General features: G+C 40.1%; 8 protein-coding genes across 21 annotated transcripts in view; 5 read left to right on the top strand and 3 right to left on the bottom strand.

Moving 5' to 3' along the window:
- Positions 1–16738, top strand: part of LOC141762672 (uncharacterized) — a 38042-nt gene extending 21304 nt beyond the window's left edge. For 4 of the 7 annotated variants that reach the window (XM_074626647.1, XM_074626646.1, XM_074626644.1 and 1 more), the window contains exons 2-42: positions 601–1142; positions 2153–2233; positions 2317–2376; positions 3273–3348; positions 3836–3895; positions 5466–5614; positions 5708–5725; positions 5888–6094; positions 6172–6198; positions 6280–6342; positions 6438–6527; positions 6603–6653; positions 6725–6856; positions 7007–7063; positions 7161–7205; positions 7323–7385; positions 7575–7703; positions 7822–7887; positions 7973–7999; positions 8642–8740; positions 8836–8871; positions 9043–9126; positions 9446–9481; positions 9567–9626; positions 10532–10609; positions 10789–10824; positions 10937–10990; positions 11123–11194; positions 11293–11358; positions 11606–11639; positions 11747–11800; positions 11902–11936; positions 12026–12151; positions 12236–12383; positions 12768–12832; positions 12946–13074; positions 13154–13186; positions 13275–13862; positions 13943–14140; positions 14254–14363; positions 14461–16738. In XM_074626647.1, the coding sequence (XP_074482748.1) occupies positions 601–1142; positions 2153–2233; positions 2317–2376; positions 3273–3348; positions 3836–3895; positions 5466–5614; positions 5708–5725; positions 5888–6094; positions 6172–6198; positions 6280–6342; positions 6438–6527; positions 6603–6653; positions 6725–6856; positions 7007–7063; positions 7161–7205; positions 7323–7385; positions 7575–7703; positions 7822–7887; positions 7973–7999; positions 8642–8740; positions 8836–8871; positions 9043–9126; positions 9446–9481; positions 9567–9626; positions 10532–10609; positions 10789–10824; positions 10937–10990; positions 11123–11194; positions 11293–11358; positions 11606–11639; positions 11747–11800; positions 11902–11936; positions 12026–12151; positions 12236–12383; positions 12768–12832; positions 12946–13074; positions 13154–13186; positions 13275–13862; positions 13943–14140; positions 14254–14363; positions 14461–14674 (4298 nt within the window). In that variant the 3' untranslated portion in view covers positions 14675–16738. The remainder of the gene's footprint in view (positions 1–600; positions 1143–2152; positions 2234–2316; positions 2377–3272; positions 3349–3835; positions 3896–5465; positions 5615–5707; positions 5726–5887; positions 6095–6171; positions 6199–6279; positions 6343–6437; positions 6528–6602; positions 6654–6724; positions 6857–7006; positions 7064–7160; positions 7206–7322; positions 7386–7574; positions 7704–7821; positions 7888–7972; positions 8000–8641; positions 8741–8835; positions 8872–9042; positions 9127–9445; positions 9482–9566; positions 9627–10531; positions 10610–10788; positions 10825–10936; positions 10991–11122; positions 11195–11292; positions 11359–11605; positions 11640–11746; positions 11801–11901; positions 11937–12025; positions 12152–12235; positions 12384–12767; positions 12833–12945; positions 13075–13153; positions 13187–13274; positions 13863–13942; positions 14141–14253; positions 14364–14460) is intronic. The other 3 variants (XM_074626645.1, XM_074626642.1, XM_074626643.1) reach the window with 2 other exon arrangements.
- A 2345-nt stretch (positions 16739–19083) lies between these two features.
- On the top strand, positions 19084–28345 carry LOC141762674 (uncharacterized). 2 transcript variants are annotated; one of them, XM_074626648.1, is made up of 18 exons: positions 19084–19192; positions 20275–20318; positions 20428–20530; positions 20614–20727; positions 21109–21216; positions 21579–21651; positions 21746–21953; positions 22044–23838; positions 24447–24620; positions 24745–24918; positions 25041–25214; positions 25322–25495; positions 26123–26296; positions 26438–26611; positions 26898–27071; positions 27160–27333; positions 27518–27564; positions 27663–28345. In XM_074626648.1, exons 2-18 carry the CDS (start codon positions 20300–20302, stop codon positions 28190–28192), a joined length of 4389 nt encoding a protein of 1462 aa, XP_074482749.1. In that variant the 5' UTR covers positions 19084–19192; positions 20275–20299; the 3' UTR covers positions 28193–28345. The 2 variants fall into 2 exon arrangements, with proteins under 2 accessions (XP_074482749.1, XP_074482750.1); XM_074626649.1 differs by lacking the exons at positions 25322–25495; positions 26123–26296; positions 26438–26611.
- Positions 28346–28688: 343 nt separating this feature from the next.
- On the bottom strand, positions 28689–31948 carry LOC141762675 (PI-PLC X domain-containing protein 1-like). Its single transcript, XM_074626650.1, has 7 exons — positions 31673–31948; positions 30845–30981; positions 29925–30050; positions 29670–29825; positions 29424–29536; positions 29113–29183; positions 28689–29033 (listed from the first exon to the last, which is right to left on the bottom strand). The coding sequence occupies exons 1-7, from the start codon at positions 31773–31775 to the stop codon at positions 28690–28692; spliced, it is 1050 nt and encodes a 349-aa protein (XP_074482751.1). The 5' UTR covers positions 31776–31948; the 3' UTR covers position 28689.
- Positions 31949–36738: 4790 nt separating this feature from the next.
- Positions 36739–40377, top strand: LOC141763102 (four and a half LIM domains protein 2-like). The gene is made up of 5 exons (XM_074627409.1): positions 36739–37774; positions 37864–38038; positions 38177–38346; positions 39276–39462; positions 39670–40377. Exons 1-5 carry the CDS (start codon positions 37562–37564, stop codon positions 39819–39821), a joined length of 897 nt encoding a protein of 298 aa, XP_074483510.1. The 5' UTR covers positions 36739–37561; the 3' UTR covers positions 39822–40377.
- Positions 40378–41020: 643 nt separating this feature from the next.
- Positions 41021–49294, top strand: LOC141762749 (uncharacterized protein C7orf57 homolog). The gene is made up of 8 exons (XM_074626797.1): positions 41021–41158; positions 42979–43061; positions 43228–43410; positions 44313–44400; positions 44851–44977; positions 47561–47625; positions 47724–47827; positions 47932–49294. Exons 2-8 carry the CDS (start codon positions 43004–43006, stop codon positions 47988–47990), a joined length of 684 nt encoding a protein of 227 aa, XP_074482898.1. The 5' UTR covers positions 41021–41158; positions 42979–43003; the 3' UTR covers positions 47991–49294.
- Positions 49295–52782: 3488 nt separating this feature from the next.
- On the top strand, positions 52783–93135 carry LOC141763198 (plakophilin-4-like). Of its 5 annotated transcripts, none has more exons than XM_074627671.1 (23): positions 52783–53054; positions 53198–53269; positions 54450–54652; positions 65872–65984; positions 67176–67210; positions 67810–67917; positions 69003–69157; positions 71543–71993; positions 81592–81762; positions 82533–82734; positions 83736–83868; positions 84928–85141; positions 86166–86349; positions 88135–88252; positions 88383–88577; positions 88770–88943; positions 89020–89170; positions 89626–89818; positions 89915–89999; positions 90167–90284; positions 90375–90506; positions 90603–90676; positions 90825–93135. In XM_074627671.1, the coding sequence occupies exons 3-23, from the start codon at positions 54512–54514 to the stop codon at positions 91080–91082; spliced, it is 3405 nt and encodes a 1134-aa protein (XP_074483772.1). In that variant the 5' UTR covers positions 52783–53054; positions 53198–53269; positions 54450–54511; the 3' UTR covers positions 91083–93135. The 5 variants fall into 5 exon arrangements, with proteins under 5 accessions (XP_074483772.1, XP_074483771.1, XP_074483770.1 ...); XM_074627670.1 differs by having other exon boundaries at positions 53198–53371; XM_074627669.1 differs by having other exon boundaries at positions 52783–53269; positions 54439–54652.
- A 715-nt stretch (positions 93136–93850) lies between these two features.
- On the bottom strand, positions 93851–112001 carry LOC141763199 (kinesin heavy chain-like). Its single transcript, XM_074627673.1, has 26 exons — positions 111582–112001; positions 108608–108695; positions 108324–108397; positions 107591–107695; positions 107274–107322; positions 107113–107168; positions 106905–106992; positions 106606–106730; positions 106415–106519; positions 105585–105733; positions 104262–104410; positions 103034–103215; positions 101849–101917; positions 101547–101753; positions 101285–101437; positions 101000–101197; positions 100763–100880; positions 100599–100675; positions 100401–100510; positions 100163–100264; positions 100027–100087; positions 97228–97299; positions 97039–97143; positions 95801–96017; positions 95626–95721; positions 93851–95533 (listed from the first exon to the last, which is right to left on the bottom strand). Exons 1-25 carry the CDS (start codon positions 111705–111707, stop codon positions 95633–95635), a joined length of 2874 nt encoding a protein of 957 aa, XP_074483774.1. The 5' UTR covers positions 111708–112001; the 3' UTR covers positions 93851–95533; positions 95626–95632.
- A 2989-nt stretch (positions 112002–114990) lies between these two features.
- mbd5 (methyl-CpG binding domain protein 5) lies at positions 114991–141677 on the bottom strand. Of its 3 annotated transcripts, none has more exons than XM_074627666.1 (10): positions 141581–141677; positions 133136–133715; positions 131417–131519; positions 128726–128897; positions 126054–128420; positions 121174–121382; positions 119974–121092; positions 119579–119652; positions 119370–119448; positions 114991–119278 (listed from the first exon to the last, which is right to left on the bottom strand). In XM_074627666.1, the coding sequence occupies exons 2-10, from the start codon at positions 133246–133248 to the stop codon at positions 119216–119218; spliced, it is 4299 nt and encodes a 1432-aa protein (XP_074483767.1). In that variant the 5' UTR covers positions 133249–133715; positions 141581–141677; the 3' UTR covers positions 114991–119215. The 3 variants fall into 3 exon arrangements, 2 of the variants coding, with proteins under 2 accessions (XP_074483767.1, XP_074483768.1); XM_074627667.1 differs by having other exon boundaries at positions 119370–119445; XR_012593047.1 differs by lacking the exons at positions 114991–119278; positions 119370–119448 and adding an exon at positions 119758–119854.
- Positions 141678–142103: the final 426 nt, after the last annotated feature.

Genomic DNA, 142103 nt, shown 5'->3' with positions numbered 1-142103 from the left:
GACCTGGAGGGTCAGTGTGGTTTAGTGTTTGTTGTTCCAGAGGCTCTCGTCATGGATCAGTTGAGTCGGTGACTCATTTAAAGCCGCTCTCTAACTTGTTGCGCTTCCTGCAGTGAAAGTTTTAACACATCCTAACCTGTAAAAAGATTCTTAAATCAGAAGAAACTGCTTAAAGGATGGGTCCATCTGCGTTCTTTTCTGTTGATTTTAAATGGAAACGTCCACAAAAGCAGTGACGTAGGTTACCAAACAACTATCAGACAGCCCTTTCTGACGGAGAACTGAAGCCGTTATGTCGCTCTATTCAAAGCCACCAGACTCCATTCACAATTCAATTCTGGATAGTTTGCCAATAGTTCAGTTTCTAGGTTTTTCTTTCCAAAGAACTTGTGATTTGCTGATCATTTCTGTGCTTCAAACTGACCCTGTCTTTGGAACTCGTGCTGCTCTCAAGTGCACCTCCGACTTCACAACCTTTTTGGCCACATTTTTGTTTTTGGGGGTTAAATAATAACAAAACATGTCCTATATCGGTGATTTTGTTCAGGAAACTCTGTCTTTACACTTTCTGTCTCTTAACTTCCTGTTTCTTCCCGGCAGAGGAGACCGGCGTCTCTTTGCTCCAGCTAATCGGAGACCCTCCATCCGATGAGATCACCAAGGTCTACGGGCCGAGGGGGGGGACCGCCTACGTCTTCACCCCCGCGGCGGTGTCGGGCCAGCCGGCTCTGGCCCACGTCCCCAACCCTTTCCACCGCCACTTCTCCCTCCTCTTCCACGTCAAGCCCTCCACCCCGGCCGCCTCCGTCCTCTTCTCCATCACCGACGGGCCCCAGAAGCTCATGTACATCGGCGTCAAGCTCAGCGCGGTGAAGTCCGGCCGCCAGAGGGTGCAGTTCTTCTACACCGAGCCCGACTCCGAGGCTTCGTACGAGGCGGCCAGCTTTGACGTGCCGAGCATGGTGGACACCTGGAGTCGCTTCTCGCTGGCCGTCTTTGAGGAGCAGGTGACTTTCTACCAGGGCTGCGACTCGGAGCCGCAAGTGGTGAAGTTTGAGCGGTCGCCGGATCCCATGGAGCTCGACACGGGGGCGGGGATCTTTGTGGGTCAGGCGGGAGGAGCCGACGCCGACAAGTTCCAGGTAATATATCTCGACAAAAGACGGCTGCATTTGGAGAAGTGATTATTTAAACTTTAAATACAGACTTTGGAGGATCCATATTCAGAATTGGAACATGTTAAACTATGAATATGATAAAAAACAACACATCCTTTTTAATAAAATATTATTTTACTGACAGATACACAACACTAGAGTACATTATATAACTGAAGCATTGTTTTTATTAAGTGCATGTACATGTCTGCTGTGCAAAAAAAGTGAATAAAATCACTTTTACAGACTGTAAAATCGGTATTTTACACCTATTTAACACACGAGCATTTGGAAGATTCTCTGACCATAAACTCCAGGGTGCCAGCAGAGGAAATGCTCAAGTGCTCAAGAGATGTTTGCTCATCACATTTCTGACAGAAATTAATGAAAAACAGCAACGAATCTTCCTCCAAATGTCGCCCACGGGACCTGGAGGAGTCAGAGTAATTCACTGTGTGGAAGTCTGACCTCTCGGTCGGGTCAGATCCCTCTTTAATATCTCCCTCACGGCAGGTTTGTGTCTGGGTCGCACTAGGAAACCTTCCTTGTTCTAGTAAATCTATTACTTGACCCCTCTCACCTTTTGACCTCTGACATTTCAGCTTGCACCCAGTCAGTGACCCAGGTGACCACATGTGACGGTCACATGGCCGTTTGAAGTGGAGAAGAAATAGATGAAACTCCAAATTTGTCTAAACTCTTCTATTCTGAGCTGCATCTCTGGGCTTTTTCTCGCAAAAACATACCAAAAAAATACTTTTTTAAGGACACGAACTGGTCTCTAAGGTAGACTATTCTCACTTGTGAAGCGTCATAAAGTCCACTCGTGTTAACGAGCCAGAATACGGCCTCTGGTAGAGGATTTAAGATCCTTAACTAACACAATATTCTGCTCTGCATGAGTCATTTTCCATCTTTTCCATCTCTTTGGAGATTTCAGAGGAATCTGATTGCAAACAATGACTCATGTTGAAATAACGTGTGTGTGTTTTTAGGGTGAGATTGCAGATCTGAAAGTGGTGGGAAACAATCGGGCAGCTGAGCGTTTGTGTGACGACGAGGACGACTCTGACGCTGTGAGTATTTTTAAAAATGTATTTAAGTCAAAGTGTCTGAATGCTTTAGTGTGTAACATCTTTTCTCTCTCTGTGTGTCGCAGGCGTCTGGTGACTATGGCAGCGGTGATGGCGGCAAGAGACAGTCAGGACACACTGTGAAGGTCAGTTTCATTTCTGCACCGCCAACTGAAACTCATACAAACTAAAAATCTGCTTGATATGAATCCTTGCAGTTATTTGATATGAAAGTACATGAATGAATGTAGAGCACTGTTTCTCAACCTGGAGGTCCCGACCCCCACTAGGGGTCGCCAAAGCGTCATGTGGGTCGCAAGGCTTTCTTCATTTCTTTCTTTTCATTTTAAGGGGTGTAAAACAATAGAATAGATAGAACAATGGCCAAGCTGCTGATGCAAATGTCTGTATAGCTTTTGTCACAGATTAAAAACATCATAAACTACATATCTAGACGTCACATTAAAGAATAGCTTAACAATCTGTTCAGTCTGTCGTAAAACAAGTTTTCCTTGCTGTAAACATCCCTAATAATGGAACACACATAAACACCCAGTGCATGCTGGGAGGATTCACAACACATCTACAGTACCTCATGTAACTGCAGTCACATTATCAGCACCCTGCCAGTTATATGGATGCTCATCATGGCTCGTTTTGCCTTTTTTCAAAACAAGAGAACTCTGTTATTCAAGATAACTCAGATTAACCAAAAATGGATGAGAATTAACAGGATTATTTTAGCCATGTTAACAGCATGTTAGCCTGGATTGATGGACTGTCAACATAATGCAGCAATGTTGCATGCAACTTTTCAGTTAATTGCAGAACTCGATGCACAAAATTCAGATGGATTCGACCTACATGCATGTCTGTCTAAAGACAGAGTTTGTTTTTTAAGCAAGCATCTTAACTCTCAAGCATAAAACTGATGGATAATGGTGAATAAATATGAAGTAATCTGTGAAAACATCTGATAATGGGGCATTAACCGTTGGGATTTATGCTGCAGATACTTTTAACTATTGTGTTTTGTTTCCAGACCACGCCTGCTTCCTTCCGGCCCGTACCTGAACCGCCTCTGATATCCTCACATGGAAACAGACTCAAAGACACAGGTAAAAACTCTCCAGTGGAATCACTCACAACTGCAAATCTTCAGCGTGTGTCTGCCAAGACGACCATCACACTGCGGAAAAGTGTGATGGAAGCTTTTAATCATACAGCAGCCACTGCCAACAAAACGTCTTGTAGAATCACTGTGCTTTTATCCAGAAGTATGTGCATAAAGGTGCTTGTCTGGACCTGAAAGTGAGGGGAGTTTTGCTGCAGGGTTTCAACATGTTAGCGAGATTTTAAACTCTGTAGCTCCCCCAGGTGGATAGTTAAAGAAGTAGAGCATTTTGGGTTTTATACTGTCACTTGAGCATTAATAAGTGGCTCATAAGGAGAGGGAAATCTCCTTTAAAGACCCGCATAAGAAGATTAAGACATTTGAAAATCCTAAAAGTTTAATCTTCCGTCACCTCTTCCAACGAGGCAAAACATTCCCGCTCTGCAAGCCAACACCTGCAGCTGGTAAAGTTGTGTTTGTGTTGACTTTAGATGTCAGGTTTCCGCAGCCGTCGGTGGACAACAGCCGGCCCGGAACGCCCGGCCCGAGAGGTGGGTCGCTGGAAGATTAGGAATACGTCCTAATCAACATGTGGCCATCCTATCACAGCATAGAATGAGCGCTGTGTCTCCAGCTGCTGGAGTTTCTCATGTGTTGGAGCTGTGAGCATGTTGGTGGAGGTTCCTTTCCAATCTGTGGTTCATGCAAGTTATTCAACATGAGTTATTCTTCAGTGCAAACAGTCAAATTCTACAGTTTCACTGTTTCTATAAGGGCCTTAAAGAGTTACTAAACACCCAAACAGTTGAAAACCAATGTTTAAGGATATTAAGTAGTGTTATTGATGGATTCAGGTACAAAATTTGACATTTTAGTGATTTCAATTCTACATATTGTTATAAATATGCATAGTGACTGCCCTCTACTGGTTGAAACGTGGCTATTGCAATTGAATTTTCCTATTGAAGAGTAGCCGTAACCTTTTCAATTAGCCTTTGAATCGATTATAATAATCGCTGGCATACACATATCCCTTTCTGGAATGTTTATAAGAGTTTATACTGTATTTTTTCACCATAACAGTCCCTTTACATCCCTCTAACCTAAACATAATCATAACAATAGTCATCATGCAGCATCTGATATGGCATCCAACAAAGTTATTCCAATAATTTATGAGTGGCAATCAAGGATGGATGTTTTTTTCTATAAATGAAAAGGAAATATTACAGATCAGAACACTAGCTGCAAAACAAAAGATTGAATCCGTAAAAATAAATCATCATTATTCTCACTTTTATCACTTAATACATCCAAAATCTTGGTATTTAGGTCATCTTTAGGCCTTAAAAACATACGACTCAAATATAAATACAAGAATGCATTAATAAATGCATGCAATATTAATCTAATGAATCCAGTTTTGACTCACAAAGTTGTTTCAAATGTAATTATTATTAATACACAGTCAAAAGGGAGAATTATGAATGATGCAGCAGCACCCTCTGCAGAACAGATTGCTTCTCTGCTTCTATCTAAATGTGTCCACCAGGTGGCGTAAGAGCGCTGAGAGAAAACCCTTAAACTGATGCAAACACATCTATTCTTTCACTACAGACTGTTTTGGCTTTTGCTTTTGCTTTTGGTGGTAGTGTTTTTGCAATTAATAACAATCATTGCTGTTTGACTTTTTATTCTTTCTCATAAATTGTTGCTTTTGTTTATTTTGGTGGCGGTAGTGATGACGACACTGGATCAGTGTGACCTGATTTATGCACATTCAGAGTAAAAATTAGGCTTAATAGTTTCTAAAATAAGATAAAATCATACAGTACAATACACATACTATACATTTGATCCCAGTTTAGCTAACGTAATTACTATACTATTAATTTACTTGTAAGGATGTGACATGGTAGTACATGCGTCTAAAGTAAGGTCAATTCTAAAGAGCATGTGTGACATCCCAAAATTGTTAATTAAATGCTTTAAGTGCATAAATTGTGTGTTTTTGCTTTTGTTTCGAGCATGCAGCTGGAAGTGGAGCTGATCACCGTCCCCTGCATGATGTATTGAAGCTCTAAAATCAAGTTATAAACAAACTTATTTAACGTCCTTCAGGTGCCGGCGGTGCTAAAGGTGAGAAAGGTGACCAAGGAGTGAAGGGCTCAGCGGGGAACACGGGCCCAGCTGGGCCGAAGGGAGAATCAGGCTCTGGTTCCTCTGGTTCCTCCGGTTCCTCCTCTCAGGCTGGAGGACAAGCACAGAAGGTAGAAACATGTCTTTATGTGTCTCTGTGCATGACTGTGTAATCAGCTGCATGCAATACTTACACTTATATATGTCTTTTTTCTTTGTTACAGGGAGAAAAAGGTGTAAAGGTAAGTTAATTTCAACACTTTATTGATGCATCTCGTGAGCTTACAGACAAGTCCTGAAAATACATCAGCTCTTTTTATTTTCTATTAACTTATTTGTTGATTTCATTTATTATTACTCTCGTATTTTCTCATTCTCGAATATAACTCGTTCCTCCTCTCCAGGGTAGCTCCGGCTTCGGATACTCCGGCAATAAAGGAGAGCGTGGGGCTGAGGGGCCTCCCGGGCAACCTGGTCCTCCCGGACCTGCAGCGGAGGTGGTTCGACTCGGGGACGGCTCCGTTGTGCAGCAGGTGTCTGGACCACCCGGACCGCCGGGACCACCGGGGTCAGACGGGACCGTTGGACGTGCAGGAGCTGATGGAGAGGCTGTGAGCACAGAATGATCTTCACAATATGCTTCTTATTTTACATGAATGTCACTCACTGATTGTTGGTTATCTTTCAGGGTGATCCAGGAGAGGATGGAAAAGCTGTAAGTGTCTTTTGTTTTTATTGAACAGATTGAGATGTTTCTATAAAGACAGATTTATTAATGGACTTGTCCCGTTCCCAGGGTCCCGCTGGGCCACGAGGTATCCCAGGAAGTCCAGGAAATGCTGGTGCACAAGGCCAAAAGGTTGAGATGAATTATGTTGTTCTTGAGCTGCTATTATATTATATTATATTATATTATAAGGATTTATTTATCGTAATAATGTGTGATATTTCCAGGGTGAGCTTGGAGACGGTCAACCAGGACCCAGAGGCCCCCCGGGTCTACCAGGACCTCCTGGATCTGGATCTGGCACCGGTGACCGCCCAGTACGTCTACACTTCAAACACCTTTTTCTTTTATTGTTTCAAGACTTTTCACTGTATCTTATGATGTTTTGACAGACGTTTTACGACATGGAAGGCTCAGGATTCCCAGACTTGGACAAAATCAGGGTATGTTGATGATTATTCGAATTAAAGTGAACTTTTTACACAACATAATGATTACATCATTTGTTATCCAGGGTGGCCGTGGTCCTCCGGGCCTCCCAGGCCCTCCCGGCCCTCCTGGGACTTCAGTGGCAGTGGGACCCAACGGTCCAGTAGCGTTTGGACCTCCTGGACCACCTGGACAAGACGGAGTCCCCGGTCTGCCTGTGAGTAGTATGATGTGGTTTTCATTGTACGACGTTGAGCTGAAACAATGACAGAAAATTAATCCACAACTTTTTTTGATAATGGATTGTTGCTATGGAGTAAATAGCAATAATACTGATTGTTTATGCATATCTTGTGTGCTGTTTCAGGGCCCTCCTGGTCCTCCTGGTAGACCGGGTCAAGCAGGTCTCGGAGGAGGAGAGAAGGTGAGAATGCACAGATGGATGTTAATGCTGAATATTTCTCATAGATTACAAATAAAACATGCGGTTTCATTTTGCATAAAATATCTTTCCCCTGCAGGGTGACGTTGGTGAGCTTGGTCTTCCAGGAGCAGCGGGAGAAAAGGTGAAATCTTAACGTCATGAATCAAAGTTTTGCTCTTGAACTTGAAATTAAAATGTGAAACTTGTGGTGGGTGCATCTAGATAGAATCTCTCCTCCGTGTTTGTCGTCTTCCTCTAGCAAGACTCGCAAGACTCCAACTTTTTCACCGGCCTGTTTTCTTACTTTGCTCCATCCTCTACGGTGTGTAATGGGTCGCAGGTACTGGGGGGGTCTCTGCTTTGGTGATTTCCTTCCTCTTTTCACCACTTAACATGTTGAGTTTTTAACCAAATGTCGCCGTCTCTTGCATGTCATCTTTTTTTTTCCTCTTTAAAAGTCATTCCCCAACCTGCTAATAACAGGAGTGTCTACCTGTCCGTCTCACCTCAGGGTGCTCAGGGTGACCTCGGACTGCCAGGTACATCTGGGCAGGGTGGGTTGGCAGGACTTCCAGGTCCCATGGGACCAGTTGGACCTGCAGGACCTCCTGGGCCACCAGGGCCATCGTACCGCGTTCATGTGAGTAGAGGTTAAACGTATATACAGATGTTTCTTTTCTTGTGTGGACAGATTAGAGAAAGGATTGTATCACTACATTAGTAATAGAGAGAAACGCTCTACTCCTCTCTCCTTACAGGGTAACGAGGGTGAATATGAGACGAACAACGGCTTGCCTGGACACAGTGGCCCACCTGGACCACAGGTACCCAACCACCCATACGTGTACATGAAACCGTCTCTAAACAGTAGATGCTCTGCCTCATGTTTCCATCTCTTCTGTCTTCCAGGGTCCACCTGGTATTGCAGGTCTTCCTGTAAGTACTGCAGAGTCTGTATGGCTTTTATTCTCTCTCAATTACACTCAAATATAGCTGTTGTTATTATTATCAATGGAGGGATATTCTTGGTATTAAAGGTCCCATATTGTAGAAAGTAAGATTTTCTTGTTTTTGATATTATAAAGCAGTGATATATAAATCCTGTGAAAGTATCGAAGCGCTCAATATACAGAGAAATACACACAGCCCATATTCAGAAATTGTGCGTTTGAAACAAGCCGTTAGGATTTCTGTCCATTTGTGATGTCACAAATATACAATATTTAGACCATTACACGGTTTTAAACGTAAACATTTTACATGTGTCCCAGTTTGTTTCCTGGTTGCAGTGTATGTAAATGACATCAGCTGACAGGAAGTAAACATGGACCCAAGCTGTTGCCTAGCAACGCAATTCCGTTGCAATTCCTTTGAAATGCACTAAAACGGAGCGTTTCAGACTGAGGGTAAATACAGGTTTATTCAAGCAGACAGCATGAGGAAAATAAAGTTTTTTAACATTAAATTATGTAAACATAGTAGAAACACAAAATACATATATGAACCTGAAAATGAACACGATATGGGACCTTTAAGTAAAGAGTATGAGTATTAGTGATGTTTTATTATGGTTTCCAGGGTAGGTCAGGTTTGCCAGGTAACCATGGAGACAAAGGATCAGAAGGACCAAGAGGACCTCCTGGGATACCGGGTCTCGACGGGTTCACAGGACAGCTGGTACGAGACCAGATTTTGTATACCATATAACATGTAAACAATACACCACTGCTTGTTTTTATGGCTCTAATTACTGATTGTGTTCATGTTTTTAGGGTGAAAAGGGAGACAGAGGACTGAGAGGAGAGTCGGTGAGTCGTGTGCTAAATATATAAAACAATATTTACTTTATTTTTAAGCTGTAATGGAAATCTGATGTTATTAGTGTTGCAGGTATTTTCTGATAAACCAAAGTACTTTTTATTTTCTCAACATGTCAATATGCACTCTCTGCTCTTCTTATGGATGATTTTGTGTGGCAGGGTCTACCAGGGCGAGACGGCGGCCCACCTGGACCTCCAGGGCCTCCCGGACCTCCAGGACAAGTCACCACCCAGGAAAGTGATGTGAGTCAGAGATCCAGTCGTTAACACGGAGACTAAATATTTAAAATTAACTTAACGCTAACATCACAGCCTGCCATTTAATCACTAAATCACGTATTTAATATTCACTAACAGTCACTGCCTGCTGCTGTTTGTTCACCTCCACACTAACTGACCTAACTTTGTCTTGCCGTAGTATAATGACGTATATTGGACCGAAGGGTCGGAGGTGAGTCGTTCCCTAACTGACCATCAACCTCACTAAACTAAAGTTATTCTAACATGTTTACACAGTATCTTCTATTGTTCTTTACGTGTTATCTCTCTCTCTCTTCTTTAGGGAGGAAACGGTGTTCCAGGTCGAGCAGGATTCCCAGTACGTATCATAATCAATATCACATTGATTGGGAATCAATATGAGAAACTGGATGGAAATCAGAGTATTATGTGTTTTTATTCAGGGGCCCTCTGGACCGAGGGGAGAAAAAGGAGATGCAGGTCTTCCAGGATATGCACCTAAAGTAAGATCATCCACATTTTAATTCATTAATTTAGCATTTTACACGCTAAAAGATGCATGTTGAAGGATTTTTTTCGTGCAGCATTGCAAAGACAAAAATTTGTCCTACCAATGAGTTGTATTTTGTAGAAACTCATCTTTTAATACATCATTCTTTTATTTGACTTAATTAATTCACAGTTCGTAATATCATTTTGTCGATTTAATTTGCCAGATTTTAATTTCTTTAATATGAATTATATGTTTCTTAAATTCCTGACAGCTCAGATTCGTGACTAAACTATCTTGTAATTTTGAGTTATATTTTATTTATTTAATTATTTAATTATTTTTTTATTTTTTTATTATTTATATATTTATTTATTATTTTTTTATTTTTAAGATATAATTTGAGTATTTTGTTATATCATTTTGTCGATTTAATTTGCCAGATTTTAATTTATTTAATATGAATTATATATTTTTAAAATTCCTGACAGTTCAGATTCATGACTAAACTTTCTCGTAATTTTGAGTTATATTTTATTTATTTTATTATTTTATTATTTTATTATTTTATTATTTATTTATTTATAAGATTTAATTTGAATATTTTGTTCTATTAAGATATGCATATTTTATTAAATATAAATAAATAATATAAAATATTTAGACATCTTACTATCTCAACTTAATGACTTTTTCTCTCTATTTATCCATCTAGCAAACAGATAAAGAAATTTTTTCTGCAACTTTATGGCGGATATTGAGAGATTGCAAGGAAAAGCATGATGATATATTGCCTTACAAATGTTATGCAGCACAAAACTGTAATTTGTTATCTGAGTATGTTAGTATTTCTTCGTATCTGTGTCTCTCCCGTTTTGTTCCAGCGGTGGTTTGAGTTAAACATGTTGTTGTGTTCAGGGGGAGAAAGGAGAGCCTGGTATCATCATGGGGCCTGATGGGAGACCTCAGTACCTCGGTGGTCTGGCAGGACGGCCGGTAAAAACCTTAATGAATGATCAGATAACGAGCTATGAGGATGCAACACACCATTCTTCTATCACAGCTCAAACAAACTTTCTTTCTGTCCTGCTTAGGCTTTTAAGATCCAGGAATTTAGCATCTAAATAAGTCAAGTTCTTGCCTAAATTGTCAGTGTGATGTGTATTAATTTACAGGGCGATAGTGGACCCCCTGGACCTGAGGGACCTCCAGTGCGTACCGTATTTATATTTACCACATTTTCAGTGTTTTTCTGATATTACATACATTAACAAACACCACAGACTCAGTATAATAAACCTGCATGATTAATTGTTTCTCCAGGGTCCTTATGGAACTGCAGGCCAGAAGGGAGATATCGGGTTTCCAGGTAGACCAGTAAGTAGATTTCATGTTTAAAAGGTGTCCACAAAGTCAGATATGTTTAATTAATACACATAGGGGCTTCAATCTTGTTCATATTTTATGACAAAATGACTTGAATATGATTCTGAATGGGTTTTATTGTAGGGTCGACCGGGGCTGAACGGCGCCAGAGGAGAGAGGGGAGATTCGGGCACTGGATTTGGATCTAGTTACCCTGTGAGTATCACAGATTTTGTCTTATTTAAAAGTCCCAGAGTCTATTTACTTTGCTTTTATTACACACAGTAATCAATATTTGTTGTTTTGTCCTCCAGGGTCCTCCAGGTCCACCGGGCCCCCCTGGACCTCCTGGACCTTCTGATCCCAGCGACAGAAACAGAGTGAGTCGACACATGAAACATTTAGTGTGTCCTGTTCAATTAGAAAGTTGAGTGATTCACATTTAATCATTATCAGACTGTCAGACCCTGCTGCAGTAAAATGAGAGGTTTTATAAAGGAAGTCTGGTGAAACACTACCGCTTCTGTCCACAGGGGGCGCCAAAATCAACACAAAAGTTCCTCGTAGTAGCTTTACTTAAATGTTTCTACTTCCGAATGTGAATAATAATCTTTGTTTTTATTTCAGGGAATTGATACTGATTACTCCAGATATTACCCAGGTAACTTCACTTCATATTTCAAGTGCAATGGGTGAAAGAAAAGTTTAAAGGACCGTAAACGGGTGGAAACTGCTCGCCTGTTAACACACCGTTCCTCTTGTTTATAGCTGTTAAAGGAGAGAAAGGTGATCGAGGACTACCAGGGACAGTTGAAATTACAGGTAGCAACACTTCATCTATGCACATACGTGACGGAAAAGCTGAAAAGTAAATTATGTTTTTGATGTGTAGACAAATTCAAAGCATTTTGTTTCTGATCCAGGTGCCGGGTCGACCGTTGACCTTTACACTTTAAGGGTAAGGCTCATCTTTGTGGTTTATGGTTAAACTATAAGCATCAGTATAATGTTTGTTCATATGTCTTGGATGTTTCTTAATGTGTCCAGAATGAGTTGAAAGGTGAAACAGGCCTTCAGGGTTACAAAGGAGAGAAAGGAGAACCAGCTGGAGGATATTATGACCCCCGCAACGGAGGGAGTGGAGTCGGATCCCCAGGAGCACCTGGACCTCCTGTAAGATCCCACTGTCAAAAACATAAATCAGTTCATGCTCAAATAAGTCAAAATCTAAACACTTTTCTGTCCTTGTCCCGTCAGGGCCCAAGAGGCGACTCCATCAGTGGCCCACCAGGCCCTCAGGGGCCATCTGGTCAGCCAGGAAGAGGTTATGATGGGCAACCTGGACCACCAGGACCGCCTGGACCTCCAGGAGCAGCCTTACCTGGAGCTCACAGGGGCACACAGAGTGAGTTATAACCACAAACACATCCGCCATGTTTCTACAGTAGCCCAGAACGGACAAACCAAACACTGATGTCTCAATTTGCGTACTTACACTTACTATTCTGAGTGCACAAGTGCGTTCACACAAGTATGGTAAAATGCAGTGCTCTCTAAGTACCCGGATGTTGTACTCAAAACTGTCAAAACGTTGACACTTCTCACCCTAAACGGTCGCCGTCGTGGTTACGTAGCGGAAGGGGACCAATTTCAAACTTGTGAAAATGACGGGCGAGGAAGCTGCAGCGGTTGCGATTGAAACGACAAACACCGAACATGTTTGTTTTTCACTAAGTACCACTATACTTTAGTCTGTGTTCAGTCATGTAACCCCCCATTTGATTGACAGCTATCAATATTCCTGGACCGCCGGGACCACCTGGAACACCTGGACCACCTGGACACACATCTGGGGTGAGAAAACCTTCCTTATTATCTAACAATATATCATGAAATAGAAATACCGCTGTCATTATAGCTGCAGGACAATAGCTTGGATTACTTTAAGAGTGTTTTTGTGTTTGTAGGTGACGGTGTTGAGGTCTTATGACACCATGAGAGCCACTGCTAGGAGACAACCTGAGGGCTCTCTGGTGTACGTTATAGAAGAAACAGATCTCTACTTACGGGTCCGAGATGGAATTCGTCAAGTCCAGGTGAAGTATTTTAAATCAGCAGGAGAGATATAAAAGTACTTCTTGTGTATATTTATGCAGTTGTCTTTTATTGTTTCAGCTCGGGAGCTACATTGCGTTGCCCAGCGTGGATGTGAGTGCAACTTCTCCTTTTTTCTCCTCTTCTGAACATATAATGTGTCCTGTTTGAACATTAAACATATCATGCACATTGTTTTCAGAGTAATGAGGTTGCAGCTGTGGAGCCGCCACCGGTCGTCCCTTACTACCCAGACCATCAGTCACACCCAGACCAGGATCATCACGCCAGACACCCAGACCAGCATCATCACAACACACACCCAGACCAGGATCGTCACGCCACACACCCAGACCAGGATCGTCACAACACACACCCAGACCAGGATCGTCACGCCACACACCCAGACCAGCATCATCACAACACACACCCAGACCAGCATCATCACAACACACACCAAGACCCGCATAATCAGCCAACTCACCCGGACCCAAGATACCCAACCCACTCTGATCCCCGATACCAACCTGACACGCGATATCAGCCGGATCCGCGGTTCCCAGCACCCACAGATCCCAGGTTTCCAAGTTATTCAGACCGGCTGAATCAACCAGACGGTAGGACTCCTGACCACACCGCCCATGAACGCCCTGAGTACCCAGACACTCGCTACGCAGTCACTCATCAGCGAAGACCACCTCCTCCTCCTGTGTACCCAGACGTTCAGCGAAGACCTCATCTTCCTCCTGTGACCCAGACTCCAGTCCACCATCACACCTCAGGTCCAGGGGTAAGAGAGGCCACATTTAAAACATCAAACTCACATTTTAAAATGAAATATAACTACTGAGCATGTTGGTGTTCCCGCAGCTCCACGTCATCGCCCTGAACGCCCCTCAGAGCGGCGCCATGCGGGGCATCCGCGGTGCAGACTATATGTGCTTCACTCAGGCTCAGGCCATCGGGATGAAGGGAACTTTCCGCGCCTTCCTGTCCGCCAAACTCCAGGATCTGCAAAGCATTGTCCGCAAGGCCGACAGGGACCGCGTGCCAATAATCAACCTGAAGGTCAGAGGTTCTTCAATCATTTGAAGGGCGGGTCCATAACAACAAAATCTGCCTACCAGTCATCTCGTCATCAGCAGATCTTTGTACTAATTGTGTTGTCTTGTCTTTGTCAGGACGAGGTTCTGTTTGACAACTGGGACGCCATCTTCAATGACGGCAGGATAAAGGACAACTTGCCGATCTACTCCTTTGATGGAAAAGACGTTCTCAATGACAGCACATGGTGAGCCAAATCAAATGGAGAAAAAAACAAAAAAATAAGTGTTAAAAAGTCACCAAAACTTCCTCTATTCATGCCACCCTTTCTGTTTTAATCCCAGGCCAGAGAAGATGATCTGGCACGGGTCAACCGGCGCCGGGCAGGGGCACGTCGACGGCTTCTGCGAGGCGTGGCGCGTGGGCGACCGGGCGGTGACGGGCATGGCGTCGTCGCTGCAGAGCGGCAGCCTGCTCCAGCAGAGCTCCAGCAGCTGCTCCAGCTCCTACGTGGTGCTGTGCATCGAGAACAGCTACGTCAGCCACGCCAAGAGATAAACACACACGCATAGACGCACACATACATGCACACACGACACTGGACAAACCCCAAAGTCCACACACACTTTTATATCTATTGTAAATAAGTGTTTTTCTTATGATTAATTAGTTTATGTGTGTTAACCCCTCCTATATGGTGCTTTACAGGATGATTCCACAACCTAAGTTAAGCTCAGGTGACAAACAGTAACACACCCTCCGGCAGCCAAAATTGGAAGAACACACCTTTAAAGTGTGTTTCCAAAAGAGCAGCTTTGTTGTATGTGAACGGTTCATTTCCTTGCTTTTTGTGACTTGTCCGCTAGCAGTCGCTATAATGTTGATATAAACATTGAATAAGCATGCTTGCTGCAGAACACACAGAACACACAGATTGATTTCATAGGGACTATTCCTTCGTAGAAAGTAAACTGTTTACAGTGTGGTGGATGAATTATCCAAAGTAACAGAGTCACAGGATCTGCATTCCCCCAGGTTGTGCCTCTCATGTATTATACCATTACATTCGAGTCACAGAGCTATAAACGTGTTTTTCCCAAAGAATTTAAAGGTTTAACATGACATTTTGCTGTTTTGAAGGAATTTCCAAAACCCTCAAAGACTCTTCTAACTATCTGGATGGAAACATTTTAATTCAATGCACCATAAAAATGTTTTATTTTACCATTTTTTTCTTTCATAATCACGCTGAAATCACATCAAACAGCAGCGAAGTGCAGCTCGCTTATTTTTCCCTTCAGAAGGAGAGTCTTTGAGGATATTTGGAAATATTCTCTCAAAACTGTGCTGTTAAACAACTCTCCTGGTATTTCAGCCCGTTCTCATTCCCAGGGCGTCAAATACTTTGTCATGACTCTCGGCGTTAGATACCGACGCACAAGGCACCCTTTAGCGCCGGTATGAGACGCACCGGGCTTTCAGGTAAGTACAATGTAGACCAAACATTTTCACTTTACAAACATAGTAATGTTGATGTTTTTTCCTCAACCTGAGCAAGTGTTTTTGTGTTAACTGCGACAGTAGTGGAGCGTCTTAATTTGCTACCCAGAACGTTAGAAAGTGATGCCTAGGGGTGACTCGTTGGGATGAGAACGTGTTGGATATTTCATGATATGGTCTGACTGTTACTGTAATATAATGGTAATACACAAGAGACACAAGTTGGGGCTAATTTTAGAAAGACATGTCGCTTTTATATTGTCATTTTCAATCCTGTGATCTTGGAAAATTTAATAATGGATTATGGGTATCTGGCAAGATTTGTCACACAACAGCAAATCCTCTCTTTCTTGTCCATCCGTCTAGACTAGAGAAACTAAATTTATCTCAGAGAGGGATAAACCACTGTGATCACTGTGTTCATTTAACCAAAAACAACCCCTCAAAATATTAATGCGCCTGAACAGCAGTGTTAATATAATGATATTAAACAATGTTTCCTGTAGTTAAAATACCACATTCACTTGCAGTATTTGTCGGTGCTGGAGTGGAAAACTGAGTAATTGAAATACTCAAGAGCAAAATAAACGTTATTGTATATGAAATGTATGTTGTTTTTTTAACTTCTTTTGCTTTACACTGATGTTATCTGTAACCCACAGCACTTGAGTAATAGCCTTTTTTTTATTTTGCGACTGTCTTACATGGGAAAAAAATCAGATTTTTAGCAGTAACAAAGGGATATTTATTTTTTATAAACCGTGCATTTTCTAGTATAATGTGTGACGTGAATGCTTTCACAAAGAATGACAACATTTCCAAATATACACACAAAGATGTGTAATGTAATAATGATGAGTTTGTGCACATACAGATATCTGGAGAGGATTCAGCCATAAATGTTTGTCTATGCACTGTTGATTTGTTTTTTTGCTTTTATACAAGACATTCATCAAACATCATCATTCATTAGTTTCGGTCTAAAGTGGAGAATATAGTGACGTTTTCATGTGCCATAACAACTGCAGTAAGATTTGTATTATTATCTGTTTTTTCTCCTTGTGTGTGAGCAACATTTTGAAATGCTGCATCTCATTGAATAAACTTGTGTGGAAATTGTGAGTGACGTTCTCAGGTGATGTTGTGCCACTTTGCACATTGAATTGCAAAATGCATTTCTATTTAAATAAAGAGGCCAAAAACATTCTGTATCAAGACTAGTGGAAGAAGTAGCAGGTCTCTTCACGCTCAAGAGAGAGGAACGTGTTGTGCATCTCCCTCCGTGAGGAAGCAGAATATCATGAGACACCTCCATCGTCTCCTCTAACTCAGATTGTCTCGTGTGTTCTGTTATTTTCCAGCTCGTCTCTCTGATGATCTCCTAGCTGTTCTTGTTATCAGCTGCCTGCCTGCACAGCTGCTGCTCAATTTTTTCAACAGTTTCCCTCATGCATTGGTTGTTAGGATGCCTTGGAGCTGCAGCTACATGTTACCAGACTTTAAACGAAGGCCAAGTTTAGGTAAAGTACATTTTAACCCTACTGTCCCTACCTTTTAGCTCATGCCAGAAACTATGACATGGATTGATGTCTGCTCATTGGCAGGAGGTTTAAAACATTTACTGAAGCAGTTTCATTCTGCAATCTAACAACAACTTCATGGAATGACCTCATTAAAACAATTCCCAAAGGAAAAACTACTGGAAAACAACTAAAAATGTTCACTTAAAGAGAAGTGTTACCAACAAAATGCATTAGTGATTATGAAGAATGACTCCTATCAGTATCCTATTGTATTAATATATCATTGGATCTTCATTACTGATGCATTAACATGTAGACTACACAATATTTGTTTATGTAACTAGTTGAGGTGGAGCTGATTTTACCAACTTTATAGTTAAATCTATCAAAGCATCATGTGTCAGATACTGATCACATGTTTAAAGCTCTGCTATGACTCAAACTCCACTTCCATACGGATGAACTTGTCATTCTGAGCCCTTCCTGTTCAAGGCAAAATGGGAAACTGTAACTGGATGACAGGTCATCTGCTGAAGAACAACGGAAATGAATAAACCGTTAAATACGTCATTGCAAATAAAATATACGGAAGAAAGAGATGGAAAAAGATAAAAGAAAGAGGAAGTCTCTCGGTGTGTGTCATGCAGGATTGCCAAATATAGGTAGTTAGGGCCAACAATGGCCCTTATTGAAACTAGTGTTTCTTCTCTCGAATGCATTGCCTTTTTGAAGGCCTTAACATGCTCAAAAAGTTGTTAAACTTGGCAGACTTATCAGACGCAGTGAAAATATTGATATTTTAAGGGGCTCGGGGCTCGGGTGTTTCAAAATGGCTCGCTTGTGTCCCCTAGAAAGCTGGAAAAATTGAGCCCCTCGCTCCGGTTTCACCTACATGTATGAAATTTGGCAGACAGATGTAACATGTGGAGACGCACAAAAAAGCCTCTTGGAGGTATGCCCAAAACTCAACAGGAAGTCAGCCATTTTTAATTTAATGTGTCAAAATGTTGCCTTTTCAAAAAATTAAAATAGGATTTTAAAAGGTGGAATTACCTCAAATTGTGGTGGAGAAATACTGAATCTTTTATTTTTTATAACTGGCTGAAAGTAGTCAAATTTAAACCCTGAATTTAAAAAGTAGGCCACTGATGTCACCTTTTTTCCCCCCTAATTTCTTTATAGTAGAAGTCATCTATCACAATGTGTGACAATTATGACAAAACGGAGAATCATACTTACAGCACATATGGTAATTATAAGAAACTAAAAAAATAATAATAATAATAATGATAAATATATTATTAAAATAAACAACGAAAAATTATAATTAATGATTATAATAATAATAATAAATGATGATTATAATAAAAATGTGAGAAAGGAAAAAAGACTATAATATAAATTATATACATAACTTACAGAGAAGGAATGCAATAAATCACATTTCTCCCTCCCAAAAAAAATCCTGTTGCAAATTAAGTATATGAACACATTTCTTATTGTTTATCATTTGGATAGACTCCTAGTACTTTTTTTTTTTCAAACTTTATTGATAAGTAAGACAACAAGAATCACATAAACAAGTTACAAGAACAAAAAGAGGAGACAAAGTGCCAAGGGAATTAATTGATGACTTGGTGAAGTTTGGTTTTCTATTAGTCCATTTCATTTTATGTATATTTATGTAAAAATATAATATAATATAATAAAATATAATAAAACATTTTGACATTCTAGATTTGCACATCAATACAAAATCTCATAGTACTTTCTAAATTCAACTCTGAATGGCCCACTGACGTCACCTCTGACGCTGCAGTGAAAACATTTGACACACCTTTTCTTACATTAAAACACCTGGGTGTGGCGCTGGACTCCGACTATTCAGTGTCACAAGACTGATTGAGCCGGATTTGACTTTTTTTTCTCTTCTATTTCCTCTAATATTCTGTGTTTTTGGTTGGTTTCCTCTTCAAGTTTTTTTTTAATTTCCCAGTTGAAGTCGAGGTAAGTTTCACTTTGGTGCGACGCAGATGTTTTCACCATGGAAAAGGTCAGTATCTGACTATCTTCTTTCATTATTTGTTGTGTTTTACAGCCTGTTATTATTAAATGTGCCTCAGTTCAAAAGCTTTTATTAACAGTTTCTAATTTACATGAACATAAAGGTGTTTAATAAGCTACAATAACGGTACAGTGTTTCCTGTATGAGCATATTGAGTCAGAACAGTATGTGGTTGTACTGCACAAGATGCTGGCACTTTCAGACAGTAGTTGAAGAAGTATTTAGATACACCACAATATAAAAATACTGCATTACAACTACTAAAAGTTGAATATCTTTGAATTGAATATCTGTAAAAAAAGTAAAGATGTATTATCAGCAAATGCAAAATGATAATCTAAGGCATAAAATAGTATAGTTAAAATAAATATAAACATAAGTAAATATAAAATAGTGTAAATTTGTAATTTTGTTTACGACAGTATTTCAGATGAGAAAACTGAATATTAACAGGAATGTGTAATATGTTAATAATGAGAAGTATTAAAAAGATATAGGTGTAAACAATGTAGTATATAGAGAAGTAGTAAATCTGTGTAAAACAATATGTAAAGTAAATAAAGGTAAAGTGACTATAGAAGTATGGATTATGCAGCAGAATGACCTTTGTCACTGTTGAATATTGTATTTTTATTATCTATTTTATTATCAATGCTGATGCATTACTTAATACAAGATGATTGTAACTACAGCTGTCAAATACAGTAAAAAATACAACATTTACTCTGAAATGTGGTGGAGTAGAAGTATAAATATCAGAAACTATAGGTAAAGTACAAGTATCTCAGTTCTTACTTACTAGTAAATGTACTTAGTTACACTTCAACAGTGTTTTTAGGCTTCTGAACACATTAACAATAACTATTAACGATGATTATTATCATAAATTATTTTATTATTAATTAATAAAATGTGGCAGAAATGGATATCTCTGTTTAATTTGCTTGTTTATTTATTTATTTTTGTATTAATTCCCTTATTTATTTACTCTGTTTAATTTTCCCTTTTATTTATTTATGTTTTTATTTTTTATTATATATTATACATCCCTCTCAATGTGTCTTCTACAGATCAAGAAAATGTTTGTGATTTGAGATGGATGTTAATTCAGCAGGTAGGCATCTTCCAAGGGATTGTAATAAAAGTTGAATAGATGCATAAGCCAGAATTGTGGAGTATTGTTAGTTTCACTTTCAGTCTGACTGACTGATGTTTGTGCGAAGGTGTGAGCTCTACTATGGATCTACCTGAAGGGAGAGATGAGGGAGTCCTCACCTCCAAAACGACTCCACATGGGGAACATGACAGCTGGACCAAAGCTCAGAGGTGAGACAAGGATCTTAACTGTTCATCACTGTCTAAACTCATTTTGCATACATTATTATTAACTGTAAAACTCTGTGTTAAAGCCCAGAGCAGCAGGAGAGACCAGCCTCCCCTGTATTCAGCTGTGTGTCCATGAAGAGCAACCAGTCAATGGAGCCACCTTTTGCTTTTCAAAAACAACGTTGTTCTGAAACAGAGTAAGTCGGCATTGTGTAGCTACTATGTAAGCATTAAAGGGTAACTTTGGTATTTTGCAGTCTGTATTTTGTCATGTTTTTGTGTCTAACTGACTAATGGGAACAACAATTTCTGAAAATGGTCCAGTATCGAGGAAGAACACTGTAGACGGCAGCCGCTCACAGGCTGCAATGTGGGGCTATTGGGGCAAGCTGGCACCGTCATTTACGTCCACTAAAAGCTCTTGTTTTTGCCATGACAGGCTCTGATTGCTATTATAAGTGTCTGACATCATAATGGGAAAATATGGTCCAGGTTGAAAAATAGCAAAATTACCCTTTAACAAAGCAATTTTTTAGAGGGAATCCACCTTTCTTTTGTCAATTGTTTGTCTCTGTCAGGATCGAGGAGAGACCAGCCTCCCCTGTATCCAGCTGTGTGTCCATGAAGAGCAACCAGTCAATGGAGCCACCTTTTGCTTTTCAGAAACAACGTTCTTCTGAAACAGAGTAAGTCGACATTTTACTTTGTGAGCATTAACAAAGCCATTTAAATAATGTATTAATAATAAGAGAATCAGTATGTAAATCAGTGCGTCTGTTTTTGTCTAATTTGGGCTTTTTTCTGAATCTGAGAATAGCATATATATATGCTCTCTTCAAAGCCACCAGACTCCATTGAAAAAACAGTAATTTTAACTCACAGAACACGGGAGTTGCTGGTCTACTGTTAGTTTGTGTTATTGTGTGACTTTGGCGAATCCAAACTAACCCTTTAAAACACCAAAGAAACCAGCTGATCGTTGCAGCGGTAGACCAGCAACCACTATCAGAATAAATGAATATTTGCTGCGGTGTGTTTTCCTCCACAGACTACAACAGGAGAAGTCAGATGTTCACATTGGTCAGTCCGCTCTGGAAGATCAAACAGACTCCATATTCATGGTGTGTACATGCACAAGCAACTACTACTACAGTCACATTTTTTTGTACAAGTCCACTTTGCAAATTAAGTTTATATATATAAATAATTTTCCAGCTGCTTGAGGAGAACATCATCAGTTTTGTGAAGAAGGAGCTGAAGACGATGCAGAAGGTTCTGAGTTCAGAGCGTTCAGATGACAAGGTGCTGGACAGCGAGGAGGAGGAGGAAGATATGAGGAGCAGCAGAGAGGCATTTGTGAAAGTTGTGCTGTACTTCCTGAGGAGATTAAAGCAGGATGAGCTGGCTGACTCTCTGCAGAGCAGTAAGATGATTATTACGGCTTTAACACAATGGAAAAGGAAGGTCCATATCTGTTGTAGCATCCACTTACTAGTGTTTTTTGTTCATGCAGAATCTCCGGCGGCTTGCCAACGAAAACTCAAATCTAGTTTTAAGCAGAAGTTCCAGTGTGTGTTTGAGGGGATCGCTAAAACAGGAACCCCAACCCTCCTGAATGAGATCTACACAGAGCTCTACATCACAGAAGGAGGGACTGCAGAGGTCAATGATGAACATGAAGTCAGACAGATTGAAACAGCAGCTAGGAAGCCAGCCAGACCAGACACGACAATCAAATGCGAAGACATCTTTAAACCTTCACCTGGAAGAGATGGACCAATCAGAACAGTGCTGACAAAGGGAGTGGCTGGCATCGGGAAAACAGTCTTAACACAGAAGTTCACTCTGGACTGGGCTGAAGACAAAGCCAACCAGGACATACAGTTCATATTTCCATTCACTTTCAGAGAGTTGAATCTGTTGATAGGGAAAAAATACAGCTTGGTGAAACTTGTTCATCACTTCTTTGGTGAAACCAAAGACGCGGGAGTCTGCAGGTTTGAAGAGTTCAAGGTCGTCTTCATCTTTGACGGTCTGGACGAGTGTCGACTTCCTCTGGACTTCCACAAAAACGAGATCCTGTTAGATGTCACAGAGTCCACCTCAGTGGATGTGCTGCTGACAAACCTCATCAGGGGGAACCTGCTTCCCTCTGCTCGACTCTGGATAACCACACGACCCGCAGCAGCCAATCAGATCCCTCCTGAGTGTGTTGACATGGTGACAGAGGTCAGAGGGTTCACCAACCCACAGAAGGACGAGTACTTTGGGAAGAGATTCAAAGACGAGGAGCAAGCAAACAGAATCATCTCCCACATCAAGACATCACGAAGCCTCCACATCATGTGCCACATCCCGGTCTTCTGCTGGATCACGTCTACAGTTCTGGAGGAGGTGTTGACGACCAGAGAGGGAGGAGAGCTGCCCAAGACCCTGACTGAGATGTACATCCACTTCCTGCTGGTTCAAGCCAAACTGTGGACCGTCAAGTATCATGTCGGAGCTGAGACGGATCCACGCTGGAACCCAGGGAGCAGGGAGATGGTTTTGTCTCTGGGGAAACTGGCGTTTGAGCAGCTGCAGAAAGGCAACTTGATCTTCTATGAATCCGACCTCGCAGACTGTGGCATCAACGTCACGGCGGCGTCGGTGTACTCGGGATTGTTCACACAGATCTTTAAAGAGGAGAGAGGGTTGAATGAGGAGAAGGTGTTCTGCTTCGTTCACCTGAGCGTTCAAGAGTTTCTGGCTGGTCTGTATGTCTTTCTGACATTTACCAACTCTGGCGTCAATCTGCTGACTCCATCAAAAACCTGGTGGTCTAAAGTATTACAGGACAAATCTAAGCTATCACACCTCTTCCAAAGTGCTGTGGACATGGCTTTACAGAGTCCAAATGGACACCTGGATCTGTTCCTCCGCTTCCTCCTGGGTCTTTCACTGCAGACCAATCAGACCCTCCTAAAAGGCCTGATGACGCACGCAGGAAACAGCTCACATACCAATCAGGACGCAGTCCAGTACGTCAAAAGCGTAATCAGGAGGAACCTGTCTCCGGAGAGAAGCATCAATCTGTTCCACTGTCTGAATGAGCTGAATGATTCCTCTCTACTGGAGGAGATCCAGCAGTACCTGAGTTCAGGACGTCTCTCCACAGTCCAACTGTCTCCTGCTCAGTGGTCAGCGCTGGCCTTCATCTTGCTGTCATCAGAAAAAGACCTGGATGTGTTTGACCTGAAGAAATACTCTGCAACTGAGGAGGGTCTTCTGAGGCTGCTACCAGTGGTCAAAGCTTCCAAGAAGTCCCTGTAAGTTTAAAGAAGACAGAAAGCCATTCATTCCTACCACATAATGATTATTATTATTATTATTTTTAATCATGCTGTTTATTGTTTCCTTAAGAAAAAAGACTACAACAATCTAAACCACAACAAATAAAATAATATTAAATATAACGGATAGTAAATGTAAATTTAAAGACAAACTATTCAAAAACAAATAATAAGATAATAATTATAAAATCAAAAATATAAATAAATGAATAAAAATTATAAAATAGAAATATAATAAATTATTTTTTAAATGTATCGATACAAATAAATACGTAAATAAATTGTAATGATAATAATAAATAAATAAATGAATAAAATAAATTCACACACCAGATTCCCAACACCTACTTATATCCCGTGGTCCTGCCACCCACACAGGATAGATACAGAGTGCATACTGTTTGTTTAACGCACATTTACAAAAGAGTTAATAAAACAGAATATAAAAATAATTAAATAATATTAATATAATTACATAAAAAATGAAATATAGGTTGCAACAAAGCTAACATCTGAGGCGCTCGTGGGACGCTCCGAATAATGATTATTTTGAAACTGTATTTTTGTTGCGTGTCCTTCTTCAGGCTGAGTGGCTGTAACCTGTCGGAGAAGAGCTGTGAAGGTCTGGCATCAGTTCTCAGCTCCAGGTCTTCTAGTCTGAGAGAGCTGGAACTGGGTAACAACAATCTGCAGGACTCAGGAGTGAAGCTGTTTTCTGCTGGTCTGGAGAATCCACACTGTAGACTGGAAACGCTGAGGTTAGATCTTATACTGTATGGTAGATACAACACTAACAGCGTTGACTAGGACACCAAACCTTATCCTTCATTCTCACAGCTTTGGAAAGCTAAATATCTAAAATGTTTCTATTGATTTTACCAGGTTGAATCACAACAATCTCACAGAGAAATGCTGCCAGGAATTGTCATCGGTTCTCAGCACCAAGCCCTCCAGTCTGAGAGAACTGGACTTGAGTTACAACGAGCTGCAGGACTCGGGAGTGAAGGTGCTCTCTATTGGACTGGAAAGTCCACACTGTGCACTGGACACACTCAGGTCAGGGTTACTCAGTTTGTCAGCTTTAATGACTCGTAGTAAATATATGTTGATCCCTAAAGAATAACACAACATGTTTTGTATTCAATATCCAAGTTGACTAATTAAAAAATCTTCCTCAGGCTGATTGGCTGCAGCTTATCAGACAAAAGCAGTGATACTCTGGCCTCAGTTCTCAGCTCCAGGTCTTCTAGTCTGAGAGAGCTGGATCTGAGTAACAACGACCTGCAGGATTCAGGAGTGAAGCTGCTCTCTGTTGTGCAGGAGTGTCCGCATTGGAGACTGGAAACACTCAGGTAAATCACATCTTCCCAAGTTCAGACTATGATATTGTTGTAATTTGACTAAGATACTGAATGTTCCAGAAAGCTGAACACATTCATTTTATATTTTATTTTACCAGGTTGAGTCAAACTAGGCTCACTGAGAAATGCTGTCAAGAGTTGTCATCAGTTCTCAGCACCAGGTCGTCCACTCTGAGAGAGCTGGATCTGAGTAACAACGACCTGCAGGACTCAGGAGTGAAGCTGCTTTCTGCTGCACTGACGAGTCCACACTGTCCACTCCAAACTCTCAGGTTAGATTCGTGTTATATGGTTTTGGGGCGACAAGATTGTGTAATGGTGACACTGTATGTTGTGTTTTCTTGTGTTAAGGTATTATTTTTAGTCTTTTATATTTAGTCCATTGGTTACTTTATTTCCACAAAAAGAGTCAAAGGAATAAGTCTACATTTTGGAAATTTTAGTTAGATAATAAGCTGGTTAATGAAGCTTAGCATAAATCAGTGATTCTCAAAGTGGGGCCCAGGGACCCCCAGGGCTCTGTGGCACTCTGTCAGGGGGCCTGCAAAGTAATTTGCTATAAATTACAAAATAATGCTGTATCATAAAAAATAAATACATCAATAAATAAAAGGGAAAATTAAACAGAAGAGTAAATAAATAAGGGAATTAATACAAAGATAAATAAATAAAGCAGCAAATTAAAACAGAAATATCAATTTATGTCACATTTTATCAATTAATTAATGGCTACTTAAATTTTTTATATTATTTTTGCTACATTTAATGACACATTTATTTATTCATTTATTTTTAATTATTATTTAATTATTTATTTAATGTATTTTGGCAGGTTCCGTCCTCCATAGTGACTTCCTAAATATAGTATAACGGTAAATGTGTCTGTTCCTTTTTGGCAGTTTGAATCAAACCAACCTGACAGAGAAATGCTGTCAGGAGATCTCATCAGTCCTCAGCTCCCAGTCTTCCAGTCTGAGAAATCTGGACCTCAGTAACAACGACCTGCAGGATTCAGGAGTGAAACAGATGTTGGCTGGACTGGGAAGTCCTCACTGCACCCTGGAAACTCTCAGGTCGGTATTCTGCCTTTTAGGAAGTGTGATACTGCAATTGTTTGGCTTGTTAATGCAATGCAGTTGCCCTAATGTAGTCACTGTCATCGTCTGTGCATCAACGAATTCTCATTTGTAAGATTCCTGATTGAAATCCTTCAGGCTAAGTGGCTGTCAGTTATCAGAAAGAAGTTGTGCAGCTCTGGCCTCAGTTCTCAGCACCAGGTCGTCCACTCTGAGAGAGCTGGATCTGAGTAACAACGACCTGCAGGATTCAGGAGTGAAGCTGCTTTCTGCTGGACTGAGGAGTCCACACTGTACACTGGAAACTCTCAGGTAAGATCATATTTTAACACGACTTTGTAACTGTATAAAACAAATCTGTCTTGCCTGTTTGTGGTTATATAAACTGTTTTTTTTTTTTTTTTTAAAAGCGTCTTCTGTCAGGTTCATACATTTTTTTATTTTTAAAAACGGTGTTCTTCTTTCTGTAATTACTCTTTAAGGATTAACAGAATCAAACCATAAAGCAGTCGGTTAATGCAAAGAGTTTTTTTTGTCCTTGCTGAAATGTAGTTTATCTAAAATCCTGAAAGCTGAAACACATGTATATTTTTTTCAGGTTGAGTCAAACTAGGCTCACAGAGAAATGCTGCCATGAGTTGTCATCAGTTCTCAGCAGCAAGTCGTCCAGTCTGAGAAAGCTGGACTTGAGTAACAACGACCTGCAGGATTCAGGCGTGAAGGTGCTCTCTGCTGGACTGAGGAGTCCACAATGTGCACTGGAAACACTCAGGTCAGCAATTATCATTTTACTAGTAATGAAAACATCCAACAATGCTTTTCTTTTCACAAAACTCCCTACTTTGTGTGTATTTGTGTAGATTGTCAGGCTGTTTGATCACAGAGGAAGGCTGCACTGCTCTGGCCTTGGCTTTGAGGTCCAACCCGTCCCATCTGAGAGAGCTGGACCTGAGCTACAACCATCCAGGAGACTCAGGAGTGAAGCTGTTGTCTGCTGGACAAGAGGATCCACGATGGAGACTGGATACTCTCAGGTAAGGGAAGATACAAGGGATTAAGGGCTCTATATTAATCTGTCTTTGCTCTACCGACGCTCCTGCTTTAAACACATTAAATGCTAATTTTTATACTAATGTAAACGCATGAACTGTCTGGGGAGTGTTTAATTGAAATAGTTTATTTACGTTATTTTCATCTGACTTCGTTTTCTTCCTCCAGTGTGGATGATGGATGTGTTCGGTGGTTGAAACCTGGTCTGATGAAGTGTAAGTGTGTTAAATTGAATATCTAATTAAGTCCATTTGACATCCATTCAATCAAAACCTGCAGACCTTCATCGAATTGTGTATTTTCTCTCCGTCAGATGTCTGTGAACTCACATTGGACCCAAACACAGCACACAAAAACGTCGTCCTGTCTGAGAACAACCGAAAAGTGATGCTGGCGATTGAGAAGCAGCCGTATCCTGATCACCCAGACAGGTTTGACTGGTGCTACCAGGTGTTGTCTACAACCGGTCTGACTGGTCGCTGCTACTGGGAGGTGGACTTTGAAGGAGGGGTTGATATTGGCGTGACTTACAGAGGACTCAGGAGGAGAGGAGCCCTTGACGGCAGTAGGCTCGGGTGGAATGACAAGTCATGGAGTCTGGAGTTAACTGATAAATGTTACTACGCCTGGCACAATAATATAAGAACAGCTCTTCTCACGTCTCCTTCCTCTGCCTCTAACAGAGTCGGAGTGTATCTGGACTGGCCTGCCGGCACTCTGTCCTACTACAGAGTTTTATCCGACACTCGGATCCACCTGTGCACCTTCTACTGTGCATTCATTGAACCCCTCCTCCCTGGTTTTGGTTTCTTGTCGTTGGAGTCGTCAGTGTCCTTGTGTTAAAGACAGGACAACAAGTACCTTTTTTGACGCTTGACGACATTTTTACATTTCTGTTTTTTTATTCATTGTTGTATTCTTTTTGCATTTATTATTATTACTGCTGTCTTTAAGCCCCTCAGGGACATTAAACCTTTGCTCTACTCTTTACTGATACCACATGATTACTGATATCATTACACACAGACAGCTGCGAAAACAGTTAAAAATATATTTAAGTATTTATTTATACAATGTTTGAAAGTATATACAACAGAATGGCAAGAAAAATAGTTTTAGAAAAGTGTACAAAAGTCCAATACATAAGAAAAAACTGAATATGTACAATCTGAAAATAATACAAAGATGATACTGTGCGTAATGTACAAGAGATAAGGGTGAATTTTTAAACGTGACATACAGTTTTCACATGATCGAACATATTTGGAAGGTAAAATAAGTATTAATTGGCATTTTTGGGGGGAAAAAAGCAGAAAGAAAACTTCTTAAGATTTGTTTTCCTATGTTGGATATCCAGTCTGGTTGCTAGGGCAACAGCCAGTGATGTCTGAGGAAGATGATGCTCTAGGCATCCTGCAGACGGGACGAGGAGCGGCGAGCGCGCCGGCTCCACCTAGCAGTTTGTAGTTCAGGCCAATCACGAGCGAGCAGAACTGACTGACGTCCACGTAGTCGCAGCAGAGGATGTTGACCCTGCTGGCCTGGCGCCCCGGCCGCTGCTCGCCCGCCCAGCTGAGCAGCAGCGAGAGGGCCCTCATCGTCATCTTCCTCATGCCCTGGAGGGGATGGAGGAGGATGTAGAGAGCATCTTCTGTCAAGTTCAGACCGCTGACGTAGAAACCAGCTGCAAAAAAGTATTTTTACGGTGTAATATTGATTTTACTTTAGTACATGTTTTGAATACTTCCTCCACTACTATGTACCTGGTCTTCCTCTGCGCTTCTGGTCCTCCAGGTAGATGATCACCTGTTTAGGGTCTGGGCTGTCGGCATACCTGGAGACAGAGAAATGGTTAAATAATTTTTTATTTGGTTTACATATCGCAGTGAAGAAAAGTCTACAGCAAAGATGTTGTTGTGAAAGCGTAAATTAGCAAAACATGGTAGATTCTGCAGCTAGTGATGTGTGATTTTCTGCTTGATATTGATGCACAACAATACAAACATGATTTGAAACAAGCATATATGTTTAAATTAGAACTATTAAACTTAAAGCATCCACATTGTGTATTTACCAGTAAGGTATTCCAGTCCACAGCTGCGGGTGCTGCAGCACCATCTGCTGGTTGTCATAAGAAACAACGACCTGCTGACCTCTGGACCAACAGGAACGCAGAGTGGGAACGTCCTGCATGTAAACACATGTACACAGTAAGTATCTTTAACTTTGTTTTAATGAATTGTTAAGTCTGTGACGTCTTCAAGCAGTTCGAAATCTAAATATATTCATTTATATAGTCATTTCAGAATCTCAAGGTTACCTGTGAGGAGCAGAGTTTCTTTCCGAACAGCGTGATGATGTACTCTGCAAGGTGGAAGTGATCTTCGTCGGTCAACGATTCAAAATGCGAGCAGGAGATGATGACGATCTCCTTCGGATGAGCATCCAACCAGGTAGCCAGTTCATCCAGAGCCTCCTGCATAAACACACATATTGTATTCAATTTATTCTCAGTAACCTCTGGGTCGGTGGTTCAATGTAAACCCTATACAGACTTTAGACTGAGTGTGAGTACCTTCACAGTCATCAGTGTGTAGATGCCGTGAGCGAAGAACAATGTGTTGCCTCCTGCTGGCTTCCTGGCGATCCGCAGGTCCAAGAAACGAACACCAAGATCACACTGATCACTGAGGACTGATTGCTATACACAGAAGAGAGAGAGAATACATATAAAAACATGATAATTCAATGCAAGTGGCAGCAACTCAGTCAGTGCTACTTTAGATAAGATTAGATTTGCAACAAAATGCAGATATTGCAGTACTTCTACTATACATTTCAGAGGCAAATACTGTGTTTTCTTATTTATACATATTGTTTATGAAGTAGTTAAAATTAGCTCCACTTCCAACAGCTATTAAAATGCTTTCTACATGTTAATACAGCTGTAGTAATAACCAAATAATATAATTCAGAGTGATCCTGATGAGGGGCTTTCTGCTGCAAAATGAGTACTTTGATAATACTTCTGTTCTTCTACTGCAGTAATACTTTGGTTGAAGGATTTTGCTTGTAGCTGAGTATCTATTAGATGTAAAATATATACTATTATTATTGACTTTGAGCACATGCTGTGATATAAACTTGACTTTACAAGTTGAGGAACAACACCTGAAAGCACCACCAGAGGTCAGATTTGGCATTAGTAGAAGAACACAAGAAAAAGTAGAAGTATTAAGACATTTTACTTAAGTAAAAGTTGTTTTGTTACAAGTAAAAGTCCTGCGGTCAGTCGTACTTAAATAAAAGTAGCAATACCAATGTGTAAAAATATTGTAGTGGAGTAAAAAGTACAATATTTGGTGTGAAAACATTTAGTAAAAAGTAACTTATGTAAATATTCAAGTAAAGTACAAGTATAATTGTACTAAAGTGCAGTACTTGAGTAAATGTACTTTTATGGGCCCCTACTAGCAGTAGATGTCCTCTAGTTACCTGTGTGGTGGCCCACCAGGAGACACAGGGTCGAGTGCAGCAGGGGACCAGCCGGTCCATCCCTCTGAGGAGACGGGACTCTGATCTCAGGACGGGAGAAAACACATCCAGGCAGAAAGACATGCTGTCATGGCTCCCTGTGGGGACGGATGGACGGCAGTCAGACATAAACTCGCGTTATATATATACTCAAGTGTACCAAGTTTATAGTATTATTTTGTGTTTCTGCTGCTTAGAAAGCCATTTACAAACTGCCCCAATAACAGAATCCAATGCTAAGTTCTGATCATTTTATCAGATACAAACTGCACAAAGTTATGTTTATTCTCATAAGAAATGTTGTTATTGTTGTTAGTCATGTAATATATCATTTTAAAGCTCTTTTTGTGCTCTTTATGCTGGACTATCCATGTGCACATCAGATCAATATGAAGTTAGTTATAAGGGCATTTGGAGTTGCATTCAGAATTTGCCCAATTGCAGCATTAGAGGGCAAAGGTCAAATTCTCTTGACCTCAGTGTCATGACAATGTGACTGATGGATAGATTATAGTCTAAGCTTTACAATGATATATGACTTCATGATATTGTGTGTTGGTTTCCCTCTTTTACACTGGATCTAAGTGTAAAATGGTGAAAAAAGATGGATAGATAGTAATGATGGAGGGATGAAAAAAGGAGTGATAGCACATAGAAAGATACCATTGCTGCAATGTTATCATGCATTTTCCAACACTAGAGACATAGACCTTTAAAAAAATCACTATGAGACTTGGTCCCTCCAAAGTGGCACAACCAACCCCCTGATCATGGACTATAGTGGTTTACCAGGTAGAGCCAGGTTCCACAGTGGGACATCCAGCAGCTCCTCCGGGAGACGAGACATCCAGTCCGGGTTCGGGTTCTCTCCGAGCTGTTGCTGCTCCTCCATGTTCTGGTTTAGTTGGTTTACTTCACTAAAGAGTTACTGTTTCCATTACGGACGAATAAAATGCTCTTCTTCCTTGTTTTGATCACAAAAACCGGTTTGTTTACAAACACTTCCTGTTTAAAAACGTGCGTTAAGCTAAAAACAAGCTGGCACTTCCTTCCTGTGACAACCTTCAAAATAAAACCGGAAGTTCGTTTTCGAAACAAAAGCCTGCTGAACAGCAATAACATTAGATTTTGTGTGAGATAGATAAATTGTAGTTAGAGTCACAGAAAATGCGGGATTTTTTTAACCTTAAACATGTTTCTAAAAAAGTACAGTATCTTAAAATAGATTTATTTTTATTTTTTATTTTTAATAAAATGTAATTATTTTTGTAACAGCTGGTAAAAACATGTAAACAGCATGTTAAAAGTTGATTTTAAAGGCAAAGAAGTTGCAAATGCAACAGATGAAGTTGTTTAAAACATATTATTATTATTATTATCATTATTATTATTATTATTATTATTATTATTATTATTATCATTATTATTATTATTATTATTATTATTATTATTATCATTATTATTTTATTATATTTTAATTTTATTAATGAAAAAATATTAATTTTATAATAATTATACCTAATAATAATATATATTTTATTTATGTACTATTATTATAATACATAAATAAAATAGATATCAATGCTACATTTTATGCAATTACAACTTTAAATTGCTGTTGTTCTTTGCTTAGAAAAACATCCAACATTTCAACCAGTAAACTGTAAAGTAAAAAAATATCACAAAGTTGTTTTTTAAATATTTTTATTATTATTAGTATTATTATTATTATTATTAATAAACCTTTCATTCAACAAGTAGCCTAATGTTCTCTGTGTTTACATGGTGCTCTGCTGCATTTTAAATATAAAGTCGAAAGGAAGAAAAGTCTTTAAAATTAAATAGAAATCAGAGCTACAGTTTATGCAGTTACAGCTTTAAATAGCTGCTGTTCTTTTCTTAGAAAAGCAAGTGACATTTAAATGACTTATTTAGGTTTGTTTCAGTCAGTATACTGTAAAAAGCACGTAAGATAATGTAATAAAAGCACATAGTCACACAGGCACATTGGATGCACTGCTTTTCTGGAGAAGTCATTTATCTTGTTACCTAATCCTGATTATTTCCTGACCTTTCCTTTTCTCAGTACTGTATTTCAATTCAGCTCAGTGTTTTTCTGCAGACTGTAGTACATTGGGGTATTTTGTTGAAATTGTGTCCTTTTAAAATGAAGTCAAATAGGTTAAGGAGTTGTTAACGAGATCGTCGTCATGTGGATGTTCTGACCCACGGTGTTTTCTGAGTAAGAGCTTTGTGTTGGTCTTTAGAACTTGGACATCAACTAAAGTTTTCCTTTGATTTCCTGTTCTGTTAATCCTCTCAGATTTATCTTGCAACCCCTTCAGGGTCATCGACCCTCTTGAGCCTCTTGTGCAAGTGAAAGTCAATTGTTCGTTTCATTGCAACATCAGCGCCCAGCAGCAAAACTACACCTCGTCCATTTGGACTGAAAGTGACTACCGAACGTCAGTAAAACGTCCGCCTACAAAGTGCAGTACAAAAGTAAAACAAAATAATTTCTATTCTATTGTCATATCCTCCCAAAATGGCCTGTGTTGAACCACAAAATATTATAAAAATAATAAGCGTTTTCAGTCCAAAATGGCGGCTTTGCTTCTATACTCTTTCCCTTCACGTCCGTCACATTCTCGTGAACGCGATAACTCAGGAACGCCTTGTGGGAAGTTCTTCAAATTTGGAAGAAACGTCCACTTGGACTCAAGGATGAACTGATTCGATTTTGTCGGTCAAAGGTCACTGTGCCCTCACCCATGAACGTATATTGCCAAGAAATGAAAGTCAATTGTTCGCTCCATTGCAACATCATAATAATGACAATTTCCCACAAATGTCTAACAGGATAAAGTGATGAAGTGATGACAATTTCGACAAACATGGATGTAAACTTCAACTTGACTGTTGCATTGAGACGTACAACCACGAGGTGATAATTCTAGTTTTTATTACAATGTGTTCTTTTTCTCCAAAGGTTTTAAGGACCCCGACCTTCACATGATGTCCTCTCCCGTGTGTTGGTGTGCAAGGTAGTACATATACAAAATGCACATCATTGGAGTCACACATGGACAGGTTATTCCAGTTGAATGTTTAGCAGCAGAAATTAGATTTAAGGACTAACAAGTGGCAGCTGTTTATCTCTTACGTGACACAACATTTCTTTGAACCATTAAAAGAGATGGTTCTTGTTTCAGCAGGTTCAAATCTGGCATGAACTTGCAGAAGGTCGCTGTGTGACAGGGCTTTTTTGTGTTTTATAACCTGTTTAACGTTTATCAGATTATCTTGTTAGAGTGGAGCGCCCTTTCTCGATTTCAAAGTTGCATACAATATAAAAGTAAATTATAAAATGGTGATTTTTTATCTCCGGTCATCAATCTTAATGGATATTTTATAATCTCAACTGTCAATAATGAACATAAATACAGATTATTAATAAGTGAATGATTGATTGATTGATCAAAGGAGACAGTTGTGTTGGGTTTACACACAAAACTGTGCCCCAGTTCCCACCACCCGTCTCTGGTTCCCAGCTTAATCTGGTTATAAAATGAGCAAGCAGATGTCCAATAATAAAGTATATTTAATGGAGTATATTTTTAAAAGGAAACCTCCAATCATGGTCCACTTACTCATTTGTTTTGGGGCTTTCAACTGGTTGTTTTTCTGAGCACTTCAAGGACTTCAAGGACTTGTGATTACAAGATGCGTTTCTCCTGAGATTAGTCGAAAAACAATATTTGTATGTGATGATTACAAAACTTCATCACAAACTTGTGCTTCAGAACTGTGGCGGAAAGCTTAAATTCAATTAATTCAATTCTGTAATACTTGTTTATGTTGACTTCTCTAAAATAATACATGCATGTATGGTCATGTGTGTTTTTTACATGCATGTGTCCTGGATGAGTGATTGCATGTTCAAAAGTTAGTTTTTTTGGTTGGATTCTCAGCATTTTGCCTTTTAATATATAGCAGTCTAAATATAATCTGACCTGCCCACTCTGGTCACACCACTGTCTCCACCTTCCTGCCCCTGTGTGTGTCACATTTAGCCTTAATTTTAAAAGGCAGATGGAGGACAGCGCTCAGTAGACACCTCCGGTCGCAGGCTTCAAGCCGGTTCATCCTCCAACACTCAGGTAAGACTTCTTTCTTTATACACCTTCCTTAATGTCAATGCTCTTTGCACTTTCCTCTTTGTATTTCTGCTTTTCTCTCTTTCATTTTCCAAGTCAGAGATGATTTTATTCCTGCTTCAAATCTTTTATGTGTGTGTGAAGTAATAATATAATAATTTGTGACACGTGTTGTAGGCCAGGTGTTATCAACCTTTTTCATGTCAAGGACCCCTACATTGGTACGCATTATGTCATGGACAAGGTTTTAGAGGATTTTTTGAGTTGCAAGTTTTTTGAAAAGGTTGAAAGTGGATGAAGAATTTGTCTTTTTTTTTTTAGTAGTATTTTAGCTGATGCTCGATAGATTCTTAAAAAGACACTGAGGTGTTTCAGTGAACTTAGATGGAGCGGTATGCATTGAAAATATGATACGATTTATGGTTTATTCAGTACCAAAGTATTACAGCTGTTTTAAAGAGGATGATAGTGGGTTTAGATAGAGGTAGGAATGGGTACAGGGGTTTATACAGTAGAAGAGGTAGTTGGTTTAGATAGAGGTAGGAATGGGTACAGGGGTTTATACAGTAGAAGAGGTAGTTGGTTTAGATAGAGGTAGGAATGGCAGTGGTAGTAATAATACTTTGTTTCAGTACTTATGTATTTTTTGGGATTATCTGTACTTTACTTGAGTTTTTATATTTCTGTCAACTTTCACTTTGACTCCACAACATTTCCTGAATAAAATGTGCACTTTTACTGCGATGCATTTCCCCTAAACATCTTCGTTACTATTGCAAACAAGCAGGTTTTGATGAATCCAAGCTTGCAAGTTACATCATTCACGTGATGGGCAAACAAAGTGCTCTCAAAGCCATAATTAAGTTTTCCGCTCAAGTCCAAGCAGGCTGCATGTCAGATCATGCTACATGTGACTACAAGTGGAATGTAGCCTCCATTTTTCAGGTGGTGTACATGTTAAGAGCAATAACAAGGGCAGAGGTCACACATGCGTGAATGCAGGCGAGTGACCATCACGTCGGTCTTTAATTCATTGATATATTTTCAAAAATATTTTTACGTCATTCATTTTTTTCCCTTAATCTTTTAAAAAGAGGGGAAGTGGATGATAAGTGGTCCACCCCATTCCTTAATAAAATAGTATATTTGTCAAGAATTGAGGAAAAGTGTTAGGTAGAGGTCTTAGAAATATTTAGATAAAGAAATGAAGATGTACCCCCTCCCATAATTCAAGAATTAAAAGATGTTTTTTACTTTGTTAAAGTAGAAAAAATACTATAAAATGTTTCTCTTGCCAAATGTAATAAAACATGAGGTCCACTTTTTGCTCATGCTACTGTCGGGGGGTTTGCTACTATTCTGGAATAACATTTCAATGTGTCTTTTCACTATCATGTGAATTTAGTGTCTGTCTTTGATTGTTAATGGATGAAACTGGACATTTGTGTGTTGTTGAAAATCCAATAAACAAATTTGGGGGGGAAAAATTGAAGATGAAAGTCGTTCTCATCTGCTAATGAATGAAATCACTGGCTGTTATTTACACGGCGTCTCAACAACTTAATGATAAATGTGAACACTGACTGCTCATCAAAAGTCCAGTCAATAACAGCCTTCGGATATTGGAGAAAACACCTGATTAAATGACTCTCAAAATTATTTTATTAGCTAATTCTGGGCAGAGTTTTGTTCTTGTTGCTAAGCGCCACCATCTCTATCCTAAAATCAACTTCCTGTTTATTGTCATCTTCAGACTGCCAATCAATAACAGGACGACGATAATAATCTGAACCGTCTCGTCTGGTGGTTTAGCAGCAATGAGGCTCTGTTCACGTTATCAGATGAGCACTGAACTGACCCAGAGGAGCATGATTATCCTCTTTTGAAGATCTTCCAGTTGGATATCTAACAATAATTGATTTGCAGAGGTTGCATAAGATTTTATGCAGCCATCCTTTTTATTAAATCTGCTATTTAATCTCCTAATGATGCTATTTGCTGAGCTCTCAAAATCGTCTTCCATCAGAATAAAGTCTGCAATAGATGACAAACATTTTCTTGTATGATGGGTTTCTTTGCTTTTTCCTGCTTTTCCCTTTTCTCCTCATTGCTTTCCCCCTCTTCCATCTAACCCTCTTTGAAAACTCATTCAATGAACTCCGGAGAATTTAGAGGACACAGAGTGAATTAAGACTTCCTTAGACTTTGATTCAGACTCTTTTGGAGCTAGTAAACCAGATTTAAAAGTCGCTTTACGTCCATTAATAAAGCACTCTGCAGTGCGTGCCCCATTTGGAGGCTATTTGCGACATTCCTCGGCCTAATTTGTTGTATAAAGTCCTCAATAAAGTTTCCAGGCATCTCAGAATGGCTCCTCTCTGCACCTGGTGCATGGTCATGATGTTTAATTTATTGGATTATGTGATCCTAACATAGCGCTTTTGTAGCTCTCAAATTACAGAAATCCAATCCAAGTTTCAGACGTGGACGATCATGACTGTAATCACATCATCTTTATGCAATGTTTTTATCATTTATCTTGCAGGACAGAAGACTCAGAGACGAGGATTCAGTCACAATGTCTGAACGCTACGACTGCACCGAGTGTACAAAGTCCCTGTACGGGCAAAAGTACATCCTGAGAGAGGACAAGCAGTACTGCGTCAAGTGCTACGAGGATCTTTTCTCCAGCAACTGTGAAGTGTGCCAGAAGCTCATTGGCTGCACCAGCAAGGTCAAATCATTATTCAATCGCAGAAGTGTTACAGTCGTCCTCTGATTTCTAACTAAACTAAACATCCTCTCTTTTCATTGGCTCTGCAGGATCTGGCCTACAAGGACCGCCACTGGCACAGCGAGTGCTTCCTCTGCATCAAGTGCAGCCGCTCGCTGGTGGATCGGCCTTTCGCCACCAAGGACGACATGCCGATGTGCGTCGAGTGCTACAGCAGCGAGTACTCCTCCAAATGCCATGCGTGCCTGAAGACCATCATGCCAGGCGAGGAGGCCTTTCTTTACTCTCATAAATGAAATCAGGTTTAGAGCTCAGGACATCAGCCCATTAGCCGTAATTGGTTGAGGCTGACTTACTGTACAGTAGATGTAATTATTGATCTCTCTCTTCCCTCTCTTCCAGGCTCCAAGAAGATGGAGCACAAGGGCAACAGTTGGCACGAGAACTGTTTCTCTTGCAACCGCTGCCAGCAGCCGATGGGCACCAGGAGCTTCATCCAGAAGGATGCCAACAACTACTGCCTGCCCTGCTATGAGAAGCAGTTTGCTATGCAGTGCGTCCACTGCAAGAAGGTATAAAACATCACACTGTGATCCACGTGTCTCATGAGAGGCTCTGGTTGTGATTTGTAGCTCCAGCTGCTATCTGTTTATAGTTTTGTCTTTAAAGTAGATCATAAATCGGTTGTGGAGAGGTCTCTAATGAGCAATTATTTTACATCCTTATTTTTTTATTTATTTTATTTATTTTTAAAGGTTTTTAGGTCTTTAATTTATTTATATATTTAAAAAAAAAAAAAAACGGCCATAATTTTGTATGTTTTCATTTATTTTTAGCGATTTTTAGGTCTTTGATTTATTTATACATTTTTAAAAAGATTTTTACGTCCTTAATTTTATATTTATTTATTTATTTTAAAGGTTTTTAGGTCTTTAATTTATTTATATATTTTTAAAAAGATTTTTACGTCCTTCATTTTATATTTATTTATTTATTTTTTAAAGATTTCTAGGTCTTTAATTAATTGATTTTTTTTTTAAAGATTATTAGGCCCTAAGTTTTTATTTATTTATTTATTTTTAAAGATTTTTAGGTCTTTAATTTATTGATATATTTGTAAAAATATTCTTACGTCCTTAAGTGCTTACTGGGATTGAGTCTGTTTGAGCCTGAATGGTGCAGTTATGAGAAGACAGACAGTGTAGGAGGAAAGAGGACAAATATGTATGATGGTATATAACAGTTATGGGCAGGAAACAGATGGCCAAGCAGGCTGAATCGGAGGCGTCTTTTTGTGCTAAAAGCTGGTAGGTGAGACAGCAGTCATCTGGCTCGCCTGTGACTAACAAACAGCATAAATGACACAGAAACTAAGCAGGATGAAGCCATACATTCGTGCATAGGAGCTCTGAGATTTATTTACTTAAGTCTAATAAACTTTTTCAACAGTCACTAAAGGTCAATAGGTCACACAATACACATATGATGCTATATCTTTCAGCCCATCACCACTGGAGGAGTGAACTACCGCGACCAGCCCTGGCACAAGGAGTGCTTCGTTTGCATTGGCTGCAAGCAGCAGCTGGCCGGCCAGCGGTTCACCTCTCGGGACGACTTCGCCTACTGCCTCGACTGCTTCTGCAACCTGTTCGCCAAGAAATGTGCTGCCTGCACCACCCCGATCAGCGGTAACGTTTCACACTGCACCTTTAAATTGTCCCAAAATACTGAATAAAACAAAAAAACTTGTACCACTCCAACATGAACTACAAATAGACAGACGTAACTACAGTATAGATAACACGGTCTGACCCAGATCATATGCTTCCCTCCTTGTATCCAATCAGGATTATCACATTACAGAGATCATGAGACTGTTGTTGCTTTTCTCTCAGGTCTCGGTGGCAGCAAGTACATCTCGTTTGAGCAGCGTCAGTGGCACAACGACTGCTTCAACTGCAAACGGTGCTGCGTGTCTCTGGTGGGTCGAGGTTTCCTGACGTGCAAAGATGACGTCCTCTGCCCCGACTGCGTCAAAGACTTCTGAGTGATCTCCAAGAGTTCGTCCAAGATGAGCACTGGCAGTATTCTCCTAACCCATCATTTACTGGTTTCTCACACTTTAACCTGTTCTTACCGCTAAGGTGTTTTCTGCATGATATTGTGTTTAACGCAAATTAGTTGAAGCCTTCATTCCAAAATGTAGTTTTTATTTTGTTGTGCTGAATGCATTTGTGTTTCTCAGAAACATTCCCACCTGGAAAGCAAATTCAAGAATCCTAAAAAGATTATTTATATATCTAATTTTGGAATGAAACTCTGTGTGGCATTAAAATAACCATGTTTAACAGCTTTATTAGAGCATATTAAGAGAATGTTGTGTTGTGGCAATTGTTAACAGAGTTAATATAATACTACTAATACTGTTTATTCTAATTACATAAATTTTGTTTAACGAAATTACATCTGCCAATAAAGATTTTGTGGATTTGATAAATGCCTATTGCCATAAATGATGCTGCTTGTCATGAAAATATGATAAAATGCGCTATAGGATGCTCTTTCAGTAGAGAAAACATGATAAAGTGTCTTCTAGGGTGCCCCTTCAATTGAGAAAACATGATAAAGTGCCCTCTAGGGTGCCCTTAAATAGAGAAAACATGATAAAATGTGCCCTTAAATGGAGAAAACATGATAAAATGTGCCCTTAAATAGAGAAAACATGATAAAATGTGCCCTTAAATGGAGAAAACATGATAAAATGTGCCCTTAAATAGAGAAAACATGATAAAATGTCCTCTTAAATAGAGAAAACATGATAAAATGTGCCCTTCAATGGAGAAAACATGATAAAGTGTCCTCTTAAATAGAGACACATGATAAAGTGTCTTCTAGGATGCCCCTTAATGGGATTCCTAATAATGGTGTATTGCCAAAGATCGTCTCTTGAAGACGTCACAGCAAGAATGTCGCAAAGAGCTCTCACTCTGTCCTATTTCAAGAATCCTGTTTTGCTGTGAATCAGTGTTGTGGGATGACAAAGTATTTCCTTTTATAATTGTAATTTAACTTATTATTATTTTAATGGAGCTTCCCAGCAAAAAAGCATTTCACACGATTGTACCTGTATAACCGGCGTGACAAATAAACATCTTGAATCTTGAATCTTGAAGAAACCGCTTCACTTCACTACAAAATTACGTCACGGGATATATTTGTCGGATATACACGATCTTTGTTTTCCATGTAACCGGACCGGAAGTCGCCAGCAGGTGCCACCGGAAAGAGTGTTCGGGTCCGCAGTATAAGAGGTTGGAAGCTAACGGGCGTTTTAATAATTACAACAAACCGCTCCATTACAACGAAAGAGAAAGAACTTATAATGTAAGATATGTGTTGTAAATTACCACGAGTATATTAATTAACTGTTTATTTAGAAAGATGCGTAGTTAAAGCGTAATTAAAGATTAACGGTGTGAAGATACTGCGGCAGCTAGCTAGGCGGCTAACTAAAGTAGCATGGCTTTGTTATCTATTAAATTAAAACATGCCTTATTTTAATGTTTATTTAACGTTTTCTGCAACTTTTACCTAATGCATCTTGTTTCAAATACACATATAAGTCTTGTTAATCATTTTAACAACATTTAATTGCTGTTCTTTGCATGAAAAGGTGCAGATTGGGCCGCTCTGTGACATATGTGGGAGCAGAAGGCCAGACTCCATTAGAAAAGTCGATAATTTAAGACCATTTTCTCGTTATTTAACAGTACACTACTTATTTTTTAACATATTTTTACATTTTCTATTACAGTTTTGTCTTGTGGTAAATTCGGCACACATGATATGTACTATGCAATCACTAATTTCCTCAAAAAGAGCTCAATTCTGCATAATGGTTTTAGGCCACTGCTCCATCTCTGTGCATTGTGATTAGAAGATGAGAGAGGGGAAAATGGACACCTTTTTATTTAAGTAACATTTCTAATTCAGGATATTTGATTACAGTTATGTCTTGTGGTAAATTCGGCACACATGATATGTACTGTGCAATAACTAATTTCCTCAAAAGAGCTCAATTCCTCATGATTGTTTTAGGCCACTGCCCCATCTCTGCATTGTGATCGAAAGATGGGTGGGGAAAAATACATTTTAAAAGGGATTTTGTATGTGCAACAAGTGTTAAGATTTAAGACTAGTGTTAAGACTATAGCTGCTGATTAACAGTGGTGGAAAGTAACTAAGTACATGATGTACTAAAGGACATACTTGACAATTTTGACATACTTGAGTATTTCCATTTTCTGCTAATTCATCCTTCTACTCCAGAGGGAAATATTGACATTTATTTGATACTTATAGTTACTTTTTACATTAAAAAAACACGTTTACCTAATACAATGCAGTACTGTACTACTAATTTACCCAGTAATACACAAAGTATCTGAAATTAGCTCCACATTGATGAAGTACAACATTAAGATGCTATCTTTGATTACAGTTTTGTTTTGTGGTAAATTCGACACACATAATATCTACTGTGCAATATCTAATTTATCAAAAGATCTCAATTCCCTCATGATGGTTTTAGGCCACTGCTCATCTCTGTGCATTGTGATAGAAGATGGGTGAGGGGGAAAATAGATTTTAAAAGCGATTTTGTATGCATCAAGTGAAAAAGAATCTATAGCTACTAATTAACAGTGGTGTAAAGTAACTAAGTACATGATGTACTAAAGGACAATTTAGACATACTTGAGTATTTCCATTTTCTGCTAATTCATCCTTCTACTCCAGAGGGAAATATTGACATTTATTTGTTATTATAGTTACTTTTTAAATTAAAAGTTAACTTAATATAATGCAGTACTGTACTACTAATTTACCCAGTAGTACAAAGTATCTGAAATTGGCTCCACATTGATGAAGTACAACATTAAGATGCTCTTTATTAATGATAAAAACAGAATATATAATATTCCAGTAATATATAAAGGAGCCATTCTGCATAATGACTACATTTTACTGATATGTACTTTCATTTAAGTAACATTTTGAATTCAGGACTTTTACTTGTAGTGGAGTATTTTAAGATTTTTACGTAAGTAAAGGTTCTTAGTAATTCTTCCACCACTGCTAATTTAGTGGGACTAGTAAATTAGGTGACCTTAAATTAATGTTATGTTTAATTGTGCTTTTAACAGACTATAAAGTACTCCCTTTGGTAAAATGTCTTCTGCTGAAATGAGTGCTGCTGTCCCCAACCATCGAAGGACCAAGCCCGGTGGTAAGACTAAATTATACTTCATTTATCAAACCATTTCTGGCTCCATCACCTGTAATACATTCAAATACTCAAAGCTAAAAATATTCAACATTTCTAAAGCTTAATTTAGGTGCGTGTCCATGGCTGTGTATGTTTCGAACAAGCTTTAATTCTAAGGTTATTGCAGGTATAAAGACCGTGGTTGTGCCCACCGGCGTGACTGGACCGACTGGACCGACCTCCCAGATCCCCGGTCTGTCCCAGACTGCTGATGAAACCTCTCCGGTGGAGTGGACCAGCGGGAGGCGAGTTGGGATCGTAGAGTCGGACTCGGAGTATGTCAAGCTGGCAAAGGGAGGCGGCCACAAAGGTAAATGTTTCTTCTATCATTTGTACAAAGGTTGTTCAGATCCTCAGGTAGTTTTATGACAGAATGCACTGAAATACTTACGACACATTCATAGAAAGGTTCTCCTTTTGAACATTTATATGAGGAAATCTGACAAACCTGCTCCTGCCCTCAGAGTGAATAGTTGATCTGAAGTCATCACATTTTGAAAATAACAAAAAAACGTCCCTGCTGATTTGTTTGATCTTGACACTTTCGCTCAACTCTTTGAAATGCAAATCCTGAACAAGTGGCCTACCGGTGCACAACATGAAAGAGGGAGGCCTTTTCCAAAAATACTTTTTATGCATTTTGGGAAATCATAGCAGCCCCTGTTGGGGAAAAACAATCGCTTTTGTTGTGCACAATGAAAAGTTCAATGTCGAGTTCAACATGAATGTTTTATGCAAGTCAGACAGTGCAGATGGGCGGCTCTGCCAAACTCCATTAGAAAAATAGCAAATTTAAGACTGTTTAGTTTGTGATACACTACTTTTTAGACATGATTTGGTATATTTTATTAATGTTTGGCACACATATTATCTATTTAGCAGCAAATTATCTCATAAAAATCCAAAGGATTTTGGATATATATGTTGAAAAAAGCTGCTGTAGAGTATTTTTTGTTGTGCAAGTCTCCTGTACTGGAAAGTTCAATGCCTCCACATGAATGTTCCAGTTAGATAAGGATTTGTTTTTCTTGTCACAGCTGTGAGTTGGGGAAATGGCAGCATAAAAGACAGATTTTAACACTTATTTTGTAGTAGAGTAAATGTTAAGGCCCTGAGCTGCAAGTTAAATATCAAACTGTGCTTTCCAGTGCAGTGCTTCATAATTGCTGGCAGTGTTTCATGTTGAACATTGTGTGTCCTCCCCTCCTGCAGGGCTGTTGAGTCATGATGCTGATGATGATGACCAACCTAAGATGGCTTACAGCCCAACCAACTGGTTTGGAAATGATGAGTCAAAGAGGTAAACGGCACAAATAAACAATCTAACCTGGTGGAGATGATGATGTTTGTGTGTGAATAAAAACCCTCAACAACTTGTGATGTCAGTTTCCCAACACACGCTCACCACACACTTCTTAACCTGGAGCCTAAAAACATCTCGACCTTATCAGTGTAGAGAAGGTCATGATTTTTTAAACAATACTAAAGGGATCTGAACTATCCCTTTTACGATTATTACAGCAAAAACCTTCCTCTGGGTTTGACTTTGCACAAAGTCGTTGGTGAAATCTGATCAACTACTTTAAGTATTTTATCAGCCAGCTGGTTTTTTAAGATAAAACTCGAAATGCTTCTTGATCCTCCTAAGAGCCACAAAAAGCGTGCGGGCCACAGCCAAGTTTTCCCAGAATGTGATAACTGGCCAGCAGTAATTTCACATCGTATATCACCGTTGGTTTTGTTCTTACAGCGGAAGCAAAGCAACGTCTCCCGACAGCGAGATGAAGGGAACCAGGCGGCCTATGGCTGCACCGTTTGGCACCGATAACGGTTCGTCCTGGGAAAAAGACGATAGATTTTCTCCCGATAAAGAGAAGGTGAATGGACCAAACTAGTCACCCCCAACATTTATACCGTGTCGTTGTCTTCCATCCCTTTTCATTTATTTTACCACCACCTTTCCCCTTTTTTCATCCCGTTTCTGCTCCATCGTCGCATTCGCATTTTGGTTAATTTTGATTCCCTGCCGGTGCTTTGGCTGTGGGGTAGCTTTGTGGAAATATTTATAAAAGTTTCAGGTAAGTACAGATGATGTATTCATCATATTTATAGTGTTCATATTGAAGAAAAGGACTTAGAGGCTTGGTAGTATTAAACAGGGTACCAGATTAAATCATTCTAACTTGTAGGAGAATGACTATATTTTCACAATGTTTTGAGTGAAACTAGTGCATATAAATGTGTATTTTTTGGTGTTGCTGTTGGGTTCAAGACGTTTTTGTCATCCCTTTTCCATTGCATGACAAATTGTTTTCCTCCATTATTTCATCTTTTGCTCTATCACCAACATTAACATTTAATTTGCTTGTCAGTAAAGTGAATCATCAGTGTATAATTCTGCAGTGAAAAGTCAGAAATATCCATGTTTATTAATGTGTCTAATAATGTGGCTGCTACATTCAGGTTGTAGCAGGGATAGTTTGGGTGTTTTGAAGTGAGGTTGTATGAGGTACTTATCCATAGTCGGTGTATTACCGACAGTAGATTGCAGTCGGCACGCCCCCAGTTTGGAGAAACAGACCTAATAAATCAGTATCAGTTTAAGTGAACGCTATACTTACATATTTATATACATTTGTATACAGATTTAGGCAGCGGTATATGGAGGACGGAACCTGCCAAAACAAATAAATATATAAATGACTTGATAAATAAATAAATATGACATCAAATGTACCAAAAATAATATTAAAAGTAAATGTAGGCCTTAATTGATAAAATGTGACCTAAATCTCATAAATGCAAAGGGAAAATCATGTATAAATAAATAAAGACATCCATCCATCTTCAACCGCTTATCCGGGATCGGGTCGCGGGGGCAACAGCTCCAGCAGGGGACCCCAAACTTCCCTTTCCCGGGCCACATTAACCAGCTCTGACTGGGGGATCCCGAGGCGTTCCCAGGCCAGTGTGGAGATATAATCTCTCCACCTAGTCCTGGGTCTTCCCCATGGTCTCCTCCCAGCTGGTCGTGCCTGGAACGCCTCCCAAGGGAGGCGCCCAGGAGGCATCCGTGCTAGATGCCCGAACCACCTCAACTGGCTCCTTTCGACGCAAAGGAGCAAGGACTCTACTCCGAGTCCCTCACGGATGACTGAGCTTCTTACCCTATCTCTAAGGGAGACGCCAGCCACCCTCCTGAGGAAACCCATTTCGGCCGCTTGCACCTGCGACCTCGTTCTTTCGGTCATGACCCAACCCTCATGACCATAGGTGAGAGTAGGAACGAAGATTGAACGGTAGATCGAGAGCTTTGCCTTCCGGCTCAGCTCTCTTTTCGTCACAACGGTGCGGTAAAGCGAATGCAATACCGCCCCTGCTGCTCCGATTCTCCGACCAATCTCACGTTCCATCGTCCCCTCACTCGCGAACAAGACCCCGAGATACTTAAACTCCTTCACTTGGGGTAAGGACTCATTCCCTACCCGGAGTAGGCAAACCACCGGTTTCCTGCTGAGAACCACGGCCTCAGATTTAGAGGTGCTGATTCTCATCCCGACTGCGTCACACTCGGCTGCGAACCGATCCAGTGAGTGCTGGAGGTCGCAGACCGATGATGCCAACAGGACCACATCATCTGCAAAAAGCAGCGATGAGATCCTCAGCACACCGATCTGCAAACCCTCCTCCACCCGACTACGCCTCGATATCCTGTCCATGAATATCACGAACAGGATTGGTGACAAAGCGCAGCCCTGGCGGAGGCCAACCCCCACCGGAAACGAGTCCGACTTATTGCCGAGGATCCGAAAATAAAGACATATATACAATTTAATAATGAATAAATACATTAAAAAATAACTTAAATGAAATAATTATTAGTAATAAAAATAATAGTTAATAAAAATGAATAAATAAAATAGAAAAGTATAGATTAATAGGGAAATTAAAACAAAGGTAAATAATTAAAGAATCAAATTAAAAAAAGAATCAATTTGTCACATTTGATCAATTAATTAATGACTACATTTATTTTAATATTATTTTTGATACATTTATTGAGTCATTTATTTGTTTATTCATTTTGATTTTGGCAGGTTCAGTCCTCCATAGCGGTAGACCAGCAATTCCTGTTCTGTGAGATAAAATTACAGGTTGTTTCAATGGAGTCTGGTTGCTTAGGCGAGAGCATAGATGGATACAACTGCTCCAGTTCCCCATCCGAAACACAGACTGTAGCTGTCTCACAGCGAGGTAAAGCAGTGAAAATACTCTAAATATAGCGTACACTTGTACAGATATTGATTTTTTCTTTAGGTGTCTAAAATGTGTTTTGCTGCAGTACATTGCTAGGTAATACACTGACTATGGACCTCATACAACTCGTCTTCAAAACACCCGAACTATCCCTTAAGTGCTACAGAAATAAGCATAAATCTGTGTAACTCTTCATCCCACAGATGTCTCCTGATGGAGTTGCCAATGAGATGGAGGGTCTGTCCATGACCAACAAATACAAGAGAACGTGAGTATTAATCAACATGCTGGAGTCAAAACAACAATATCAAATCTGTCATAAACGTGATTCGTCATAACGCCGTCTCTCGTCGCCTTCGTCTGCAGGTCTCATGAGAAGAATGCGACCCCGGTCAGCATGACCAAGCTGCTGAGTCATGGCTATGTTGGGGACAAGAAGAAGTCTCCTAATGACGACGACGACGCCTCAAGTACGATATTTTCTTTTCAGGTTTATGAAGCTAAACAGTGGGGGTTTATTTACAGACGTGGTGTTTTAGTTTGTTTGCTTCAGATGTGTTGCTTTGTTTTCCAGGTGTGACGTCAGATCAGACCAGCACCATCATGACGGAGGATGTGGACGAGCTGGAGTAGTGCATACAGGTCTCGAGGGGAAAAGGGGGTCGTCCTAACACTGGTTCATGGTTTCCACAAAAATTCCCTCTCGGATTCACTCGCATTTATTGTACATCCACTGACTGTTAGGTTTTGTACTCATGTTTATGCAAAGGTACGGTCCTCTCTATTTATTTGCTCTAATTTGTACACAGATTATGTTGAGTAGACGTGTCGGTGCTCGCCGTGTTTTTTCAGTATTTCTCGATTTGAAAGACGAGTTGTGCACAGGGAAGGAAACTAATTTTGGGTCCACGGAGGCTGTTTGAAGGAAAAAATCACAACTGTTTCACCAGCCAAAGCTTGAATTGAGCTTTTGTTGACTGGAGGCTGGTGTTAGTTTCCCTCCCTGGTTGTATGAAGATCGAGTTAGTGAATTTAAAAAAGTGTTCGTGCTAATGAAATGTGGTTCCAGTGACGTGAAATATTATTTGTTTCGATCAAGGGCTCCTGCTCTCTGATGGGATGCTAGAGGTTTGTGTGTTTACGGCTGCGATCGTTCGTTGAGACGGCCGCCCCGCAACTGTGACCACATGCCAAAGTGGTTGGTTAAAAAGGGCCAAAGATGATTTCTTTTAAGTTGCTGCTCTGCAAAAGGTTGCCCTTTTCCATGGTCATGTTGTGTTTGAGTCCCTAAAATTAAGAAAAATGCATCGTTTTACTGTGCAAGCTGCCAATAAGCAGAATAAAAGCCTCATATTAAAACACTAAATTAACTCAAATGATGTTTACAAGTCTCCAGGTGCTGCAAGACCAATTTTATCATCACTGTTTATTAGGAAGCTCCAAATGTGTCAGAAGCTCGCTAAGGATATAACTAAACTGGGTCCATTCTGCATGTTAAAGCCCTTCAGTGTTGTGTCATTCAGCCTATTAAACCCCAAACACTCATGCAACAACAGATAAAAGCATTCTGGGAGATTTAGGGCCACCTTCAGCAGACTGCAGAGCTGAAAGTCAAGTCCAGTGTAATTCCCTGTGAAGATTAAGGCAGACGAGTTGTTAGAAAGTGAGTTCTGAATAAGCCAACCAAGCAGTATTTCCCTGCTCCGTGCAGTGTTTTTTGACTTTGTAGACATCAGTAGGAGAACGTAGTGTTGTAGTGCACAGCCTGATCACACCAAACCCACCGTCTGTTGGGAGTTTATTCTGCTCAGATGAGAGAAACGGTTACTGAAGCAACATTTTTGTGCAGAAACTTCAATCTTGGAAGCAGCAGAAAAGCATTTCTGTTATACACTACATCTGCCATATTCATTCTTTTAATAATCTTTACATTTTACTCAGTAACATAACCTAAATTTATTCTAAAAGCTCATTTTATTTGCAGTAAACACTGTCGGTATTAATATTATTATATTAATAAATGTCTCGATAAATAAATAAATATGCCAATAAATATAAAAAATAAATGTAGGCATTAATTAATTGATAAAATGTGAAATAAATGTATATTTGTTTTCTTTATTTCTTTATTTACCTTTGTATTAATTCCCCTATTAATCTACTCTTCTATCTAATTTTCCCTTTTTTATTTATTCATTCATTTTTATTAACTTTTAGAATACATATTTATTTATTTATTTTAAATGTATTTATTCATTATTAAATTGTATTTATTTATGCATGATTTTCCCTTTGCATTTATGAGATTAATGTCACATTTACTCAGTTAATAAATGAAGGCATTAATTGATAAAATGTGATATAAATCTCATAAATGCAAAGGGGAAATCATGCATAAATAAATAAATACGTATATAAATACTTACAATTTCATAATGAATAAATATATTTAAAAATAAATTTAAAAGAAAAAGAAATGCAAAATTTAATGAATAATTAATTAAAAATTAATAAATAAAAAAGGGGAAATTAAATAGAGTAGATAAATAGGGGAATTAATGCAAAGGTAAATAAATAAAAAGGCAAATTAAAACAAAAATAAATTCATGTTGCATTTTTCAATTAATTAATGCCTACATTTATTTTTAATATTTGTGGTACATTTATTGGTATATTTATTTTTGGCAGAAATCTGTCCTCCATATTGTGGACTCCTAAACCACAGCAGACACTAGTCCACCTCTTCGTCCTCTAGTCTGACTGTCAGTATGTCTTAAAAAGGTAATGGATTTCCGTGACGTTTGACGGACAGCTCAGCCTTGAGTCATTCAACAGTTCTAATTTATTTTAGCCGTAACTGTGAACCTGATGGTGACAGTAAAATCCTAATCCTACAGGGACATTTGTCAGGCGGAGAAAATGCTCTTAAAACTGAAAAGGACGGGGATGATTTATTTGGGTGTAACGGCGAGATTAAAGTTTGTCCTCGTAAATCCAACAACATTCATCACCTGCGACTCTAAAATGACGCAGCGGTAACCGACTCTTGTTTGAAAAGAATTTGTGTTATGTTCAACACTTTTATTTCAACACAATACATTTAAGCAATGATTCATAATTTATCTGTACGTGGTATTAAAACGTGTTCAAAACTAGACGCGCTGGATTTTTATTTTGCAGTAGAACGAATGTATCGTCTTCCTGATATATTGTTTTGCTTTGAGGTTTATTTTTATGAGCTGTTAAATATTCAGGTTCTTCGTCAAGTTGCTTCCTCTTCTCCCGGTGGTGGCATCTCAGTTTACAAACCAACAGCGGGAACCTTTAGTGGCTTAACTTTGCAGACCCTGAAGTCTTGTCACTTGTGTGTGTCCCCCATCTTGCTTATTATCTGCATTTCAAATGTACCAGAAGAGACTGACGAAGGCAGCTTTTAAACAGAAGATCCCTCAAGTGTTTGTAGTGAAGAGAAATCCACCCGACACAACTCATTGTAAGACCCTGCTTATACCTTGATGACTGCACACAGACTCTCTATTATCATTTCAATAAATGGGCATGTGCATGTACTTGTGTACTGTTTTTTCTTCTTCTTTAACCAAATATAACAAGTCTAGGAAGGAAATTAAACTCACTTTACTAATTCATGCTCAAAATCTGTTTCTAATTACCATATTTACATGAATTCATTGATGCAAAAAGTAATTTTCAAAGCACTTTCTCTCCTTTTCTTCTCTTTTAATCTAATGTTAAAACAAATATGAAGCAGAAAAATGTGTGTAAACTATACAAGTATTCCTTTAAAGGTCCAGTTCACCTAAATGACAGATTATCCCTGCTGGTATCGGTCTGTGTAAATAGTCCCAATACAATAGAAGTGAATTAAATTTAGTTTGTGGAACTTGAAGCATTTTAAAAATAACAAAACTAACATGTGTAGCAACGTTTCTTTCCAGAAATCAACAAACACACGTCAACAGTTTTTATTTGAACTAAATAAATAGTTCACATGAAAACTGTTCACAGCCTAACCTTGATTAAGCGGTACATTGTTTTAATTTGGGGAAACTTATCATTAAATTCCTTTTTTTCCTTCTTTTTCTTTTTCTTTCTCCTTCTTTATTTTTTAAAATTGTATTATTTTATTTTGTTTTAATTTGGGTATACCTTCCTATTCCTATTTTTTCTTTCTTTTTCTTTTATTTATTATATTTTATTTTGTTTTAATGTTTTGTTTTAATTTTTTATATATATATATTTATTTTTCTTTCTTGTTTTCTTTCTGTTTGTACCACTGTATGAAATAAAATAAAATAATAGTTATAATTGCAAATACATGTTGGACATTTTGTGGATGTACTATTTCATGGGCTAATCGCAGCAAAATTATTATTTTTTAAATCCATCAGCATCCAAAGCCCGTTCCCAAAAGAAAAAATTTAATAAAAAAGTAATAAATAAGTGAAAATTATGAGATATGAGGGCAAATTATGTTTGGCTTTATGAGGATGTCTAAATTTTGACTAATGCTCATAATTTTTAATTATTAAACTATAAAGAAATGGTCTATATGAAAACTGTTCACGGCTTAACCTTAAGTGTGTGGGACATTGTATATTTACTTTTTCTTTCTCCTTTGTTCTTTTTTTATTATTTCTTTATTTTTATTTTTTTTCTTGTTCTGTTTGAAACCACTGGGTGTATAAAATGCAAAAAAATAATAATAATGCAAATACATGTTGAACATTTTGTGGATGTACTATTTCATGAGTTCATTGCAATAAAATATTATTTTAAGAATCCATAAATAATAAATCCATCAGCGTCCAAAGCCTGTTCCCAGAAGGAAGAAAACTGGATAAATTAGTAAAATATTATGAGATATGAGGACAAATTGTGTTTGGATTTATGAGGAAGTCAAAATTTTGACTAATGCTCATAATTTTGAATTATTAAATCAATAGTTTGACTTCTTATCTGATTGTTCTGAATCAACCAATCCATAATTTGTAGCTGCCTCATAGTTATGATTATGTATCTAATACTTTTGTCTTTACAGCAGCCTATAATGAGGATTATCATCAAAAAACATATGCACCTTTAATAAATAAATAACACAAAATGCTTGCTTTACAAAAAAAAAAAAACAGCAGACATAATATCAATCAATCAAAATCAATCAATACATTTAATATAAGAAGAGGAGGAGGGATGTAAAATATAATGTCACTGTAAATGAATGAGCTTCCATACACTGGAACTGCATAATTTATAATAAAGTGCTACATAAACTTTTATTATTTAATTATCCTTTGGGAGTCACAGAGGGACCAGTCAGTCAGGCCTGCAGTAGTGTGTGTGTGTGTGTGTAGAGGATAAAACACACACACACTCATGCACGTGCAGAGGATAAAACACACGCACACTCATGCACGTGCACGCGCGCAGTGTCCGCTGCAGGCTGCATCCCTCCTCTCTCTCTCTCTCTCTCTCTCTCTCTCTCTCTGCACGGAGCTGCATCACTTCACAGCTTGTCTCCTGCAGCAGCAGGGAGGCATGCACCGGTGCATGAGCCTGCTGATCGATACTTGTATCGGAAACCGATCCGTAGCCGCATGGTGACGTCACGCCGCTGATCGGTAATAGTTGCTGGGCGTGTTGGTGGTGATGTGGGTACCGCTCGGACGCACGCAAGAGGTAGATAGATGAGGATGCATTGGAAATGAAATAGATAATATAAGAAGAAATACTGCACGAGGAGTGTGTGTGGACGCGCACGGGACTTGTTTGTTTTGTTTATTTTGTCGCGTGGGGAAATGTAGTATCTGCTGTCACTGCAGGAGGAGAGGATGGATGCGTAACAGGACGGATCGAGCCAGCTGTGGCCTGCTTCTAACAGCAACATCTGGCCGGTGAGTCGCGCTGACTGACAGCCTGCAGCCTGCAGCAGAGACAGAGAGAGGGGCTCGGTTACAGAGCATCCTCCGGTCCTCCGGTCTCCGGTCTCCGGTCCGGTGAGTCGGTGTGACCTCGTCCTTGGCTGCCTGAGTGATTGATGTGCACGTTTTGACAAGAGAGGCTGCATGTAGCATATGATGAAGGCTGATAGCTCTAATGTGAAGGGGGTGGAAGCATGAACGTGACATGCTGTTAAATGTGCATGCACACCTGCACATGCAATAACCCTTAAGGTTAAACTAAAGCTTAATAACATGCAGGTTAAACCGCCTCTTAATACCAGAGCAGATTAAATAATATAATCTTATTATAATGGATACCGGCTGGAATCGATAGGTGCATTAAAAAGCCCAAACTGTAGGAATATTATGATATCATAAGGTATCGTGACATGCTGTTAAATGTGCATGCACACCTGCACATGCAATAACCTTTAATGTTAAACTAACATGCAGGTTAAACCACCACAGCCTCTTTATACCAGAGCAGATTAAATAATATAATCTTATTATAATTGATCCCGGCTGGAATCAATAGGTGCATAAAAAGCCATGCACACTGTAGGAATATTATGATATCATAAGGTATTGTGACATGCTGTTAAATGTGCATGCACACCTGCACATGCAATAACCTTTAAGGTTAAACTAAAGCTTAATAACATGCAGGTTAAACCGCCTCTTAATACCAGAGCAGATTAAATAATATAATCTTATTATAAGGGATCCCTGCTGGAGTCGATAGGTGCATTAAAAAGCCATGCACACTTTAGGAATATTATGATATAAGGTATCGTGACATGCTGGTAAATGTGCATGCACACCTGCACATGCAATAACCTTTAAGGTTAAACTAATATGCAGGTTAAACCGCCACTGGACAGCCTTTTAATACCAGAGCAGATTAAATAATATAATCTCATTATAATGGATCCCTGCTGGAATCGATAGGTGCACAAAAAGCCATGCACACTGTAGGAATATTATGATATCATAAGGTCACTACGAGTCCCTGCAGGATTGTTAAAACACAATATTATCCCCTTTGACAGAGCACCCCAGTGGGGGCATGACAGTGATTTTACTGTGTATCCCTCCTTGTCCACATCCTAACCGGCTTATAGTCCTTCTGCAGGGTCAGAGAGGGCGCCTCAGCAGCCAGCCGGCTTTGGACCATAGCGGGGAGGTGGAGGAGATATGGAGGAGGGGGACACAGAGGGGGAAGGGCCCATGGCGGTCAGAGACGGGCCGAACGGTCACGGCCTCCCGCTGAACGCCAACAGCAGCAGCAGCACCATCACCACCACCACCAACCTCCTGGCTTCTGTCAAAGAGCAGGTAGGAGATGCTGCAGTCACACCCTTGTTGTTGCTTTAATCTCTCACCTCTGAGTCATTTACTCACCAGTTCATTCACTTTTGTATCCAGTTATGTGGTTGCGTTCACACTGACAACTAATTAGAGTTCATGTCTTCTGTGGATGAATGATCTTATCTACTCCAGGATGTCACCCATGTGTCCTGTTTGCATTGGACCTCACTGCACACACTCGTTTAATTTAAGGAAAATGTAGTTACAGTGTTTAGTCAGTGTCATAAATTAATGCCAGATTAGCAATTTTAATTTTCAATATGAAATAGTATTAATAAATAGTCTCTTTATGGTTATTTTGCATCTCTTTGTGATCGCTTTGTGTCTATTTGGGGTTGCTTTGCATCTCTTGATGGTCATTTTGCATCTATTTGCGGCTGTTTTGTGTCTGTTTGTTTTCATAGGTTTCTTTGTGGTCTCTAAGCGTCTCTTTTTGGTCGTTTGGCATCTCTTTGTGGTCATTTTGCGTCTGTAGTCGTTTAGCATATCTTTGTGGTCGTTTTAGTCTCTTTGTGATCGTTTTGCATCTCCTCGTGGTCATTTTGCATCTCTTCGTGGTTGTTTTGCATCTCTTTGTGTTTGTTTTTGTCTCTTTGTGGTCGATTTGCATCTCCTTGTAGTTGTTTTGCATCTCTTTGTGATTGTTTTGCATCTCTTTGTCGTCGTTTTGCATCTATTTGTGGTCGCTTTGCATCTCCTTGTGGTCGTTTTGCATCTATTTGTGGTCGCTTTGCGTCTCCTTGTGGTCGTTTTACTGTCGCTTTGCATCTCCTTGTGGTCTTTTTTGCATCTCTTTGTGGTTGCTTTGCATCTCCTTGTGGTGTTTTTGCTGTCGCTTTGCATCTCTTTGTGGGTGTTTTGCATCTCCTTGTTGTCGCTTTGCATCTCCTTGTGGTCTTTTTGCATCTCTTTGTGGTCGCTTTGCATCTCCTTGTGGTCGTTTTGCATCTATTTGTGGTCGCTTTGCGTCTCCTTGTGGTCGTTTTACTGTCGCTTTGCGTCTCCTTGTGGTCGTTTTACTGTCGCTTTGCATCTCCTTGTGGTCTTTTTTGCATCTCTTTGTGGTTGCTTTGCATCTCCTTGTGGTGTTTTTGCTGTCGCTTTGCATCTCTTTGTGGGTGTTTTGCATCTCCTTGTTGTCGCTTTGCATCTCCTTGTGGTCTTTTTGCATCTCTTTGTGATCGCTTTGCATCTCTTTGCTATCGCTTTGCATCTCCTTGTTGTCGTTTTGCTGTCGCTTTGCATCTCTTTGCTGTCGCTTTGCATCTCCTTGTGGTCGTTTGTTTTGTGTCTCTTTATAGTCGTTTTGCATCTCTTTGTGGTTGCTTTACATTTCTCTGTGGTCATTTTGCGTCTCTTTATACTCGTTTTACGTCTCTTTGTGGTCGCTTTATGTCTCGTTATAGTCGTTTTGCATCTCTTTGTGGTCGCTTTGTGTCTCATTATAGTCGTTTTGCGTCTCTTTGTGGTTGCTTTGCGTCTCTTAGCGGTTAATCAACAAGAAATGTTAACAGTCACTCATATAGAGGCTCTGGTGCAGTGACCCTGAGCCTGCACCCAGTAGGCCCGTTCAGTAATCCTTCATGATACTATCACCTCCTGACTCTGGTCGGGGGGAGCACCAGCCCTCTGGCCCCGCCCCTGCTCACGGGATAAATGAAGTCTGTGATTCACTCAAATTTACTGAGCAAATCCCGAGGATTATCTACAGAGGAGACTGCAATGTAATGGGTCTCTTCATTCTGTGCTGAGCCTCACGAATCTGCACCCAAAAATCTATTAAAACTCTTATTAACAATTTCCTAGTACTTCTATAATTTTATACCCCAAAAAGGATGGGAAAAGTGTGAGAAAATACAGAAACTAAAAATTATTTTTGACAGGCATTATCAGACAGGAGTACTTTTATTAGATGACTTCAGTATTTGATGTAATTTACAGTTACATTTTTATTTTAAAGGTGGCAGATTACAAGATTAAGAACAAAAACAATATCTGCAGTTATTACAAATTGCAGGCCTTTATATGAACTGACAGCGATGTTATGAAAGTGTGTTCTTGTACCTGTTTCCTTTCACACATTTCACTTACAGTGCTACTTCTCCCCAAATAGTCAACTCCAGTATTTCACTTTTTCATGTCTTGTTGTCGTCGTCTTCGCTATCGCTGCTCAGGGAACGTGCGACAGTTGTCTCTGTTAAATTATGTAAAATTAAATTAATGTCTGGCTGACATATTCTCAGCGCTGGATGTTGATATGAAACGACAGTCAGAGATCTGTTTTTCCTGCCGTTAACTTCACTCAACATCACATCAGTGTTGCATATTTTATGTGGGAAAATCACAACAGAGACGGTTGCAGCTGCAGTGTGAACGCAGCCTCCGTCTGTCTCTGTTCCCCGCTGTTATTTTTATGCTTCTTTCTATCCTGTCAACATGGGAGTCTGTCTGTTCTCCTCCTCTTAATTATGCCTGGACAGTGGCCATGTTCTCAACTCCTGGTGTGTGACTCTGAATCGGGGCGCACTGCTGCTATTTAAAGGCTTATGATGTCCAAGAAACGAGCATCTGCTCTTACTTTTAATCTGCTATCAGACAAAAATGTGGGCCTCAGATTGCTCTTAAATCTCAACTGAGGTGAAGTTAAGGCTTCCTTGATGCTGCTTTGGTTTTCGTTGAGCACAGCAGGAGCTGCTTCGTCACCCCTTGATCATACTTAATGCCTCAAAAAGCTCTGCTAGCTGCTGCTCAATCCACACATGAGAATAATGACTGCTGCATCATTTCCCTGCACATGCATTGCATTGCAGTGGAGGAGATGTGTTGTGCATTTCTAGCTCTCTCTGATGCCTTTATGATAAGAGCATTCAACGTCGTTATAATCTACAATTAGCATTCATAAAGAATCATCATACCTCAGTAATAATATCCAGAGAAAAGAGCTGATCTCTTGCTGTCAAAGTAAACGTTAACACAAATGTGTTTTAACGCCACTAATTTCTTTAACTCATTAGTGAAACTTGCGATCTTTAGGTTGTAGCGGGCTCAGTTTTAAAGCTAGAGTGAAGATACTGGTATCATATGAAACTAAAACCTACTTAACCCATTGGTACCAACCACGTCATACTAGCTTGTCGGGAAGGAGGTTAAATAACACTCCAAATTTGGTGAGAAAAAACTGTCATGGCCATTTTCAAAGGTGTCTCTTGACCTCTGACCTCCAGATATGTGAATGTAAATGGGTTCTATGGGTACCCACGAGTCTCCCCTTTACAGACATGCCCACTTTATGATAATCACATGCATTTTGGGGCAAGTCATAGTCAAGTCAGCACACTGACACACTGACAGCTCCTTTAACAAATCTCCCTTTAAGGTACATTTTGAATAGATATAAAATGTGTGATTAAATATCTTAATCGATTGACAGCCTTAGTGCATGTTGATAACAGGACAGCAATAAATGCATGATTAACAGCTATTCTATACTTGCAAGTTGCCACAGAGCAAACATTTCATTGTGTCTCAGACTGTTGAACAGGCTGCGACCAGAAAATATAATCAAGTAGCTTTACCTTTCTCTCCGTGTTGAAATGCAAGCGGCAGCGCTGCTGAAGCGTCAAATCTACCGCCTGCAGTTCCTCCACAGAAATGTCAAATTAGACATGCTAAATGGAGCACATCAGTTATTGCTTTCCATTGTGTTCGGGGCCCCGATGCTTTGCCACTTTGCTCCCATTTAGCCCATTAAAAGTGGGAGAGTGATAGACGTGAGCAGGGAAATACCAGAGCTGGAGATGTGACGACTTGGAAACCCAAAAACTTAAACGCAGTAAAAGTGGCAGCAGTTTAATTTTGTCACGTCTTGAGCAATCGCTGTGAGATTGATTAGATGTTGAGACAACAGCTTGCAGCAAAGATGCTCCAAAATGGAAAGATGAGACGTCTGAAGCTGCTGTTTGCATCATTGTGTGAAATCAAGACTGAAACATGTCGCTGATATCAGATCTAAACAGTTTACAGAGCTGTCACAATATGATGTTTTAACATGCCAACGTACTGTTTGGGTTGACGTTGAGTTGCGAGTCAGCAGTGCGGTGGCTTTTTACATTTAATTTTTATATACAGATTAAATAAAAGAGTTATAACGTGTTAATTAGTGAGCATTAGAGAGGCTGGGAGGCATGTTTCTCTGTAATTCACTTCAGGTTTATTTAATATCTTTGCACGTTTTGGTTACTTGACTATAATCTAAAAGCTCCAGAGGTTTGCACAATGCTTGGCTGCACAGCATGACCTTGGCCTCAACAACGGCTGGTCAATAAACAACAACAACATCAAAACAGAGCAAGTTCATCTTTCATTATTTCTAAAATATGGAGGGTTTAGTCTGCCAAAATGTTATCAGATATTCATCCCAGGACTTGGCCGACAGTAGCAGACTGTAGTCGGGCAGCTCCCAGGTGTAACAGCAGCGTCCCACTGTATGAACGTGACGCATGGCGCTGCTGAAAAAGAACAAGCCTGCTCAGCAAAAAAAAACACTCCCAGGATAGAGAGAGAGAGGGAGGAAAGAAAGCTCAATAAAACAACAACAACTGGGCCACGTCAGCGCTCTCTACACTTGGATTGATTTCGGCGATTAGGTGCAGAAACACCGCAAGCGTCGTCCGAGTAAATTCACCGAACGTCGATACGGATGATTGATGGCGCTGTGTTTTCCTGCACAAGGTTTTGCCTCGTATGAGCTGCAGGGTCACGATCCTCCGTCAATCCAGTTATGTCACTGCTGCCCTGTCCCTGATGGTATCTGAGACACAAAACTGTTGCTGTTTGACATCCGCCTGCATTTGGAAGCATGCTTTCTGTCATATTTCAGGAAAGGAAAGAGCTTGTGATTGGTGCAGCCTGCCGTGTTGACTCAAGATCATGGAGGCTCAAGGTTGTGTGTCATGTTGGCGGTCTGCAAGTCGCTGTGGTGGAAATCAAAGAGGAAAATCCACACTCGGATTTCACCCCTTTTTGCATTTCCAGGAGTTATTTACCCTCTGAGTGAACCCAATTTGCGTCCACCTGCCTCATCTACTTAGTGACTTCAACTGTCTCCCAGAACGCCTTTTGACAGCCCTCAGAGAGCGTGCGCAACTTGTTGCTTCCCATCATAGGTGGGCGTTTGGGCGTGCAAAGAGACATAAGCGTTTTAATCCATCTATGGGTTACATGTGTAGGCGAAGAGAGCAAAAGAGATGGCAAAACAAATGCAGGATGCACGACAGAGGCTATTGTGGGTGTATTAACTCCTTTTCCCTCTGATGATGATTGTTGATGAAACGATGGCAAAATGGTGCCTCTGGCTGGAAGGTTTCCTGCTGTGTCAGACGGGCAACATCGACAGATATTCGTAAAAGAAATGCTTCTCGGGCCTGAAAATGTTAAGCTGCCTTTTTTAACAAAGTCTTTAATGCTCCTTTAAGAAGGCGATTTACAGCAAGAGCAGCAGCAGAGGCAGAACTAGGCCGAACATTTCACGGGTATCACAGATGCAGTCCGGATAAAGCAAACTGCCGGGCTATGATTAGACACGGCGAGAAGGAATAAGACGCAGAGGTCTGTGGTTGGTGTCACTTGATAAGAGAGAGGAAAAACACTTTGTGACGGCGCACAATAAGCCGTGGCGAATCGTCCGGTAGCCCCCAGCTGGTACGTGACATCGCCTGGCATGGCTTTGCATCGACCTGGCAGGGCTCGGGCGCGTTTCCAGACATCACGAGGTGACTGGCGCAGGGCGCGACGCGACTCTGTTTTTCCCTGGAGGCGTGCCGTAAACGTGGCGAGGCTGAAACAAGGAGGGCTGTGTGTTTCCTGTCCTGTCTCTGTGCTGCTCTGAGGTGATGTAAGCAGATGTGGAGGCAGAGAGAGAAGCAGCGATGCTGGTGGTTGAATGCACCATGTTGGTTGAATGGCACATTGTTGTCGCTTTAAGTACTGAACGTGTCAGTCTGCGTCTGACGCTGTCATTTCATACTTTAGGTGACCTCTTGTTGTCCTTTTCTCACGTCAAATGCATCTTGAACGTCTCTGTTTCCATTTAATGCAACTTATTTTGCACCATGTTGCATTTTTTTCTCATCTCATCCAACATTGTCTTATTTTTCTCTCTTGTTTTTTTCTTTATAAACCCCTCAAGGGTTATCTCACTCGTACTGTCACTGCTTGCATCTTACTACGTGTGATTGTTTTTCATTGCTCCTCTATTTTATCACCTTTAAAATGTAGTAATTAGTTAGATTGAACTACGCAACAGTGTTAATTCCAAGTGTCAGCATACTTCAAAGGTGTGAAAATCAAGGAATTGTTAAGTGATTTTGTCTGATTTCCTGCAGAGCTTATCATGTTAAAACCACTAAGAAGTGTGGCGGTAAAAAATCCTTTACATGACTAGTCTGGACTCAGAATAAAAGTCTGCAGTTGCACAATTAAGCTAACATTTTGCAGTACTTTGGAGCGGCCGCCTCAGAGCCTCATCAGCCCTATAAGCGGACAAACATCTCTCCAATTAACTTGGAATAATTGCTGCAGAAAAATCAACACTTATTAACACTGCAAAATTAGCTGTGTGTACCCAAATTCCCTCATGGGGATCATTAAAGTTTCATGCAGTCTGAGCTAAAGCGATAATGTAAAGGCAGTCCCCTGTCTATACGTGTGTGTGTGTGCTGTACTCGTTAAGGTAAGAGCTTGTTTCTGTGAGCACATTCAGACTCTGAAATGAGGCCAGTTTACTTTGTTTGCATCAGCTTCAATAGCATGCACTGCAGACGGTCTATACTGGATGAGACACAAGGAAAATAACCAACATGATGAAACCATTAACTAAATCACTGAACACCATCTGACTAAAGAGACCGTCAAGGCTGTGAGCATCACATGGACAGAGCTGACCCAAATACAAAAGAGCTTTTATCAAGAGACGTAAACAGATGAAAAGCTGCAGAGTGTGGATTCAAGTGTCTTTTGTAGTTTTTAAGGGATTATGAGCTGAAGGGCTTTCACCCTATTGCACTAGTAAACATGAAGTAGATGGATGGATTGATTGACATGGACTTGGACTTATATAGTGCTTTTCTAGTCTTCAGACCACTCAAAGCGATTTACACTACATGTCAGCATTCACCCATTCACACACACATTCATACACTGATGGCAGAGGCTGCTATGGTGCCAACTTTGCCCATCAGGATCTAATCTAAATACTCATTCACACACTGATGGCTATGCCTTCGGAAGCAATTTGGGGTTAAGTGTCTTGCTCAAGGACACGTCGACATGTGACCCTGAGCAGCCGAGGATCGAACCACCGACCTTCCGATTGGTGGACAACCTGCTCTATCCTCTGAGCTGTTTATTTAATATGTAATGTAATTATCCATTGAGTAATGCTTGGTTTGTGGATATTTTTCCATAGAAGTGCAATACATTCAGGTCAATAAACGCTCGCTCATTTTTACTATAATTATGTTTCTCTGGATATAAGTCCAACAGAAAAAGCCTCGGGTCCAGTAAGTTTGTTTTGAAACAATCTTCTCGGTTATAACTCTTCACTTTCTGCATTGCCAAACGTTTCCATTTTGTGCATATGTCTGGTATGTTTTTGTTATATCGATTTGATTCCACCAGCGTTACATACAGTATATCCGCATTGACCATTTATACTGTATTAGTTTAAGGTGTGTTCCACTACATATATTTAACAGATATAGTTGCTTTTCAGCTCAATATTTTGCATTAAAAACAGTAGCAGCTACAACAGTAGAATGCTGCTTACACATTGACACTGTTCTCATACACCGTTTGTAGCTATACCTATAAAAGTGAATGCTCTGTAACTTGTATATATCCCACAAAGTCCATGCATAATCCATGTAATCAGTAATACAGGACTTTCAGTTGTAAAGGAGTATTTTTACATTGTGGTATTGGTGCTTTTACTCAAGTAAATGATCTGAATACGTCTTCCAACACCGCTAAAAAGCAATGCAGTTGCAGTTTTTCTTTGGTTCAGACCAAACGATGCAAACTACAGGTGTGAAAGTGACCTTAAAACTAAAATCTATAGCAAAGCCAGTTAACTGTGTCACAGTAAACACATCGACCTCATCAGACCTTTTCACAGTGACTGAGAACGTTTCCTGAATCACTTCACTACAAGGTTTCCTCGGAAGCTGTGTGTTTTCCAGCCGGGTGGTTTTTATATTTAGACGTTATTTGCAGACAGCTAATTCTCCAGCGGACCTCCATGATGACACCAGCTGTGGTTCCTAGAGGATTTATGAAGCAGCTGGGAAGCCTCTCTGTGTTATGTAACAGAATACAAATGAGCCAGTGCCAAAACTACCAGCTATCCGACCACAGTCGGCAAACATCTGCTCCACTTTCATACCCTTGAGCAAGGCATTGGATCACTTCCAGCTCTTAGGGGTTTTAATAAGTAGGGCATATTTTAGTGTTGTGGTGTTTGGGTTGTCAAAATTGCCAAAAGTATGCTCTGATGGCTAAATTTCATGCATATTTTGAGATAGATATCATGTTTTTTCTGTGTCTGATCACATTGTGGAACAACTAATACCAGTTAAATCAATCTAATAATCCTTTGTTATCATGAAGAAGTTGGATATTTGGCTCATGTATCAGTGATTCACTAAAATCGTAAATTACTGATCCAACAAGCAGCAGCTGATTCAGTACACTCATTCATCCCTTGTTTAGTAGGTGGTACCACAGACTGTATAAGAAGTGGAAGTAGTCATCGTGACATCACCCATTGGTTTGTTGACTGCTGTTTTATAGCCTCAAGTTTGGCATTTTGGCCGTCACTATCTTAATAATAATAATAATAATAGCTTGGATTTATATAGCGCCTTTCATGAAACCCAAGGACGCTTAACAAAGACATAAATAAACACAACAACTGTAACAGAAGCTAGAGGCCATAGGCCTTGGTGAAGAGGTGGGTTTTGAGGAGTCTTTTGAAGGTGTCCAGAGATGGTGCGTTGCGGAGCTCTATGGGGAGAGAGTTCCAGAGGGTGGGGGCTGTCACACTGAAGGCTCTGTCCCCAAAAGTTCGCATTCTTGTGTGAGGGATGGAGAGCTGACCCGTGCCTGAGGATCTGAGGTTCCGGGGCTGTGTGTAAGGGTGGAGGAGGTCAGATAAATACTGAGGAGCCAGGGCATTGAGGGATTTGTAGGTGAGGAGGAGGATTTTGTAGGTGATGCGGGACTTGACCGGGAGCCAGTGGAGGTGGATGAGGGTGGGGGTGATGTGCTGCCAGGGCTTGGTGCGGGTGAGAACCCTGGCAGCCGAGTTTTGCACATACTGGAGCCTGTCCAGGGCTTTGCTGGGAACCCCGGACAGAACTCCATTGCAATAGTCCAAACGGGAGGTGACGAAAGCGTGGATGAGGGTTTCTGCCACAGAGTCAGAGAGTGATTGCCGGAGACGTGAGATGTTTTTGAGGTGGAAGAAGGCGGATTTGGTGATGAACCTGATATGAGACTGGAATGATAGTGTTGGGTCCAGGATGACACCCAGGTTGCGGACTTCCGAGGATGGGGAGAAGGAACAGCCGTCAACGTCCAGGTGGAGATCTCCAACCTTCCGGAGCAGGGCCTTGGGAGCCACAACCATGAGCTCGGTTTTGTTGCTGTTGAGTTTTAGGAAGTTAGATGACATCCAGATTTTTATTGCATGTAGGCAGTTTACAAGTGACTGTGGGGGTAGCTGGGTGGATGGTTTGGTGCTGAGATATAGTTGTGTGTCGTCAGCATATGAATGAAAGCTGAGACCGTGGTGGCGGATGATCTGACCAAGGGGGAGCATGTAGATGGTGAAGAGGAGGGGTCCCAGCACAGAGCCTTGAGGTACGCCATGGTTGACTGGGGCCGGGGTGGAACTGGAGTCTCTGGCTGGAGTATCTTGGTCGTTGGCCATCACCATCTTTGGTTTTATCCGTCACCATATTGGTTTTTGGTTGTTGTCGTCGTCTTCTTGGTTTTTACCCTTCGGCATCTTGGTTTTGGTCGTTGTCATCTTGGTTTTTGGCCGTCATTATCTTGGTTTTTGGCCGTAACTATCTTAGTTTTTAGCCGTCGCCTTCTTGGTTTTTAGATGTTATCATCTTTGGTTTTATCTTTCACCGTCTTGGTTTTTGGCTGTCGCTATCTTGGTTTTTAGCCGTCGGAAAAAGGTTGTAATCAACTTTCATGAACTGAAAACACTCTGTGAAAGGGTTAAAGTTCGCCGTGGTAGCGACCTGTCAATCACAAGGTAGCCCCGCCCTAAAGCATCCCCTGCTTTATGGTCTATTTGACTCTAAATGAGACCATAATTTACTAAATGAACATCATGCTGTATTGAAGAAGACTTGAAACTAGAGATTGAGACTATAAACTCATGTTTACAATGTTTACTGAGGTAATAAATCAAGTGAGAAGTAGGCTCATTTTCTCATAGACTTCTATACAATCAGACTTCTTTTTGCAACCAGAGGAGTCGCCCCCTGCTGGCTGTTAGAGAGAATGCAGGTTTAAGGCACTTCAGAATTGACTTCACTTTACAGACTCAGAGTTGCTCACTGGGTGGTTCAGTCTGAAGAGTGAGACCAGAAACAGAGAAACAAGCAGGCCTGAAAGTCTGTTTGAATCAAATTATCTTCACTCAAGGCCTTAAAAGGCTTTGAGTATAGTTATAGTCTTAAATGCTCAGGGAAACATCTGGTTAGTCATGGCGGATGGAAAGAGAAATGTGTCTTATATTTGATTTTCACTTGCCATCAGAAGTCCTATAAAAGTTTGACTTTGAAACTTGGATATATATAATTTATATATATATATATATATATATATAATGATTCTCGGCTCAATCCTCTGTGCTTTGTGCTGAAACATTATCTGAACTGAAGGCCATTAGAAGGACCCAGACACAGTTTTAGTATTTTAAATCTTTAACAGTCTCTAAGCGAGCTCACAGCCGGTGAGAAATCACTCAAGTCATTCAGGACAAATACAAAATGGGTTTTATATTTAATTCTAACTGGCATCAAACAGGTCTTAAAAAGGAGGCTTAGGCTGCCGTGTCGTGGTGGATGTGTCGGGTTATAATAATCACCGCCGTGAATGTCTTCCCGTAGGAGCTTCAGTTTGAGCGGCTGACTCGGGAGCTGGAGGAGGAGCGGCAGATCGTGGCGAGCCAGCTGGAGAGGTGCATGCTGGGAGCGGAGTCGCCAGGGGGAGACAGTAGCAGGTATGCATGAAGTTCACATCACAAATGATGCATCTTATTCTCCAGCAAAAAAACGTTTTCCTACCTGACCTGACGTAGATTTCTGCATGATGACGCTGCTACATGTACAGTATATATACATCCTTATAGTCAGTGTATTAATGTCACATGCAGTAACTTAGATGGCGGTTGGCGTGCTCCTAGTTTGGAGAAGCAGACAGGAGTACCGGCAAGAAGCTAAGCGATGTACTGCTGTGGACGCCACGTTAGTTCAGATCAGAAAATCACAAACTAACTAACCGATCGATGCAGCGGTAGACCAGCAACTCCTGTGTTCTGAGAGGTAAAATTACTGTCTTTGTGAATGGAGTCTGGCGGCGTTGTAGACAGCGATCTAACGGCTTCAGTTCCCCTTTGGAAAGGGCTGTCTGATGGCCAGTTATTTCCAAACTTAGCACAGCTAACGTTGTGTTCACATTATTCATAAAGATGGACCCACCCTATAAATATTTACCAAGTAATAAAAACCTCATAGTTCATAAAATTCAAACTGTAATTGAGCACTTATAAGCTATCCTTTGAGCACTTATTCACAATGTAATCTGGTTATTTTGGTTCTTGAGGCCCACTGGCGCTTCTCTAAAAGACTAATTGCACTTCAGATGCAGTCGACTTTCTTTAACGTCGTCTTAAAATGCACCAAAGACATCATTTCTGTTGTTATATGGATTACAGTTGTTGCTGTAAATCATGCGTGGTTGCAGACCGCTCTGTCACACCACGTAATAGTGACATTTGTCTTCATGAGGATTGAGGATCGGATAGTTGACAGTCACATTGTGCCGGCATACATCACTCAGACCACAAACATAAACCTTCAGATCCACAGAACAGCCTGACATTGAATGCATGAAGAGGGACTTCAGTTTTGACCCTCTAGAAGTTATATAACACGTCCCCAGCTGGGGTCACCTGACCTTCATTTTCTATCAATTTGAAAAGTAAATTGAAATTCACACAATACCGCGGCTTCATTCTCTTCAAAATCATTGTAGATTGAATGTGAGGAAATGTTTTTGAGGTAAAAGATTCCTTAGATATATATATTTCTTTCTCCCTAAACTGATTGAATGTAAAGTGTTCGGCCATGATTTGATTTACTCTCTCTGCTTTCTCCTCTCCTCCATTTCCTCCTCTTCTCCGCTGCCGAAGCTCATCCGAGAAGTCGTTTGCATGGAGATCTGCAGGTATGATTTCTCACTTTTAACCTTTAAAGTTAAGCTATTTCTATGGAGATAAGGTTACAGAGAGATGACTGCGTCAGACACGGGAAACAAAACGTCCCTATTGCTTAAAATAAGATCAAATCTATTCATTTAGCTTCTAAAGAAAAGCATTTTTCCAGATGTAGAAAGACAATTTAGCCTCCCAACGGGCTGAAAATTGCCAGAATGCAGCATCGGCCAGTGAAGCAAAACAAAACAATGTTTCCGCCAGAACATTATGGGCGTTGAAATAGACCCATTTACTATTCTGTCATAGATCCCTCTACTCTCTTTCCTGGGCCATCCTTCACTGTCAGCTTTCCAATAAAACAAAAGCACTGTTATGAAATGTTTTCTTTTTTAGTAACAAAGAATTGATACATTTAATATCTTTGATTAAGAAGAAGGGATGCTGTGAAAGTGTTGTCAAACAGACTTTGTAGTACCATTTTGTAGGGAAATGTGTCACTTTTTCAGTCTAAATGTACCCACGTTTGACTGTCTACCCAGGGGCCAGCTACATACAGTCTTAGATAGGGACTTGCTGTATGTTTTTAACTTAAAGTGTGATGCTTTTGCAGGTGGAGAGTCGCAGGGCGGAGTCCTGGAGGCGTCTGGACGTCACCTGGAGGCTGAGGAGGGACTCTTCATGCCTGAAGCGGACCGCGCCTCCCTGCATGACAGTGAGGGTCTGTTAAATGTACACACCACATGGTCTGAACAACAACTTTTAGCGAAGTTTATGATGTCTGATGCAGAATCTGGAGTAAAAGCAACACTTTAGTTTTTTATATTGCCACCCACATCAACACACTTCCTCATTGTTTGATGCCAAGTGGGAGAAATCTGAAACACTACAGTAGGAGGCTGATGTGCATGTTGAATAATGGATAAAAGTAAAAAATGTGGTTTTGAAATAGAAGCATAAAACAGTCTATTCAGATCAGTTTAAGTCACCAAAAACATAAAGTCTGTCTCCACTTTGCTGTCTGAATTTAACTTTTAAAACGTCTTGTCAGAAGAGTTTCACATGTATTCACACCTGGGAGCTCTGCGGTACAGCCACAGCCTGTCGCTGTTGGACATTAGGCATCTTCAGGGGGGCGGGTGACACTTCGGTCCGTCACGCTTTCTCAAGGCTTGTGTTAAACCACAAAAGACGGGCGGCTGATAGAGCGAAGCGTTGATGCAGTCAGCGCAGCTGTGCGGGAGAGTTATCTGCTTTTGAAGAGATTACACAAAAAGGAGGCAACTGATGTTTAAATATTACCATCTTTGCATGCAAAAAGCCTGAAGCAAAGTTCTTTGCAAAGATTGTTCAACCTCCCTCTTATTTCAATAAATTACAATATCATCAGTAAACATTTAGCTCCTGAGTAGCTGTTTTAAATGTTAACACGTTTGCCTTTGGTCTTATTTATATTCCATACAGTCGGAGTGGTCTGCTAGTATAAAAATATCCCTCTTCTTCATCCTACAGGAGAAAATAGGCCATCATTATTGAAGCTGTATGCAGCTTGTTCCAGGAACATCATAAAGGCTTAATGCAGATATCCATGTGCATGTATTCATATGCATAATGCCTTTTAACAAGTTGAAAGCCAAGTGAGATAATATGCAAATCACTAAACCACACGGACTGATGTGTTGGCGACTGTGCGCACCTCAAACTGCTTTCACAAGAAGCCCTGAGTGGTAATAATAATGATGAGGACGCCTCTTCACCCTCTCATCTCCAGTGTGTCCTCACCTTCTCGTCTCTCTCTCCTCTCAGGTTCAGGAGGTCACTCGGCCCAGATGACCTCGTATTCAGACAGCGGCTACCAGGACAGCAGCGTTAGTTACTACAGCAACCAGAACGTGGTGCGTTCGGAGCCACGAGCCTCGATATCGAGAAGCCCGAGAGCTGAGGGTCAAGCCTCTGGGCAGGTAGGCTGGAGCCATCAGGCATTTGTGTTTGTTTCTTTTCTAGATATCGCCATGCAACTTCCCCAGTTGATTACTTACAGTAAGATAAATATGTGCTAATTTGCATACATTTCCAGAACAGAAATCCAAATTCTTGTTTCATTTTGTTGACATATTAGAGTCAAAGGTTTTTAACAGAGGGGATTTTGTTTATCTTTTTATCACACCATCAATCAGAAAATACTGTCAACAATTTCACCATGTTTTTAGGAATGAAATGTTGTATAAATCAGGCTATGAATGACATATGAACAAACCCCTCAGTGAAAACCTTCAGAATATAGAGAGGAATGAAACTGGAGAGTTTGGTGGATGTGAGAGCTACTGAAGTGGAGATTTCTGGCTCAGAGGAGGAGAAAAAACTAATTTTGTAAAATTTCATTCATCACCTAGTTAATTACTGACATTAAGACAATTATTTTTTTGTATAACAAGTTTTCTGAAATGTTATGAGGCATTATCTATTGCTAACTTTTGGGTGAATTTAGGAGAAATCTAGATGTAAATACAGTAGATAAAGTAGTAAAATAAACATCTAAATGTGTATTTTGGATGTTTTCTTTCCACTAGTCTGAAAGAAGACACGTTATGAAAGCAAAGTAGCCTCAAAATCTGTATGAAAAATGATGTTTTTGCCCCTTAAAAGCTGAAATTCATAGATTATTCTTGACCTTGGAAAGCAGCTGAGCAAATGCTTTCACCACAAGGTCGCTTTAGTAAATGTTCTGCAGCTTTCAAATGAATGAATGAATGAATTAACTTTGGACTTTCAAGCTAACATGGATGAGAAGTCCTTAAAATGATAATTTGAACATCTATGACAACTCCAGATGATGATGAAGATCACATAACTAGAGCTGCAACGATTAATTGATTAGTTGATCAGAAAAAAAAGTCTAAATTCTCTGATTGCAGCTTCTTAAATGTGAATATTTCCTGCTTTCTTTACTCCTCTATGACAGTAAACTGAATATCTTTGAGTTGTGGACAAAACAAGACATTTGAGGACGTCATCTTGGGCTTTGGGAAACACTGATCCACATTTTTCTGACATTTTATAGACCAAACAACTAATCAATTAATTAAGAATATACTCGTTAGTTGCAGCCCTGCATGTAACATGATTTAAAGCTCCAGTAAAGCTACTTAATTGAGTCTCGTGGTGCGATTGTTTTCTCAAATGATAAATCATATTCTCCTCCTCACGTGTTTCAGACACCTGAAATATTTGGTTGTTATTCTGCTGTGAATAATAATCTCCATCCCTGGAGTAATGACAGCTGGTAGCGGCTCAATAATTACTGTCACGAATGATGAAGAACGTCAGCTAAACCCTTCAAATCAAAATCGAGTCTTTACCTTTAAATTGTCTCAAACAGTATCATATTATCCTTTCATTGTGGCTAATAATTATATGCACTTTGCATGACAGCAGAAGCAGGAATGACAGATAATCGTGAGCCCATTTGAATTTCTCTCCTCACTGGATGGGCTTACATGTCTCGGCTCTTAATTTTCCTCCGAGGCGTTCGAGGCTCTGATGGATTAAGGCGGCACAGATCGGCATCCAGTCTGTAATTGAGGGACATTTTACATTCGGTAATAAGGAGGAAAAAGTAAATGTTTGTCTCCATAAATATGAAATATTCTGTCAAATCTCCCTGAGCTCCGCATACAGTATGATGAATTTATTCATAGACACGTTCACTTACTTGGACAAATGAAAAAGATAATGATGCTCTTCATCAGATGTGATAAAGCATCCTGTCTCCGAGTGTCACATCACGGCTAACTGGAGAGCATATTTGCAGTGTACAGAGTCTAACTTTCATTTTTCAGGTATTTAATCAGAAAACCAAAGTGATTAATTGTCAACAGTGTTATGGATATTAAACTTGACATTTTTGGAGAGCACTTGAATTCGAAGAATCAAGTCAATCATAATTAAAAATGAGTGAAATGTCATTAAATGTCATTTGAAGGATCGTCAATAAATCCTGCACTGTAACTCCTCTGGTGAACGTTTGCAAAACTGCAGCACAAAACATGAATATGCAGCAATGAAAACAGATCTTTTGGTCACAAAGATATGTTTCATAGATGGTGATATTTGCTATGTAAATAATACTTCTTAAATTGTTTTGCAGTTGTTTCCAGACTCCTTTTTATCACTGATTTTGTTTTATGTATGCTGCATCGTAAGAGCGAGCCTCCGAGCATTTTACTTGGCATTAATTGCGTGCATGTATAATTTATTGGTATTTACTGAAGCATAATGACCTGTTAAACAATAAAAAACAGATGCCTCGTTATCACATAATCATTTTTCTCCCCTCTTCTTCTCAGGTGTCTGGCCGGGTGTTACGGAGGATGGCCTCCCTCCCTTCCAGGAGCCAGAGTCCCGGTGGCACTGTCGGTACCGTCTCGCCCTCCCGCATCTCCCTGCGGACATCCCAGGGCAGCACCTACGATTCGCCCATCCTCTCGGAGCCGAAACCTCTGGCCGCCGTATTCCCCGGCACTTTAATGCCGCCATCCTGCCCATCACCGACATCCCCGACCGACGGCACACAGGCTCTTGGTGGTGGTGTTCTAGGAGGAGGTGGTCGTCTGGGCTCCACTCTCTCTCTGGTGGAGGGGAGGTGTTTGACGGGGTCGCCGCTGCGTTCGGGGATGACGGCGGTGCCGCAGCACTACGGCTCCACGCTGCCCAGGCAGAGCCAGCCGCTGGCGTACGGAGCTGATCCATACGGGCTTTACCAGAGGAGCGCTCTGCCCCGCCCCGACAGCCTCATAGGTGAGTCCGACATCCACACGCTGTCACGTTATTTACCGACTCGCCACTGATCTATGAGCTTCATTTTCACCTCTAAACTGTCTCATTTGAATACATGTGTGAGGCCTTAGAAGTAATCATATTTCACAAAAAACAAAGATTATAGATCTTATCCCATTAAAGAGGACATATCATGCTCATTTTTAGGTTCATACTTCTACTTTTGGTTTCTACTAGAACATGTTTACATCCTTTAATGTTCAAAAAACACATTATTTTTCTCATCCTGTCTGTCTGAATATATCTGTATTCACCGTTCCGTTTTAGCGCCTGTCTCTTTAAAAAGCCAAGTCTGCTCTGATTGGCTGGCGGTATATTCTAATGAGCCTGCATGTGACATAGGAAGGGGAGCCACATCTGAGTGGCTTGTTGAATCACATGTTTTCTGATCCAGGCAGCCCACAAAATTTCACAGTTTGTGGGTTGGTAGACACTCCAGAAACCCAAATGTATGAGTTTTTCATGATATGTCTCCTTTAATACTGCAATGATTCATGATTGAGTTGTGATAAAAGTGATTGGCCTGTATCAGAAATCTAGACAATATCTCTTTAAAGCCTTAAAGGGACTGTTTGTAACTTTGTAAGCGTATAAATTTACCGGGTCGGGACACATGCGTGCTCGCATATGCGCGTTCGCGTGTGGCCGCTGCCTCTGCTCTGCTGCCTGCTCGCCTTCACTCAGACAGCGCGCGCGTTCTTGCGTACTCGCTCCACCTCTAGACGTGAACGCGCGCTCACTCCACACTGCAGAAGAGTTAGTTTAGCTCTGAGAATATCTAGTGAATGTAAAGTGGACGTTTGTGCAGAAATAAATCCTGCAGCTTCACCAGACAAACAGAGGTTTCCTGTGTCTTGTGAAGTGACGGAGCCCTGCAGAGAGACACGTTATGTCTTGTTACCGACCGGGTGCCGGTGTCTCCCTGCTCTCTCCGGCTGCGGGCGGAGAGAACAGGGAGACTCGCTGCAGAGCCCCGCTCCCTCAGCCTGCGCTGAGGCAGGAAAAGCCAACACTAGGATCAGATCTAAATCATGTTCATGGAGAGACCTTCGTCTGGTCAGCTAACATTACTGCCAAGCAGCTGAAATATAGAGTGATATTGTGGTTTTAGCTGACGTCTGTCTCCTCACTGTTTTGAGCGATGTTCGTTCATGTCTATGTAGAGCGAGCAAGCGCGAGCCCGACGCTGACTTTCGTTGATTTCACGGCCACAGGTGTCGTTGTTAACAAGCATTTCTGAAAGTTACAAATAGTCCCTTTAAATCATGACGCCTTGCCTTGCAGCAAACATCCATGATAGAATATATGTGTGTGGGATCTTTACATCCTTCGTCCTTGACAGTGTTTTGCTTTGTAACGGTGGTTTGATTGGTGCAGTATTTCTTATTGCCCTCTATTCAGTGCTCCATCTTTTGAATGAGTACGGTCAGTTTGTGCTCTGGAGGGTTTGTCTGTCTGGTCGAATCCAACCAGGTCAAAATCTGGGCCGGAAAAACTCTCATTAAGTTTACTTTTTAGAAAACCTCTTTACTGCAGAGTTTCAAGCATCGCTGCTGCAGGAGAAGATGGTTTGTTTGTAGCACATCTTTTCCTTGTAAGTAAACAAAGCCACGCTCCGCAGCCTCAACACCATTTCCTGTTGATTTAATAACCTTTCCTTTGTCCAGGGAAAGTTGATTTAATATTGCACGAACACGTTTTACTGAGTTCCCTGTATCTCTGTGAAGCAGTGAGAATCATTAAATAAAGCCGGCATGTTGGACAAAATAACTTTCAGTCAAACTGCAAGCTCGGCAGGGGGATTTTATCTCTACCCGCGCTCAGGGAGCTCATTTCATGGGAGTTTTTTACTCAAATTATCTCGCAGCACTGAAATGCTGGTGGGTTTGATAACATTTCATCCGATGCATGTCAGTATGAAAAATAAGGAATGTAATCTTTGAAGAGGGGAGGATTTCACTTCACCAGGTGGATGTTTTGAGCTAATCTGATCTGCAGCAGTCTGAAGGAAAACAAGAAAAAGATGACGAACATCTACAGTATAAATGAGCGCAGTTACAGTGGATCACAAAGTGCTTCCACTTCTCTCTCATGCACCGTTTAGCAGACTGATGGCTGGGAGAACAAACCGCGTTAGTATCTATTGGTCTTAATGTGAAGCAGTCGATGAGGAGGCAGCGGGCGCTTGCAGTCCAGTTAGACAGTTTCCTCTACAATCAAAACTGCTAAATTACTTATAGAAAATTGGCAGTAGATACCCGGCAGCACATTGTAATGTTAAGTAGCCTGCGTTGGCTTTTACTTGATATTTAATAATTGAAATAAATGCATGCATAAGCTAAATTAAAGATGGATTCTCGAGGGCAATACTACATGTATACTATCCCAATATTATATATTAGTGCTGTAAAGTGTACACTATATGTATATATTAATGTGATAGGGCATTTAATGTTCTTGAAAGTCATGTAATACATCGTGTTGTATGGAAGGAAGTACATTGCAATCCAAATTGTGACTTTCTATCTGATAATTACGAATCAATACCTCACAATAATAAGAAAAAACAACATTATTTCGAGAAAAGATCTAATAATTACAAGAAAAAAACTCTTAATTTTAGGAAAAGACCTCATTATTATGACAAAAGACCTTGAAATTAATAGAAAAACCTCATGATTTTAAAGAAAAGACCTCATTATTATGACAAAAGACCCCATAATTAAAAGAAACAGCCTCATAATTACAATAAAAGACCTCATAATTACAAGAAATTAGTTTGTAATTACAATAAAACCTCATCATCATGAGAAACAACCTCATTATTATGATAAAATACCTCATAATTGCGAGTAAGACCTCATTTTTATGAGAAAAGACATTAATATTATGAGTAAAGACCTCATTATTATAAGAAAAAAACTCATAATTATGATAAAATACCTCATAATTACATGAAAATACCTCATAATTACAAGAAACAATTTCATAATTACAAGAAGACCTTGTAATTATAAGAAAAGTCCTAATTTTTGCGAGAAAAGACCTCATAATTTTGAGAAAAGACCTCGTTATTAAGAGAAACAACCTTATAATTATGAGAAAATATCTCATCATTCCGAGAAAAGGCCTCATTATTATGAGAAAAGACCTCATGATTATAATGTAATATAATAATGTAAATATTTGCAGGATTTCTTAGCAATCTGTGACAATAAATTTAATATTTTTCTCTGTTTTCTTATATTTTATTGACCAAACAATTAATTAATTAATTAATTAAATAATAGGAAAATTATTTGATAATGAAATTAATCGTTAGTTGCTGTGCTAGACCACAGAAAAACTGTTAATTAATTTGAATACGACAAGAATAATGAGTAAAATATGTGTTTAAATTGACAGTCAGTCGAGCTTTTGCACCCGTTTACTGACAGTTCATTGCTGTGTTTCTGTATTTATTCAGTGTGAATATACAGTATACCCAAAACTTGGTTAGAATAACTATATATACAGTACGGGACTGGGACAGAGTTACTGCAGCTCTGCTCGTTATCTTTCTGACCGTCTAACGAGGAAGTGTCTGATCCCTGGGACTCCAGGTGAGTTCAATTCACCTAACGACTAGACAGAGAACCAGCAGAGCTACTACTACTTTTCAGTTCAGCATCCGCCAATGCAGGTATGGGGAGTCTCTCCTTTTTATTATTGATCAATCTGTCGGTTAATGTTTTGATTAATCAATCAATTATCAGCAAGACTTAAAGATATTAAATTTACAGCGATATAAAACAGAGAAAAGCAGCTAATTCTCACATGTAAGAAGCTGGAAGCAGCAAATGTGTGCATTTTGATTATAGAAAAATATTGAGTATCACGATAATATGTTTTGTGACTATCGATTCTCAAAAACACATTATTGATTATAAATTAATAGTTTACTGTACTTGCAGAGGTTTACTAAGTCAATACTTTATTTAGTTTGCAAAGAGATGCGTCATCTCAAAGTAGTGCTATATGATGTTGGATGTTACAGCGACTGTGATAAATGCAAATGCAGATCCCACTCTTCTAAAAACTTTACTTGTTTTACTCAGATGTTATGCATTCGATGGTGTGTCTTTATACTTTGACAGCTTTACTAAAATTAGATTAAAAAAATCGCAATATATCGCCTTGCTTACAGTATCGCAATACGTCACAATATATTGAATCGTAACCGCTGTATCATGATACGTATTGTGTCGCCAGATTCTTGCCAAATAAATTACATCAAACTAAACATATGACATACAAATAGAACAATTGACATTAAAAATAAATAAATAATAAATAATTAAAGATTACTTGCTTATTTTAGGGCTGCAACTAACGATTACTGACGATTATTTTCCCAAGATCATGTCCTCAAATGTCTTGTTTTGTCCAAAGATATTCAGTTTACTGTCATAGAGGAGTAAAGAAACCAGAAAATATTCACATTTAAGAAGCTGCAATCAGAAAAATTTGACTTTTTTCTTCTTAAAAAATTACTCAAACAGATTAATCGATTATCAAAATAGTCGGTAACTAATTGGTTAATCTTTGCAGCTGAAGTTTGGCCGACTGTTTCATTAAAATATGCCTCTATAAATAACTTTTTTTACTCATTTACTCATTACTTTGTGGTTGTTTAAGCACTCAGAGTTTTATTTAGACGTCTTTCATTGAGCAGTCTCCAAGCAGCTAGTACTAGCAAAGTAGTAACAATGCTAAACTTGATGAGAAGAAGTTGATTGACCTCCCTGGAAATCCAACTTTTGACTTTCTCTGACAGCTGAGCTGAGAAACTTGAGAAGGGATTATTTCCAGGCTGTTCGTTGAGACGCCTTTTGGAGCAAATTTCACACCAAAACTGTAGCTTTAAACCAGATGTATTAAACATTGTCATGAGGTTCTTCTGCAAAACAAACATCAGAAACATTAAAATCTATCGCAGCTCCTCCTCTCTTATTAACTAGCCATCAACAACTTTCCCCCGACACTTTGCAGTGCAGCTGATGGAGGATTTACTGTTTTAGAAGCGCTGCTGATGCTGCAGCGACACAGATTTATTCCTCCGTCCTGCTCGCTGTCACTTTACTAAGCCGCTCCCACTGACCCATATAGGGGTGTTTCTATCACAAAGCCCCCACGGAGCATCAGCGTGTGATTATCAGCTGACGGCACTGGAAAGGCTTTATTATGCTGCGATCATTTAGTCCATTTTCATGTGATGGCGCGTCCATGTGTGCATCACTTTGCGTGTTGCATTCATGCACCTCCTGTGTTGTGCTGTTGTTGTGCTTGTGCATGTGTGAAAAGAGGATGGTAGATGGATTGTGTGGGAGGCCGAGTCAGTGAGCTAAATAAAATGCCTCCTATTCTCTAGCTGAGTGATTTTTCATCCTGCACTGCTGCTAAGTGGCCTAATATGTCGCCTAAATCCTTATTCCCAGTTATCCTGCAGATCCAACATAATCCCAGATTACATGAGGGAGATAAGCAATAGATGGATATACAAGATTAGGCTATTACCGATCAGCGGCACTCGTAGCTTAGGTAGTGAAACCTGGTGAGCAGCCAAAACACTAACGTAAGCTGCGAGATGATCTCTTTATTTTGTGGAATCGGTTAAAAAATTGCGACGTCACCAGCGTGGTTGAGTGAGTGGAAAGCAGGAAAGATAGATTAAATCGTATTTGTGTAATAGTGCTGTGATACTATAGACTGAAGTGGACGTAGTCAGCGTGATGACACCCATTGGTTAGTGGACTACGGTTTTGAAGCCTCATGTTCGACATTTTTGCCGTCGACATCTTGGTTTATGGAACCAGAAGTGACACGAGAGGATGGAGCTAAGTACAACCGAATGCTGAATACGACATTTAGGCGACCAGAAAAAAACCAAGATGACGACGGTCAAAAACTAAGATGGTGATGAATTAAACCAAATATGGCGACGGCCCAAGACCAAGATGGTGATGGATCAAACCAAATATGGCGACGACTAAAAACGAAGATGGCGATGGACGAAAACCAAGATGGGGACGGATAAAAACCAAGGTAGCAACGGCAAAAAACCAAGAGGGCGACGGATTAAACCAAAGATTGTGACAGCTAAAAACAAAGATGGCAACGGCAAAAAACCATGAGGGTAACGGCAAAAAACCATGATGGCAACGGCAAAAAACCATGAGGGTAACGGCAAAAAACCATGAGGGTAACGGCAAAAAACCATGAGGGTAACGGACAAAAACCATGAGGGTAACGGCAAAAAACCATGAGGGTAACGGCCAAAAACCATGAGGGTAACGGCAAAAAACCATGAGGGTAACGGACAAAAACCATGAGGGTAACGGACAAAAACCATGAGGGTAACGGCAAAAAACCATGAGGGTAACGGACAAAAACCATGAGGGTAACGGACAAAAACCATGAAGGTAACGGACAAAAACCATGAGGGTAACGGACAAAAACCATGAGGGTAACGGACAAAAACCATGAGGGTAACGGCCAAAAACCATGAGGGTAACGGACAAAAACCATGAGGGTAACGGACAAAAACCATGAGGGTAACGGACAAAAACCATGAGGGTAACGGACAAAAACCATGAGGGTAACGGACAAAAACCATGAGGGTAACGGACAAAAACCATGAGGGTAACGGACAAAAACCATGAGGGTAACGGACAAAAACCATGAGGGTAACGGCCAAAAACCATGAGGGTAACGGACAAAAACCATGAGGGTAACGGACAAAAACCATGAGGGTAACGGACAAAAACCATGAGGGTAACGGACAAAAACCATGAGGGTAACGGACAAAAACCATGAGGGTAACGGACAAAAACCATGAGGGTAACGGACAAAAACCATGAGGGTAACGGCCAAAAACCATGAGGGTAACGGCAAAAAACCATGAGGGTAACGGACAAAAACCATGAGGGTAACGGACAAAAACCATGAGGGTAACGGACAAAAACCATGAGGGTAACGGACAAAAACCTTGAGGGTAACGGACAAAAACCATGAGGGTAACGGACAAAAACCATGAGGGTAACGGCAAAAAACCATGAGGGTAACGGACAAAAACCATGAGGGTAACGGACAAAAACCATGACGGTAACGGACAAAAACCATGAGGGTAACGGCAAAAAACCATGAGGGTAACGGACAAAAACCATGAGGGTAACGGACAAAAACCATGAGGGTAACGGCAAAAAACCATGAGGGTAACGGCCAAAAACCATGAGGGTAACGGACAAAAACCATGAGGGTAACGGACAAAAACCATGAGGGTAACGGACAAAAACCATGAGGGTAACGGCCAAAAACCATGAGGGTAACGGACAAAAACCATGAGGGTAACGGACAAAAACCATGAGGGTAACGGACAAAAACCAAAATGATGACGGATAAAACCCAAGATGACAACGACCAAAATCCAAGATTGCGACAGCCAAAATACTGAACTCGAGGCTTCAAATCCGTAGTCCACAAACCAATGGGTCGTCGGTGACTACGTCCACTTCTTATATACAGTCTATGGGTAACGTTGTGGATAAATGGTTGAAACGTCCTAATTTTAGGTGTGTAAGAATGTGAACTTCACCAAACCAGCCTCAACCTTGGCGGTTCAATGGTATGAAATTGTAACTGTTAAAATATCATCTTTTATGTAATTAATAGTGTTATAACATTCAGTTTAAAATCAGTCAGAGAAGGTTGTGAGCCTCTGTAACAGTGGAAGAGTTTGATTCAAACCTCAACCACTCGAAACATGATTCATGTTTCTTTCTGACACATCACATTCAAGCTCTTGGTAGCTTAAGCATCCTCTAACCTGAAGGTCACGGTTTTGATTTGTGTCCTTCGCCGCTGAAGAGCTCTTAAGAAAGAAAGAAACCGAGGTCCAGATTCAACAAGTTTGTGTCACAAGTGCATTTTTTATTTCCCTCTAAAGGAATGTGCTTTGTGATAAGAGACCAGAGTTTATGTAAAGAGAGCTGCAGAAGCAAATAGCTCCTTCGTCACCAGCTCTAAGTGCAAATTGTGTGCTTCAGCTTGTTGGACTGATCCAGCGAGGCTGCCCCCCTCGTGCCCTAAAGCCTCTTTATAATTGGAGCGCTCTTTGAACTGATCTGCTCTGAGATTGGAGGATGGAGAAAAACCCTCTGCTCTGCTTGTTTGGCTTGCTGATGACGCCTGCCTGCAGCAGACTCTGAATGACCGGAGTCTGCATGCGTTTTATAAGCACAACAACGGTCGGGGATGAGTTGGCGTTATGAAATACACGGGTTTGATTTGCATGGCCTCACCTACAGATGACTGAGCCGAGTAATGAGATGTACATATGATTAATGTATGAGCACGACATTCGTTTTTTACTGATGTTACGCAGCTTTCTTCTCACGTATGATTTGATCATTCTGCTAAATTATTTTGACTAAAAGTATAAATAGCTTCCGAGCAGCTGTTCTCGCCTCGTTATTCCACTTTTCCTGACCCCAAAATGTTGCTTTCTCCAACTTCCACTATGATGAATGCCTACAGTTTATATTTCAGCATACAGACCCCTTGTGTTTATTGTTAGAAGTTTTTTTTAGATACTTACTTCAGGTTTGTGTCCCTTCAATTAGTGTTAAACAAAATACTTTATTTAGTTAGCATCCATATAATTCATTTCCATTTAATTGTGAAGCATACTTTTACCAAGATAGCAAAACAAAGTATTTCCATGCTTCTTTTTTGCATATAAACAAACATGATGTCAAAAGACACAAGAAGAATACTCTTCAAAAAATAAATAATAATAATAATAAAAAGGAATAATAGATAAATAGTGAATAATTATATATATATATATTAAAATAAATAATAAAATAAAAATTACAAAAATAAAATATATAATAAATGAAAAAATTATATTAATAAATAATAAAAAATAATAAATGAAAAACCTATAAAGTAATAATAATCATGACAACAAAAATAATGAAAATAATACTATTATTTATAATGTGTATATATAGTATGTATGTAATATATAATTTCACCTACAAAGAATACTCTTCAAAAAAATAATAATAATAAAAAGGAAAAATAGATTAATAGTGAATAATAATGTAAATATTAAAATAAATAATTAAATAAAAAAGAGAAAATAAATAATTAGAAATAAAAAAAACAGTTTGATCAAGTCCGTTTTAAACTCTCAGATGTTCTTCCCCTCTTTGGTGCCTGTTCTCTCTAAAACAGCACTTTATTTGGGGAGAACCTCTAGTAATGTAACTGCTATGACACACAAGACCTCCAACCAGCCTAATTTCTCCAATTTTACTGCCATTTGGCAATGATATGTTGATGTTTATGAATGCTGCACCTATGAAAATGGTTAATTTAAGAGGCTTGCTTGGAAAAAGCCTCGTTATTTATTTGGATTAATATTATTATAACAATAATGACACAATGACCACAAGCATCTATCAATAGTTTCCAAGTAATAATTTTGTTTTGTTTCTAACTTGTGTACCTGCAGGGCTTCACAGCTCATACGCCAGCCACGCGGGGCAGATAGACCCAGAGCTGAGGGCGGCGTTGTCTCCGGACTGCCACATGACGCCCGTTTTCGATGAGCGCTCCTTCCACAGCCCGATGTACCACAGCCCCTCCCACGACCCCCAGGGCTCCCTCTACAGGACAAACACAGGTACTGCAGCACGTAACTTAGCTTATTAACTGTGGATAATACTGCTAATTAGTCTGCAATATGGCAGGGGTGTTATTTTAAGCAACAAGACAACATTTAAACATTGAAAACTGATTGTTTCGGAGCAAACAAAGTACCAAAAATGGGTATTATTAGAAGCAAAAGCAGTAGTAATAGTAGTAGAACTAGCATTACTACTAACAGAAGTACTAGGAGGTACAGCAGGAGATGAGGTGAAAACAGAAATAACATTAATCTTCCAAAACATTTAAAATAATTCACATTGAATCACTGAAACGACCTAATTTGTCACACCAGCGTCCCCCTCAGGGTCCCCGGTCCCCAGGTTGAGAAGCCGAGCTCAGTTTCACTTCTACTCTGATGATTATTTCTATATAAAATCTGTGACGGAAATCAGGGTTTACAGGCGCAGGAACTGTTGTTATTATGGCTCCCCGAGGTCAGAGCTTAATTAGGCTGAAACCTTTCATGTACTCGGCTGCGTCTTAATTGAAGCCTTTGCAGAATGATTTAAAGCTGAAAGCTCTGCGGAGTTTGTTGGTGGAGCATCTAAGGAGCCATTTTAGTTTAATTTAGTCCAGATTTAAACAGGTCTGTGAGACAGCCCTCTGCTTTTAAATGCCTTATGTAACATGACAGTATTTGGATGCATTTTTGCACTTCATAGCTCCGAACTGCCTCCAATCTTGATGCTGCTTATTTCTAAATCATGCTCTTGTTCCATAAGTATCCTGGTTTCATCTCCTCAGGTATGGGGACCCTCCCTCGGGCCACCAGCCACTGCGGCACGCTGCCGTACCAAAGAAGCAGCTACGGGCTGAGCACTGCCGCTCTGTACGTCGACTCCTACAGGGTCTCCGGCGAGCCCGTCTTCTCCCACCGCCACTCTGGGCTGGTGGAGCGGGTGGCGACAAGAACCCCGTCCATCGAGAGCATCCATAAGGACCCCAGGTACTCACACACACAAACACACATTCAGATATCTATAGATGTACAGTATGCATGTGTAGAAGTTAGAAATTAGATAAATGTTATTTGACAAACTGAGATACTTTCTTACAAAAATCAATACAGAGCAATAAAATTATACAACTTAAATACAGTAAAATAAGTGATTAATAAAATAATAATAAAATAGAATAAAATTTTACAACTTAAATACAATAAAATAAGTGAATAATAAAATATAATAAAATTATACAACTTAAATACATTCAAATTTGTGATTAATAAAATAACTATAAAATATAATCAAATAATACAACTTAAATACAATAAAATAAGTGAATAATAAAAAACAATAAAATAGAATACAATGATACAGCTTAAATACAATAAAATAAGTGAATAATATATAATCAAATTATACAACTTAAATACAATAAAGTTTGTGATTAATAAAATAACAATAAAATACAATTTTACGACTGAAATACAATCAAATAAGTGATTTATGAAATAACAAGCTAATAGAATCAAATTATACAACTTAAATACAATATAATAAGTGAATAATAAAATAACAATACAATATAATTCAATTTTACAAATTAAATACAATCAAATTTGTGATTAATAAAATAAAAATAAAATACAATAGAATGATATAACTTAAATATAATAAAACAAGTGAATATTAAAATAACAATAAAATAGAATTAAATTTACAACTTAAATGCAAGTAATATAAATTAAATATAATATAAAATAATATAAATAAGTGAATAAAATAATGTAAAAAATGTCTATAAACACCATTTTCATTTTTGATGCTTATATATTCATTAAATATTATCTAAGTTAAATACTGTAGTACATTTTCTAATTTTAAACTGTATTTTGTTTTAAGTAAAGTACTTCAATAGCTACTCAGTGTTGAGTTTTTGATAGAAGAGAGTTAAAGTGTAAATTGAATGAACCCCGCTGAAGTTTTTCTCTCTGTTTCCCCACAGGGAGTTTGCTTGGCGTGACCCTGAGCTGCCGGAGGTCATCCACATGCTGCAGCATCACTTCCCCTCCGTCCAGGCCAACGCCGCCGCCTACCTGCAGCACCTGTGTTACGGAGACAACAGGGTCAAGGTGGAGGTAAGGTGACGAGGACACGCTGGGCTGCAGTAAAAATAACAAGACAGACGTCACAGTCATGACTCACTCCTCAGGTGGAGGAAGGTGCTGCCACGTTTAAAGGCTTCACTACAAAGACAGTTTTAAAATGTATGCAGCTCTGGTAGTTTCCATAAAGGATAAAGCAGATAAAACATGTTTAAAATGAACTCCAAGAATGCAAACAAGAACTAATTAAATGCTTCAAGACAAGGATCAGACACTCATACAGGCTTTCACTCATTTCAAACATGTCACTAGACTTTTGATTTATTTAATTGCTGCAAGTGTAGCTTATTTACATTGCCTCAGATATCTCCTATTGTATCCCTACACCGTCTCTAAGAGTTTATTCTCAGCTTACAGGGTTTGAAATTTGACTTTTTTTGCTGCCAAACTCTGAGCCAGAGCGCCATCTGCTCCAACAAAACTTTAAGTAACGTTGGTGCCAAATGTGCCGGCACTGAATCGCAGCTCGCTCTCTCTTTGCTCTGCTTCCCGTGCAATAAATAACTCCAGCACAATGGCGGAGCTTCACGCGAGAGCCATTTTAGTGCCGTTTGGTTTGTTTGGTGATGAGCTTTTAATTAGCCTTTGGAGCGGCCTGGAAACACGCCTGCACATTTTGCCAGAAACAAATGTTTTCAGTGAGGGTTTGAACACAGAATCAGAGAGAAGCAGGGAGCGTCTGCTGCTCTCCTGAGACGGGTTTATTTCGAGATGACACAAGAAAAGTTTTGAACATGCCACAGCGAGGCTTCTGCATGTTTCAGCCTCGGGTTTATTCCAAGATATTTCAGAAAAGCTTTGCTACATGAAAATTGTGCTGTGCTTTTTCTCTAAAAGTTATTTGTTTTGATTTAATTATGACTTTCTTGTAAAGAAACTGGCTAAAAACTTTATCAATTTGCTATAAAAGTTTGGCTTTTCATGTCATCCTTCATGTTTAAAGAAGATAATTTGACAGCTTTTCTGTGTGTATAGTTTGTATATAACTTGTCTTGAAGTTCATCCATCTCTGTGATTGGTCCTGGTCTGCAGGTGTGTCACCTGGGAGGGATCCAGCACCTGGTGGACCTGCTGGATCACAAGCTGACCGAGGTTCAGAAGAGCGCCTGCGGGGCCCTGAGGAACCTGGTGTACGGCAAGGCCACCGACAACAACAAGGTGGCGCTGAGGAACTGCGGCGGCGTGCCGGCGCTGCTGCGCCTCCTCAGGAAAACAACCGACAACGAAGTTCGCGAGCTGGTCACTGGTACGTAAAGTCAGGTTTAATTAAAGGCTGCACAACTGAGAAAGCTTGTGTCTGTACATTAGCATCAAAATACACAGTTATAGATAGAAGACATGTCAGATACTTCTCTTTCTAGTTAGTGCAGTAGCTCTCTTCAACCATGGCCAAACCTCCCACCAAGTTTTCTCATCAAATCTGGCTAACAATCAAAAACTGAAATGGCAAACGTAATAACCCAAAACAAAAGATCCAGCAGGTCAGGTAAAGACTGGGTGCTTCCTGTGTTGGGTAGCTGTCAGCTCTTTTTATTCCTAACGGGGTAAATCCAGGTGAAAGCAGCAGCATCCGCATTGACAAAAACATTCAACATTCAAATCCCGCGTGGACAAGGACAAATACGAGAAAGAAAATAGGGAAAAGGAAAACAAAGGGAAAGACAGAAAGAAATAGACTTTTTAAATAGGAACAAAATGCATCAGAGACATGAGGGAAATTTGTTTACTGCCTGCCTGCGAGGTCCGCTGGCCACCCGGCTGGCCGGCTTGCTGGCTGAGCGTCGGTCTGTGTCTCCGTCTGACTGGCTGGCAGCGTATTAATCTGTGTATCGGCTGTTCTGTGGGAGGTGAGAGCGGCAGCGGCTTAAACACTCAGCGCTCAGTGTTGACAGAACAGATCTCGGCACAGTCCTCGGGACAGATGCTAAGATAATGTGCTTTGGAAACAGGATGCTGCTGACAGCTCTGCAGCCGCACCACACATACTGTTGAATATCAGGAGATGTGAACGCCTCATATTCCTGGGAAAGACACAGAGGAGAGTCTTCAGTTTGATGTAAAGCTTTGGGAAAGTTTCTGTCTTTACAGATTAGGTCAGGATTTAGATTATTAAAGTTGTACCTGTCGCTTCATATTTACCGTATAAACATGAATTTAGTATCAATCTTCTCACCTCTACTGTACCTCTAAGCATCTAATGGTTCCTTTAACAAGACAAAAACCTTCCATAGCAGTCAGGAAAGTGACGTCTTCTTTATCGGCACCCACAGGCGTCCTCTGGAACCTCTCCTCATGCGACGCCGTGAAGATGACCATCATCCGTGACGCTCTGTCCACGCTGACCAACACGGTCGTCATCCCCCACTCGGGCTGGAGCAGCGTCTCGCACCGCGACGAACACAAAGTCAAGTTCCAGTCCTCCCTGCTGCTGCGCAACACCACCGGCTGTCTGAGGTGAGCAACGAATCAAACGCACCCTCTGCTGAATGTGCTGTCATAGATTTATTGTTTTGTCTCTCGTTACAACACAGCTCAAGTCCTGCGATGATAAAATGATCCTCTCTGTGATAATATAATCTTTACTGATGATGTTTATGCAGCTTCATCACCACCATGTTTTACTCCTTTATAGTTAAAACTGCCCCATAGATTTTACAAAGTGCCTCGCCTCATAATAATAATAATACCGTTGAGTTACCAGCCGCGCCGTCTGCTCATTAAATCGATCCTCATTCTGAAATGCAAGGATGACTTTTTGATTTATTGGTCGTCTGCTGCTGCTGTTTTTCTGTCTGCTTTTCATTTTAATGATTCTGTAACTCCTGCAACACATAATCACGGTCACATAATCGTCAACGAGAGGCTCTGCAATGGAGATTTTATGCAGGCGTGAAGTCTTGAGTATGCGTTTGACCATGTGTGTCTTAAAAATCAAAGCCTAAAGGTTCAGATTCATCAATTTTACACCAATAAATGCAGCAGAATAATGTAATATATGACTGACGGGGACTGAAATAGAAGCTCCTTGAATCCCAGATGATTCAGTTCACTACAGCTCAAGATAATAATGCTAATTTTTTATGTTTTGCAAAAATTAAAAGTTAAATTAAAGTCACATATTGCAACTTTGCACATTCAAGACTCCTTCTAGATGAGCAGGAAGAAGTAAATGTTTGATTTTGAGATTAAAAAACATCACGATGAGCAATCGGTTGGCTAAAAACAAGCCTTACCTAGTAGTCTGTTGCAGGCCACATTTTGGTGTTTGTCGTGGCTCAAAAACTGACATCCGTACAAAAGTTTGGTTTCGTTTTGATCCGGAGCATCTGCAGATTAATTCCATACCCGATATGTTATGATCCATTAAAGTTAGGCACGATATGAGATGAATAAATCCCTGTTTTTATTATCTATGCTGCCATCTTGACTGTAAGGGAGCAAGGGAGACTGAGGGAGATTCAACTCTTCTTTGTTTTCTAGTTTTATCATGATATTAATATTCTGATATCATTGTGATAGATACTTTCTCAAGTCGTAGAAACAATTGGGATCCTCATACGACCAACTTTGCAGCTACACAATCATCTTGAGTCGTTAGATAAAAGCTTGCAAGTGTTAAACACGGCAAACCTTTCCGGACTCTACCATCCATCCCTTGTGACTTCAATATTGCATGTATATTTGTGTTTGCAGAGGAGTCACCGCACCTGAAAGCTGATGCAAACAGGGCCACACCTGACCTACAACTGTTTCTCCAAAGTTAAAATGATCCGTTGAGAGGAGAACCTCGTCTAAATCGAATGAATTAAACCTGCTGAGTGGAGACGTCCCAGTTCACATGCTGCAAAGTTGTGTTTCCTGACTTTTACTTTAATTTAAACTACTCAAACTAAATGTATTTTAATGGCTTCATTAATCATCTTTGATCTGCTGATTCCATCTAATAGCTTTAAGTGACTTGGTGCCGCAGGGAAACTACATCGCTGTGCAGCCTCCAGCACTTCTCTGCATTCAGACTGTAGATTGATGGTATAGAAATGCATTGTGGGAGTTATGTGCTGTTGTGCAGTCTTCTCATGTCAGCTCTCCATTAGTGGCAGCTGAAGGTTCCTATTGGAGGATCTGCTCCCTCCTTTACTTGTATCCGGGCAGGTTTTAAGCCACCCTGTGGGGGAATCCACACACTGCACCTCGGTCTGAGTTAATGTGTCGCTCTATGCGTGTGTGTGTTTGTTTGAGGAACCTGAGCTCAGCAGGGGAGGAGGCGAGGAGTCAGCTGCGATGCTGTGAAGGTCTGGTCGACTCGCTGCTTCACGTCCTCAAAGCCTGCGTCAACACCTCCGACTACGATAGCAAGGTGCTGCAAAGACACACACACTACTACTACTATGTCACACTTTATTCCCAGGAGATTTAACCCTAACACAACTATAATCAAAATCTACTACAGTTACTGGTTGAGATATTTAGACTATTATGTTTCTCAGATTGTGGAGAACAGCGTCTGCACCCTGAGGAACCTCTCGTACCGGCTGGAGGTGGAGATGCCCTCCTCTCGTCTGCTGGGCAACCAGGAGCTGGACACCCTGCTGGGCTTCTCCTCCCCGGCCAAGGAGCTGGACTACCTCTGCTGGGGCAAGAGGAGGCGTGGCAGGAAGAGGGGCGGCTGGCCCGACGACAAGGTACACCAACACAGACGGGTGGGGGTTCCCTAAGAGGTGTTGAGGTCCTGGAAAAATGTTCCTGGGGCCAGATGTCTAAACATAGCTGTATACATGTGTTTTTTAGTCTAAATTACTAAATAAGATGGGTGTACAGAGTTTAAAATACATTTGCCAACATATTCTGCATGTTGATTTGTGTTTTTGGTACAGTGGGACGGTGTTGGGCCGATCCCCGGTTTCTCCCAGTCTATGAGGGGTGCGGAGCTGCTGTGGCACCCGATAGTGGTGAAGCCGTACCTCAACCTGCTGGCCGAGAGCTCCAACCCCGCCACGCTGGAGGGCGCTGCTGGATCGCTGCAAAACCTCTCCGCTGGAAACTGGAAGGTAGAACGTCCACTCTGTGACAGTGATACCACAAAATTACAAGTTAACCGCAATAAAACTGTGACTGTGTGTCCAGTTCTCAGCCTACATCCGAGCGGCGGTGCGTAAAGAGAAAGGTCTGCCCATCCTGGTGGAGCTGCTGAGGATGGACAACGACCGGGTCGTCTGCTCCGTCGCCACCGCCCTCCGCAACATGGCGCTGGACAGCCGCAACAAGGAGCTCATAGGTACAAACACACACATATATACACAGCTAGACACACACACAATCAACAGATTGATCCCACAAACTGTGAAAAGATCTTCACACTTGAGTCAGGAACAACAGACTGAGTTTAGAAAGTGTGGTGATACATCGCCCCCTAATGGACAACAGCTGTGTTGAAGGTGAAATAAGCCAACTGGTGATGGTAAACATCTGGAATTAACCACCTGAAGTGAGAGACAGAGGCTTCAATAAAGATACTATCTATTTATTTATTTACGTCTTTATATATCGCTTTATACTATCTATTTATTTATTTATTTATTTATTAATCTATCTATCTATCTATCTAACTATCAATCTATTTATTTGTATTAAGTTACATTTTGAGCCACCAGCAGCTTTACTACAAGTTTTACAACCAGGTGTGAATGTTTCAGTCTAAATGAAGTCCATCTTCTGCGACTCCTCCTGCAGGAAAGTACGCCATGAGGGATCTGGTGAACCGGCTGCCTGGCGGCAGTCCGCCGGTGCTGTCGGACGAAACGGTGGCGTCGGTCTGCTGCACGCTGCACGAGGTCACCAGCCGCAACATGGAGAACGCCAAAGCTTTAGCCGACAGCGGCGGCATCGAGAAGCTGGTGGATATCAGTAAAGGACGAGGGAAAGGGTACGAAACAGCAGAGACACTTCATGTGGAAAAGTTAGATTTTACTTTTTTACTTCCAGGAGTAACTTCATATGTTACGTGCCGTGTGTGTCGCAGGTACTCGATGAAGGTTGTGAAGGCAGCAGCTCAGGTGTTGAACACGCTGTGGCAGTACAGAGAGCTGAGGAACCTCTACAAACAGGTCGGTACCAGCAGGCACACCCAGAAAACAACTTAACCACAATGTATTTGTTTTTCAAATTTGGCACAAACCTCCACTAGGACAATATCTCTTCTGCTAGGGAGTGCTGGTCAAGATTGGCAGCAATGATGAACTGATTAGTTTTTGGATGAACTGTGTGTGTGCAGGACGGCTGGAACTACACTCACTTCGTCACCCCCGTCTCCACGCTGGAGCGAGACCGCTACCTGTCCCAGCCGACGCTGCCCACCAGCCCGCTGCAGATGTCCCCCGTCATCCAATCAGGTGAGTAAGGTCCACCTGACGCTCGTATTACGTCTAAAACAATGAGGACAATCCTGTAAAGTAAGAGAGTATACATCTTTTTTCCCTCAGGTGGTAGTGCGACATCCTCGCCGGCGATGCTCGGGATAAGAAGACACAGTTCAAACTACCAGAGGGCGCAGTCATCTATGCAACTCGACACATATTATGGAGACAACAGTTTACACAAACAACAGTACACAGGTTCGTATTGTGACTGATTCATAAATGGTTGTTAATACGCAAACGTGCCGCATGTTTAACATCAAATCATGACTTTTGATGTCTGTGCCACATCAGGGTCTGAGAAGAAAACTCCGTATTTCATCGGGACATATTCTTCCCAGTCAGGAGAGGATTTGAGACGGTCCCAGGTAAGAAGTTGTTGCGTTAAGATATTGAACATTAATAGCAGAAAAAGGTTGTACTGCTGAATCAGTGAGTCCAGCACAAAGCAGCGCTGAGGCGAGTATGGTGAGCAGGCCTTTGTGTCATTAAATGACATCGTTGTTCCTCTCCCAGCACACAGAGCCATTTTACGACGAGCCCGACAGGAAGAACTACAACAGCTACAGAATGTACCTGTCGTCCCCTCAAGACTTCGGAGAGGCGCCCTACGAGGACGAACCAGTCCACCTGACCCCGTCCTCCCCCGACGGCTACGCCGGCCAATCGCTCCAGTTCAAAGCCAACACCAACTACGTGGACTTCTACTCCACCACGCGGAGGCCTTCAAACAGGGCCAACAAGTTCACCGGCTCCCCCGACTCCTGGGTGTAGACACCGTGTACGTTGAGCTTCTGTTTCCATGGGTGTTTGTGTGTGTGTGGGGAGTGCACGGTTTGGGTGTCGGGAGTGCACGTCTGGGTGCTGTATGGTTGTGTGAAAGGTGGAGGATGCATGTGAATGTGTGAGTATCTGTGTAGGAACTGTACTGAATGACCAGGGCTCGGTTTGCTACCTGCAGCTTCTGACTGAGTTGCACCATGTGCACAATAATGCTGATAAATATGAACCTTCCTTCCTCACAAAAAAAGATGTGAACAGTACAAATGGAGCGTTTTGATATCTGCATTTTAGCAATCGATGTCAGGCTTCTGATTGTGAGGTTAAAAGCTGAAACAATTAGTCAATTAATCGATTAGTTGATCAACAACTTTCTATATAGTCATCAGATCGTGCAATAATGGAAATAATCGTGGTTGCTGGTGCTCTTTTTTGGTGCAATTGTTCTGTAAATAGAAACCAGTTGCTTTAAAACGAAGTGCAAAAAGCAGCTTAGAGGAAGTTGTTTAAAGCGTAGTTGCATTAAGCTGAAACACTCACATAGAAATTTAATTTTTATGGCTAATATGTCAGAAAAAAATCGCCTCTTTTACACTCGTTTCAGACCACAAAACCAGGTGTGAAAGCCCTGTTATGACACAGACACAGTGCAACAGGTTTAATTATGTTTAGTAAATTTAGTGGTCCAATCAAATGCGAAGGATTTGATTTAATCCGTCTTGTAACTGCTCAAATAGTCAGAGTACAGAAGCTAAAGACGCTCTAACTTACGTTTAATGGGACTTTAACATCTCTTAACGTGTGAAGGACGCCTTAACGAGAGATTAAATAATACAAAATAATAATAATAAACATTATTTAAATAGAACGTTTCAATACAAAGTGCTTTAAAAGACGAAAATAAAAATGCATGTTTCTAAAAAAACATGGTAGCATGGCTTCATCCCTCAAATGGAGAATAATCTCTGCTCATTGGGCTACAAAAACTACAAAATATTGTTCATGAAAGCATGACTTTTAGCTGCTCTGTTCATCATAAGAGACAGCCCTAGTTGAGATTGATACACAACATTAAGCAAAGGAGCTACATGTGAGGTTAAAAGTGATATTAAAGTAAAATAAAGCAAGATAATATAGTGAACTTTTATTTTATAGATTATTTTAAGAGGACAGAAAAGGCCCGGTCACCCTCGGTCTTCAGCCTAGATTGCAGAATGGTTAGCAGAGCCTTGGCTGAGGACCTCAGGTCAAAGGTCAAAGGTCAAATGCCCGGCACTCCCCTGCAGATGTGAAGAAGTCCAGTCGCTCTAGGTAAGAACTTCAATCATATTGTTCTGACTTTTCAGTGTAGAAACGACGTCTCACGACAAACATTTCACCTTTATCTGCATTATTCTGCACATGGACTTCTCTTCCGTCTTCTTAGTCAAAAGGTGCTTTTTGAGGAGAAACCAGCCCCGACCTCGTTGTTTACCAGAGTGTTTGTTAAAGTCAACTGATTTCATTTTTCTCTGCGGTAAAAATGGGCAGTTTGTTGGCTTTATAACATAAATATCGTTCGCCAGCATCATCATGAATGTGAGAGGAAAAAGGAAGCGGAGGGACAAATACTATTTAGAGGGATTAATAAAACCACTGCTCCAAACAGGAAACAAGTCGCTCTAAAAGTTAAATATGATTTGACCCGGGTTTGTCGACACTCTTGGGAACCTTTAAAGACTCAGAGAACCGAGGTTACGCCTGTAACCTTTTCTGTATGTTGGCCAGAAGTGCAGTAATATCATAAAGTATGTGAAATATGTGAAAAAAAACATGTGAAAATCTATTTGTACAGATACAATGGTTTAACCGTCCTGTTACATTGTTGTTGTAACTTTATATGTGATTGTGTGAAGAAGATTTTTCTATTATTTATTGATTATTTTTATTAATTTACTTGTGACCTGACCAAAATACCCCATCTGTCTGTTCTGTCCAACACTGATGATGATAATGTGCAATGTTACAGAGGGAAATATATGTATAGGGATTAAAGATTATATCATGACGTCTGTCATCTTATTTTGACTTAAACGGACTGTTTGTAACTTTGTAAGCGTATAAATGTAGCGGGTCGGCACACATGCGCGTTCGCATATGCGCGCTCGTGTGTGGCCGGAGCCTCGTCTCCGCTGCCTGCTCTCCTTCACTCAGACAGCGCGCGCGTCCTCGCTGTCTCGCTCCACCTCTAGACGTGAACGCGCGTTCACTCCACACTGCAGAAGAGTCAGTTTAGCTCTGAGAATATCTAGTGAGTGGACGTTTGTGCAGAAATAAATGCTGCAGCTCCTCCAGACCAACAGAGGTTTCCCGTGTCTTGTGAAGTGACGGGGCTCCTCAACGAGTTACGTTATCGTCTCGTTACCGACCGGGTGCCGGTGTCTTCGGCTGACGGCTGCGGTCTGGAGGCGATAACGTAACTCGTTGAGGAGCCCCGCTGCTGAAGCCTGCGCTGAGCAGGAAAAGCCAACACTAGGATCAGCATTGATTCATGGAGAGACCTTCGTCTGGTCAGCTAACATTACTGCCAAGCAGCTGAAATATAGAGTGATATTGTGGTTTTAGCTGACGTCTGTCGCCTCACTGTGTTGAGTGATGCTCGTTCATGTCTATGTAGAGCGAGCTCGACGCTGACTTTCGTTGATTTCATGGCCACAGGTGTCGCTGTTAAGCAGCATTTCTGAATCTTACAAATAGTCCCTTTAAAAAACAAACAAGATAAATGAAAGTTAAATATCTTTATTAGCTTTAATTGCATCAGTTGTAGGTTTATTCAGAGATATGATGCCACAGCCGAACTTAAAAAAACAACTCAAAATGTACATCATGATGAGGTAAATGTATACAAATTAGTCCTCCCTGAGCATGCCTTTAACACAAGCTCCATGCAGTTACATTCATTTATTCATCAGTGTGACTGCAGCTCTCTCAAAACAGCCACAATTAAACATCAAATAAAGATAGTCGTGATATTCGTGGCAACATCTGGATAAAACGTCGCCCTTCGTATCGCCGCTCTCAACAACTAAAAGTACCATCTTTAGATAATATTGTGCATTCAAAAACATGCTAAACTGGCAAAGACGAAGCAGCACAGACACCTAATATATCTTTGATTAGAGGGGTCATCGATTACAATCTTTTGCTTTCAAATTTAAACAGGAAGTGGAAGTTATTCTGCAAAACCTGTGTAAATATACAAGTTCAGGTGTTTCTAAAAGGCACAAAGAGTGAAAAACAGGATAATAATGATAATCTCTGTGTTTTTAAGGTCTCTGATTGGCTGGTCAGGAGCTTTACACAGTGAGTGCAGACTCGTCGTCCTGAAAAAATTTAAGATTTGAAAGCAGATTTTCCACTTTTACCTGCTGTAGTTCTTCTATTATAAGTTCTCTGAGTCCTGGGGACGCCTGATTGGCTGGTCAGTGTCCCTGCAGGACGACAGATACACTCACTTTCCACTTTACAGCAGCTTCGAGAATTGTAATTTAATCCTGGGACACCTTAAGTAACAAAAAAAGAGCTAAAACATGATGTCCATTTCTGAATTTCGAGGCCTACAGTCATTTAACATTCTGCTTCCTACTGAAACATACCTCAATAGGGGACGTACTTTTGTTATTTTAGCTTCGTAGTGTTTGTTTTTCGATGATTATCACCTCTAGGGAGACAAAAGAGGTAACAAAAAGTGGCAAAAACTCCAAATACAACACAAGGTATTAGCGTAGGTGTTAGGTGTTAGTATAGAAATGCAACCAGAGGGGGTAAAAATGCTTCAACACACAATTTAACAAGCTGTGTGTCTATATGTTTTTGTCTGCACAAAGTGGCTGAATTTCATTCCACCTAACTTTCAACTATATGGAGGTGAGAAACTCAAAGGATTTAGCTGCGATGGCGTGACTGTCATTTACAACCCCACTTCAAAACACCCAAACTCTCCCTTTAAAGGAAGACTTTGACATTTTCAGTTTCCCAAAGTGTCAAACTATTCCTTTAAATGAATGAATGCTGGTTTAAGATTAAATTATAACCCTAAATATCTACCTGTTCTGCCAAGCTTATAATCACAATCATAAATCATAATCAAAACAAGTCTTTCAGATCGAAACTCAGGGCCTCATTTATAAACAGTACGCTTCTAATTATGCAACAAAATGCATCATTATGAAATCAAATCAGGAGAATCACAGAAAATTTGTTTTGTTTTTTTCCCTAAAAGCGTAATTTAACATCTTCTAAATGAGGCCCAGCTAATTAAATATGTTTATATACACTATGGATGTTGCTTCTCTGAGCGGTGACAGTCTGTCGTGATGGCCTCCCATTGGTGCTCCAGCAGGAGGGGCGGGGTTCGTGGTTCCAGGTGGGGGGCGGCGAGCATGCGTCTGTTAGTTATGGTCTGTCTGCAGGAAGAAACAAAGATTTAAAATAAAGAATATAGTATTATTAGATACCAACGGGACTATAAACTCATATTTTTCTTCAGAGTACTCACAGGGTTTTTATATGTTGTGGGTGTAAGCGCCTCCGGCTCTGGTGGAGGTTCTGATGGGGGATGACAGTGGGTGATGTCCTGGTCGGATGGGCTTTGCTGCGGCACAAACAACAACAAATATTCAGTAATGTATATTTAATTCAACCTTCTATCCAAGTCTTGACAGTCAGCTCACCGATCTGTGCAGAGAACCCCCTCCTGGCCATGTTCTTGGCCCGGACGGCCTCTTTGATGCGGTCCACCTCCTGCTGGTAGCGCTTGCGGTCCCTCATGGCGTTCTCCTTGGCGTCCTTCAGGTGGGTCTCCAGGGCTTTGACTCGCTCCGCCGTCGCACGTAGACGCTTCTCCAGCTTCGGCAGCTCGCAGCGAAGGTCTGCGTTGTCTCGAACCAGCTGAGGGAAAGCAGGAGTGTAAAGCACTTTTACTCACTTGAGTACAATTTAAGGTACTTCCTCTTGAGTCCATTTTATACTATACATTTCTACACTACTACATGTCAGTAGTAGTTAATTTTTTCCACAATATTCTTTTTAATTTAAACAAATAAATACACAATCTTTGACCAGGTACTAATAATTAATACTTAAATAATTGGGGAAAAAACAACAATAATAATATTGATAATAATAAATAAGTCTGTAATTGTTCTAGAGTCCATTTTATACTACTTTATACTTCAACATTACTACATGTCAGGGGGTAAATATTGTAATTTTTACTCCACTACATGTATTAAGCAGCTATAGTTTTTTCCCCCAATATTTGTGTTGAATTTTAACAAAACTAAATACACAATCTCAAATGTGTTCTTAATTGACTTGCCTGGTTAAATAAAGGTTAAATAAATAAAATAAAAAATAAAAATATTTGATAAGTTACTTAATAATTAAATAATTGTAAAAATAATAATATAAATAAAAATAAAAAACGTGTTATTGCATAGTGTACATATTTATATATATATATATATATATATTAAAAAACAGCGTCACCAATAAGTATTAGTATAATTAGTATTACCAACAAGTAATAATATCTCATTTTCTGCAGAATGAGTACTTTTTTTCTAATTAATTGTATTTTTACATTATTATACTGCTATTTTTACTTAAGTAAAGGATCCGAGTACTTCTTCCACCACTGGCGGAGGGAAAACAGAAATACTATATACATAAAAAATACATTTATTTTGCTCCTTATTTCCGTAAGGAATGCACATAATAAAGAATAGGTAACAATAAGGCATTAAATATAATAAATAAATTTAAAAAAAAAGAAGTTTTGACTGAAAAGGTGTCGGCTGAAGCTGAAGCTTATTACACCTACTCTTTTTACTTAGCATATTCTAATCAACTCATTCACTACTTAGTATTGAAATTGTAATGTAATGTCTTGTTAAGTTTGATTATTTACCTGCTTGTGGACCTTGGTGAGCTGCTCCAAGTTGTTCTCCAGGAAGGAGATCTTCTGTTTCTGGGCCACGTTGCCAAGTCCCTCCTCACAATCCAGCTCTGCACTCTGAAAGAACACAGATATTAAATGTTAAACTGGCAACAAAAAAAAAATCACACCAAACACAACAACCAGAGGAAGGTAGTGTACCTTCTTGACCCGCGTGGTGAGGTCCTGGACGAAGAGTTTGCGCAGGTTGTGCAGAGTCTGCAGCTCTTTGGCCTGAGAGAACAACAAGGAAGTGATTCAGATTATGATTTCTCCATGTTATATATATATTTCTAGTCTAGAAAACAGTGACATGTTCATTTGATTGTAAAGTGTTGTATATTCATACATATATATACAGTATATACAACATATTTATTATTTTTTACCCAGCAGCTATAACCCCATATTTACTGTGCAATACTGATTTAACAGTACAATAATTTAATGCAATAATAAGCATACTATGACTTTTTTTTCGACATACTATACTATGGCCTTTTTTTCGACATACTATAGTATGACTTTTTTTTCGACATGCTATACTATGACCTTTTTTTTGACATACTATCATATGACTTTTTTCGACATACTATACTATGACCTTTTTTTTGACATACTATACTATGACTTTTTTCGACATACTATACTATGACCTTTTTTTTCGACATACTATACTATGACTTTTTTTTCGACATACTATACTATGACCTTTTTTTTGACATACTATACTATGACTTTTTTCGACATACTATCATATGACTTTTTTCGACATACTATACTATGACCTTTTTTTTGACATACTATACTATGACCTTTTTCGACATACTATACTATGACCTTTTTTTTTGACATACTATACTATGACTTTTTTTTTGACATACTATACTATGACTTTTTTTTCGACATACTATCATATGACTTTTTTCGACATACTATACTATGACTTTTTTTTCGACATACTATACTATGACTTTTTTTTTGACATACTATACTATGACTTTTTTTTTGACATACTATCATATGACTTTTTTCGACATACTATACTATGACTTTTTTTTCGACATGCTATACTATGACTTTTTTTTCGACATACTATACTATGACTTTTTTTTCGACATACTATACTATGACGTTTTTTCGACATACTATACTATGACTTTTTTCGACATACTATACTATGACTTTTTTCGACATACTATACTATGACCTTTTTCGACATACTATACTATGACTTTTTTCGACATACTATACTATGGCCTTTTTTTTCGACATACTATACTATGACTTTTTTTCCGACATGCTATACTATGACCTTTTTTCGACATACTATACTATAACTGTTTGTATGACCTTTTTCCGACATGATATACTATAACTGTTTTGTTCCCACATACTATACTGTAACATATTTTTATAGCATACTATACTATGACTTATTTTTTTTTCCACATACTGTGTTATAACTTTTTTTTTTAATCTTTCTTGACATATTCATGAGTAAAGTGTAAGCTCCGACAAGTAGTTCCTTGTTAAATGAAATAGCTCAGTGAGTTAAAACGCTGGGTGGGAAGTCTGAGTTACCTGAGGTGATATGTTCGAGACCCAGGATTGGTAGGTAGTTGAAATGTTATTGTTATCTGGTTCAATGAGTTATGACGTCACTGTTGTACATGTAGAGTCAAATATAACCTCCGTTAAATTGGATGTCAGATGGTATAGCTAAGTGATTTAGAATGCTGGTTGGGCATTGTGAGCTGCCTGAGGTGATGTGTTCGAGACCCAGGATTGGCAGGTAGTTGTAAAGTTATTGTTATCCGGTTCAATGAGTTATGACGTCACAGTTGTAAATGTAGAGTCAAATATAACCTCCAATACATCTGATGTCAGACGGCTTAGCTCAGGGAGTTAGAACACTGCTTGGGTAGCAGGAGCTCATGTGTTCGAATCCCAGACATTGACTTATGCTCACGGCAGTCTATCCATATGTTAGGTTCACCCAACCAGGTGGGGTAGCCACCCCTCCCCCCAGCACAAACAAGCTGGGTAAGTGACATGAGTCGGACGAACAGTAGAACCGAACAAGTAGAACCGGATGACCAGTAGAAGCCAGCTGAGGTTCTACATGAGAAACTAGCTTGAGGCTAGCGGAGCGAAGCGGAGCTAGCCTCAAGTTAGTTTAACAAGAAAAGTGTATTAAGTGTTTTAAGTGACAAAATGAAAAAGTGTTTTAAAAATGAAAACCTTGCTAATATTCTTTATGAGTCCACCTGTAAATGTGTGGGATTTGAACACCTGAGCTTCCAATTCCCAACCAGTGTTCTAGCTCATTGAGCTATTCAATCTGACATTCAATTTATCGGAGGTTATATTTGACTCTACATTTACAACTGTGATGTCATAACTCATTGAACCGGATAACAATAACTTTACAACTACCTGCCAATCCTGGGTCTTGAACACATCACCTCAGGTAGTTCACAATGCCCAACCAGCATTCTAAATCACTGAGCTGTACCATCTGACATCCAATTTAACGGAGGTTATATTTGACTCTACATGTACAACAGTGACGTCATAACTCATTGAACCAGATAACAATAACATTTTAACTACCTGCCAACCTGGGTCTCGAACATATCACCTCAGGTAACTCAGACTTCCCACCCAGCGTTTTAACTCACTGAGCTATTTCATTTAACAAGGAACTACTTGTCGGAGCTTATACTTGACTCGTGAATATGTCAAGAAAGATTAAAAAAAAAAAGTTATAATACAGTATGTGGAAAAAAAGAATAAGTCATAGTATAGTATGCTATAAAAATATGTTACAGTATAGTATGTGGGAACAAAACAGTTATAGTATAGTATGTCGAAGAAAGTCATAGTAAAGTATGTCGAAAGAAAAGTCATATTATAGTAGAGGGCGGAGCCTGTAAGAACTCTCAGTCAGATACTCACCACCGTCTCCTCCAGACCCTTCAGGTCCTCTCTGGCCTGCTCTCTCTGTTCATTCAGCATTCTGGACAGAAAACATTAACAAATCAACTCGTATTACATCCGATACTAATCAATAACAGTGCAGTTCGATGCCTACATGAGTTTCTCTAGCTTTGCATCCTTCTCCTGCTCTTCAGCCTTCAGTTTGTCGTAGTCCAACATCAGTCTCTCCCGCTCCAGTAACAGACCCTGGTTTAGACTGTGAGAGGAAGACAAGTGGTAATAAATAAATAAATAGCAGTTTGACCGACGATGAATTCAATAGAATAATAAAATAATAAAATACAGCTGCATGTCAGCAGTGCTTTGTGTGTGTGTGTGTGATGTCTTCTTACTCTGTGAGTTCGTCCAGCATCCTCTGCCTGTCTTCGATCTCGTCTCTGAGGCGGCTCAGCTGCTTCTGGTGAGCCTCCCTGTGGTTCTCCAGCTGCTCCTCCAGCGTTTTCTGATGAAGATGGAAAAACACATTAGAGATCCATCATTCAAATATACAAAAATGAATGTGACTGTTTCCAGCTGTGCTTTCAGGTCACCTTAATGTCCTCGTCTCCATCCGGTCTGCTGATGTCCTCCTTCTCTTTCTCCTCGCCTGACACCTCGTGTCTTTTCTCTGAGAAACCAACAAATTGTTTTACCTGACGTTAAGGCTGGTAAATAAAGACAATATAGTGTACGGAGGTTTAGATCATGCACTGACCGTGAGCTTGAAGTTTGGCGAGCTCCTCGGACAGAGCGTCCTGACTCTCCTCCAGGTGCCTCTTCTTCTGCTCCATGTTCTGCATGTAGTCAGTCAGAGACTTGATCTTGGCCTGGTGCTGCACACAGACACACAAACAACAACAAAAATATATTATTATATATATTATAGTAGAAGTGACAGAGAAGTCTACAACCTTTTCCTCAGCATCACCACGGTTACCTAGGTTATGGTTACCTGGGAGACGAGTAGCTGACAGGACATCAGCTCCTTCTCATTGGCCTGGATCTTGCGGTGGGCGTCGGCCTGAGCGCTCTCCAGCTGCTTGCTGCGGTTCACCAGAGACTTGACCTCGGACTTCATCTTGCTGATGTAGAGGCGAGCCACGGTGAACTCCTCCTCCACTGCCGAGCCGTTGCCCTTCGCCTCTGAGGACTGAGGAGGAGGCAGAGGGGCGGGAGGTTAGGGCAATGAGTGTGAAAGATGATGCATGTTTATGTGTGCGTGTCCGTCCGTCCTCACCGCAGCGGTCTTCACGTCGCTGGTGCCGATGATGGTGCCAATGTCGCTGAGGTCACGCAGCAGCAGGTTGAGGACCTCGGCGGCTCTCTTCCTCTGGAGGCCGTTCAGCTCCTGCAGCTGATTCAGCTCCCTCTGCACCGCCGACAGCAATGCCTGTCCACAACACAAACACACGTTAAACACTCCATTTGTTGTTTTATATAATATAATAATAACTTATTAATAATAAGTCGATGGTCCCTCTCTGAGATAGTCCGCTCACCGTCTTGTGATGCAACTCCTCGATCAGCTGAATGTTGGCGAGGTCCCTCTCCTCCACCTCTTGGCTCTTCTGGTCGTAGTTGACAGCCAGCTCCTCCAGAGCCTGCAGCACCTCCTTCACCTCCTCTTTGGCCAGCTCGTTCTCCGTCTGCAGCCGGCACAGCTCCTCCTGGATCTTCTCGTAGTCGCGCCGCGTCGACGCCAGCAGCTGGGAAGACAAATGTGTAAACATGGACATTTATACCAACATAAACTCACATGCATTTACACAGATAGAAATCCTATAAAGTCAGTTTGTTTTACCTCTTCCTGGTCCAACATCTGCTCCTTGAGTTTCTCAGCCAGCTGACTGTGTTGGTTGATCTCATCATCCTGTAGAAATTAAGTCAGCAATTAGAAGTAATGTCAAGTAATAACAATGCAGATGTATTATGATTTCTGTATATTCTTATAAACCTCTTTTTACGATCTTTACTTGTCAAAAATGTAAACACACACAGCAAGTTTTTATATATTTTTTTGTTTCAGAGACGTCATCAAGTGCTCAAGTGACATTTATGTTAACCGGCGTATTTATTATTTATTTGCCTGTGGGTGCAGTTTGCTGATTTCTATCTTTTTGATATGAAGAAGCTGCTTAAATATTGCCATGTATCAGCTGTTTTTTATTATTGTATTTTTGTATATATTGTCTGTTTTTATTTAGTATGCTATGGACCTTCATCTTGTGTCTTTAATAAAGTAAGTATTATTATTAATATTATTGTTATTATTATTGACCAGTAGTAAGTAAGCATCAGTCTTGAAAAAAAATTATATATAATATTATTAATATAATTATAATAATATATGTATTATATTATTATTTATTATATTATTATTATTATATTATATCATTATAATTATATTAATATAATAATAATAATATATTATATTATTATATTAATATAATATAATAATGTATTGTATTATTATAATTATATTAATATAATAATAATCATAATTATTATTATATATATAATAATTATATATTGAGTTTATTTAAAATAAACTTAACTAGATATACAAACTAATATACTAATAAACTAAATTAACATTCACCAATCCACTCAGAAAATTATTAAATCCTCCCTCTCTGAAGCATTAAATATTTTAAATAAATTCAAAACAAAGCAATGAACCATATCAAAAGTGCAGATTATTTTCTAGATTAATCAATTAATCGTTTACATTATAAAATGTCAGAAAATAGTGAAAAATTTCTTGTTTTTGTCCAAAATCCAAAGATGTTCATTTTAATATCCTATGAAACAGAGAAAGGCAGGAAACCTCCCTATTTGAGAGGATGAAAACAGCATTTTCTGCCATTTCTGCATGAAAAATTACTTACTAAGGATTAATTGATAATCAAAATAGTTGATTATTATGTTTCTGTTGATCGACTAATCCATTAGTCGACTAATTGTTGCAGAGAAAACAGAGTCTCACCTTATCATCCAGCTGTTTGTAGAGGTTGCTGATGTCCTCCTCGTATTTGCTCCGCTCGTCGCCGGGGACCGCGACGCCTCCTCCGGGCGGCAGCATGTTGTCGATGATGGGCGTGTTGTCGTACGGCTCCACGGTCTTCTGATCCTTAGAGCTCAGCTGCTCCTCCTCAGGAACGTCCTCTCCTGTAACACCGACTCATCGGTTACATCTTCTACTACTCATCCATTAGATAAACACTTCAAATCTGACATATATCATGTCATACGGAGTATTTTATTATTATCATATCTGCCTGTTAGCCGCAGTGGGACTTCAGCGGATGAAGAATTGATGCTGTGATTATTATTGACTTTTTAATTGTGATGAAATGAGAAGATGGAGAGGAGAGAGTTAGAAGGTTTAAGAAGGCTTGGCGTGGAGCCAGCGGCTGAGTCATGTCACAAACACTGAATCAGCATAATGTGTGTGTGTGTTCACTACATCCATGTGAGGAGCGTTGGCTTCAGAGCTGATTTGTTGCTACGGAGGAGGAGTGTTATCAGCCTGAGCTAGGGAATTAAAAGAATTAAAAAAGCAATGGCCTCAGAGAGAGAGAGAGAGAGTGGAGGGTGAGAGAGAGAGAGAATAAAGCAGAGAGGAAATGGGAGAGAGCAGTTACTATGCAACAGAGATGGAAAAAAGGGCGAGGATGCTGTGAAGGAGACACTGCAGTCTCAGAAGAGAGGAACAAAACAACAGACAGTATAATGCCCCTCATAGTGTGTTCATGTACATATGTGATAAAAGTACATTTAGGTTGTGATTGATTTCGTATCTGCAGGATTAGTGGCAACGCAGCTGCAGAATAATGCCTCGTTACTTTAATCTAGACTTATAGTTTAAAGAATTCTTGATGATATTCAGTAGTTTTATACGACGGCGTATTAGGGCCATTGTAGGTAAAGAAATATATATATATATATTACGAAGCCGGGGGAGGGGTGTAATAATCCAGAAAAAATCTCAGAATTTCCGAGATTAGTCGTAAATTTATGAGAAAAAACGTGGATACTCTGAGATTAAAATGGAAAATGTAAGAGAAAAAAAGTTGGATATACTCGGAGATTAAAATGGAAAATTCAGTAATAAAAACTTGGATATACTTTGAGATTAAAATGGAAAATGTAATTGTTCTAAAACAATTTAAGTAACTTTTTATGTCATATCAATTTCTGTGTTTTTATCTCACCGTTCCTCCAGCGGTTGAGTTCAGCCTCCAGCCTCTGGATGATGGTTTTCAGGTTCTTGTTCTTCTCCTTCTCCTTCTCGTATTTCTTCTTCCACTCCTCCGCCGTCAGCTCCAGGTTCACCGACACCGTGTTCTTGATCGTCTTGGCTCTAAGCAGACATAGACAGACAGATGTTTTAAAACCCTTGCATACCCACAGTCCACTTAAAGTCATCTTTAGAGAATACTGTTTATGTTTCCAAGAGCTCCAAACCAACATCTGCTTTAAAAAGTGACAAAATTAAGCAAAATGTGACCTCATAGTTCTGAAAATTACTTGTTTGTTTATTATTAATCCCTTTTAAGTCTGATAAAACATCTGCGGCAAAAAACTAACACTTAAAAATGCCACGAAAAATAGCCACAAATGCTGCAATTTGTGAATAAAACTCTACATAGAAGTTAAAATACTTTGCTTATTCAATTCTACACACTTCAATATTATGTCAGCTGTTTTTAGCAGTTTGCATGCATTTCAACATGCACCACGTCAAATTAAAAAAGCATCAAACGTGCCGTAAATTGTCATAGGTGTGTCATATCTTGTGGTGAAAGTATTTACTACAGCAACAGGGATGTTTCTGTGAGGCGAAAGTTCACTTCTTTTTCTCTTGCTGTTACTCTATTGCATGTAAAATATATTTTCAGGAGAATTATATCAACAATTTCAACAATAGCAATGAATTAAAATGTTCAGATTTGATATCAAACTTCAGTACAGAGTTTTTCTTCAAGGTTGCAACAAAGCAGTTGTGAGAAACCGGAGACATCAAACGTCCCAGTGTGTTAAAATAAAGATTCCTCGTCCTCTTTATTTATTAATTAACTGTTGCATTTGTCAGCAGGATGCACTGAAACACTCTTCAGCTTTTCACCAGTCTGCTCTGATCTTTCCTCTAATGGTGGAAATCTCATTTTGGATTGAAACTCTTCGTCTCAGAAGCAGATGGCTGCACAGTAATCAGTCATCTCCTCGTCACTGCTGCTGCTGCTACTTCATCTTTTATTACATAAGCAGTTTGAACTTAGAGACACTGAGTTTTTACAGTTGGACAAAACAAGAAGGCAACATGATGAGACTAAAAACAACAAAACAACAAGGTGAGGAGAGTTTCATCAAAGGGCTCTATTAATAGAAATAAAGCCAGATGCACAGTTGGAAACTAAAAGCCATCTGGTCGCTCGTTATCAACGCTGACGTCAGCCACTCTCCTAATAAGTCACCGGGCTTTTTATAATATGGCCAACGCTGAGGAGCTAAAGAACAAGTTATACTGTAGATACCTCTGTCCAAACATGAGCGTGGACTTGGTCTCGGACTCGTTGTAGACGGACGGCGAGCAGCAGATGATGATGGTGGTGCGACAGTTTCCCCCCAGAGAGTCCTGCAGGATCCGGGTCATCTTACTGTCTCTGTACGGCACGTGGGATTTCTGGGAACACATCACACATTTAATTAATAAAAAAGTTGTTTTTATTATTATTGTTGTCATAATTATTATTCCTGTTTTTTATTATTTATTTTTTTCATTATTATTATTTATTTTTAATATTATTTATGTATTTTCTTTTGACATTATGTTTGATTATATGTTTATATGGAAAAGAAACATGGCAATACTATGTTTTACTATCTTGAAAAATGATGCGTCACAATAATAATTATATTTATTAATAATAATTGATTATTATTACTGTTTTTTTATTTATTATTATTTATTATAATAGTGTTTTTACTATCTATTTTTTTTATATATATTAATTTAATTATTCATTATTTATTTATTTTCTATTTTATGCATTTATTTATTTTTAATATATATGTAATTGTCTTATTAATTATTACTGTTTTTCATTCATTATTATTTATAAGTATTATTGTTTTTATTATTTATTTATATATTATTATATTTAATATATATTTTCATTTTATTTAATTATTTTCTTTCCTTTTTTTATGAATTTATTCTTTTTTTTAGGCGTGTTCTTGTGTCTTTTGACATCATGTTTGTTTATATTTATATGGAAAAGAAGCTTGGCAATACTATGTTTTGCTATCTTGAAAAATGATGCTTCACAATAATAATATGTGGAGGTAACTATGAGTGACTCACCGTTCCCTCTGCGAGAGCTGAAATGACGTTTCCCAGCGCCGACAGAGACTTGTTGATGTTCTTGGCCTCGTCCAACACGGCGCCCTCTGCTCCCGTCTTACTGACCTGTTCAAACAGCCGACACACAGATCAGACATCACATCAACTTTCACATTAACTCTCATCTTCCTGATGTCACGCAGAATAAAAACCTTCTCGCTGCCCGCCAGGTCGACCAGGTAGAGCTTCCCCGACAGCTTCTTCTCCGTCTCCATGTTCTCCTGCTTGATGTTGATGAGGAAGATGCTGTGGCTGCGAGAGCTGTGCTCATTCATGTCTAGAAAATGATTTAAAAAACACAATTTAAAGGTACTTTTATGATGAACTTGTACATCATATAAATTACTTATTAATTACTTACTTGAAAACACATTAAATATAAAAGATACGTTTAAAAAATGGGAGAAAGATGCCATTGGTTGATATTAAATACACATATAAAGATACGTACTAGTCACTGCCACATGCCGATTGTTTTTGCCCTCATCGATGACATCCATCACCTCCTCCGGACTGGACACGAAGCGCTCAGTACAACCCTGAGAAACATTCACAAATGACCATTTCTTTAGGTGTTTATGGCCCTTAAAGTATCAGTCTTAAAGGGTTTTGAATCTTATTAATCTGGCTGCCAGGATATCAAATATAAAGTTGCAAACCTTGACATAGGGCACTCTGTTTTTGTCTTCATGCACAGCGAGGTTCGTCTTCGACACTTCAAACAGAAAGAAAATACTTTTAATAAAACAGGTTTATAATGCAAAATACTCCAATTATCACTTAATATTATTCACCTTAAATGTAAATACTCTTAACTTACCATCCAGCAGGTCTCTGATCTTGTCCATGTAGATTTCAAAATAGGAAACCTGCACAAAGAAACTCCAAACTTTTAATGTCTACTCATCGACTACCTGAATCTTTGCACTAGTGTTGGTTTCTTTTTATAAAGGGCCATTTTCAAAGGGGTCCCTTGACCTCTGACCTCCAGATGTGTGAATATAAATGGGTTCTATGGGTACCCACGAGTCTCCCCTTTACAGACATGCCCACTTTATGATCATCACATGCAGTTTGGGGGCAAGTAATAGTCAAGTCAGCACACTGACACACTGACAGCTGTTGATGTTTTATTACCTTGATGTGAAACTCGAGGTTCTCGTCCATGGAGTAGATGTGGTCAAAGATGTCGTGGGAGATGCGAGGGATGATCCCCATCAGCTGCTGGTCGTGCAGTTTGCCCTGAACACAGTAATAGATATTCATGTTTTAATGCTGCACGTAAAAGCTTCCAGGATGTGGAGCTTTGATGCTACTTGAGGGTAGTTTTAAGGGGTTAAAAGGTGGAATTAAACCTTAATGTAAAGACAGTGAAGCAGAGGTTTTTCATCACAGACTCACAGATCAGATCAGAGAATTAATCTTGGTGGATTAGCCTACTAGCTCAAGTAATTTGCACTCATGACGAATGATCCAGTCTTGCTGTTGGAGCCAAGAAACTACTCAAACAGCATTGAGTGCCTTGCTGTGAGGCTCGGGAAATGTTTGCAGGACTCTAACGTTCCTGGTAGAAGATGATCTCCGCTATCAGGCTTTTGATTCCTCGACTTTCAGCCGTCGTATGAGCTTGACTGGATTTAGTGTTTGTGGTAAGTCTGTTACACAATGGCCTGCTGTGCTCTAATCCTAAAAATAAAGGTCAATGCTAGATTTTATTCAGTGGCTTTCACTCTGGGATCTATCGATGTTTGATTGATTGATTGACAGTAACTGTGATAAAAAAGCGAAGGAATGATGACAGGTTTGAAATACAGAGGCAGAAGTTCGAGGTTGTAAATGTATTTTTCAATAAAGGTTATGAGTGTCTCACCTCCATGGTGTGTGTCTTCCCGGACGACGTCTGTCCATAGGCGAAGATGGTTCCGTTGTAGCCGCCCAGCACATCTGGAACCGCACGAAAACACAGCCATGAAAAACACTTCTGTTCAATAGGTACAATAATGCAAATAAAAGGGTTACAGTAAGGGTAGAAAGTAATTTCTCTTTACTATTATGTAAAATATATAAAACTTTGAGGATAAAAGATGAGGGACAGATTAAGTGTGTGCAGATAGATGTCAGTTACATAAGAACAATATTTCATCATCATCGTACCTTTAACGATCTGTTTGGCACACTGGTCGTACACTTGTTCCTGTGACGTGTTTGGAGGCAGCACGCGGTCGAACACGTATGGTTTACTCTGTTTAAACCAACACAGGAGGACACATTAATGACACAAATACATCCAACATCAGCTTATCTTCTCTTCATTTATCCTCACTTGTTTCAGATCTTATTTGGCAATAGCTTGCATTTTTTCAAGTCAGGATTTATTTACAACAAAACAAGTGAAGCAATTATGTTTTTCTGAAGTTTTGACTTGTAAAAAAGATCTGAGAAAATATTTAAATAAGTTTAAGGGCTCTATAATATGACATGTATGTATTCAGGTGAGATTTCTCTGGTTATTTCTGAACTTTTATTTGACAAAAGTAAATATTTTTGGACAATTTATTTGTGATTTTAAAAGCTGTGGATATTTATCAAGAGAAAAACAATGAAACATGCAGTTAAAAGATTGTAGATTGGTTAAAATTAGATCAGATTGGATTAATCTAATAATAGGATTTAGAGCTGCAATGATGAATCAATTAGTTGTCAACTAATATATTAATCACCAACTATTTTGATAACCGATTAATCATTTTTGAGTAATTTTCTTACGAAAAAAAAGTCCAAATTAATTTATTAATTGGGAAAGTAATCAACAGATTAATCGATAATGAAAATAATCCCTAATTGGATAAATTAAAAAAATAGATTAGACAGATAAAACAATGTAGATGTGCACCACAAAAGTGTATAAATTATAAAGATGCACATGTTTCATGTACTGCATTTGAAATTTGTATCAACATGTTACTGATTCATGATATAATATCAAAATAGCAGCGTTTTCACAGATCGGAGTCTGTCATGATTAGAAAATATTGATAAACTCGATCAACTTCAGCTGCATGACGCTCGTTTCTCTCACAGCTTCCAGTCTGACTATCCATCACTCCTCCTGCCCTTCTTGTCCGACTACACTGTCTCCGTCTCTCGGGGGGTAAAAGCCTCGTTGCTGCTGTGAAATGCAGCTCTCAGCACTCTCGCTCTCTCTCTGAACGGCGAGAGAAAGCAGAGAAACCACTGACACGAACAGTATCAGAGCGTACGACGGCCTCAGTAATGTGTTTCTGCTCAACTTGATTGATGGCGGTGACGATGTGCAGTTTGTCCTGACGTGACAGAAGTGTTTCTGGGCCATAATGCAACAGAATGAATAATGCAGGATGTGCAGGGCTGCTGATGCATTAACACACTGTGACAACACTCATATCCTGTCTGTTTGGTAGCATACAAACGCAGATCTGTAAAGTATATTTTACAGATTTTACATATTATCTAGGACTCCTGCAGCATTTTTTTGTCACATGAGCATCAGATGGTTACGGTCAGGGATGAATTTCACAAAATTAAAATCACTTTTTTGCATAACTAATCTAAACTTTCTGGCACAAACTGTGAAGATGTCTGTGTTAGCTCCACCCAGCTGGACGTCCAAGGAGTAGAAAACAAACACGAGGCCTAATAGGTGCCTCGTGAATCAGCACATGCAAAATGGTGAGTCACTGTGAGTATTACCTTTGACCTTTTCATCCCTTTTTCACAGCATGTTTAGATGCATGACAGGAAATTATTGGCTCCTAAAAAAAACTCTGAAATAATTGAAAATCATTTATATAATAAAATAATATATTATATTTAATAATATATAATATAATAATATCATTTAAATATATTTTTATCCCTGTTGGTATCTTTTGGTATTTAATAAATATAAAATATTTTCTTTTCTCTTGTCTGTTTCTAACTCTAAATGTTTTATTAGATTTTATATTAGATGTAAACACATATCCATATAACTTGTTTGAATTATTTATTGTCTCTGTTACATTATTGAACTATTTTAAAATGTAGACACCTATTTGATAAGACAGCCTGAGATTGTTATTAATTATTAAATACTGAATTATTATTATTAGTAATACATGTTGCTATTTTAAGTAGGAACTTTACAGTATTTTGTTTTGACAGCGGTATTATGTTCTGTTTTATGTTTGCTTTTCTAAAACTTTGTTAACACTGACTGGCTGGAGTTTTATCTATTATGACATCAGCTTTTATACCATTATTATGGCATTATAGAAACATATAGAGGCAGCTTGAAAGTTTGAACTAACAGAGGAAAATAAATAAATAATATTCCTGCAGACAGGAACTCACTTTCTCTCTTATCATCATCACATTCAATATCTCTGTAATACTGTAGGACATAATAGCTATAACATCTAGAGGCTTATTGCGCACTTGGCATCCCCATCCAGCAGCCAGCCAGCCAGCCAGCCTGCAGAGCTCCAGGTGACTTTGCTCCCCTGAACCACTGCAGTGTTTCCACACAGACACCACACCAGCATCACAAAAACCGATGCTATATTATGACTATTATTTTTGACATACTATTCTATGACTTTTTTTTTTTTGCTACACAATATACTGTTATTTTATAAAAAGAATTTTGACATACTATACTATGACTTTTTTTTTTTTTTTTTTTTAACTTTTTTTGACATACTACACTATGACTTTTTCATGATTTTGTTTTACATACTACTATACTATGACTATTTTTTTTAAATACTATACTGACTTTTTTATGATTTTTTTGACATACTATACTATGACTTTTATTTTTTAAACTTTTTTTTACATACTATACTATGTCTTTTTAATGATTGTTTTTGCATACTATATTATGACTTTTATTTTTTTTTACTTTTTTTAAATACTATACTATGACTTTTATTTTTTTTATTTTTTTGACATACTATACTATGACTTTTATTTTTTTTATTTTTTTGACATACTATACTATGAATTTTTAATGATTATTTATACATATATATATACACACATACTATATTATGATTTTTTTTTTTATACTATGACTTTCTTTCAACAACAATGAGACAGTCAGACTCACCGTTATGACCACTGTGTCGTCCTCTTTGAATTTGGGGATGTATTTGTCTCCTCTGTTGATCTCGGACTCGTTCAGAGGTCTGAAGCGACACATCACCCTCACACCGCACTCTGCAGCATCCATCATGATGCTGATGCTGCTGGTACTGCTTAAACCTCCAGATAAATAAAAACAACGAAGTCTATTTCTGGAGCAGGGTGGTGCCCAAACTGAAGGGCCTTGATGATGATCCCTGCGTCCAAAACAGTGATTTAAATCATTATAATAAGAGGATTAAAGGTGATAAACTTGAGGAAACCTCTAGTTTATAAGATGCACCACTCGTCCTTCATCCAAGCAGAGTATGTCCTCCTCTGCGCCATGGTTAAACCGGATGAACCGCAGTGATGCAGGCCTCTTCCTCCTCCTCTCTCTCTTCCTCTCTCTCTCTCTGCAGCTGCAGAACCAGACACACCGTGCAGAAAGAGGACTGATGGGTGCTTCTTAACGGCGGTGGAGGGACAGACTAGCAGTCCGGTTGTGCAGAGCCCGGAGAGGATGGATGATGCGCAGAGACAGAGACCGGACAGACAGACAGCCGCAGAGTCCTGACTTGCAATAACAGCGCGCTCCAGGCACCGATGCCGCGGCGCGCTCCCGTGGCCTGCATCAGCACCACCACCATCACAGTCATCACCGTGAACGCGCATGAACAAAATCTTATGAATATATATAAATATATATATATAATATATATATATATATATATATATTTATATATCATCATCATCCTCATCATCATCATCATTAATTCCCAGCTGTAGCTGTATAACTTTTTGCCCCTATATATATATATATATATATATATATATATATATATATAATATACATATATATATATATATAATATATATATATATATAGTGATATATATATATATATATATTTATTTATTTATTTTTTAACCAAAGGGATAGAAAGTTATACAGCTACAGCTGGGAATTAATGAGTCATGCTAGTAGACTATATTTATTCTGACAGGTAGTTATTTTGCAGATTATTATGCTTCATAAACACTTAATGTGGCAAGAATAATAAAAAAATGATATAATAAAATTGAAATCAAGGTTAACATGAAACTGAAAAAGTAAACAAAAATGCAGAATGATTCTTTAAGTTCACCTTTGTAGGTCAGATTTGTAATATCTAAATGTACATTTAGATATTGATAGACTACGTTTCCACTATGTATCTACTTTATATTTTTTTATTATTATTATTATCTTGGTTTGCTACACTTAATCCTACCTATAGCCTACCTCTCATGTACTGTATTTGATTCAATTGCTGCTATGACACCTGATTAATAAAGGTCTATCTCATAATAATAGAGCAAATAAACAAATAATTAATGGTGTATTATTATATTATATTATTATTATTATAGATCCAGCAGGTTAGAAGCAGCCCCATCTTTACCAGCTGCATCATTAAAGTGATGCTAAGGCTACATATAGCCTTATTATATTAAAATAATATAACATATATTATTGTGGAATGGGACATTCATACAGAATGAGTGCTTTTACTTTTGGTAACCTTTTTTATTTTGCTGCTGGGATGACTTTTACTTTGTAAAGTAACTTTCATGACTAGCTAGTAACCTACAAACCGGATGTAGCCTAGCCTAGAAGAGTGTTTAACTTGGTATTTTATTTGTTTTGAGAGCTGATTAGGATGAAAAGGAGGCCAACCAACTCATCAAGTCATTTATAAGATTAAACTGTTGTTATAAATACAAATAATCTCACCAGAACATCCATTTCTCAGTTGTTTTGGATCTTTCCATCACATTAATTGATCTTAATCAGCAGGTGTTGATTGCCTAATTGATTGAATGACCTTTGAACCGGAAGCTGTTAAGCCATCATTTCCTGAGAGGTGTTTGTGATGTTCAAGTGCTTTGAAAGAAAAAAGGAAATTTGGAAAGTGTATATTTTTATCTTGTCAAGCAGGGATCAATTCGTGTTATGATCTTAATAATCTATATTTTAAGGTGTATTATCGATTTTGTCTGTTTTGTTGTCTATAATTTGATTTATCCATAATATAGAATATATTTTAATTATTATTATCTAGTTACTTTTTTCTTTTCCTATCCTATTTATCAGTTTCTATTATTTCTCAGCTTATTTTTTCCTGTTATCTTTAAAGTGTTTTGTCTATAATTTTATTTATCCATAATTTAGAATTTATTTTTCAGTGGTTGATTGTGTTTGTTTTGTGTTGTGAGTGTTGTTTGGCAAAACAAATGTTTTCACTGTACAGATATTTAATTAATTATTAATAATCATTAAAAAAGATTTTGATCAGCTTTTATATTTATATATTTTTATTTATTATTATTAGTATTTTATTTAGTTACTTTTTTCTTTTTCTATCCTATTTATCAATTTCTATTATTTCTCAGCTTATTTCTTCCTGTTATTTTTAAAGTGTATTCTAGATATTTTCTTTGTTGTCTATCATTTTATTCTTTTCCTATCCCATTTATCAATAATCTTTATTTTCATAGATTACCTCGCAGTGCAGTTAATACATCCATCTATGTAGTAATATGTTCATTAAATAACATATATCTGAAGTCTCTACACTGGCTGCCTGTCTCTCAGAGAATTGATTTCAAAATACTGCTGCTGGTTTACAAAGCACTAAATGGTTTAGGGCCAAAATACATTTCTGATCTTCTGCTGTGTTATGAACCATCCAGACCTCTCAGGTCATCTGGATCAGGTCTGCTTAGTGTCCCCAGAGTCAGAACTAAACATGCAGAAGCGGCGTTCAGTTTTTATGCACCAAATATCTGGAACAAGCTCCCAGAAACCTGCAGGACCGCTCCAACTCTCACTTCTTTTAAAACAAAGCTTAAAACGTTCCTGTTTGCGGGTGCCTTTTATTCTGACACTGCACTATAACTTTTACTCTTTTGAGTTTTATGCAATTTTAGCTTCTATCCTAGCTTTTATTTTTAGCTTGTTTTTATTTTCTAATCTTTAATGGTTTTAATGTTTTTATAACTGTTTTAATTATTTCTTGAATGTTTCTGTAAAGCACTTTGAATTGCCCTGTTGTTGAAATGTGCTATACAAATAAAGCTGCCTTGCCTTGCCTTGCCTATATTAGTGTGTTTTTGTCACATTTTCAACTATTATCTTTTTATTCTTTAATTCTCAAAATTCCCAGCTGGAGTATGCTGTCTTAAACGCTCCACTAGAGGACAGTGTGCAACAAGAAACACCAGTTTTTAACTGTACACTTTGAGACTTGATTAATCACATTTTTAACCCAATAAAAACTATTTTTTAAACTTATTTTTGCTTAATAAAAATCTTCTGAAGAAACAGGGAACAAATACACGTTACACGCCAGATTATTCAAGTAAGAGTGACCATGTTTTTAATATCTTAAACATCTGTGCAACATTGTTCAAAATGTTACATCACTGCATGACCTGTAATGTTTCACAATATTTACAAAAAAAATGCTGCTTACATCAAACCATTAAAAAAAGTCCAAACAATCTCAAAATAATGGACTCTGACAAACTATCCCTAGCCCACATTAATGCAAAAAAAGAAAAGAGCAATCAAGTGCACATCATACTTCACGCAAGTCTATTTTTTGTAAAGTATATATTAGTGAGAAAATATATACTTAATTACAAGTTGAAAAATAAAATACTGACGATGAAAGGGTGGAGATGGAGGAGGAAGAAATGAGATTCAAAGAGCAGAAAAAATAAAATTCACACTCACACCTCAACACACACACAATCACAGGCGGGAGGAGGAAAAAAATAGACTGCACAGACCATCTCAAACACAAAAAATGCTTTGAACTCTTGACCACAAATAACATGAAACTGATATAACAGATCCATAACACATGGGTTCCCAACATGAGACCGGGTTCCTGCATGTCATTGCACAAAAAACAGGGGAGGAAGGGGGAAGAGGCAGAATGAACTTTACCGAAAGAGCTCATGTGTTCTCGACACCTAACGTCACATTTTGAAAACGGTTCCTCGCCACAGATTACAGTAAAAACTCTGAGGTTCTTTAAAGTGTGCACACTGAGAAAAATAGACATTTTGAAAAGGTTTTTAAGTAGATTTTAACACAGCGTTGCCATCAAATCTTTTGGAAATTGCGTCCTCAAACAGGATGCACCAACGTGTTTGGATGATCTGATAACAATTGCTGATATTTATCTTTAAATACTGATATTTTTTAGGCTTTGTTGCTACAATTTTTTCAAAAATGTCCTTGCATTCTTCAGTGTGTACACTTAAAAAAATGATCTCTTTAGAAAATACAGTACAACTTAAAAGTGTGTACACATGAACAAAATAAGAAATGTTGAAATTGTTTGCTTGGCTGCAATTCATAGTTTGACTTTTAGGCTCCTCGTTTAGGATATAAATCTTAAGCACAGAGAGGAGAAGTTACGCCCCCTCCGTTCAAACATCATGGGACCTTATTTCTGAAAAATATGACGGTAATCAATGACGAGACACAAATATGTTTTTGAATTACATCATGAATCACACATACACATCATTTTGCAAATCAAGAAAGTCTCAGTTTGTTGTAAACGGGATCAAAAATATATTTGTCTCTCGCCGAAATAAGGTCCCATGGTGGACTTCGCTTCTATATTTGTGGGATTCATCGCCACAAATCCCAATTTGGGGGTTATAAAACCAAAAGTTGTGGATATGTTTCAGTCGTAGTGTTTTCATGTTGTAGTGTATTATTTGGTTTTAAGGTGAGAAACATTTTTAGTTGAATTCCTTGCGAGATATTAAATCAAACTAAATGAGATTTGAGCCTGGGCGTAACAGCTGTGTGTTAAATGTAAAAAGGTAAAGCTACAAATAAATTACTACTTCATGGCTCTTAGGTTAGGACGTCTGAAAACGAAACATTTTGAGCACGTCAGAGGAGATGTTGAACAAAACAATCAGAGATGCAGTGTTTCTAAGCGGTTGATCTTTGCCATCGATTGGTATATTGCACTTGATAAATCTGGAGGAGCAGCTGAGTGTGTGTTGATCCAGAGTTCCCAATACTGTCGATTTTAAGACTGATCAAGTGATGATTTGTTAGCTAGTAGTGTTAAAACTGCATTTATCACCAACATAAACGCACGCCGTCTGCCTTTTCACAATGTGCATATTCATAAATAGTATGGTCTCGGAGGCAGACGTTATTCTTCCTTTAACTGACTTGAAATCCATCCGATCTGTAACAAAAAGCCTCGCTGTTAAAGAGAAACGTGTTATCTGTAACGCTCACTTCTTAAATCAAAAGAGAACATAACCTTTGTAATGAATACATGATATTCACTGTTAAAAAAAACAACATACATATACACATATAAGGCTTGAGTTCTCAACTCTTGGTAGTATTATTGCCATCTAGCATATTTGTAAAGCTTAAAATAAATATGGAGTACTGTACATAAATAATTTACATCAATAAGCAAAACAAAAATATAACACAAGGCCCCTAAATGCTTCCACTTGCTGTTGAGTTAGTGTTCCTGTTGATACTCTAGACTGGAGGTTGGTTACTCTACCTAAAGCTATAGTTGTGGCAAAAAACGACTACAGTCATGGAAAATAAAAATCACTGTACAAACGAGCACGAGAACGTAATCACAACAACCAAATGACAGAATTCATCAATGCAGCCTGTGATTCCTGGTTGTACATGAAGGACAAATCCACCCAAAGACACTCGTAGTGGTGATTTCATGTTGCATTCAGGATCGCTCCTAGCCAGGTAGCCATTGAGTTGGGCTGCAACTGATGATTATTTTCATTATCAATTAACCTGCTAATTGATATTCTTTTCTGTTTCAAAGCTGGAGTGAAGATACTGGTATTATCTGAAACTAGAAAAAACCTAATGAATCCATCGGTACAAACCATGTCATACTAGCTTGTCGGGAAGGAGGTCAAATAATGCTCTGAAATTGCGCCAAATTTTGGCGAGGAAAAACTGTCATGGTCATTTTCAAAGGGGTCCCTTGACCTCTGTACTCCAGATGTGTGAATGAAAATGGGTTCTATGGGTACCCACGAGTCTCCCCTTTACAGACATGCCCACTTTATGATCAAATTGTTTCCTACAGGACAAAATTCTTCATGGACCTCTTCATTTTGCTCTCAAAGTTCACCAGATTGATGCATTTAAATTTAAAATGTAGGCGAGAAAATGTTCTTTCTAAATGCATAATGTTTCCAAAGTCAACGAGTAACCGTGTTAAATAATCATGATTATTATTTTTGCCATAATCAAGCAGCCCCAGTACTAGCTTACGTGAGCACATGTCATATTTTGTTTTACGAGAGAAAAACACATTAGATTTTGATTTAAAAATACAAAGAATTAGATTTTGTAATGTGTTTTAGGTGCACAATATGACCGAGGATGTGATCAAAAATGGTTAAAAGGGCATTTTTCATTTAATTATTTCACAGTTTTTGCTTTAAATATGACAAATGGTTATCAAAATTGTTGCAGCACTATCATCTATCCCAAAAATGTAAATTAATTCAACACTTTTTTTGCAAAACTCCTGAAATGCAACAAACGAAAAATGACACTTAACATAAAAGTGTCTGAGGGTGGATTTTCCCTTCTAAAAAAACGGCAGGTAACCAACTTTCTTTCGTCTGCCAGTTACAATAATGGTAAACCCAGAAATAAATCACCTGCCAACCAGACTTTTTTAGCACAAAACTGGATCTGTAAATATGATTTTCCTGTTTGAGTGACCGGTGGAGCAGATGTAGATTCACCAACACGTCCCACCCTGCTGAGGGAACATTGAACACTTTCAGCTGGTAAAGTTCATTCTGTTTTATCGTTTTTTTCCCAATACAAATGAACACTTAACTGGTGTGAAGTGACGTTCGTAATGGAGAACTCATATACTCATGCCTGTTCCACTGCTGTTCCCTTACAAAACCAAAAACAGCACGTCTTACAGTTCAGATCATATAAAAGCTTTAGGCTGTATTCTTATTTATCCTATGCATGCGGCCGTATGCAACCGCACTTCTGAATATAAACCAAGACATTGGTACACTTCTGCTTTGTTTTTGTACAATAAAAGATAAAATGTGCATTAGGTATGCTTGTACATGACATTGTACAATATTTACATACAATTCTTAATAGCGTGAAATTTCAGGATTATCTATATACATATTGAAAATGTATCAGAAATATTTGGACTGTCTATTTTTCTTAAATATGTAAGGTAATGCTTGTAGCTTTTTTTTTGTTTGTTTTACTATCTTATACTAGAAAAAAATAGTTAATTCAGTGAGCTGTAGACAAATCGCAACCAATGTTTTTCTCTACTTTTTCTTTTTTTCTTCTCTACAGTTAAAACTGTATCGGTGATTGGATTTTCCAGCACCTTCTGTGGTCAGTCATTAAGTCAAGTTGATGTCATGGAACAAGGATGTACCACTCGGAGTCCATGTGTAGCACCTGTTAGAGAGCTCAGATCGCATCAAGGCTGAACGGACGACGTCTCCGAAAGGCTTTGAGGACGTTCTTGGGCCGACACATTCAATGTTATCTGGATATCTTCCTCCTCTTAGGCTTGGGGAGCTTCCCCTGACGATCCCTCGACGGGATCTGAGGGCAGACAGACACAAACATCGTCGGTGGAGGAAAAACAAAATGAACAAAACTTCATGTGGAGATCAAGAAAGGTGTAAACACTCACTGTGCCCGACATCTTATCCAGCTCACTCATGGCCTCGTGGATAGCAGCTTCCAGGTGATTATTCAGTTTCCCCGGTCTGCTGATCATTTACATTGTTTAATGTTATTAAGGCAATAATATGATGAAGACAGAAACCATGTTAACACCTCATTCAGTTTCAAATCTTCATTATTTACTGAAGCAACAACACGGTGTGTCGATTTACTTACTTCAGGCCTCTTTTGGCGGCTCGGTCAAGTGCCTCCAAGTCGTGAGTTAGTGTTTTTAGCTTCTCTGGCTCCACCTGGACGGAGATAAGACAAAACATCTGAGTACATTCAAGCGTGTTTGGTAGCAGATTGTCCCACCAAACTCCAGAAAATGATGGTGAATTTGTTGTACTATCTACCAGCCAGCATTAGTAGGACTTCTATTCTGAACTTCTGATTTGGCTGCATTTTCTGCATGTTTTCTTCTCACTTTTCAGTGTTTCCTTCTGTGGAAAACTTGGTTACTGTCAAATAAAACTTATTCTGTCATCTTTCTTTCTGGCTATCATCTCATCTGACACTGTAAAAAGTTGGTTTGTAAAGTAACGACAGGTGATCACAGACGTGTTCCTCACCTTGGCCTGCTCCCGTAGCTGCATAGCAGCGCTGTGCACTTGTTCGTCCCCGGCCAGCTTGGCGGGCCAAGGCGGGAAGCCCTTCAGCTGGCCCCAGACCAGCTCTCCCATGTTGAAGGTCCTGGACCGGTAGTGGAGCAGCTCCGAGGACGGAGAGTCCGGTTGCCGCAGGTCCTCCTCGCTGCTTAGGCTCTTTGTGTCCGAGGGGCTGGGCGCCATACCGTTGAAGTGGCCGTTGTAGTGGCTGTAGTCTTTGGCTGTGGCCAGAGGGCCCTCCAGGCTGGTGGAGGAGCTGGGCGACTGGTCGTCCCCCGTCAGCTCCTGCCGTGGAGGGCCCAGGACGTCTCCGTAACACCGGGTGTTGAAGTGGGAGGTGGCGCCGTTGATGTGGACGCAGCGCTCCACCGTCTGCTCCAGGCGCTCTTTGTAGTTAGCAGGTGTCCGGTTGCAGTTGTTGAAGCGATAGGCGTCATCGAGGAAGGCCTTATCGTGCGACATGACGAGCCCGTGGTCGTTGGACCCCTCGGTGGGGCAGGGTGGGGCGGGGGCCAGGCTGGCGGGTCGCTCCATGCAGGGACTACTCCTCACTTGGGTGGAGCACTCCAGAAACTCCTCGCCACCCCAGGCGCTGTTGTTGCTGTGAGCATCGAAGCCTCCTCCGTGCTCGCCGTCCCACTGCCCCCTGGGAGTCCCACGGCCAGGAGAGCGGAAGTAGTCGTTGGCCTCGGGCCTGTCTGGAGTGCTCTTCCCTGGATCCATGTTCTTCTGACCGCGACCCGACCTCACCTGCCTCGGCCTGGCTTGTTGCGGTAACGCCTCCTCCTCCTGGTGCCTGTGCAGGACTGTGCTGACCGCTTGGGGGAGGTTGACCGGCTCCCCTATCGAGGCAGTGAAGGCACTCATGGCGCTGAGGGCGGGCACCGGGCTCGCCTGTGTGGTCCCGCTCACTGTGGTGGTTATGGTAACGTGCATGCCCTTGCTGGCGGCGTCCACCACGGCTCTGTAGATGGCGTCCACCGACTCCGGGCCTCCCCTGTCACCGCCAGGTGTTCCCGCTGGAAGCCCGTCTCCCTGGGGCTGCTGCCCCTCCCTGAACTGTGGGTGAGACAACATCCCCGGCTGTGGACACAACAGCAAGGTCACAACATGGTGACAAATGTTTTTATGAAATGCTATAGAGATCAAAATATATCCTCCTACCTGGTAGTTCTGGTAGAGGCAGGCCATGGCGTTGTTGCTGTCTGAGTAGGGTGGGTTATCAGAGAAGTGCTGCTGCCCCTGGTAGGCTGGGTGGGAGGCCACGCCCTGCTGCATGCCCTGGTGGACCTGCTGCTGGTACATCTGACCTCCGCCGGCGTTGACGTGTGGCTGCAGGCCGCCCATACCACAGCCAAGGGATGAGGGGTTTCCTGCAAAACCATTGGGACAATAAAAGTCAAAATGGACAGGAGCACAGCAATGATATCATCCCTTTGTGCTTGAAAAGTATGCTTCCAATGACTTGCATCCAGTGTTTCTCACAGGACAATTATTTTATTGACCTTTCGCTAAGCCTCGCCCCCCGCTGCTACTCCGTCAACGCCGTCAGAGCTACCATGGCGCCCACACTGACACTAACTGCACACACTATTTTTTGGAAAAACGAGAAAGCAGTATATGTCCTTCTAACGTTTCGGGGTAACAAGTTTCACTATTACACAACGTTTAACCATGACTAGCTCCACAAAACCAGCCTGAAAATAAATCAAATCTGAGGAGATTGCATGAGGTCAGAGCTGGCCGATGCTACGCTATGATTGGCCAGTCTGCGTTTGAGGGGCAGGACTTAACAATTACTTTCCCAACTTGATATTATCACACATCAATGCACAAACTTTGCAAATACCCTGCATTATCCACTGCATTTCCATTTTTCATCTTTCTTTATAAATACCAAAATACCAGAAACATCTTGTTGTGAGGAAGCAGATCTATTTGAGTGGGCGGCACAAATAAATTCAATACACAGGAAACCAGGAGAATGAATGGCAAAACTGGGCAAGACTTTAGGAATAAAAGAAAAAGTTGCATATTAACAATCTGTTGCACTAACAGATGGACGCGCTGCGTGGTCCAGACAGACCAGTTAGCAAAGCGTTCAAGGACAGAGCATGAACAAAATATATCAAGGCCACAGATGTATCAATGAATGAAGAGAAAGCCCGGCAGCAATGTTACGCAGACAAAGCCGGAGCAAATACAGAATCTCCGAGGCCTAGCGCCGTGTTTTGTGTGTGTGTGTGCGAGGACGACTGGAGCAGCTGGTGCGATGCTACGTAGCTGAAGGGCAGCTGTGTGTGTTCTCCATTTTTTTCTCTCCTCTTTTCTTTCTTCCCCTCTCCAACGCTGAGAGCCACGACTCGGCCAACCCCCTCCCCCGTCCTCCCCACATCCTCCGCTACCGCTATGATATAGTGACGGCTGTTGCCGGGGGAGGTTGCCATGGGAACCGAGTGATGATTGGTGGTGCTGTCCACTGCCAGGAAGCTTGTTGGGGGAGTGGATGAGGGGGGGTTACGAGGGTCGGTGGTGTGATTTTATTCTGCTGGGGGATGGGGGGGGCGGTCAGCTGGGTGGCAGGAGGTCTGGGGGGGTTTACAATGAACTTTGGAGTATTTGTTGATGGCATGAGTGGAGAGGGGGGGTTCAAAGCTCGCTAGCTGTCTAGAAACAGATGGCTAGAGGCTAATGCTAAAAAGCCACTTTCAAAGAGCTTTCAGTGCTCTTAAGATCTCTAACATGTTATCCAAATTAGCTTCAAGTACGGGGAAATCAACGCAGCTACTCAGAGGCATAACATCTGCCATTTGGTGACAGAATATTCTTTTATACCAGAGCCTGGGAGTGCTTGTGTGCTTTTACCACCATGGCCCCCTAAACAGTGGGGGCTGAGGTGAGCCAATTCACTGTATTCACCGTATCTGTGACATTTCTTTGTTTGTTTAAAAAAACACTGATGAGTTTTGGACCGTTAGGGGCTAGAGTTTTTTCCGATCTGGTGTACGAGCTGAACCAGGATTTGTCATGACATTATGACACCTTCTGGCAAATTAAAGATGCTAAATTTGATATCCAGAGCAGCAATATAGCAGCAAACAACTATTATATATATATATATGCAACGTAAAGATATAGAGGAGTATTGTCTACCTGAGCAGAGATGACTGCACTGCTCTCATAGAGCGGTTACAGCTGATAACGCTGTTGCGGAAGTGTAGCACCCACCCTCTGGTTCGCCCTCAAGTTAACACTGCTAACTCTGTCAGTACTGATGCCGTTGTTTTCACTGTAAGCGTTGTTAGCTACGAGCCGCCAGCTCAGCCGTCACCATGTTGAGAGCCGTGCAACAGCAACAGAAACGCTCCCAATCTCACATTTAGCATCTCCAAAAAGTAGCCTACATCAGCAACCTGTGCCCATGCCGTCATGGCGCCAAGTCCAACTTGTATTGCATTAGTAATAAGCAATATGAAAACGTGATTAACATAATGCTTACAACCGGACTAACGGAGCCACTAGTGTCTGACAGGTCGTGCGCAATTTAGTGCCAAGCCAAGGCCGGCAACTAGAGTTGGGTCGATTTCCGGCTTCTGGCAAATTAAAAAGGAGCCAACATCAGCAACCTGTGCCGACAGCGTCACGGCGCACAATCCAAGGTGTTTTGCATTAGTAACGTGATTAAAATAATATTATGTTTGTTTTAGGGTTGTCAATCAATTAAAATATTTAATCGCATGATTGTCCATAGTTAATCATGATTAATCTCAAATGAATTGCACATTTTTAATCCGTTCAAAATGTACCTTAGAGGGAGATTTGTCAGGTATTTAATACTCTTATCAACATGGGAGTGGGCAAATATGCTACTTTATGCAAATGTATGTATATATTTATTATTGTAAATCAATTAACAACACAAAACAATGACAGATATTGATCCAGAAACCCTCACAGGTACTGCATTTAGCATAAAACAATATGCTCCAATCATAACATGGCAAACTGCAGCCCAACAGGCAACAACAGCTGTCAGTGTGTCAGTGTGCTGACTTGACTATGACTTGCCCCAAACTGCATGTGATTATCATAAAGTGGGCATGTCTGTAAAGGGGAGACTCGTGGGTACCCATAGAACCCATTTAGATTCACACATCTGGAGGTCAGAGGTCAAGGGACCCCTTTGAAAATGGACATGCCAGTTTTTCCTTGCCAAAATTTAGCAATGGGTTCTTTGGGTTTTGTCGTTTCACATGATACCAGTATCTTCACTCTAGCTTGCCTCTAGCCCGCTACACCCTAAAAATAAGTTGCGTTAATGCGTTAAAGAAATTAGTGGCGTTGAAACTAATTTGCGTTAACGCGTTATTATCGCTTTAACTTTGACAGCCCTTATTAGAGGCACACATATAAAAACAGACACAAGCAACAGGAGGAGGCAACAGGTTGCCTCTGTTCTTCTTCAGTGTTAAACTCCATATGGTGTTGAGTCAGACGTTCAATTATAATGCGAAATATAGCGTTGCCATGGCTGTGTTTACAAACAGCTTCAGCCATGTCAAGCTTTCTTTCATTCTTCAATATGAAGTCCAAATTAAGGCCACGGCGTCACATCCAGTCATGTTCTACCTCCTGACCTTCAGGACCACCTGAATTTCGCCGACTTGACTTGGTAGAAACACAGAATAACGGGACACCTGGTGATGAGAACAGGTGGCCTGCAGCAGACCTCGATGGTATCTCCATTATAAACCATATGAGGACACACGGACGCTCATTGAATACATAAACTCATAGTCCAGCAGGAGAGGAAAAAAACAAGATCTAGTCCTTTCAGTGCTTTCAATGTGAGTACACACACACACAAAAAACATACAGTCACACACAAAGTCATTCATATGCGCACAAATAAACACACACACTGTAATACACAAGTAGACATTCAAACACACACACAAGCCTAAACCCTCATCAAAGGCTCCACTCTGGTCCCTATTCAGGGTCTATCGTTACTATAGCGACCAGCTAGCTGCGAGAAGCTCTTTAGAGCGCCCTATCTGGCCTGCTTCCCTTAAAGCGTGATCCAGATCCCATTTCCATCTTCTTACACCATTGACTGATGCTAGCATACAAATAAAACAAAGAGAAACACTGGCTGACTGACAATTAGCCGAGCCTCCAAAGATGAGGGGCCTGCTCATTAGCTCGGAGATACTGGAGGAGCCCGACTGTCTCGGCTCGAGGCCTATCACCTCCTAAATCCTTTGGTTTCAGTTCGCTCATAACCATAGGAACCACATCTTCATCCAGCTTATCACGAGGAAGAGATCAACACCGTCCTCCAGCCAGAGGGAGGTCAGCTTGGACTGTGGCTGCCTTAGTTAGTGAACGGTCAGTCACCAAACCATTATTCTTTTTAGGATTTTTATAAATGGAAGTAGTGGGATTATTTAAGTAATCACTGAGAATATAAATCTAGAGCTGCAACGATTAATCAATTAATTGTCAACAATTAAATTAAATCACCAACTATTTTGATAATTGAAAAAAACGCCAGGATGGTTTATTTGTTTAGTATTATTTCTAATTTATGTTGCTACTCTGGTTTCTGCCTTTATTTTCTCAGTAATGGATAACGTACAGTGAGCCAGTCTTTGTTGTGAAATAAACCCAGTCAGGGCGATGCGGCATCCGAAGCAAATCAATTAAGTCTTACATTGCCCTGTCTGGGTTTATTTCACAACAATGACCCACTATCTGTACATTATCCCGCTTATTACACGGCTACTTACGTAAGAAATCAATAATATGACACAATAACGGTCCTCCAGAGTCCGACATCAGAACTGCGCCCATAGCAACGATCAGTTATACATAGCAACGGTCTGCTATAAAGAAATAACAGACCGTAGAACGCTGTGATTGACTAATCAGAATGGAGTATTCAACAAGGCCATATTATGTTATTATAATATTTAAATGTTGAACAGCACATGTACATATTATGGGTAAACTATCGCATGAATCCGTATAAACTGTCTCACCTGTATCAGAGATGGTCTGTGTACAGCTCCCATCACCTCCATGAGGCATCACCACCATGCTAGTCCGCCCCATACTGTGAAGGAGGTTCTGCTGTGAGGGGTGAGGGCCGGGATGGGACAGCGGTGGGGGGTTAGCGTGGGGGCGCCCCAGCGGCATGCCATCAGGGCCCACTGGTCCACCTCCTGGCCCCATGGGCCCACAGTTACTCATGGAGGAGGCCTGCATCTGGGCTATCATGTCAGGGAACTGGCCTGTACGAGAGCCCAGATGGCCCCCAGAGGCGTCCATGTTCTGGCAGTGCTGCATGGCGTCTCCTGGACCCCGCAGCCTCTGTTGAGCTAGGAGGTTCTGCGGAGGGCCACCGGGGACCATACCTGTGCTGTCGTTGTAGTGCAGCTGTGCAGATCCTCCGGGGCTGAGACCCGGACGATGGCTGCTCCCGGCCAGGTTGTGGGAGCTCTGGCAGCTCATGGACTGGAGAAGCTGGGCCATGGAGGTGTTTGGGGGAAGGTTTCCAAGTCGGCCCACTTTCCGCAGCTGCTCAGTGGCGCTGGGCCCCGCCATGTGGGGTCCTCCCATGCCTCGTTTGTTAAGCATGTTGTAGACCATGTTGTTGCTGTTGTCGTGGTTTACAGCGGCGCTGCCCGATGACTGCTTCCGTTTGCGCATGGGGTCCCTCTGCTGGGCCATGAGCTTGTCTCTGAGAGCCGCCCGACCGCTCTGGCCCTCGGGAGTGTTGAGCAGCATGGTGGAGTTTGGCGGGAGCATTGAGTTTAAAGTGCTGTGTCCCTCCATGCCTCGAGGGCCGCTCATAGAGCCGGGGTGTCCGCCACCTCCTCCATTACCTCCACCACCAGCCCCAATACCACCACCACCACCACCACCACCAGTTATGCCAGCAGGGCTGTTGCCAGCAGCGCTGAGTTTATTTTGATTTGCTAGCTGTGCTTTGGCTGCGGCTGACAAGAGACTGCTGGCGGGGAAGGAAGCGGCGTTCTGTTGGTTGAGGATCTGGTTGAGGGGCATCCCCAGGAGTCCTGGGTGGCCCTTCTGGGAAGCGCTGGGGGTTGCCAGAGAAGAGGACGACGAGGAGGAAGAGGTGGGTGAGTACATGGGGTTGCTGTGCTGCTGCGTTCCAATCGAGTTCCCCATGCCGGGCAGCATCTGGGAGTCTTTGTACTGGTGGTGCGGGTCAGTTTTGTTGGTGGAGGGGCTGGAGGGCATGGCTGGCCTTGGGGATCCCATGGCAGACCTGGGGGAGCGAGGGGGGACCTTCATGTTGCCACATGGGGCCTGGTGCCCCGAGGGCATTGCAAAGTTCCCGTGGTCAGAGGAGGTGGAGGATGAGCGTGAGCGATGAGGGGAGGCCTCCATTCTGGCCAGGACAGGCCCCGCCATGTGGACAGGGGAGGTGACAGGGGAGGGGGACATGGAGGAAGCCGGACCACCCTGTTGAGTCCTTTGAACATGGCCGCCGTGCCCCATAGGCCCAGACTTCGATGTGGGTAAAGGTAAGTTGCTTGGCAAGGGAACGATGGCGGGAGGGGGGATGTTTACATTCATCATTTGTACCTGAGAGTGGATGTTAGGCTGGAAGCTGGAGGGGTTTGGGGCGTTGGTGGGGGGCTGGCCGACTTTGCTGGGGATGGGGTCCAGGATGCCTAATGGGTCTTTTTCGGAGGTCAACTGCCTTTTCTGAAGGGCACAGGATGGTGGTATGGATGGAGGCGGCGGTACGGAATGCACAGGGGGCTGTGTTTTATGGTGAAACGCTGCACGGGGCATATCCATACCAGGGGGGAAGTTCCCCCGAGGCATGTTCATGTTCATGACAGGGCTTTTGGCAGTGGCCGTGGGGGAGAGGGGCGTGCTAGTCCTCCCTGTCATGGCGCAAGATGGCTGGCCCGCAGGGGAGCCATGAAGCATTACACTGTGTGGGGAAAGAGGCGTCCTAGAGTTCCCATGGATGGAGGCTGAGCCAGGACTGCCGGCTCCTGGAAACCCACAAGGATTGGTCCTTGGAAAGCCGTCAGGGCTGCCCAGAGTGTCCGCGCTGGGAGACTGTGAGCCATCTCCATACAGCTTAATACTGGAGGGAGGTGGGCTCAGCATGCCTCCATACCCAACCCGGTAAGGGGATTTGGGGCCTGGTTCCCCACTGCCCATCCTCTGGGGCCTGGAGTACCCAGAGTAGAGCTCTGGATGCTGGACTCCACCTGTCTCCTGGGGTGGATACAGCCTCTGCTGCTGCTGTCCAGCTACCATCATCATCTTGAAAGGGCCGACAGCGTTGGGCAGGCCGTCGTGGGGTTTAGTCCTTATTGCTCGTTGAGACGTGGAATGCGCGGTGACCACAGATGATGTACCTTGAGGCCAAAAAAAGCACACTTGAGTTAAATCAATACCAACACCTTGGACAAAAAACATAAAAATGGCAAATTTGTTAATATCAGTGCTTAAATAAACTGCTTGACTTGAAAAAGATTTTGTGGACAAAACTACCAGACAAATTTCACCAACATTTGGCTGGTTGCTGGCGTTTCTTTCAGCAGAAACAAATACAAAGCTACTGCAGATAGGAGCACCAGCAACCAGTTTACCTCTGCATATATGTGTCTAAAGGCTGCCATCAAAAAAAACATTGCGTTGAAACAACTGGATTTACTTGTACCTCCTCCTGGACTGGTCAGCGTCAGAGGTGGGTGCGTTCCCATGCTCCTGTGCAGCGTGGCCACCGCCAGAAGCTTCCTCTTGTGAATGCAGAGTTTGGTGACGTCTTCATCTGCTTTCACATCCTCCGCTGTCCTCTGCTTGACCGCCGCCCCTGGGTCGAAGTTGAACACCTAGAGGAAGAAGACCGGGGATTTGAACATGTAAATTTTTTTTAATTATTTTGGTCACGCTCCTACAAGTCTTGCCATAACTTTAGGTTTCATTCTTTGCACCATTCTTTAAAAGGAGATTTCTACCTGGTAGTGGAAGGAGGAGCAAGATGGTCAAAAATTATACACAAAGATGTGTACGAGTACATTGCTTTGCTTCTGTGCGGACCACCATCTACTGTAGGTAATACACCGACTATGGATATGTACCTCATACAATCCCACTTAAAAAAAATCTGAACTATTTCTTTAACAGTACAGACTGTAATGTGAATAAACTGCTTTCTGTCGACAGAAGACAATTTAGGGGCACGTGGAAAAGGGGATGGAGGAAAATCTTTTAGGTTTGGGGGGGTTTACATCTGTTTTATTAAACATAAATAATAGAGCAGAGACCTCAACGTTTTCCCAGACGAGACGATATCAGCCTGATAATGTCCTGATCCGACAGACGTGGTGAGTTGGGGACAAATTTAGCTTCAAGAAGGATAATCGGTCGGATTACCCCGTGTAATGTGATACAGTGGATGCCTCACGACTCCCCGACATTTGTAGGTTGGACCTTCACAGAGATCAGTGGAGGTGGTCAGCTTGAATTTATTTCATACATGCTGAGCATATGAAAGGAGGTAGATTATGCTGCCGGCAGGTTTGAGAGGTTTCTCTGGACATTTTTTATACTCTTTTTTCCACCATGAAAACTGGTAACTGTTGGAATTCATTGTAAGTGACTTTAATTCAAGCTGACCACAGCCACTGCACTCCATGAAGGACAAAACTACAAACTTTTTACAGCCACCTTTCAAGCTGACAGGGTTACTTTTTGATACTCAAAAGACCATTTCAACAAGCATCACTTTAACAACAGCCTGTCAGAAGTTGTTTTCACCTTGGTTTGACTGGTGCGACACCGTTTCCTCCTCACAGACATGTTTACTTCATTCCTCTATCCCTTTCCTCCTTCCTAGCCGCCGTATCGAATGTCAAATAAGTGTCCTATCTTGAGGCGAAGACACGTCAAGAATTAAAATATCATGTAGTCTGAAGAGGCATTTAGCGAACACTCATTCTCAGTGACTTGCAGCAAATCTGTAATAAGTGGAAAAGTTCCTGATCACCCGTCACAACAGCTGCTCCAGTCAATTTTTACAAGCAATTACCAAAAGCAACAAACAGTTAGATGGCCTTTAATTCTTGCAAAATAAATTAACTGTTAAAATTAACAAACCTTAAAATCGTACGAGGCTCATGAAATGTTAAATATAATGTTTTCCCATTTGTGTTCACTTAGTACGATCAATTAAACATCTGGCATAGATGGAAATTAAAGCAAAGTGTACAGAAAATGACCGATTGGTTAAAACCCCAGCACAACCAAGCCTGTAATTATGGAGGACTGTCAAAAATAAATGAATAAATAAATGACTCAATAAATAAATAAATAAATAAATATGTAATTAAATGTAGCAAATATAATATTAAAAATAAATGTAGCCATGAATTAATTGATAAAATGTGACAAATTGATATTTGTTTTAATTTGCTTCTTTATTTATTTATCTTTGTATTAATTCCCTTATTTTTTTTACCCTTCTGTTTATTTATTTATGTATCTATTTTTTTATTAATCTTTGCATTCATTTTTACTTTTTGCATTTATTTTATTTCATATGCATAGTGAGGCAGAAATGCATAAAGAAATGTGCAAAGAAATTAAATTAAGTGCAAAAATAAATTTAAAAAAATGAATGAATAAATTAAAAATAAATGCAAAAATTAACAAATAAATACAAAAATGTATAAAAATAAATGCATGAATAAATAAAAAAGGAAAATCAAACAGAAGAGTCAATAAATAAGGTAATTAATAGAAAGATAAATAAATAAAGAAGCAAATTAAAACAGAAATATCAATTTATATCACATTTCTCAATTAATTAATGGCTACATTTAATTTTAATATCATTTTTGCTGCATTTAACTACATATTTATTTATCGAGTCATTTATTTATTTATTATTCATTTACTTTCGATTTTGGCAGGTTCCGTCCTCCATATCTAATGTCTTCACTGACTTTTACTTCTCCTCCAAGAGTAGCTAGAATTACCACCTCACAGTTGTATGCCTCCGCCAACCAGTCAAGTTGCAGTTCACATCCATGTCTGTCCAAAATGTCATCACTTCATTGTTTTATCCTACCCGTAACCTGGACGTACAACCAAATGCCTCCGGCCACGGCTAGGCATAAAAAAAGAGGGAATATACAAAAAAAACAAAAGATAAGTTTAGGTTTGATTGACTGTTTTTAATCTCCTTGTTTAGCTGTAATTTTTGGACAACAGCATTTTAATTTCATTTTCCGATTGGGACTTCCATCTTAATCTTTAATCAGGATATCTTCTGGAGTCCAGTGAAGAGGCAGCTGTAAAATCTGCGCCCGACCTGCTGTGTTTTAAATGAATCAGGACAAAAAATTACCTTGTGGAGGATGAGTGGGCACTCCAGGCCGCATTTGCAGGTTCCATCTGTCAGCAGGTAGGTCTTCACCTGCTCCAAGCTGGACAGCACCGAGCCACTGGGACTGCACACAGAAAACAACCATGTTAGGCTGATGGAGCTCCACAGCACAAATACTCCTCCTATCATATTATATGTTGCAGCATTGTATTGTTTAAAATGGGGTTTAGACTGAAGTTCTCAACAATATTTGGCATTTAACTGAACATCTGTGTGCATAAACATTACAAGAGTTTAGTTCTCCCACCACGATTTTATTCCTGACTCAGAGGATGAAAAGAAACCGTTGCACACTGAAATGCTCCATTGACAGACACGTTTAGCAGCTCCTTCAGGCAGGTTTTGCTGCAGGTTTTACAGGCTTGCAACCATGAAATCAAACCGTAAAATCCTCCCACTCCACAGTGGGATTCTTCTGTCCATATGAAGTAAAAACAATAATTGAAAGTAGGGCGATATATCGAATATACTCAATGTATTGCGGCTTGTTGACTATATCGCCAACATCGAGTATAAATATTAATTGTCATGTTTTTAAGCCTCCGGCACGAGACTCCTTCTCTTAGACACACTCTCCTGAGTGAGAGCAGGCAGCAGCTGAGGCATGCATGCAAATGTCTTCCTATTATTTGTGTATTTATTTATCTACATGGAGACACTTTTTTACTAGTAGGAGACAAACAAACATTATCAAAATAAACCAAACAATAATATACCACTTATGCTATTGTTGTGTTTTTTTTACCCAATTCATGCCTGTAAAACCAGGATTTATTGAAGGACTAAAAGTAGTCACAGCTGCAATAAAGCCACAAGAAATGAAAGGGAAAATCAGAAAAATACATCGTACCAATTAAAGAAGAACAGTATGTACTATTGGTTGATGCTATCAAACACTGATAAGTTGGCACTGAATCATCAACCACAGCTGCTGTGAAAATATCCCCTGTGAGGATCTACAGTTGCACATCCCTGCAGCAAACGCACACTTTAAATGTAAAAGAACATGAAGCAAATACAAGAGTGCGGCGGCGGTGACAGTATCAGGCCACGGTCACAGAAGTAGACAGGATTCTTTCCAACACCCAAAATAAACCTGACACCAGCCAACTGCTTTAGTTCATTGTGGCTGGTAAATACCCGCGCTGGTGTTCGTATGCTGGGAAGGACACCAACTTCCAGTCTTCATAACACGATGACTGGTGAGGGATCCAACCCATTAGTCAAAGCCTCGGTTGCACAAGATGACTGGATTTTGTAAACGAATGATTTCTTGAAGGAGGCGTTGTGAAATTTACCAGAATTTGGTGTTTCCCATCCAAGCGAACATGAGGGCTGCAGTTTACCTGTGTCGAGGGATCACTTATTGCAATGTTACCAGCAGCCTCCCAAAAAACAATAAGTTTAAGAGATTTCTACAGCGACTAGATGCCAAAAACGCTGCAGCTTCACTAGAGCAAGCTACATTCTCAACAAGTCACCGTGTTTCTGTTCACCTCCTGCTGAGCCAATCAATTAGAGATGAGTGGACAGTAAACGAACCTGCTGGGCGCTCAGACCTACAACAAAACCTGATGTTCACTATTGATATATTACATGATTTCTATAACTGAACCCATCTACTTATAGCCACATTATGCACAAGGGATGTCACGATACCAGAAATTTAGTTTTTCTTACCTTATGTATACGACCCCGCCACCGTGGTCCGGCTTGCGCTGCCAGCCAATGGGGACCTGGACAGGGAAGGCCTGCCTCTCATCTCCCGCCTCACAGTCCTTTCCGCCATTCATTGCTCCACTGGTTTTACGCTCGACACCTCAGAGGTATATATATCAGACATCAACCAGCGTCTTCGCAATGCACGTCATGTTCGTCTTCCAAAGCCGTGGTGGAGGAGGAGATGGGATGGTTGGGTAGAGCTGCAGGGTTATGCTTCAATGTTTGCTCTCAGGTAGAGCTGACGGGTGGGTGGTCGGGTAGGGTGAGGCGAGCTCACGGCAGACCCTACCCTTTCAGCTGCTTCATGGCTACGGCGCTGAATGGTGCGTGGACGTCCATTAATGCATCTTGTCATTCAGAGCCACCGACTCAGGAAGATGCTGGCTGAAAATGTTTGGATCTGTGCTTTCACAAGAAAGTCTTAATTTTTTACCATTTGTCTTTTGCCGCCCAGGATTCAGTCCCTCAGTCGGACAAGTAGAGTGTGTTCAACATATTGGTTCCCAAACGCAGATGGGTAGTGGTATTCCCATGGTTCCTGTGAGGCAGAACAGAAGAGGAATGAATTAATGGTCGATGCGATCCATTTGCTTTGCATGAGTAAATCTATAATTTAATCTGCTCTGGGAATGGAAGACATAAATGGCATAAAAGCCCCTTCAATTTCTGACACCAGTGTTTTCATTTACAACCAATTATGTCCATTGTCCTGTTGAAAGGAAAAATGCTAAATAATTGCTGGAAAAGATATTTTTAAATGTTTTAATACAATGACGGAGATACAAGTCAACTAAAACTAAATAAATGCAGAGGGCTGCGGCAAAAAAATGCAAGATTGTCCACCAAAGCCCGCCCGTTTAATTATTTCGGCATCCTTTTAATCTGTTTATTGCAATTAAATCACAGCAAAATCTGTATATTTATATTCATAAATTTGTATATGTTTTGGTGACCCAAAGTACAATGTTTTAGAATAAACTAAAAGATCAGCACCAGACCAGTCTTTATATCCAACACCAATTAAACAAAAACGTATTAATGGGCAAAAATACTGACCTGCTTCACATCATGATACAAATATTGCAGGTTTAAAGTCAAAATTGTTATGACCAATGTAGAGGTCAGACTTGTTGTCATTGTATCATCAAAATATGACGCTATGGATAGAAAACAAAAACGGCATTATTGTCAGTTTTCCCCGTCTCTCAGACAGTGCATTTCAAACAGTGGTAGAAGCCCCATCAAAGCTGGTAAATCTCTGTACGTGAGTGATGGCGCTCCATGCAAAGCCTCCTCTCAGCCGCCGGTGCTGCTGACTCATAACTGCCCTGTGAGCCGCTGAGACCGAACCCAGTGACACCACCACCACAGAGGAAGAGAGAGGGAGGTATACCCGTGGCACAGTAAAAATGAGGCAGCTGTTTATCTGGAAATACGCAGCAGCAGCAACAGACGCACCTCATCATCTCAGGAGAGGTGCGTAGTGTCCTATCAGAGATCGTTAAAATCTCATTTCCCAGAGCACCATGTTTAGAAAACGCAGAGAAAACCTTTATTTCTATTGTTGTGTTCACACTGGAGGAAAAAACATAATTTTTTCCAACAAGTGCTTCGTGCAGAGGACATCTCCGGCTGTGACGCATGTTTAACCTCTATTTTTAAGGTTTCACTTTGGTATTTTGGCTTTTTTTGTTTGTTCAAATCAGATGTGCAGCAAAAGTCCTGGACCAGATTCAAACCAGACATTTTGATTAAAAATTACATAGATGCCACAGCCAAATGTTTTCATCTTAACCTTTGGTAAAGCAAAAGCATCTAAATCTACCACCTTGCTAATGTGAAAGCACATATTTAAATCTCTCACCATTTTACTGCCCATCTCTCCCCACCATTTCCTGACTCTCTCAAGAAATACCACATCCAAATTACAGATGGTACCTGCTAATCTGTAACCTTTTACTGCAGGCTGATCTTTTTTAAGATTATGTTCTTGGCCTTTTCACATTTATTGTTCACAGCAACAAGAAGGAGACGCAGAGACAGCGAGGAAGGACAGAGAGGTGGTCGAACTCAGGGCATTGCGGGTACCAGAAATGCAAAGTGAATTCAATTATTAGAGCACTGGAAAGGTGGATTTTTTAAATGTATTAAAGAGTGACAACCTTGACTTTCTTGTGGTTGCTTAGCAGTTTAAAGCCATGAAAGTGGAGCAGCTTAAACTGTGTTTTAGTGGTGCGTTAACAGGTTACGACATAGCTGCGGTAGCTAGCATCCTCCTCAAAAATGTAACTGTCAGGGCTACAACGGCTACAGATATACCACGTGGGCGACACAAAACTGCGATTCATCAGCTTGGGTTTTCTCCTGCAAGTTGTTTATGCCGGTATAGATTGCTTGCATGAAGACAACGTTAAGGAAGTTGAGGAAAAACTGTCAGTTGTCTTCCTAGAAAAGACGTAGACACAGCAAAATACAAGTTGTCCTGATGTAACTCATGTTTATAAGCTTCATATTATAGCAAAGTGAATGAAAGAATGTCAGTTATTGTGGGTAATATAATTCAAACTAAGGCTGTCAATCGATTAAAGTATTTAATCGTGATAAATCGCATGACTGTCCATATTTAATCGTGATTAATCGCAAATTAATCACATTTTTTATCTGTTCAAAATGTACAATCATTTGAAGACGCTCTGCAATCACTGCAAGAATAAAAAAGGGAAATTGTGTCAACAAAAAGGAAAAAAAGCAGGAAATAAATATGGAAGTGGACCCTGAATTTAATCCTATATTGTCCTTAACGTGTGCTGTTGTTTTTCCATCAGAAATGATGTTGGGGAGGAATGTCCTCAATAAACGACAAGGATAGTAACATGAATCCTGACGTCACTGCAGAGTCACTGACGTCTGCAATTTGACTGCAAAAATAGTGCAAGTATCACACATTTTGTTGCATCTCGGAAGGTAAATCTTTAATAAGTATTTCCCTTTTTTTCCCCAACATAATGTTGAGGAAAAGATGCAGCACCATTGGAAACATATTTTGTGGGAAAGCTGCCTTGCATGTGATGGGAATCCTACAGAGTTTGGACTCAATCCAGCTGCAAACTTCATACAAGCAGTATGGACCAAGAGTTAATGCAGAAAAGGACATAAATAAAGCCAGCGGAGACGTACAGCAATGCAGTCCCAGAAAGAAAAAAATGTTTTAGATAAGAAATCTCATCAAAATGACAAGTGGAACTGCAGCCAAAGGTTCCTGAGTAACTGAATTTGCAGTCCATTAAGGATGGCAGCTTAAGTAAATGAAAATGTTCTCTCTCAATGTCTAAATTTTAAAGAATATGATCAGACAAAGTAGCATGTGTGCATCTCATTATCTTTCTCTCGTGTACTGGTAACATTAAAGTGGTTTGATATTTGTTATATTACAGTGAAATGAATGCATCCTCTTTATATTTTGTAGTGATCAAGGGAGCTTTAATTTGCCTGTAACAAAGGTCTTTTCAAACCACAATCTAATTGTCTTGACTCATCCTGACCAGGACACGAAAAAAACATTTGTATCTACGAGGTGGTACAGCAGCTGGTAAACTTTACCCGCCGCCAACTTGTGATTCACATGACATCTTTAAATGCTGTCTATAGGAGAACACGACAAAAGTTTACCATCATTTGGACTGTATGATTGTAGTAACACCTACTGCCAAATTAATAAAGCTATTTAGAAACAATAACGGTGAGAGGATAGTAGGGAAGCTTCAACGGTTGCCATGGTAATCTACCTCTACATCAGTATTCGAATGCTATGGTTTTTGGTTTTTTTACTATATAAAGTATGGAATAATAATGTATAAATCCCAAAATAGCCCATGAAATAAGGAATAATCCCACATTATTCATCTTCAACATTCATTATTATTAGTTTTTCTCAGACAGATATTACTGTTTGTTGTGTATAGAGCTGTGTGTGTGTGTACAGGCGCTATCCTAGGCATTGAAATGGGGGAGATGGCGACAGACAGACCGAAGAACGCCACGCCGCGAAGCTTCGAATACCTTCAAATATTTCTCACCGAAGCTTTCGGGACAGCCCTAGAGGATAGCCTTCAAAATAACCTGTAAAATCAGTCCAGTCTAACCTTAAAAGACGTAGATAAAAATATGTTGATACCCAGGGTCTGAAATTAGCACCCGCCACCCTCCAAATGTGGGTAAATTGTTGGCAGTGGCAGGTAAAATTGTCAGGTCATCCGCCACTTTGGCAGGCAGGGAAAATGCCACGGATGGGAATAGAGAACCGGTTCCCAGTTGTCCGATTTCTTGGCATATCATGCCTCCATGACTATCGATTCCTCTGTATTGATGCTTTCCGACAGTTACGCATGCAAAATGACGTAACGCATATCATACGCATGCTGTATCATGTTTTAATTTGTTTGGGAACAGAGCCATGGTAGAGAGAGAAAAACGCTCAACAGCGTGGCACTAATAAACCTGAGGGGATGTACGCCAATACATAATTAAAACTAATGTTAACAGTAGTGCAGCAGCGGCACTGAAACAGGGGAGATTAGCTGTAAAATCAGTCCAGTACAACCTTAAAAGACGTATACGTAGATAAAAACTAGGGCTGTCAAAGTTAACGTGATAATAACGCGTATATCTATAATAATAATATAATAACGTATATCTCCTTCCAACCTCTCTGAGTAATGAGCATCACTATTACACAACTTGTTAACCATGACTTGCTTGAATTCTACAAAACCAGCATGAATATGAAGAAAATCTGAAACAATTACTTGAGTGTTTAATCTCCCTTTAAGGTACATTTTGAACAGATGAAAAATATATTATATTTGAATCGATTGACAGTCCTAATAAAAATATGTTGACCCTAAATGTGCCTCACAGCTGTGCTGCCTTAATGTGATTTAAGGTCTGGTTAATTTGTCACACACTAAACACTACATATTTAGTTGCTGACACCAAGAATTTATTTCAGGCCTTTTATGATCAGATTTGTGCTCATTTTTTATTATTATTATCTGCCGAACAGAAAAAATACAAATTTGTGTTCAGCCACACAGGTAAATTATGAGTATAGCGGTATAGTATTACATGTCACCTTGAGCAGACAGTGTTTGGGAGGTGTGTCATGTAGTATGCTCTATATATGGTGGCGCAAATGTCCCTGACCACGTATGAGCATGCATCCCAGGAGCATTTTTTGGTGCATTTATATCTGCATTGGTGGATCTCTATAAATGCATTCAGTGCCAAGAGAGCAGGGTCTGTCACATGTTGTTTGTACTGCTCCCAGTAGACCACTTACACACCAAAAAACTGGCAATAACCTGATATTTTCAGGTGGAATTCAGACTACATTAAACCCATTAATTCTCCAACCTATAGCCTTTAAATTTTGCTCGGAGTTTGGCTAAATGCTATAGCTTTAGGTGGTAAATTAACCCATACTGTCCTGCAGCAGCAGCCTTCAAAAGTTGACAAGTTGGCTAGCTACATGACAAGACTTTTTCACCCAAACAACCCAGGGCATTTTTGGTGCATTTATATCTGCATTGGTGGATCTCTATAAATGCATTTAGTGCCAAGAGAGCAGGGTCTGTCATATGTTGTATGTTTAGTATAAACCTGAGCATTATAAAAAAGGACAAACTGTGCAACAGCAGAATGATCCAGCAGCTCTCAGTGAACCACAACACAGCCACCATCCCCTGCTCCTTTAGACTACATTAAACCCATTAATTCTCCAACCTATATAGCCTTTAAATCTTGCTCAGAGTTTGGCTAAATGCTATAGCTTTAGGTGGTAAATTAGCCATACTGTCCTGCAGCAGGGGATGTTGGAGAGATATGTCCTCAATAAACGACAAGGATAGTAACATGAATCCTGACGTCACTGCAGAGTCACTGATGTCTGCGATTTGACTGCAAAAATAGTGCGAGTATCACACATTTTGTGGCATCTGGGAAGGTAAATCTTTAATAAGTATTTCCCTTTTTTTCCCCAACATAACATTGAGGAAAAGATGCAGCACCATTGGAAACATATTTTGGGAGAAGGCTGCCTTGCATGTGATGGGAATCCTACAGAGTTTGGACTCAATCCAGCTGCAAACTTCATACAAGCAGTATGGACCAAGAGTTAATGCAGAAAAAGACATAAATAAAGCCAACGGAGACGTACAGCAATGCAGTCCCAGAAAGAAAGAAATGTTTTAGATAAGACATCTCATCAAAATGACAAGTGGAACTGCAGCCAAAGGTTCCTGAGTAACTGAATTTGCAGTCCTAAAGTAAGTAAATGAAAATGTTCTCTCTCAATGTCTAAATTTTAAAGAATATGATCAGACAAAGTAATTTGTGTGCATCTCATTATCTTTTCTCTCATGTCCTGGTATCATTAAAGTGGTTTGATATTTGTTATATTACAGTGAAATGAATGCATCCTCTTTATATTTTGTAGTGATCAAAAAGCCTTCAAAAGTTGACAAGTTGGCTTAGCTACATGACGAGACTTTTTCACCCCCAAAAAACTGGATTGCTTGTCTACATTTACCAAAGCAACCTGAGCTTAATTAGCTTTTTATCCAACTGTGCACAAGCTTTATTAACCTTTTAGCAACATGCACATGGTGTTAAATGTTGTGTGTTTAATCACAGAGCAGCTGCAAACTCCATCTTTATAAAGTGACCGTGCAAACAAGCGAAATCAAGTCTTTTTGATGCATTGGACACAGCAGGCCATTTATGATCAGATTTGTGCTCATTTTTTATTATTATCTGCTGAACAGAAAGAAATACAAATTTGTGTTCAGCCACATAGATACATTATGAGTATAGCAAAGCCATTATATGTCACCTTGAGCAGACAGTGTTTAGGAGGTGTGTCATGTAGTATGCTCTATATAAGGTGGCGCAAATGTCCCCTGACCACTTATGATCATGCATCCCAGGAGCATTTTTTGGTGCATTTATATCTGCATTGGTGGATCTCTAATAAAAGCATTTAGTGCCAAGAGAGCATGGTCTGTCATATGTTGTTTGTGTAATATAAACCTGAGCATTATAAAAAAGGACAAACTGTGCAACAGCAGAATGGTCCAGCAGCTCTCAGTGAACCACAACACATCCACCATCCCCTGCTCCTTCAGACTACATTAAACCCATTAATTCTCCAACCTAGAGCCTTTAAATCTTGCTTGGAGTTTGGCTAAATGCTGGTAAAAAAGGTGGTAAATTAGCCATACTGTCCTGCAGCTGCAGCCTTTAAAAGTTGACAAGTTGGCTGAGCTACATGACAAGACTTTTTCACCCCAAAAACCTGGATTGCTTGTGTACATTTACCAAAGCAACCTTAGCTTAATTAGCTTTTTAGCCAACTGTGGCAAGCTTTAATAACCTTTTAACAGCAAGCTTAAGGTGTTGAATGTTGTGTGTTTTAATCAAAGAGCAGCTATATATTATTATTATATAAAGTGACCGTGCAAACAAGAGAAATCAAGTCTTTTTTGATGCATTGGACCACAACACATCCACCCCTTGCTCTTTCAGACATTAATTCTCCAACATAGAGCCTTTAAATCTTGCACTGAGTTTGGCTTAATGCTGGTAAAAAAGGTGGTAAATTAACCCATACTGTCCTGCACCTGCAGCCTGCTACATGACAAGACTTTTTCACCCCAAAAACCTGGATTGCTTGTGTACATTTACCAAAGCAACCTTAGCTTAATTAGCTTTAAACCAACTGTGGCAAGCTTTATTAACCTTTTAACAACAAGATTAAGGTGTTAAATGTTGTGTGTTTTAATCACACAGCAGCTTAAACTCTTATAAACGTATAACACTTACAAAGAGACCGTGCAAACAAGAGAAATCAAGTCTTTTTTGATGCATCTGAGCTGGCTAGGTTAGCATGCTAGCAGGCTAGTTAGCATGCTAGCTTGTTGTAACGTTAATGAATTAGAGAGCTAGCTATGCTAAGCTAATAACGGTTTAGCATTTAATTGCCGAACTAGAACCGGTGTCGGTCACTTTAAGGACCCTTTATCTAGATGCAGACTTCATAAATGTCGAAGTAAAAAGCAGCTAGGCCTGAGTTATGTATTCGAGCCAAAGCAGGCCGAGCTAGGCCGAGCTAGCACGGTGTTAGCTTAGCATTAGCTTAGCATGCTAAGCTAATGCTAAGCTAACTAGCCGTTGCGTTTGCAGAGAAGAAGAAGAAGAGAGACGCTTTTCAGGCACTAATATACATATATTATCTTCATCAAATCTACCTGTAAACAGCCAGTAATGCTGGTGAATGCACCCCGGTGGTGAAACGGTGTTAATGTGCGTTAATAATAAAGAATATAAAGATATAAAGAAGAAACCTACCCATTATAGTTGTCTCTCTTCTCTCTGCTGGTGCTCCTACACTCACTGGGATCTGATGGGAATGATGGAGAGACGCACTGCGCATGCGCGGAGCAGGGAGCAGCCAGCAGCCAGCAGCCAGCAGCCAGCAGCCAGCAGCCAGCAGCCAGCAGCCAGCAGCCAGCAGCCAGCAGATGGAGAGAGGTGATGCACCCCTGAGCTCTCTGATATATACAGGGGATATGCATGGATAAAGTTGAGGATACAATTGTTAAATTAATGAGGAAACAACTGATTGCACAGATTTATTGTGTGCAATATTAATACACTGAATGTGAAATACATTTTCACGTGCAATATATCCTTGATGCAATATACACATCAAGTGCAACTACCTTTATTTACATTTTATTTATTACATCTACCCTACCTATTTTACCAGTGCAATTACCTCTGTTTACATTACATCTATTTTACCTATTTACCTAGTGTAACACTTCTGTTTATATTTATTTATTACATCTACTTAACCTGTTTTACTTGT

This window comes from Sebastes fasciatus, chromosome 24, assembly GCF_043250625.1.
Source record: "Sebastes fasciatus isolate fSebFas1 chromosome 24, fSebFas1.pri, whole genome shotgun sequence".
NCBI lineage: Eukaryota > Metazoa > Chordata > Actinopteri > Perciformes > Sebastidae > Sebastes > Sebastes fasciatus.
The sequence above is the reverse complement of the archived record's forward strand: the minus strand, read 5'-3'. Positions and strand labels throughout refer to the sequence as shown.

Coding starts and splice junctions, on each gene's coding strand:
- LOC141762674 (XM_074626648.1), top strand. Junction 25,215..25,321: donor TGGAGACTGGAAACACTCAG/GTAAATCACATC, acceptor TTATTTTACCAG/GTTGAGTCAAACTAGGCTCA. Junction 27,334..27,517: donor TGGAGACTGGATACTCTCAG/GTAAGGGAAGAT, acceptor TTCTTCCTCCAG/TGTGGATGATGGATGTGTTC.
- LOC141762675 (XM_074626650.1), bottom strand. CDS start 31,775: ATGGAGGAGCAGCAACAGCTCGGAGAGAACCCGAACCCGGACTGGATG. Junction 29,826..29,924: donor ACACACTGATGACTGTGAAG/GTACTCACACTC, acceptor GTGTTTATGCAG/GAGGCTCTGGATGAACTGGC. Junction 29,034..29,112: donor GAAGCGCAGAGGAAGACCAG/GTACATAGTAGT, acceptor ACTTTTTTGCAG/CTGGTTTCTACGTCAGCGGT.
- LOC141763102 (XM_074627409.1), top strand. CDS start 37,562: ATGTTTTTATCATTTATCTTGCAGGACAGAAGACTCAGAGACGAGGAT. Junction 38,039..38,176: donor CCTGAAGACCATCATGCCAG/GCGAGGAGGCCT, acceptor CCTCTCTTCCAG/GCTCCAAGAAGATGGAGCAC. Junction 38,347..39,275: donor AGTGCGTCCACTGCAAGAAG/GTATAAAACATC, acceptor TATATCTTTCAG/CCCATCACCACTGGAGGAGT.
- LOC141762749 (XM_074626797.1), top strand. CDS start 43,004: ATGTCTTCTGCTGAAATGAGTGCTGCTGTCCCCAACCATCGAAGGACC. Junction 44,401..44,850: donor GGAAATGATGAGTCAAAGAG/GTAAACGGCACA, acceptor TTGTTCTTACAG/CGGAAGCAAAGCAACGTCTC. Junction 47,828..47,931: donor TGACGACGACGACGCCTCAA/GTACGATATTTT, acceptor TTTGTTTTCCAG/GTGTGACGTCAGATCAGACC.
- LOC141763198 (XM_074627671.1), top strand. CDS start 54,512: ATGGAGGAGGGGGACACAGAGGGGGAAGGGCCCATGGCGGTCAGAGAC. Junction 67,918..69,002: donor CTCCCTGCATGACAGTGAGG/GTCTGTTAAATG, acceptor CTCTCCTCTCAG/GTTCAGGAGGTCACTCGGCC. Junction 83,869..84,927: donor ACAACAGGGTCAAGGTGGAG/GTAAGGTGACGA, acceptor CCTGGTCTGCAG/GTGTGTCACCTGGGAGGGAT.
- LOC141763199 (XM_074627673.1), bottom strand. CDS start 111,707: ATGATGGATGCTGCAGAGTGCGGTGTGAGGGTGATGTGTCGCTTCAGA. Junction 106,731..106,904: donor TCGGCATGTGGCAGTGACTA/GTACGTATCTTT, acceptor ATCATTTTCTAG/ACATGAATGAGCACAGCTCT. Junction 97,144..97,227: donor TCACCACGCGGGTCAAGAAG/GTACACTACCTT, acceptor GTGTTCTTTCAG/AGTGCAGAGCTGGATTGTGA.
- mbd5 (XM_074627666.1), bottom strand. CDS start 133,248: ATGAATGGCGGAAAGGACTGTGAGGCGGGAGATGAGAGGCAGGCCTTC. Junction 128,421..128,725: donor GCTGACCAGTCCAGGAGGAG/GTACAAGTAAAT, acceptor TTTGGCCTCAAG/GTACATCATCTGTGGTCACC. Junction 119,279..119,369: donor TGGATAAGATGTCGGGCACA/GTGAGTGTTTAC, acceptor GTCTGCCCTCAG/ATCCCGTCGAGGGATCGTCA.